A 140,983-nucleotide genomic window follows, 5' to 3' on the forward strand; every position below is an offset into this window, starting at 1 on the left:
AGCGCTGAGGGGACAGCACTGAGGAGACAGTGCTGAGGGGACAGTGATGAGGGGACAGGTGTGTGGGGAGAGCGCTGAGGGGACAGGTGTGAGGGGAGTGTGCTGAGGGGACAGCGCTGAGGGGACAGGTGTGAGGGGACGTGTGTGGGGAGAATGATGAGGGGACAGCTGTGTGGGGACAGTGCTGAGGGGACAGGTGTGAGGGGACAGCGCTGAGGGGACAGCACTGAGGAGACAGTGCTGAGAGGACAGTGATGAGGGGACAGGTGTGAGGGGACAGGTGCTGAGGGGACAGTGCTGAGGAAATCAGTGTGAGGGAACAGGAGATTGCTGTGAGGGGACAGTGCTGAGGGGAGAGGTGTCAGGGGAGTGGCTTCAGGGGATGGGACAGGTGTGAGGGGGCAATGCTGAGGGGACAGGTGTCAGGGAACAGGGGACAGATGTGAGGGGACATGTTGTGAGGACAGAGGTGCTGAAGGGATAAAGGCCAGGTGCTGAAGGGACAGGAGTGAAGGGACAGGCCCTGTTGCCTCCCTCAGAGCTGCTTCCCAGGAAATCTCAGTGAAAAGCTCCAGTAGTGATGTCCTGTGAGGGTCAACCAAGCATCCAGCCCAGGGAGGGGCCAATCAAAGTGGCTAAAGCAGGAAAATCACAGCTGAGATAATAAAGAGAGAATAATAATCAGACTGGCCAGACCAGAGAGAAAAACAATATATTAGTGGTGGAGCAACAAGAGTTCCACAAGAGGCAGTGCCTTTTGCTTTGTAAAGTTGGATTTGGATGTTTTTCCTAATGAAGCTTTGATATTTTGCTTCCAAAGTGAATCCTCTGTGACTGAATCAGGATCTCCTGTGCTTTCCTCACAGAAAGCTGGGATGATGAACTCAGAGAGTCCTCTAGTGGAAATGGTGCTCATCCTGCCCAAACAGCTGGTTTCATTGTGTATTTTAAAACTTTTCTAAGCAAATAAACTATCCAAGCAAAAGGGTTGCTTCGAGGCTTTTCTTGATGTATTTACATTCACTATTGGGCAACATAAACCACCACATTTGAAAAATAAACCAAAACAAGTTGGATTAAACACAACTTAGATATTTTTGTGTGTGTGTGTGTGTGTGTAGGTTTTTTGGGTGGGGTTTTTTTTTTTTGGCTACCTGTAGTTGAATGGTCATGATTGTATTTTGAAATGGAAAAAAAAATAATCAGTTCTTTGTCTCCTGCTATTCCATGTGTGCACCTACAACAAGGTTTTTCAGGCACGTTTAGCACTTTCTCAGCACCTTTGTGGGGCTTTTGCATCAGTGTAGCTCTGAGGCTTCTTTTGGTATTTCTACAATCTTCCAAAATACAAATAAATAATAGTTGGCACTAGTTTAATTAGCAGTAAAATGGGAAAATATATTCCCATCAGTTGAGATGTTTTCTCTGAGATCTAGGAAATTCACCCCATGTCTTCATTTTTCAGTCTTTAATTGAATTATTTGTGTGTCCACTGCTGTTTTTATCTTCTTGGGAACTCTCAATTTGGTTTCAAAGTGGGCCCTTAAATCTTTGTGTTCCAAATTTCTCTGCTCAAAATGGAGAACATTATGTAAGGTAGGTCTACGAACATAAATTCTTTCAGGTCAATTAGACTTTGATCTCCATGTCACGTCAATTAAATGCTTCATCTCCTTGAGCTGTTGGATTGGGAGATAAAAGGTTCTTCAGAACTGTGATCTGAAGTTTTGGGTGGTTTATTGCTGTTTTTTCTTCTAGCACATCTTACCAAGGAGAAAAGTTCAGGTATATTTTCAGTGCTTGATGAAAATAAAATCTCAACCATGATATTTTTACATCTCACAGAGATGTTTTGTAGTTTTTCACTTAGTATCCATGGTGTTGTTTCAGAAGTCTGGGTTTAGGTTGATTTGTATTTTCTTATTTTCTATTTAAATAGCTGAATTTCTCAATAGATGCTTCCCACTTCTGGGCAGATGGCAGTTTTGGAGTGGACCTTGGCTTTGCTCTGTGCATTAGCTGACAAGGCTGTAACTGGTTTGAAACACAACAAGTTGTAAAACCTGGGTGTACTCCTGACCTTTGTTTCCCCCTTTATTTTTCCAGATGGCAGCATTGCACTTTTGTCTTCTACCAAGCCATCCTCAACTTAAAAGTTGCACTGTTTCTGTCTACTACATCTAGATTTGAAGAGCTGACAGGCTCTTACAGGTAATTTTATTTTATTTTATTTTATTCCAGGTGTAAATGAGATATCTAAAATTTTAGTTCTTTAAAAAATGACTGTTAGAATCTTTTCATATCAGATCTTTTAAGAGCAGTGATCTAAAGAGTTCTGTTTGAGAAAGAGAAAGCTTTTTCCAAATATTTCACTTCTGAAATTCTATGTTCAACCTCAGCATCCAATCATGCCACAGATTAACTGTAAAAGATGTGATTTATTAAAGAATGCAATGATGGTGGGGCAACTGCTGCATCCTGGGAGTCTGATGTTACCTCCTCCTTGAATTGTCTTTTTGACTCAAAGTTATGAGCATTCCGTGTTGCTTTCCGAACATTCTCCATCATTTCCTGGCACTGTTGACAATTCCTTTCAGGCTGCACGTCCGCCCGTTTCCAGCAGATGGCAAGAGATTCCCAGGCAAGTCTCTGGGAATCACGGTTGTGCAGACAATGCTTACAAGTCGTGTGTCTTTATTTAGTGCTTCGGGGTGTTGAGAACTGTCCTTTAAAAATCAATTTTAAAGGAAAAAAAAAAAAAAAGATGTTCAGGTTAATGATGGCATTAATCTAAAGTACAGCTTGAGCCATCAGACACAAGGTAATGTCAAGGCTAACCAAAAATTCCTCCCCTCCAAACTCTCCAATGAAAACATCATTATGGCAGCAGCTTCTTCAAGACAATTGTTGCAAAAAAGAGGCAATCAGGAATAATTTCACCTCGGTAGAAGACAGGTATCCTGTTAGTACTTGAATTAATGACTCAAAATCTTCGGCTATATTAGGACCTTTCAAGTTTCCAGGGTTTTAAAGATTTAATAAGGATTAGAATGATGCTTTCACACTGAGAACTAAACAACAAAGAAATTGAGAGAGACACCTCATCTCTCCAAATGCAAGTGAAGTGTGAGGAACCAGTTCTGTATCACTTCAGAATAAAAATGCCTCCCCATAGAATGTCTCTTCAGCAGATCAAACCAGCAGCATATACAGGCTCCTCTCCAGCCTACTAACTCTCTCCTTTTGCCAAGGAAGACACTAGGTATTGTTTCCACTGAAATAACTGGCAGTGAAATCCTTGAGTGCAGTGGGAATGAATTTGGGCCAGATGCCACAAAGTTTGGATAAAAATAATAAGGCAAAGCATTAATATATTTGAACATAAACTGGAGTAAAGCAGATATTCTACATAATATCAGAAATCACCATGGCAATTCTTTGTAGATTTTCTTGCTGGCTTGAATATTAGTGTTTTTCTAGTCTGTGTTAAAATAGACAAAATGAATAATGTTTCAAGACTATTTTAAGCCAACACCTCCCTTACTTGTCTGTCTTATATAAGAGAGAAGCAACCAGAAGCTGACTCTGTTGTTGACACCTCATTAGCCAGGAGGAGAAAGAATTCTATGAGTAGCCCAAACCACACATCTCTAAAAGCAACTAAACCCAAAGCTTTGTGCTTCTGTATTTACTTTTTCAGGATATTTAAACAACCTGTTTGATTTTTCAGTACTTATTTGCATTGTAATTGATAAAGAAAATGTAGAACCTCCTGTCCTTTATATGCACATACAAGCTTGTGTATATAAAAGTTTTACCCACCAAGATGAGGGCAGGATAATCTTAAATGTATCTGTAAAAAATGTAGCTAAAGATGTACAGAAATAGATTATTTGTATTTGTTTAAAGCTGGAAGAAATGCAGGGATAAAGGAAGAACAGCCGGGATGGAACATTATACCAGATGTTTTACAGATTACTCTGTATTTCATCTCTCAGTCTTTATTTAATCTTAGGACTGTAGTAATTGTAATACTGGAATAGCTCAATGGCCTATATATTGTTTTGCTACTTCCACTCTGTCTGTTCCAATTGGCCAAAGCTGGCCAATTATTTATTACAGTGGAAAGAAAAATGTTCTCCCTACTCCACTTGGTAACCCCATGAATGAAAATGGAGTTTTGTGATATTTGTGCTGCTCTCACTGAGATTACTTACCCAATAAACAACTGATGCAACCTGGATTTGCTAGTGACTTCAATTACTCAGTAACTGTTAAAGATGTTTGGGCCAAAATTAAGAAGAGTTTTTTTAAGGATGTGGAGATTTGAGGCATGACTTAAACTTCTCCTCCCTATTGCATGGGGTCAGTGCAAGAGAATGAAACTGAGAAAGTGTGTTGGTGTGGGAGTGTGTTTGTGTTTGTGTGGGAGTGTGTGTTTGTGTGGGAGTGTGTTTGTGTTTGTGTGGGAGTGTGTTTGTGTGGGAGTGTGTTTGTGTTTGTGTGGGAGTGTGTTTGTGTTTGTGTGGGAGTGTTTCTGTTTGTGTGGGAGTGTGTTTGTGTGGGAGTGTGTTTGTGTTTGTGTGGGAGTGTGTTTGTGTAGGAGTGTGTTTGTGTCTGTGTGGGAGTGTGCTGCTTAATTATCACAGCACTGAGTTTCCTGCCTTTTATGTAATAATCATTGGAAGGTGCAAAGGTTTGTCAATTGAGATTTTCAGTCTCCCTGGTTTTCATACCTGGGAAATAAGATTATATTAGTTCTGTCTAATATGTTCTTGTGCCAAAGAGAAAGAAAATTTCCTCTTTTTTTCCCCTTTCCAAATGTAAAAAAAGGGGGAAGAGAAATGAGGATCAAGGGAAATAGAGTTAAAGAAAGGGGTACATTTCCAGAGGTTTCCAGTGTCTCAGAAATGCAGGATATTTGGATTTTTTTTGGACCAATCTTTTCATGGAACAGTGAACTCCCAATAACATCTGATTAGTTCTGTTCATGCTATATTTTCTGACAGTCTGGGCTTGACTGTCTTCTCAGATTTGTTTCTACTGTGCAAGACTTAGTAAAAGAAATAGCTGTGGCACAAAGCTGGTATAAGGAGAGAGCAGATCCCTGATGAATTATGTAATGAGGGGCTTAGATCCTCAAATTAATTCTATTTAAGACACTCATCTATCTACCAAATCCATCCAAAAATCATCTTCATTGCCAAGTTTGTACTCAGTTCTCATCAGGAAGAATCTTTGTTTGTAACATGTATTGCACACAATGTTATTTTAATATCAAACAGGCTTTCAACCATGGCAAGAGGTTTAAGCTGCTGTAACAAACAGGGCAGGAGGGAGTTGCTTCAGATTCTTTTCTTAAACAAAAATATTCTCAGAAACTTTCAACAAGCTTTTTGTCATCTGTTCTGCTTCAGAGACAAGTGTACAGGGTGCTGTTTCCCTCCTAACAAGAAGTGCTTTTCCAGGGTAATGACTGGGAGTATTTAAAATCAGAGCAATCGTATTAAGTGTTTTGTTGTCCCAACAGCAGAAGCCTCATTGAGCTAAATTGGTTTCACTACATTATCTATTGGATTAGCAAACCAGTTAAAAACTGATGTGAGAGCTTTAACTGGGATAAATGCTTGCATTTTCACCCAGAAACAGGACAGACATTTCTGGTTTTTAACCTCTTCATGGTGCTGTCACCATTAACACCAGCATCACTTTCAAACCCATGCAGTAACTTGTTCTTCTTCATCTTTCATCTTGTGCTTTCTGCTTCTTTCCAACCTCATGAGGCAGCAATAGCTATTTTTTCCCATCAGTACAGCAGTGTGTGTAAGTGCCCCCCAGAAAGCTCTCATGAACACACAATGGCATTTCCTCTTTTGTTGTCAAGGCCAAAGGAGAGTTTTGCAAACCCTTGGGCACTGGAAAGGCAGGATGTCATTATGGGCTGAAATCTCCAGAGTCATTCTGATTTTCCTTCTAATGCATTTTATCTTCCAGTCCAATAGTTGGAATGCCTATTTTGTCCGTTTATAGGAGTTCCAATTTCTGTATATCTACATTTTATTAACACTTCACATTTAGAATGATTACATTAACACATATCCCACTCTTTTTCTCACAGACACGCCAGTCCATAGAGCAGTACTATAAATTGCTGAAAGGAACACAAATGCTTTCAGGTGCAGCTCAGAAAAAGTGCCTTCTCATCTGTCACATACTTTTTTTTATGGCACTAGTACAACCCATCCAAAGTCAGCATTCAACTGACATCAAATCTGCCTTATTTCACTTTATTAAGGGCATCATGAAATTAGAGTTGAGTAGGGAATTGTCTTTAGATGTTAATAACTCTAAAGTAATAATATCTGGGGATTTTAAAATATGATTATTTCAAATGGGAAAAAAAATAAGTGAAGCACACACAAAAGTATAGAAGATTCAAATTTATGCAAAACTCCAATCAATTCACCATACTCCTATACTGAAATGTCTCCTCAAAAGTTTGAATGGCATGTGAGTTTTCTGTTTCTGGCTCTGGAAACCAATTTAAGAAAATCTCCCTCTTGTTGATGGAGCTGTTTTGTCTTGTGCTACTCATGCAAGTGCAGCAACAGCAGCTGAGACTCCCCTCAGATCCCCTTGTTCCTGCACGGACACATTGCCATATGTGTGCTCACTTTCTGACTCCTTGAAACCTTCTGAGATATTTTTTGCCTTTTATTTATGCTTCTGTCTGCATCACTGTAGGTAGTCTGGCATTCTGGCATCGGGGTTTTTTCAGGAGGTTGCTGCCCACCTTTTACTTTGATCAGTCACGCTGAGCTGTGCACCTTGAAGATCTGCAGTCAAACTGGAGAAAAAATTCACTGAATAAATCTTGTGGAGCAGTCAGCAGGACATGCAGCCTGTGACTGTCTCCCAGATGGAGAAGCAACTAATTTTGTCCAATAACCCCATGTGATCAGTCAGTTGGCTGCAGTGTAAGGAGTTATGTCAGGTGCACAATTACAAACTATTACTGCTGAAGTAATTAGATTAGACATTGCCTTTATAATATCTGCAGCCACCTTCTTGCTAATTACTCTCCATAACCAGCCACTGCTCACTGGAGGGGCTAGGCTGTGCTTCCTTCTCTGTTCTTTAATAATTTTAATTCCAAAATCATTTTCTGATGGTTTGCACTCCTCAGGAACTGGCTGTGAATGTTCCTTCAGCAGGGTCTAGTCAATAATTTCACTCTTAGCAGAAGTTACTGACATTGACAGGCTACATAATAAACTAATAGCTGGAGAAAACAGTGGGATACAAAAAGGCTGGATTCTGCTTTCCCAGCAGAAGTTAATCTGATTTTAAACTAAGGATTATTTCTGATTTTTTCAAGTGCAACAGAGAAGGTGGCAGCACTGTGGTCTTTCTAAAGAATTTAGGATATTTGTGGTGATGGATCATGGAAAGGGCAGCAACTTAGTAAGGAAAGGGCACTGTAAACTCATACTTCTGCTGCTTTTATTCCACTCTGCATGAAATCATTATATAGAGAAGTAGGATTGATTCAGAGGAAGGCAGAAGAGGTTAAGCTTCCTTGGAAAGAAAGTGATTATGACCAAAAACACACTTAGAAAAAAAAGAGTGTATTTCTGAAATGTAGCATTCCAATCAACATCAGGAACAAACAACAAGAAAAATAAACTAGAAAGAGGAGAAACAGGCAGAAAAGAAAAGAAGCATGATTACCTGGATATATTGAAGGAGATGCAGATTTTCATTAGCTCTCTGGTAAGGTGATATTTGAGTGATACTTTGCTTTAATTCAGTATGTGAGCCTCAGAAATTATGGTAAATGAAAGTACTAGTGGGATGCGCTTACCTAGCTGGAGGGTAAGAGCTCCTGCCTCTCCTGAAGGGTTTTCTTCTGTAAAACTCAAAGGTACAGGAGAGAAATCATTATAGCCACTTTTCAGATGATGCAGTGGAAGGTCCTGACTGAGATTCCCCAGCAGGTCAGTGGTGAGATGTGGGAGCAGAATCCAGGTCTCAGTGCAGGGTCAGGCTGGTGAGGATTTTGTGGAACAATCACAGCTTGATGTCAGACAGGGTTTTCCAGCACTCTGTTGGCTGACAGCTTTTCCATGATAACAGAAACTAAAGATTGAGGTGAACCTGAGACCCACACTGGAGCATATTTTCCATTACAGCCCTGTTCAAGATCATTATTTTTTCTTCAAAGCATTCTCTTATTTCACTGATACTGAACAAATCTTATTCTAAGTTATACATCAGTGCTAAAATGTTTTATCTTCAGTGCTGGTCATATGAAATCAAACCATAAATCAGAGCTAGGGCAGGAGGAATGTGCCCATGCTCCACCAGGGTCAAATCCTCCTTTCACCCTTGGTGCAAGTATTAACTGTCAGCCCCATCTTAAATGCCAGCAAAGCTCTTCTCTCACCTACAGCTTCTGCTTTGTCTCTCTCCATGCTCCTTTCCATTGCAGCTTTCAGCCTCTTGCTTTGCTTCCTTCTTTCCCTCTCTCTCATTTCATCTTTTCTTTTGTGTCGGTCTTTATTTTTAAAACAACCTCTCACTTTCAAGGCAACAACATCCTCAAAATAAATTTCCCTTTTGTAGTGTCTTACATTGGCTTCCTACACAAACAATAATTCAGTTGTTTTAATCCATATTCCAATATATTTATTGTGGATATTTTAGAGAATAATTGGGAAACTAGTTTGTTGTGAGTACTGTGTTCACTTGCTGAACTCACTGAGATTATTTCCAGAACAAAGTGTTATTTTGCATGAGCTGGGTGAGAGATCTAATCCTGAATTAAGCAGTGTGTATGAGGACCCAGAAATTTCACTGTTGAATAAAGGAAGTGAAGAGGCCTAAGAGATTAGGTCAGCCTCTGAATAAAAACAGCAAAAATATCCAAAGCAACAGAATAATTTAAAAACAGTTATGATTTTTTTTTTAACTTCCCTCAGCTATTTAGGGACAGATTCAAAACGATATTTTCAGAGGCACACATGTTAGATTCTCAGTGGAAATTAACAGAACAAATTCTAAAGTCCTTTCTGCAAATGGAGTTGACTTCCTTCATTATCAAGCACCTTCCAAATTTTTCCCAATCCAACACAGGAAGCCTGAGCTTTCCCTGTGGTTCTAAATAATTTTATCTATTTTGAGGCCTATTAAACTAATAAACATTTCTGTATTTAAGTGTTTAAACTTTCATTAGCTTAGAGCTGAAATGTAATACAGTCATTATTAACAATTCAGTAGAATTTTATGTAGTATATTTTATTTCATGCTGTGACTAAGAGCATTGAAATTTTTCAATACTTTATCCAAGACAAATAATATTTTAAGAAAAAAACTCCACTCCCCTCTATTCCCTTTTACTTTTTTCATGAGATTTTTCTGATTAAAAACTCCAACTTGAGCACTACTGTTAAACCTAGACCAGCCTACAGGTGCAGAAAACCACTCGTGCAGAGGTGAGGAATGAGCTCTTTCATTACAAATAAAAAGGAAATCATCTGAGTGTGAAAAGCCAAATCTTCATTACTGATCAACCCTTGAAGTGGAGGAAAACCATGGTCATTTAAGATTTAAACTTTTGCTACAAATATGTACATATGAAAAGTTGTCTCATGGTATTACAGGAAAGAAAGAGCTGGAATTATTTGGCAGAGTGCAGTCTTACTGTATCAAATCAGGCCAGCAATAAATTGCTGCTTTAAGTAGGAATTCATAGCAGAACCTTCTTGACTTTGGAAGCATCTTGAGCTCGTTGGAAAATATTTTGAGAAGAGGTGCCTCAATTCAGTTTCAGTGAGGGCTTTTTAGCCTGTGGGTATTGTTCAGTTTGTAGGTCTTGGGAAGAATTTTCCTTTTTTTTGTTGTCTTTACATTGTGTATGCAACCCAATATATAACATTGACTGCTGCAAAGGCTGCTGGGAACACGGCTCTGGCATAAATGTCAATGGTGTCAGCATCAATGGGCTTAAAGAGGGACTTCAGGCCAGTTTTTTTGTCCAGTTTGATTCCCTGCTGATGTTTTGTCTCTCCAGTTTCTATTTCTATTGTGCCATATGATCCAGGCAGGCTTCTGGGAATCCGGTGCTGCCGGTTGGAAATGGCCAGTTCCTGGCTCACACCAGCTATGGAGAGGGAAAACAGAACAATGGCATTCTTCACGTTGATCTGCAAAGGAAAGAGGAGAATAATGGCAATTCATAGGGCAAGGACAGTGTCATTCATCCAAGCTATCCATGGCACCAGCGTGGTGAAACACCCATGGGATCCATATGTGGTAAATGAGATTTAGACCCTGCTTTGCTTTGGCAGAGCTGAGGGAAGGCTCTGTTCTACCATTTATAATTCTGGTTATGGCTTTACATGCTCTGAATCACTGAGGAACCATCAAAGCCTTTCTTCCTAGGAAGAATTTGTAGAAAAATTTTGCTTTGGCAAAGTTATTCCCAGTATCACACTTACTGACCTCTGCACTCTGCCTTCTCGCTTTTATCTTGTTTTTCTGCTTTTTCATGTAGTCAGCATTGAAATGTGCAAAGGCATATTCCACCAGTGCAGCAAAGACAAACACGTAGCAGATCCAGAAGTAAACGTCCAGTGCCTTGATGGCAGAGGCTCGTGGGAGCGAGGACCGGGCACTGACCATCAGTGTGGTCATTGTGAGAACAGTGGTGATACCTGCAGGGTGCCAGGAGAGACAAACACATGCACTAATATGCATTTATTCATAGGAGGCTCAGGGTTATTTCCACAGCAAAAGCCCCTTAATACTGTGGCTTCTGATTTTTAAAACAGGAATTTGTAAGAAACTGCATTGGTCTGACTAAAGCAGCTTTGAACAAGTTATCCTTGTTTTGTCCTAAATCAGGAGAAACAAAACCCAAAACTCAAACACTTTTACATCTGGATTGGCAGCCTTCAGTCAGACAAACACACCCACAAGCTCCAAGAGCATTTTATTTTTTTTGTCACTGTCCCAGTTCCTTCCAATCAATTCTTTCATTTCTTTCACAGCCATTACTGCTTTTAACCCTCCCTAGGTGCTTATTTGCTGTTCCTTACTGAGGCAGCTGCTCTGATAACACAGCAGAAATTAAACCAGGAGGGAAATCTTTCAAAGAACCCTCCCTTCTGCAAAATGTAACACAGTGCTCATAAAAGCACCTTAATGAGGATTATCAGAGAGCACAATTACCACTTGAGCACTCCCTTCCCGTGTGTCCCAAGCCATCTGTTTTACCTAGTGACACCCTGGCAGGCACAGCTGACTGGCTGATCCAGAAGGACACCCACGACATGGCCACCAGCAGGATGGAAGGGACATAGGACTGGATGATGTAAACTCCTCGGTTTCGCCGAAGGTGGAAGTGGAGACTGAGCCTGGGGAACTGACCTGCTGGAAAAGAGAGCAGGCAGAAGAGATTCTGGCTGTGTGAATTACAGTTAAATTGATATTAAAAATGACATTTCCTATAATGACACAGAGCTACATTCTTTAACATCTTCTGGGCAAGGGTCACAAAAAGCTTTTTTGAAGGCTGCTCGATTGATGCTTCATAAACCCTGCACGAGGTACTGCAGCTTTCATCAGCTAAGAATAGGTCAAATGATTTGTCTCAGGTCATATCAATGCCAGATCTGAAAATAAAATCATGAGTCTTCTCAAATAACAGTATTGCTTCAAAATGTGTACTGTCTTATCATCTGCTGTAGAAAGTCCTCCAGATACTAAATTTAGATTTTTTAAAAGGCCAAGTTAATTTCAAACTCAAAAAAGAGCTTAGAGGAGATGTGCAGCATAAATGAGAATCTGAATACATGAAAGAGGATGAAAAATCAGCAGGAAAGAAATGACTCCAATCTTGTACAAACATTGCAATAAGCCCAGTGATAGACATACACACCACTGACTTCTAGGGGGTAGAATTAGACTGATCTGACTGTACGTCATAAGCTTCATAACATCAGGGCTAATGGAAATTTTTCTTGATCTCAAGTTGTAAATTAGGTCGAGAAAATGTGAGCTATACCTCAAGTGCTTTTTATCAAGAGCTGTCTGGCTACTCCACGCAGAATTTTGTCGAGCAGAGAGAGCTAAAGGACAGAACACGCTACAGTGGCTACCTGGATGCTCAGCAAAGAATGGCACTTCTTACAAGTGGAAGATGAAGGAAACTCTTATCAGAAACCTGACAGGTTCTTAAATTAGCTACTTAAGAAGGAAGACTTTCTATTATAGATAGAGGAAGTTTCTCTCTGCAGGAAAACGTCAGATACTGTCCCTGAATTGAGGAAAGATTCTGTTACCAGATTTGAAGTTCATAATTTCTGTTGTGAACTGGTAATTGGTAATTGTGAATTGAGCAAGCTGCAGCTTATCCAGCCCATGGATCTCCTCCTGGTTTTCTGACCAGTGGTAGACAATGTCCTCTGAAGAGTAGCCATCTGCCAAAAGAAAGCTGAATAAACACAAAGTTCAAGGGAGAAATTCAGAGCTTAGAGAATTCATAGTAGGAGTTCTCTAATTCCTCTGCTATGCTGATTCCACCAGACATGTTGCAAATGTGCTGAGATTCAGTCTGGAGAATTCTCTCTGCTTTGGAGAGGTGCAGGGCACCAGGGCCATGACAGAAAGAGGGGATATGAAAGAAAGGATTTATGTAATATGCAAATCCACAGGAAATGAAACTTTCCTAGTTTTGCTGTTCATTGACAACTTGCTACTAAAGCATCCATTTGTTTAAAGAGACTTATTTCTGTTTGTTTCACTGAAATGAAAGCCCTCAAATTCAATTAAAAACCTTCAACAACCCCCACCAAAACTCCCTGCAGAACACTCTGGGAGAGGGAATGAATTGCTGGGGCACTGTCTGCTGCCTCTGCATTTGGTGATTACATAAGTAAAACTGTAGATTGCTATTTTTGACAGGATAAAATGGTATTGTGGTTAACAGCCTAGAAAACAAAGTCAGTGACAAAACAGAAAATGAAAAACTTGCATCAACAGGCCAGGATCTGCTATTCCCAGATCTCTGGGACTCCCAGGACCTGTAGGCTCCTTGATCTAAAAACCACATTCATTTTTCCTGACTGGGTGGTCCCTGCTTTTGTCAGTGGTGATTTTCATTCAGAAGTATTAATGCTCATGGGAATTACATGCTGATCACAGATTAAATACAAGTTGGATAAAATATAAATCCATTCTTCACCCTCCTTTGTGAGTACAAATGAATTAAGCCCATCCATGCAGTATTCTGATGGATTTCTGTGTAACAGATACACAAATGCCAAGGCAAGTTAAAGAGCTGTGTGAAGCTTGGTCACAATGGCATTCATTAAAAGCAGGGAAATCTCTCTTTTTCCTATCTTCTCATAAATTAAAAATAGCACATCACATTTTGCCTGTGGGCTTTTCTACTTGTTCTCACTGGATCTGATACAAACCTCAGTAATGCCAGTGACTGTCACAACTGCACAAGGTTTCACATGAAGCACGAAGTTCCAGACATTTGTCAGCAGGACTGTACATTGTTCATCATCCCTAAATAAAACCCTAGAGATTTGGATTGGACCAGGGTTGAACTGGTATTGAAAAGTCCAACACAGGGAATGAAGAGATTTCTGTTCACTCTAAACCCCAAGGCACCCCTTACATTCCACTAAGCAGAATCACCCCAGCCAAGTGCAGCTATCTCAGTGCTATGTATGCACAAAACACAAAACACAGAGGTACTCAGCCCTTACAGCTCTCCAAATCCAGCATGCACTCCTGCTCATCCATGGGATACTTGGAAAGGTCCATGTCACAGGCCACTGTTGAGGTAATCCTGTTTGGAGCAACGTGAACACCAGTTAGCTACATTCAGACAGAGCCTTTCCCTCAGAACTCAAAAGACTGAGTGGAAAACTTTGAAAGCTTAATACTAACAAAGGAAACTGTTTTCAAAGTCCTGCTGGCTGCTGCCTGAGTCTGTGGGAAACCCAGAGGCAGAGGGAATTGAAAAAAGGTCAAATGACTCGTCTAATGTCAGAGGATTCTGCAGCTACTGATGATGATAAAAAGGAATTTTCTGGTTCAATCTCCTCCCTTTCACTGTCCCCAGGATCACTACCAATACCTTAAGGGGGACTTTGGACTTACAGTTTCAAAGTGCACATTCATTATTTTTTAGAACATTACACAATTAACTGTCAATATAGTTACTGAGTTCCAGCCGCAGCCCTCTTCCAAAGTGAGAAATGCTATTTTGTCTGTGTGAAAGATGGGGAAGCTGAGCCTAAATCAGGCTCACAGTTCCCTTGGAAAACAGTGAGAGAGTGGAGAACAGAATCTTTGCTCTGTGTTCAGCATCTCCTTGCCTGGTGACCAAAGCCACAAGAGGCTTCTCTCCCTCTGAGGGCATTCCAGACACAATCAGTGCAGTGCAAAATGTGTTAGTGCTGCCTGAGACACCTCCCTGACTTCTCCTTATAAAGAAAAGGATAGGGGATAGGTGCTTTTCTTCAATTTTTAGTTAAGAATTATTTTAGGAAATCCTCCCAGGAATGCTGAGTGACTGAAGATGTTCAAAAAGTTAACACACAACAGAACACACTTGTGCTGCCTGTCACTCACCTGATGCTGTATAAAATGACTCCATCTGGCTGGAGCCTGATCAGTTTGTTTTCCACAGTCACATCATGGAACCAGGCAGACTTGGCATTGACTATGAAAGTATCTGGCAACCAGAGCTTGTCCACAAACCTGCTGTCCAAGCCCAGAGTTTCATTGGTGTGGTTGTAAGACAGACGATCGTCTCGCCAGCTCTGGTGCAAAAATACTGTCATGGTGTATTCCTGTGACAAGAGAAATCCTAATCAAGAAGTGATGCTGACAATGATAACGTCTTGGAACTTAGCCAAAAATCAATGTCAGCCTAGAAATATATTATTGGCTTTCAGTGCAAATATGTGTTTTTATACTTAGTCAACCAGGGAGCTGCCCAAGCATTTGAATTTTGGTCACGTGCTCGTACTGTGGATAAGCACAAGATATAAAAATGTGATTCAATATTGGTGTTATACACAACACATTGCAAGAGTTGCATAGGTCTTGATGAAGAAAATCAGTTTATATAGCTCAACAAATACAACTTCTGGTTTTTTTAAAGCAGAACTAAAGAATCTGATACTGTACCATGTTCACTTCTGAGATGTGGTCAATGCTGGCTACTTCGATTGCCAGAGCAACGTTAACGGGAGGACCTGAGAAAAAAACGTTTGAGTGGGTGATTTATATCATCACACTACCCTAAAAAGTATCAGTGACCCCAGACTGTTAGTTCTTTCATACAGAGTGAATTTACTGAAGTGTTTCCCATTATAAAGTACATTCTTAAAGCAAGAGTTTTAAATCTTTCACCAATTCTGCCCTCAATTTCCAACCTCATTTCAGTGATAAGGGACACAAGATAAAATCATAACTACTGAAAATTATAGAATCCTTTCTGGAAATCACATTATCTAGTTTAAGACAGCATGACTTCAAGCAGATGCAGAAATTATCACCATTTAGTGAAATACAAAATTCCTTCAACTTAGATGTCAACAATTTAAGAACTGCATCAGAAGCCTGTGTTGCTGTGGAACAGTCTGTCTCTTGTCAAAATCAAGCAAATTGTTGATTGTTATTTTTTTTCCAGCATCCAAGTAAAAGACAATCACATCTTTTAAATCATTTAAAGTATGAATTTCACATAAACATCACAAGGATTGGAAGAACCAAAGAGACATTATTTATTCTCCAAGTCTCACCTCCAATTCCAGGCCTGAAATTTCGTGCGTACCCTTTCATCAAATCATCCAGGTTGGGCAACCAGGAGATTTCAATGTTGGAACCTATGTAATCTCCGATGTCACTCATAGCTCTGGGTAAAGAGAATAAGTATCTTAACATTTCCCAGGTTTACAAACAGAGGAATGACAGAAAATGGAAGTTTATTGACTTATTTTACACCAGAGACCACCTACAGTAGAATCAGCTATATTGCAGATTTTTATAGGTAGGGAAACTATTTCAAATATTTCTGTTTAAATCAAAACAAATTTCAGGCAAGACTGTGGCATCTTTAAGTATAAGCACATACTTTCAAAAGTTTCTTTCTTTCTTTCTTAAAAAAAAAAAAGTAGGAAAAATAGATTTAGAAACTTAGAAAAAGCATGAGGGAAATGAAGATACTTTGTATACTGCCCTGTGCATCTGTGAACACTGAAATGCAGCTGTGACAGCTTCTTACTGTGGAACAGCTGAGATCAAGAAGGCTGGTGCATTGTCAAGTGTGACGGGAAAACAGGAAAAACTGCACATCTGGAATTTGGATAGCAGGCAGCAGGTTCTGGCTGGGAGATGTGTGCTGTGGGATTAGTGCTCATGGCACAGCCCCTCCCAGGCTCCCTCTCTCAGGAGCCTCTTGCCAGGCCAGTGATGCTCCTTGAAGACTTTAGCCCAGGGTTTGGTTGCCATTTGCCAGCCCCTGGCAGCTGCCAGCCCCTCAGCCCTGGAAAAAGCAGTGATGTGGATATTCCCCATCTATCACAAACAAAGGCAAGGCTGTTGTCTTCATTATTTGTGAAACCTGGCAGGCTCCAGCTGAAGATCTGTACCTGCTCATGTTGTTCCTCTCAGTGCACTGTGACTGACAGGGCTGGGAAAACGTCTGACACCACCATTTGCAAAGAGAAGAATTATTGCCAGTGGTTTGAGAGGGCCTGTAACTGGATGCAAGTACTGGATCAAAGCTGCCTGAGACTGGTTTAGCATCTCCCACTGAGCCCAGCTATAAATGTGGAATTTGAGAGCTACCTATGACTTGTAACAGAAGAGAAATGGTTAAATATCCATGGAAGGCTGCAGAGTAATACACCACAAACACATTCTGCCTTGATACTTACATAACTTTCTCAGAGTGTTCATGTGACATTGACCCACATAAAGCACATGGTTTTTCTCTCCAAAATATGCCAGCCTGGGCATCCAGCTCAGCACAAGCAGTTATTGCCAGCACAGGGGCAGAGCATCCTACAATAACCAACTCTTCTCACAGGACATTGAAAGAAAAACCTTGGAATGCTCTGGTCTTAAAATTCTTGCGTGGACACAATTATATAAGGAAGGAGTTCTGGGATTACAATGTGTAAATGTAAATTTTGAGCAGCAGAGACACTGAAGACTTGCACTGGCAGAGCTGTCAAAGCTTCTGTGACCTCCCAGCACAGGGACACTGCTCCAAGAACAACTTCGTTAGTTCCCAGCAAAATGTTATGCTAAACTGCATTTATAGGATTTCCTTGCTATGAGCACACTGTTGGATGTTTATCTCAAAGAATTATCCCAGCTATTTCTCAGGTCCCTCTATCTCTTCTGAGGAAGCATCTTGGAACACTCCAAGACATGTTTTCATAAATTGGAATAACGTAATTGATTTAGACAAGGGCTTTGAAGATTTATAACCGGTGTCGACAGAGGGTTTTCTCCTTCTTTATTGAGTCTCATCAACTGTATCAACACTTCTTTCTCTCAGACTGCTGGTCTTTCAATCATCCAACCATCCTTATTTACTTTAATGAAATTACAGCTTTATAATAAGTTTGTTTAACAACATACTTATTTGTAACTCACAAGTCTCAGCCGTAGACATGGAAAGGTGTTTCTAATCAGTAAAATGTCAGAGATCCTTTTATATGTAAAGAAAGGTACTCTGTGTCTTTTCCTAATTAGAGTAAATAAGTGCAATACACTTGAATAGATCTGTTTTAAATCTCTCTGCCTTCTCAATAGAAGGTGATGCTTTTCAGCTTCTGTTGCTGAAACAGCAACCAAGTTCAGTAAAGTGTTTTGAAAACAGAATTCAAGTCAGAGGTGACAGCATTGGAGTGATGTATTTTGTGTGTCTGATCCTGTTTTCACAAAGCACTTGGAGTGCAGCTGTTCTCCTGTGTCAGGATTCTATTTTAATGGCATTAAGGAAAGCCATGGAGCTCAAAGGAAGTTAAAATGATGAGAGTCGGGTTAAAGACTGAGGGCTATAGCTTGCCATGTGTTTTAAGCAGATTACAATCTAGAGGGAATTTTACTTAAATATCCATGACACAATTAAAATAAATCTTGTTTCTATTATTAATAAAGCCTTAGGGTCAGATCATCAGTGTAACAAATGTGCTGGAGTTAGTGGAGCTATATGCACTTAATACCAGGGGGCTTATTAAAATATTACAGTTGAAATAATTTTATGGCTGGATTTACCATGTGGTGATAACTCCTTTGAGTCACTCCTCTAGACTTCTGCACATCACATCCAGTGCTTTAAAGTTACAAGAAGAATAGTGGGAGAACTTCCTTCATCCTTGATAAGCAGTTGGGATTATATATGGCCTAAAATATTATTCATTATTGTACCTGAAAAAGGAAGACCAGCATAGAAAAAATGCATTGGAAGGGATTAACTTTTCATAGTGTAAGCAGTAAGGATGAAAAGAAAGGCAACAATTATTAGTTGATTCAGCAACTTCACTTCCCAATGCAAGCTGCTGGAAAGCTTGTTTCAGTAAGGGAAAGGACTTTGTGAAATCAAGGTTTTGATTTGTCAAATCCAGGGGGTAAAAGAGCTCCTGAAAAGCTTCTCCTTGGTTTGCACCAGGCCAGCGTGGAGGGCAACAGTCCTGGGGACTTCTGTCCCTCTGGAAGTCATTCCCAAATCTAAAGCTGAAGAATGATCCACATTGACTCTGTACACATCTTGTTGGAAGCAGATATTTTTGAGAATATATTTGCATCTGTCCATATCTGGAGCATTGGAGAACTTCAGCTGAGCTCATTGAAAGTAGATTACTGCTGTCTAAACCATGAAAGAAATACTGAGTTCTCCTGCATAGACAAAGGGAAAGGAAATCCCCACTGATAAACTGCACAAAGCTGTGGAGTTCCTCTTCCCTAATGTTGAAAGCAACTCCAAGCATTGATTGTCACATGATAGAGCAAAAAAAAGTCTTTTTCAGAGTCAAGTACTAGCAGTTCTAGAATAAAAAGGACACATATCCCAAAATCCTTCCTATCCAAGCTGACATCTCCCTCCCAGCTGCTGCAGCACCAGAGCATCCCACTAATGTGGAGTGATCTGGGGGAGACACATCAGTCAACTTGGACAGCACATCTTTAAAGGGCTTGTCAGACAACTGAGGCACTAGCCTGTCTTTGCTCTCTTCCAGAACACTGCTTGAAAACACTTGCTAGAAGTCCAATATTGCTAGAAAATATCTGGTATTTAAATCACACCAAAGCAAGAAGCAATCTGTAAGCTCCATGTGAATAAGAGCACAACAGCAGCTGAGCAAGGGATAGTATTAGTAATTCCATTTTTGCCCAGCAGTGCCAAAATCTCTGGGATCAGTGCAGAAAAGCTCAGAATCTTGAAGTCAGTGGCCAGTGAAAGACTGATTTGAGGCCACACTGGTCAGGAGGGTGCACTGATCTGAAAAATTCATAGAGCAGTAAGATGTAGAAAATCACTTTTTGCATCTTCTGTTTCTTCTTTAGGTCTGCTAACCTGATTCTCTTGGGGATTGTAACATCATTGTTGTATGAATCTTTTAACCTAGTAGATGGAAAAAGCAGTTTGACTGGAGGACTGGGATCAATGCATTTCATTTTGATAAACATTTGGGACAGATGTCCCTGATATCATCACTGAAGAAAACTTTTCCTTGGGAAAAAGACAAGGAACATCCTGCAAGGTCAGTGAACAATCTGACCTCTGTCAAACTCCAGGATTATCCAGAGCAATATGTATATCCTTCCCATCTGCCATTCCTCACTCTGAGGGAAGCTCACTGTAAATATGTTTTGTATTTTGAAATGTGATTGAAAAAGCATTAGGCTTAATTCATGGCAACCTTTAGAGCATCAAAGCCTCTCTGGCAGTTTTAAGCTACAGAAAATGGACCACTCTTAGCATATATTCACGTGTTAAAGCTGCTCTGTTTCCATGAATAGAAGTAAAAGGCTTAGGGAGACACACAGTAGAAAGACAACTAAAAGCAAGAGTATAAAAGTCACTAAACAGAGTATAAACTTAGATATAAAATATACACCTATTTTAATTAGAGAATTAGAACCTCTTTCAGTGAGGAATTATGAAGTACAGACACACATCCCAAAACTCCTCTCAGAACTGCTCTTTCCCCATGCAAATGAAGAGATATTTCCCCAAGTCTTTCCCATCTTTCTGCAGATGATCTCATTCACTGTGGCACATTTATTATTGCAGCATCCACAGCATCTCAAACCCTGATAAAATAGTGGAAGCCACAATCTTTGTCCCAAGGACCTGTCAATCACTGAAATGCCAAATTCCTTGCCACTAATCACTGTCTTGAGCAGACCAAAAACCATTATTTTTAAAAAATGTTTACCTGACAAAAATGTGCTGACTTAGGTTGAGTTTGGTTCATTCACTTTAGTTTAATAACACACAAATTGCTTCGCACACAGCTAAAGCACCCTGGAAGGGTATTCAGAAAAGCCCTGAGGAAGCAGCCTGCAGATATCCCCCACTTCCCTCCTCTGCCAAACCAGAACATTATTTTCACTGGTAGTTTTGCTTTTGGGAAGTCTCTTCTGTCTCTTTTGTTTTACTGGTGAATTTTGAAATCACCAAAATGTTCTTCCTTTTTAAAATATGGTTTTTTCCAATACACAGTGCACAGAACTCAGGAGCAGAGAATTTGGGGGTGTTGGGTGGCCTCTATCATCATAATTCCAAATCCCACTGCATTTAGAAAACAAAATCAGAGCTTTTAAATGAATCCATTGGCAGTTTTGCCCATTAATATGCCGCTATTCATAAAAGCATCTTGTACCAAAAATATTTTTACTACTGCAAGGATAAAATTTCACTGTAGCTCTGTTTAACTGATCCAAAGTACACATGCAAGCAGTGCTACTCCCTTTTTACAAGATTAAACAGTCCTGCCATAGCCACCCTAAATCCTGAATCCAAACAGAGCAGCTTTCCTTGACCATGGAATGTCTCACACTTGGGAATATTTGGAAAGCTACAACCTGAACAGTTGGGATTTCAGAAGTTAGAATTTGCCTTGCCTGAGTCTGCCATGAGCAGATGTATTCCTACCAAACAATTCATCACTATTGTGTAACTGGAGAAAGAAAGTCAATTGGGGAATTAATAATAAAATAAATAATGTATCCAACAAACACATATCCTGGCAGTTGCTGTGCCTAGGAGCAGACCTTGGAGGCAGAGGCTGAGAGGACTGACTCTCCCTTAAAATTCTCTCTTTTTTGGGTCTTATGTACTCAAACATCACTTTTCAGCCCACAGCTTCAATGGTAGCCCAGTTGCAGAGGGAGAAACAGGATCATTGAAGTGATGGGCAAGATCTGGGTGCCCTTAGGTAATAAACAGTATTTCTTCTGCCTTCCCTGTACACTGGATTGCTTCAGAGTCTGAGGATGTCAGGATCTGACCCTGGATAACAGATTCAAGGTCACAGGATAAATCATTCTGTCAATCCTGACTAAGAGCAGTTGACTTGACACTTTCTCTGAGCAAGATTCATTTCCTTCCCAGTAAAAAAAAATCCGATCTCCCTGATTAATTCCAAAACCTGTAACAACAATGTTATGTTTTACTACAGCTCCCACTTTGCCTCTTCCACTCCTCTGAAGCTATTAAGGGTGCCTATGAAGCAGAAGATGTAAGACCCCTTTAATGCCACAACCACCCCAGCTCTGGGGGGTGTAGGCATGTTTTTACATGCAGCAAGTTCTTTTTTACTCCCCCCTCTATTTTCATTGCGTAATCATGGCAAGCTTTCTCCACATCCAGCCTCCAGATCTGGAGAGAATAAGAATATACCAAGACCGTCGCTGGTTGCCTAGCTAACACCTTCGGAGGGAATGTGACTGAGAGCTGCAGATATATACCTTTCCTTCAAATTTATTATTTCAAGGAATGGTTTGCGTTCTCCAAACGTTTTTTTCCCCCCTAAGATCTCTGACAGTCTTTTCCTCCTAACCCAAGTTCAGGAGACTTAATGAACGCATTAGAAAGGGATGGCTGTATTTTGGGGTTTTAATGGTACCTCCAGAGGCCCTAAGCAAAGCTATTCAGCTCACATCCCACTGGTTGTGCTGGGGTTTATGGAAGAGTTTCAGGTTCAAGCAGACCCCTACAGAGCTGCTGGAGGGGCTGAGGCTGAGCTGGGATATTGCAGTGCCTTACAAAAAGTGATTGCCCCCAATTTAGAGCAAGTGCCCTCGGGAAAAGGCTTCGAGGAGCATCCTGTTAAAAACACAGCCCTTGACTAAGCCAAGAAACTGCTGCTCAACTGACAGAAGTGCATTCTCTGCTAGGGAATCAAGAAAGAAAAAACTGAAACAGATGAGGCACATTAAGGAAACTCTTCAGTCAAGGGCCCTTTTTCTCCTGAACACTCACTCAAAGCAGTCGTGGCCCATAAGTGCAGAAAGCATCCCTGGGCAAAAGTGGGAGCCCCAGCCAGAGCTGGCATCACTCACTCCAGCCACACCGAGAACACGGCTGCCTGAGGCCAGGCTAAGAAATAATGATAAGATGTTTTCTTACCTGATACACCTGTGCTGTTGGGTGCACAGTAGAATCAAGGCAGGAAAAACCCAGGTAAGAAATTCCATTTTACTCCCATTTATTAGACAGCAGCGACCAAAACCCAGGTTCCCTGGCTCTCCTGGCAGCTCCAAAGCTCCAGTGGCTTTGCCATTCTTGCCTGCTGCGCTAAGTTGAGGCTGAGTTTAAAGCGATGGATGGTTGCTCAGCAGCAGCAGCCCCCACAATCTCCACAATGCCCGGGAGCCATGCAGGCAGCCCGGCACGGGAGCAGGGAGCAGGGCAGCTCTGCTCTGCTCTCCTCTCTTCTCCTTCCCTCTCCTCCTCTCCTCTGCGGGTGGCTCAGTCCCGCCCGGCTCCGCTGCCCTGCTCCCGCATCCCTCCCCTGCTGCGGGCTCTTCCTCCGGCCGCTCTGCCCGCCTGCGAGGCTGCTTGCCGAAAATAACCTCCAAAAGGATAGATTAATCCCACGGAGCGGGGTGGGAGCAACTCAAAGTGCTCCGGAGCCACTAATGTCCTGCGCGCACGGTGCCGGGGAGGAGCGGGAGGAGCCGCAGCCCGAGCCCAGGGCAGCGGGGAGCGCTCCCGGGGCGCTCGGGGGCGCGGAGCCGCTGTGCCCGCTCCGCACGGGGCATGTGAGTGAAACCGCAGCACCGCCGCCCCCCGCCGCCCCCCCGAGCTCCCGGCGAATCCCGGCGGCACCCGGGCACCGCAGCTGCAGCCCGGCTCCAGCATCGCTCCGAGCTCCGCGCTCTGGAGCGGGGAGCGTGCCCGGGGAAATGCCGCCCCTCCGCCGTCTGCGCGCTGTCCCGGCCCGGCGCTGCCACCGAGAGGGGCAGAGCCCGCAGCACAAACTTCTGCCTCGCCGCTCTCGGGTTCCTGAGGGGCTTCTCGACAGCGAAACGCTCGGAGCTGCCATCGTCCAGCTTCCACCTCCTGTGCACCGCGAGCTCCCGGGACCGCCGGGCACGGGGCCAGCGGGGACCCGGCCATGGGCTCCTCGGGACCTCGGGTTCGTCTTGACTTGCAGGTCAAACTCGGTTTTCTCCTCCATATTCGCTCTTTCCTTCTCTCCTCCTCCGCCTCCTCGGCTTTTTGGTGCTGTTCAATCTCGAATGACAATTTTAAAACCAACCCACAAAGGAAACAGTGTGAAGGAGACATTTTCAAGAAATTATATCATAAAACAAAAATGATTGTGCAGGTAACTTAAGCTAAGGAACGGAGGCACCTGGGGTAAAGTGTTGGATTCATCTTTTTGTCTTCTTAGTTCTGTATTGTTATTTAGTACCAACATTTTAAATGGCTACTGAGGGGTGGTGGGTGAGGGGAATAACAGCCCCGTGAGATCCAGGAGAACAGATGTACACAATACACACACAAGTGTAATACAACAAAGACAAGCGTGTCATAAACCTGTGACAATGATGTAAGGGGTTATTTTCTTTTTGATCTTTTCAATGATCTGCCTGTTTCAATGGCAATCCTGCAAGTAACATCCTAACAGAAGGAAAAGACACAACTTTTAACTCAAGAAGTCGGATTATTGCATGATTTTTGTTGTTGTTTAGGAGGTAAACTAAAAGATTTTTAATGGAATTTTCCTGGTGACACACAGAACAGAATGTTTTTGTCTCTCCATGTAACAGAACACATTCACACTTTTTGAGATATTTTCAACTGAGATTTTTTCATATTTTTCCTACTCTTAAGGTTGATGGTGCAGTGGGCTACATTCCTATGCTGAGAATTCCTTGGTGTTGCTCTCCTCTGGCTGGACAGCTGGTTCCTAATTCACCAGTACAAAAGAACAGTTTTCTGTGTCTTCAGCACATACCTGTAAAATAGCCAAAATCTCTACAGAGGCACTTTGTACATTCAGATTGTGTCTGAGTGGGTTTTATGTGTGGATGACACATGAAGGTGTGTGTTGTGTGTATTTGTGTGTTGATATAAGCACATCATGGTAATACATGCACTGAAAGGACAGACCTTGCTACAAAAATGACCACTGGCACCAGTAAAAACACAATGGCAATCCTAAAAGACATGCAAAAGTTCTCTCAGATGAATAAATTAAATTTTACCTACAAGGGCCTTGATTATAACCTTATATTATGAAGGAGAAGGGCAAATGTTTGGTCATTCAGCCTTGGATTTAGTTAGTTTTATATACAATACATATTTAAAATAGACTTACATATATATATACACACATACATATATGCACAGCCCACTCAAAATAAATAACTTCTGTTGACAAAAGGAAGGAGATAAAATTGATGAGAGGAGATAAAATAATAAAGACCGACAATACATTTAATTTCCTACAGTTCTAGCTAAATATCCCAAACTCATTACAGTCAATGACAGATTAAAATTGCTAAGACATAGATTAAGGAACTATTAAAATTGCCATTAAAACATCAAAACAAAACAAAATAAATAAGCTCTCCAAATCATTATCATCTAATCCTCTTGAAAATAATTAAAGCTTTCCTTTAGCTTTAGCTACTGGCTGGGAACTGTCAAATAGTCTTAATAAGATGGCCCATGATACTCAATGTTTTCTAAACCTTTTTTTCACTTTAATAAAATGCTGCTTATCCTCAGCTTCTGTGGCTGCAGGCACCAGATTCATGGAAATGTCCATCCCCTGCTCTGACCAGGCACAGATTCATGGAAATGTCCATTCCCTGATCTACCCTTGCACCAGACTCAGGGAAATGTCCATTCCCTGCTCTGACCAGGCACCAGATTCATGGAAATGTCCATCCCCTGCTCTGAACAGGCACAGACTCAGGGAAATGGCCATCCCCTGATCTGACCAGGCGCCAGATTCAGGGAAATGTCCATCCCCTGCTCTGACAGGCACCAGACTCATGGAAATGTCCATCCCCTGTTCTGACCAGTCACCAGACTCATGGAAATGTCCATCCCCTGCTCTGAACAGACACCAGATTCAGGGAAATGTCCATCCCCTGCTCTGACCAGGCACAGACTCATGGAAATGTCCATCCCCTGCTCTGACCAGGCACCAGATTCAGGGAAATGTCCATCCCCTGCTCTGCCCTTGTACCAGACTCATGGAAATGTCCATCCCCTGCTCTGACCAGTCACAGATTCATGGAAATGTCCATCCCCTGCTCTGGCCAGGCACAGACTCAGGGAAATGTCCGTCCCCTGCTCTGCCCTTGTACCAGACTCATGAAAATGTCCATCCCCTGCTCTGACCAGTCACCAGACTCATGGAAATGTCCATCCCCTGCTCTGACCAGTCACAGATTCATGGAAATGTCCATTCCCTGATCTACCCTTGCACCAGACTCAGGGAAATGTCCATTCCCTGCTCTGACCAGGCACCAGATTCATGGAAATGTCCATCCCCTGCTCTGAACAGGCACAGACTCAGGGAAATGGCCATCCCCTGATCTGACCAGGCGCCAGATTCAGGGAAATGTCCATCCCCTGCTCTGACAGGCACCAGACTCATGGAAATGTCCATCCCCTGTTCTGACCAGTCACCAGACTCATGGAAATGTCCATCCCCTGCTCTGAACAGACACCAGATTCAGGGAAATGTCCATCCCCTGCTCTGACCAGGCACAGACTCATGGAAATGTCCATCCCCTGCTCTGACCAGGCACCAGATTCAGGGAAATGTCCATCCCCTGCTCTGACCAGGCACCAGACTCATGGAAATGTCCATCCCCTGCTCTGACCAGGCACCAGATTCAGGGAAATGTCCATCCCCTGCTCTGACCAGGCACCAGACTCATGGAAATGTCCATCCCCTGCTCTGACCAGTCACAGATTCATGGAAATGTCCATCCCCTGCTCTGCCCTTGTACCAGACTCATGGAAATGTCCATCCCCTGCTCTGACCAGTCACAGATTCATGGAAATGTCCATCCCCTGCTCTGGCCAGGCACAGACTCAGGGAAATGTCCGTCCCCTGCTCTGCCCTTGTACCAGACTCATGAAAATGTCCATCCCCTGCTCTGACCAGTCACCAGACTCATGGAAATGTCCATCCCCTGCTCTGCCCTTGCACCAGATTCATGGAAATGTCCATCCCCTGCTCTGCCCCTTGTACCAGACTCATGGAAATGTCCATCCCCTGCCCTGCCCTTGCACAAGGGGCTCAGCAGGATCCTCAGGGTCTGTGTGGGATCAGTGCAGCTCCAACAGGACCAGGATGTCAGCTCAGAGTTACACACAGCTTGGGGCAAACTTTGATCTTTGATGTAGTAAAGCTGTAGTAGATCTGGGAAAGCAACACAGTGGGCCTTAAACCTGTGTTTCTGTATTTTTTGTCCATGCCAGGTGAAATGCTAATGGGTTCCATCCACATCTGTACAACATTATAATAACTTTTAATCACTACTTTTTATTAAATAATTCGTTGTTATTACCCTATATCAACAATTACTAATTCTTGAAGTATTTACCTTACTCAAGCAATAATGAAAGTCACAACTTGGAAGCCAGAAACCCACATTTCAGTATCTGTCAAGTATTTTTCTTCTGGAACACGTAACAGATATGAATTTTCCCTGATCACAGTCATCCATACTTCTGTAACTGCTACCATACAATCATTTATTGGATGGTGTATTTTGATGGGATTGAGCAGAAGCATGCTCAGTGATTTGGGCCAAAAACCAAGTTTTCAGTCATTTATTACTCAGGATTTTGAGACTGTATCAAAAGAACATTATTTCAATTTATTTTACAGTTGCACTGCATCACCTGATATTCTTAATAGATCATTTTCTAAATAGAACAGGTGGTTTTACTGGCAGCAAAATAAAGATGTCATATTGTCACATACAATTTTTAGAGGCAGAAAATGTACCACAGGGATAATTAGTCTCACCCTCCCATGATTCCACCTAAGCAGCTCGTGAAAGACTGTTGTGGCAACATCGCCAAATGTCTCTAGATATATAAATTACACACATATGCCTATTTTTGTAAATGAGATTTGGGAATATCAGCAGCAATTGCATGGTGGGAATATTTAGCTCATTTCAGAGGTTGTACTGTACTTGCACTGTATGAATGTCCCCCAGCCCCAACACAAATGTGGCTGTATTTAATCAGTATCTGGATAACCACAATATTAATTTCCCTTTTACCATAAGTGCTAGGAATATAGTTTTAATCTGTTTCTAAATCTTCTGTAGAACATCTAGTTCCTCCCCTCAGTCTGCATAAATTTTTTTATAATCATGAAGCACACTGCAGCCAGACACTTTGCCCTCCTTTTCTTTTCTTTATGCAACAGATTTGGGATGAAATTCCCCACTTGGCCCCCAAGCCAGGGCTAATTCCAGGACCAGGATGATAATTTTATCCCAGATGAGTTTCTCTCAGGGGTGCAGTCCCAGCTGGTGCCATCCCAGGCCATTTCTCCACAAAGTGCTCTGATAGCCAATGCCCCTGTCATTTTTTTGTCCATACATCTGTAAGGATGAGTCATTGGGAAGATGCTCATCAATGTTTGCCATTATTTACAGTCCGACAAATCAATGTTTGCCATTGTTTACAGGCCAACATCGATCCCTATCAAACAGCAGGGGCAGACAAGTCGTGTTATGTAATTGATATGAACCACCCTGCCAAAATGCAGATTCCATTATTGGCATGTCTCCCTGCCTAAACGCCAGAAAGCTCCATATATGAGCTGCTGTCACCTTGGAAACGTTCAGGGAAATGCCAAGTGCCTGTGGAAGCACAGGATGCAGCCACACAGCTGAACTGGGCAGCTCTGCTGCGTTTGCAGCTCATCCTGAGGTGCAACTGCAGGAACTTCACACTAATGCCTCTCAATTTAACCTCGGGGCAGCAAAACAGAGGGGGTTTCACTTGGAACTACTCACTCCATTTCCCAGTTTCTCTGAGATGGATCATTGGGGTCCAGAGCCCAAATCTGGAAGAGCTGCATCAACCAAAGCCTTTTTTGTGCATTTCCTGGAGCTTAAATCTTAAAGATTCACTGGCTTTAAGTTGATAGACGTAAGTTGTAGATTGGGAGATAAGAACTTGGCTGGGGAGCCATAATTTCCTTCAGAGGAACTGCAGATATTTTCTCCCTTCTCCTATCTATATAAGAGACAAAAATCTACATTGTCTTTCCCTAAAAATGCATTATTCCCTGACACAAAATCATGACCCTTGTTGATGCTGTTGTTATGAAAATAATTCAAACAGTTGTAAACTGGGACTGAAAAAATACCCTAAAAAAATCACAAGAAACTGGCAATGAGTGATATTTCCAGGTGTTCTTCTGGGTATTTTCTTGACGGGAAAATCCATGCTTGGATCTTTTTCATCCCAACTCAAGGAGTCTGGGAACTGGCAGGTTCAGAGTTAACACACTTATAACTATTCCAGATCTGCAGAGAGAGCTATACAGTTAATCACTGCATATTTTTAGCCTACATCTTGTAGCTTTAATCCTGCAAATGTCTGTATGTAATTTGTTTTATGTAATATGAATAGATGCCATAAAATCAAGATTCCACCATTTATAGAGCTAAGAATGTCTGTGTATTTCTCAAGATTGAGGATCTATAGCATAAATGTGGGACAATTAAGTGGTCACTGTGAGTAATTTATACTCCATACTGTGTGTGCCAGTGGAAATAAATGCTCAGATTAGCAGCATGTGCTTGTGTGCCTGGGATCAAAACCTAGACCTTACTCTCATAGCAACGATAACAATTACAGAAATATTGCTTACAATTAAGGAACGTTTTCAACTAAATAAATCTGAGAATGCATCTGTCTCTGTGTACAGATCAGGGTGTATTTTGGTGCAGATGATGTCTCAGTATTTTAATAACTGAATCCCTGTGAATCTTTGAGTAGCTGGGTTTCTCTGGCACGTCATCGAGGCCTAGTGCCAAGAGTGAGGGAGCAGGGATCTGCTTTGCTGTGGATCGAGCTGCACTGCTCCTTGATTTGGTCAAGGTAATACAGGAACAGAACAGAAAGGAAACCCAGTTAATTACCAATTTAGAGCTAAAATCACAGAATCATAGAATGGGTTGGAAGAGAACTCAAAGCTCACCCAGTTCCAGCAGGGACATCTCCCATTATCCCAGTGGCTCCAAGCCATGTCCAACCTGGCCTTGGACAGCTCCAGGATGGGGCAGCCACAGCTGCTCTGGCCACCCTCAGCCTGAACACTTGATACCAAACACACAGGCCCAGGAGATTCAGGCATTCACTATGTAAATCACTGAAATATCATTGAGACTTTTCATGTAGTGATTTTTTGCGTGTTTATAACAATTACACAAGTTCATACAGAACCTCTAGAGCTGCAGTTGCTGCTGAAGCCAGAGGAACTGTTCAGAATGTAACATAATGAATGGGCAGCATGAGCAATACATGATTTCTGCTGTAATAAACTTTAATTAGTAACTAATGGTGAAATCCTTTTATCAGCATGGTACAGGTTTACTTCTGAAAAGACATTCAAGACAGTGTCCTTTTAGATTGAAACTTGGAAACCTTCAGTATTCTAACATGTGTGCTCCAGCCCCAATCCACAGGACTTAACATTGCAGCAAGTCATCTGAATTCACAAAAAGGGTTTCAATCATAATGCCAACAACTTGCTTAAAGTTTATAAGTGTTTGTGAATAAAGACCAAACTGAAAGTTCACTGAGAATGTCTCTGGCTTTGCTTACCTGAAAACACCTGAACCAGATGTCCTAGACAGGCAGGACAGGTAGAATTGCTCCCACCAGGGTAATTACTGACACTAATACCATGGAATTGTTAATGCTGCTGTATTTCCAAAGTGTAAATCATTCTTCTACAGAACATGACAAAAGCTCACTCACTGCCACACCCAGACAGGAGCTGTGTCAGTGTTCATATTTTAATCTACCTCTGAGAATAAATAATGTAAACAATCATCAAATAAACAGCTCAAGATGGCTCAAACCTCAAGAACTCAATCATCTGAACAACAGCACAGACCCTAGCCCAGGGACACCGGACCTAGACCCATGACCCTGGCACTCGGACATCGGACACCAGCCCAGGAACACCAGACATCAGTCCGGGGACACCGGACATCAGTGCAGGGACACTGGACATCAGCCCAGGGACACCAGACCCCAGCCCAGGGACAGTGGACATCAGCCCAGGGACCCCAGCCCTCGGACACGGGACATCAGCGCAGGGGCATCGGCCCTCAGACACCAGACCCTGGCCCATGGATAGCGGCCCTTGGACACCAGACCTCGGCCCAGGGACACTGGACATCAGCCCACGGACACCAGACATCACACCAGGGACCCCGGCCCTTGGACACCGGACTCCGGTCCAGGGACGCCAGCGCTCAGGCACTGGACATCAGCCCAGGGACCCCGGCCCTCAGACACCGGACATCACCCCGGCCCTCAGACACCGGACATCACCCCGGCCCTCAGACACCGGACATCAGCCCAGGCACACCGGCCTTTGAACACCGGACCCCGGTTCTCGGACACCGGACATCAGCCCACGGCCCCCGGGCCGCACCACCCCGCGGGCGGGGGGGACCCAGCGATCCGCGCTGGCAGCGCCGCCCCGCGCCCGCGCTGGTTCGGGGGCGGTTTGCGGCCGGGCGCCCCCGCGCGCGGTGGTTGGTGCCGTTGCCGTGGCAGCGCGGCACGCTCGGGGCCGTGAGGAGCGCGGCCGGGGCCTGAAGCGGTGAGGGGAGCAACTCGGAATAATTTACCCCAAACTTTTATTTGGGTTATTTGGGTTATTTGGGACTTGGAGCCGCACAGCCTCGCAACGCAGCGGTTTGGCTGGAGGCGTTGGGGTCACTGCTGCATTGGCAACTCGTTTGATGTTCTTAGTGCCACCAACATCCCTAAATCAGTGTCCTAGAATAGGAATCCTACTTGGCATTAAGGTGGTTCTTATCATTTACTCATTCCTCCGTACTTAAATCCTTTGATTTGTTTTCTCTGCTCCTTAACTGGAGAAAATAGATGCTCTCTTATTGATTCCTCTTAAGTTCTGCAGAAGGATTTACATAAAAGCACTCAAAGCTGAGCCACCTTCGTTAAAATTAATCATATGTCCAAATCTCTCTGTGAGTAAGACGTGAAATGCTCAACCATGTGGTAATAACTCATTCTAGATGACATGCAGAACTTACTGAATTCTAGCAAATTGTAACAAGATTTGGGAACAGTTTGCTTTGCATTGGAGAACTCCTCAAGGCTCAAGAGCAAATAGTGATTGTTGGAGTTGTGCCCAAATCATTTGGGGTAAAGTCATGGTGTAAGTATAAAATAAGTATCAAGTAAGTATAAAATCCATTCAGAAGGTTTGTCACAGAGTATGTGGTTGTATCCAGTTATTTCACATGCATTAAGTATGTACTGAATGCTGAGAATTCACCTCCAGAGATAGTCACCACTATTTCCAGTTGCTGGACATTTGATGTGTAAAACATGTTGTTCTTTTTATTCAGCCTGGTCGTTTGGAACGAGCTGTCAGCATGGAAGATCGTGAGAGCGGTAATAGTGAGAGAGAACAGCAAATACCTCCTGTGTTTCTGGAGGAGGAGCAAAGACAAGAAGAGGAAGAAGGAGAAAAAGAAGAGGAAAAAGAAGAAAGAGGAGGAGAGGAAGAAGGAGAAAAAGAAAAGGAAAAAGAAGAGGAAGAAGGAGAAAAAGAAAAGGAAAAAGAAGAGGAAGAAGGAGAAAAAGAAAAGGAAAAAGAAGAGGAAGAAGGAGAAAAAGAAAAGGAAAAAGAAGAGGAAGAAGGAGAAAAAGAAGAGGAAAAAGAAGAAAGAGAAAAAGAGGAAGAAGGAGAAAAAGAAGAGGAAAAAGAAGAAAGAGAAGAAGAGGAAGAAGAAGAAAGAGTTAAAGAAGAGGAAGAAAGAGAAGAGGAGGAAGAAGAAAAAAGGGAAAAAGAAGGAGAAGAAGAGGAAGAAGAAGAAAGAGAAAAAGAACAAGAAGAGGAAGACAGAGAAGATGCAGTTGGTCACTTCCCTGACGTGGAACAGCACTGGGAAGGTGAAAATTAATTGTTTTGATAACTCACAAAAACCTGTTATTAATGTAAACTTAATGTAAGATAAACATGTTAGATCATTGGCCATAACCTGACAATACATTATCCTCCCTTGTCCCCCTCCCTGTTCTTGTCTGGGATTTTCTCACATAAATGGGATTCTTGGTGACACTTCCACATGAAGGCAGAGAACATTCTCCTGTTCATTTGCAGGTGTATAATACTCCTGTGTGTTTTACCCTATGAATTTTTTAATGTACACTGCAGTAATGCTATAAAATGTCATCTCTGATTCTCCACAATGTGACTTGACAGCAAGTATAGAAAGCTTTGCATTTTTAAATTCAAAGTCTCTTTGTTAAGCTGTTGTTTCAATATCTGCTAGAATATGAGCTGGAAGAAGAGTTGGATAGTGGTGGCAAGATGGGAAACAAGGACACTTCTGAAGATGGTGGAGCCCAGTCTGATTCTAGCACGTAAATACCTTGCTCCAGTTCAAACAGAATTTCCTCTGTGGTGCTGAGTGACTGTGTATGACATGCCTGAAACTAGTTTAAAATGTTCCTGTTAAAATTGTAAACTATTGTTCAGAAACAGGAAAATTGCAAAGCCTAGGTGGGATCAAGAGGAGCCACAGGCATTTTAAAACAAAGACACATCATTAGTGCTTTAAATGAGGATATAAATGTTCAACATTTGATATCCAGTACTGAAAATCCTGGCTAAAGTCCATGCATGCCAACTTCTTGTGCTGTTTGTGTTCATGTTCTTCCTTATTTATAATGGTCTTATTTGTAACAGTTCTGCTAGAACAAAACAGAAAACGGGGATGTAAGGATGTCAGATTTCATATAACTACAGCTTCACATTATGTTTCATTGTTGGTTGTGTTTTCCAATTCAAAGGCAAAGCTCAGGACACTCTTTGGGCAGCACTGGTAAAGTTCAGCCTCTGAAGTCTGCAGACAGGATTCGCATTTCAGCCTCCCAGAGAAACCTCCAATTGCTCGATAACATGGTCAGGGGAAAGGAACTGGCAGTCCAAGAAACCAGGTCAGTGTCTGAGCAAGCACAATCCATCAGCACAAATCACCAGCAAATACTGAAAAACTGTACCCACCATAAATGCTAGCATTTATAGAACCATGTATCTGACAGCAGTCCTGCCTGTCAGTCTTGCCCACAAAAAGAAGAGTTTCACTGGGAAGAGAAAAGAGCCTCCCAAACATAAATGATGTGTTTGTTTCTTGCAGTGACACGCTGGGTGCCTGTCGGCTGAGGAGCAAGATGCTGGCAAAGCAGCTGGATCATGTAGACATGGAAATACAGAGAGAGGAGGAGGCTGGCAATGTGTAGGTAGAGAATATTTCTGGATACCAAGGATCACAGGCATCCACTATGTTCCTCTGTGTGTAATTAATGAGATAAGGGCAGAAAGAGGTGGAAACTTGGGAATGGGTTGGGAAGAGATGTATTTTAAAGTGTAACAACAGGTATTAAATCAGTCTAGCCTACTGCTGTCCATTGTGTCTGTCAGGGTCTCAATCTTCTAGTCAGTCTGATGAATCAAGGTGGCACTCCTGGAGGTCATGGATTTGCTTCTGGTGATTACTCAGTCAGGATTTATACATATATATGTGTATATATTATTATAACTGCACACATACATGTGCCATTCCTTTCTTGTGTTGTTCTGGAATGCAGGAATGCCTTTCAGGAGTAGCTCTGCATACAGGAGCTGCTCTGAAACACTTGTGCTATCAAGTGGGAGGCAATTTACTGTACTCTTCACATTTGGTTTAAATAGAAAGCAGTGGGTGGCTTGTGTATCAGGAGCCAGAGGCTTGTGAACAAACTTTGCAGCTGCATTTCTAACCTGTGTTAATCTCCAGGTTAGAGCTGCAATGAATGAGAGGAAGGAAGGCAGGTTAACTGCCAGAATGGGAGAGCTGCTTAAACAAAACTGATGAGCTGATGCAAATGAGCCTCCTGAGGTGGTGCAAGTGGGATCTCAGAGACAGTAACAAATCCCAGCAAAGACAGAAAAGCAGTGTAGTGTTTATCCTTATGATGGGTCACATGGAGACATCTAGATATGGAAAAAATAGCAATTCTCCCAATCTCTTACATATAGCAAGTGACTAGTGGAGTGAGAAGGCTTGTGAAGTTCCAAGTCTTTGTGTTTTAGCAAGAATGCAAATCCTGGCTGCCATTAGCACTACCAATGCCAATGCAGAAATGTTGAATTTAGAGCAGTAGCTGCAGGTAGAAGATCCAATTTTCATTTAGAGGATGGGAGTTTATGTTGAGTATAGTCAGGCCACTCTCTGTGGATCCTGTAGTACACTCTGCTGGTTTTCCTGGGGAGAGAAGGAAAATAACGGTGTGGGAATGCTGCACTTGTAGGCTAAGTGTATAGAATATTGTACCATTTTAAAAGCAAAATCAGTGTAAGTTCTCTAGGTTCACCTACACTTATCTTCATGAATAATTCTACTTTTATCAGTTTGAGAAGTGGATAGCTGCACCAAGCTACTGGTCAGCACTGTTCCTTTCAACCGATGTATAAGAGTTTCAAGAAAACTCTGCCTCGAGAATGGACACTTAGAAGTGCATGAATTTCTGGGATTCTGATGAATAAATCTGAGCCTTAGAGCTGTACTTTGTTCTTGCTGCTCTTGCAAGGGGGGCTGTGTTCACATTCCTCTCTGGGTTCTCTCTGCCTTGGCAGCGCAGCCGTGTCCCGCCTGCAGGCCGTGAGCAGCCGCTTGTGCACGGAGCTGGAGAAGGAGAAGGAGCTGGAGCTGAGACTTGCTCTGACACTAAAACAAAACTTGTAAGTGTGGGAATGAAGAAAGTGTGAAGGGAATCTTTATTACTTTCTTCATCTGCTGTTGGATGGATTCAAAAGTTAATCAATAGAGAAATTTCTTGTAAATGCTGAACTACATTCTAGAGGAACTTTTAGCCTGCATGGTTCATTCCTTACAAAATTGGTTGGCTCAGACACCCAGTTTGTTTTGTACATGTAAATAAAGTTTTGATTTTGTTATGAGAGGTGCATAAATTGTGATCTAAACAGGTCTCATTTGAAATGTAAAATAAGCTGGACTAAAGTAAATCAGTCTGTGCAGGAGCATAAATATTTGTAATTTATGCCTCTTAGTGTTTTTGTAGGGCATAAAGGAAAGGATAGAAAATGAGCATTGTAGCAGTACTGTGTATTTTTTTGCCAAGCTAATTGCATTGCTGCTTGTAATTGATTGTTCACCCATAGTAAATGACTTTTTATATCAGACAGAATAAAACTGTCTTTTGCAGGAGGCAACAGGTGAGTGAGCTTGTATTTTGGTACCACAGGTACATCAAAAGAGGAGCACAGGCACGAGCTTCTAGCTGTGATTAGCCAAGTGGTTAACCAGGATACAGTGTGTTCTGCTGCAGTGTTGTGTAATAGCTTTAAAATGCTTGATTTGTTTATTGTGTGATTAGCAATACACAGAACAGATTAATGCACTCAGCTCTATCATATCTGGTTCCTTCAGCAAAGCACAGAAGAATAAAAGCTGTGGCCTGTCCATGAAGTCATTTATTGTTGAAGGAAAAGCTATTTTTAGAATTTTTCTTGGTTTTCGTATTTTCTTCTAGGTAAATGGGATAAACACAAACTTGAGTTTTGGTTTTTTTTACCTTTTTTTGACCAATATTTTTGATGTCTTTGAAAGGGATATGCTATTAGATATGAGCCTTAGTCTGGAGCACCTGTGTCAGCAAAAGGGTTTGATTCAAAATATGTTTTAAAAAATTAAAAGAAAACATGGTTACATGTTTATTTTCTCCATAGAGCCTTCCCCACTCAATCTATCACCTTAAAGTGAAAGAATATCAGTATTTCAACGAAAACAATTCACACTTTTTTTTAAAGGGTTGAGCTGTGGCATATAGAAACTGAGCAGGGAAAATACGACATCCTTCGTGAACAACTTCAAAAAGATGAGGAGGAGCTACAGATGCAATACCAGGAGGAGAGAGAAGTGAGGATTTGGAAGGAAAAAATAACAGCCCTGCAAGCAGAAGGAACACGTCGGACTCGAGAGAAGTAAGAGCCTCAAAGTCAGAGCCTGCTGCCTTTCTTGTTTTATTTTCAGCCAATTCTCTGCTGCAGGTGCTGAGATTAGCTAGTTCAAATACTGTGTGTCTTAGCTGGGTGTGCTTCAGGAATAGTTGATGAGGAAATGGAATTAAAATAAGAATTGGCCATGGCCTTGCAGTTATGCAGGTAAAGATTTCTGATCTATGGGAATAAACTTGTTAATGAGAAAATGACAAATGCAGGGGTTTTGTCATAGGTGATGAGATTTATTGGGTCAGACTAACTGCATGTGTCTGCAGTGCTGTTGGCCTCCAGGACCTTCTGGATTTATGGTGAAGTCCACTGAGATTTCCCAGAGCAGAAGCAAACACCAAAAAGCACAAAAGTGCTCTCCAAAATCCAAGCCAATGTCAGTCTGTGGCTTTTGTGGAGTTTATCACCTTGTCTGCAATGTAGGGGATGTGGGAAGCAGACAAATGTCCTAATTTCAGCACATATTCATAAACTCCCCAACCCCACCCTGAGGTCTCATTGTGTTGGAATCAAATTTTCCTTAGTCCTGCTGCAACTGTTGGTTTGTCTGTGCAGAAGAGAGGAGAAAGCCCAGAGAGAATGTGAAGAAAGAAATAAAAAACTCCTTGAGGATGCCAAAAGGAGCCATGAGAAAGCAGTTTGCTTCCTGAAGCAGAGCATGGCAAGGTGGGGCTTCACTCCTTTCCTGTTGTACATTCTCTGCTGAGCAAGACTTTATCCTGCAATCTTTGAAAAAATAATGATTTTTCTGCAAGGTGTGTCTTCTGTTGCACCTGGAAATCCTGTGCCAGGTACAGTGTGGTGAAGCATTGAGATCTTACAGAGCACAAAAGGAAATCCACTCAGTGTCCTACCATGGCCTCCAGATTCCCTGCAGTCTTTGTCTGTGGGCTCTGACCCTTGAAGGCTTTGATAATGATTTGAAGCATTTAATTGAAATAGTGTAACTAAAATCCAGGTTTGAAACCTGCCCTGTGCCATTCCATGTCCCTTCAGAAATGTGGTAAAAAAGCATCAATGGCTTGATGGGCCATTTCTTTGTGCTCATGCTCTGGTTGATTTTAAATTAAATGTTCTTTCATATATTTATATTATTTACTCTGGTGTTGAATTATTTTGCTGCTGAAGAAACAGAACATTTGTTACTTATTTTTACATATATGCAAATATATCCTAATAAATATTAGGGCTTAATTGTAAAATGATTGAAATAATTGTACTGTTTCTGTGCTGGTTTATTTTATTAGCTGGTGCATACAAACTGATCATAATTAAGAAAAACAAATCAAATAGGTTTTGTTTTCTTGACAAATGTATCAAACATATCAATCTTAATTTTTTTCTAGTTTCCCATTATATTAGTTGGAATATCCCCTGGTTTGATTCCTGCCCACACATTTCCAACCTGTAGAGTTTTTAGGGTTTATTTTTAGTGTGGGTACATGTGCTTGGCTTGTAAAAGTTTGCTACATAAGGTTTAGATATTGCTTATATGAGCAACACCTGAATTCTTTATTTTAGCAGCCAGTCATATGTCATAACATGAAACACATTCTTCATATCCAAAATTTAAAAAAAAATTAAAGTTGTTGAGCAAAATATTTGAAAACCTGTTGGCACTTGGAGCTCGAGCAGTGCCGTGTTTGGAGGAGTCTCCAACTGCTCCCTGTGCCCACAGCCAGGGGGTCAGAGCAGCAGTCCTGGGCACATTGGCAATTACTCCCTGACATCTCAGACATTCTAATACCAAGATGAGATTTGAGGATGAGAGCCTGAAAGATTTTAATTTGCTTACAGAATTCATGAAAAAAATGCAAAGGAAGAAGTGAAAGCTCAGGAGCATATGGAGAGAAGGATACAAGCTGTGCTTTCCCTGAAAACCAGCATCACTTCCAACAGGGTACTGCTGCTGGGCTGGGATGGGAATGAAGTCACTGACTTGGGAGACTGCTGGGCTCTAATACAAGTCACTTCAGTTTTCCTTGCAGAGCTGTGGTGATTTTTGATCACATCACTGCCCAAACCCCTTGAAACTGGGGGGAGTTTAAGCATTGGAGGGATGGCAGGAGATCTGTGTGGGCAGGTTTTGACACTTCTGCTGATGCAGAAGTTTATTCTGTCAACAGTCTAGTTGTTCTGGGAGGGGAACTCTCTGGGAAATAATGCATACTAAAAAAAGTTCTCTGGAAGTTCAGCCAGAAGGATTTCCAGTTATTTGGATCCCAAAGCAGAAATATTCCACATGGAGAAAACATATGGAAGAAAAACAGTTATTTGAGAATTTAAATAGTATAAATATGGAATTTCTGAGCTATGCTGCTTTGCTTTTCTATTTATGTTCTGTAGAATCTGAGGGAATGATCTTAATTTAATCCTGATTTGTTTAGAACTGTTATCTTTTCATATTCCTTCACTGAGCAGCATTCCAGGGTAGAGAAGCAGCCTGGACCTAGTCAGAGCTTTCTGCATCTCAGCACCCCATCACTACAGAGAACATTACAGACAATTCCTTCTGCTTCAGAGACATCCCCCATAAATGTATACTTGGATAAGGAGACCAGCATTAAATTCTCTGTTTTCTATTCTTTAATATGTGAATCAAATATGTAACAGGTTTGTGTGACTTTCATAGGAAAGGCTCCAAACTCTGCAGATTTTGAACAAAGCAAAGGCCTTGGAGGCACAGAAGGAGGAAATGAAAATGAGGGAGGCCATCCTAGCAAAAGGAGGCAATGTTATCAGGGAAATTTTTCTCCATAAACGACAGCAAGAGCTCGAAAAAAAGAAAGAGTGAGTATTGTATCCATATCAAACTCTGCCTGCTCCCTGGAGCTCAGTCAGCTGCTGAAGGCAGAACATCTCTGATGGTGCCTGGAGGGACTGAATCCCTCTCCCACTCTGTGTGTGACATTTGCACAGCCTGTTCTTGGTGCCCTGAACTCTGCCTTAGGGGTGCTCAGAGCGCCAGAGCTCCGTGGGTGTTCTGTGATCGACTCCTCCAGGAGAGGAGTTCAGTGACCCTCAACTGGAAAACTGAAGTAACTGTCCTTCTTCCTCCCCTGAACACTGTGAAAGTCTGTATCAGCCTTCTAAAACATTGTAACTGAGTGTATTTATCTGCAAAAATGTATAAACAGCCTCTGAATCACTTGGTGTCTTGACACAAACTAGCACTGAACCCAACTTAAAGACTTGCTGTTTAGATAAAAGGCTCCAAGGGAGATGGGTTGTAGTTAATATTATTGGTAAACAACCATGGCTGGGTTCATGTTTCTTACAACTTTGGATTACAGAGCTTTTAGAGAACTTCAGAAGTCAAGAAAAATGGAGATTGTGTCTCGAATTTTGCAAGAAAGAACTTCAATTCACAAGCAGAGAAAAAGTCAGTCCCCCACCAAAGCAATTAAGGCTCGTTGTAAACTGAAGGGTCCTTTACTGAAGAGTGGGGAAGCCTGGCAAAGTGAGGAGACCTGCAAACTTGCAGATGGAGAAATATCCCAGGTAATCAAAGGTCTAGGAATTAACTCTCTTTAAATTATTGCTTTGTTAAATATGCAGGTCATTGAATTCTGTTTAAAAATAGCACAGGCTACAACCAAATATGAGACAGTAAAGAGCAAGTGGAGAGTAATTTCCACATCAGATCTCTTAATATCTGTTAGTTTCCTTTTTCTTGATGAAAATACAGTGACTTTTAATATACAATTTTGTCTGTATTCAGTGTTTTAAGAGGGGATTGGCCTAAGTTGGTGTCTTTGGCCTCTGAGCCAAAGGCCAAGAGGCCAAAAAGCCAAAGGCCAAGAGGCCAAAAAGCTAGACCTGTCATTTTTGTGTTAAAAGATCTCCTCAGAAGCTGATAACTGTTGGAAGTACCTGTTCTCTAGTAATTTTTAGCTGTATCTTCAAAACTTGTGTTCTCCCACCAAAGCCATGGCGCTCTCCATCAGTTTGTTCCTTGGCTGGGGAAGGAACTGCTCCCCAGGGAGAGAATTCTGAGAACAGACCCCAGGATGTGCTCTGGGAAAGTGATGATGAGGACACAGAGAGGGACAAGACCCTCCTGGTACCAGAATTCCCAGGACTTTGGAGTCAGGAATTTGACTTGCACAAGGTAAATGTTGTGATATCTCTTGTTAGAAATAGAAAAGAACATTGCTTGAAACCAATAATTGTGTATTTTGCAGTTAAAATGCAGACATTATGTTATTACATAGATGCAGTAATTCAGATGTGAGAATATCATCAGTCATTGCTGTTTGACACTGTTCTGGAGGAGTTTGTTCTCTCAAAGAGAAAACAGTGCTTCAGGTTTAGTGCAGAAATCTGTGAAGACATAAATCACATTATGTGTAATTGTTTGAGTTTAAAAAACTTTAGAATTGATTAAAAAGAAATCCTGTCAGTACATATTCCTAGACTTGCATGGAGAAGCACTGGACCATGACTGAAGTATTCCAGTGAAGTCAGCTGGTTTTTTTTCTCAATGTTTAATAAGTTTAGCAGTGGGGGGAAAACCTTAAAGAGCAGAAAAGCTAATTCTGCCCTGAAAAACGTGGTGTTGTAGTGCTGGGTGATGATCAGCTGCAGAACAGACAGCTGAGAATCCATTAAATTCTTCATGTTGAGTTTGACTGGAGAGAGCCAGACAAAGGCTGGCCAGCTGCTGGAAGATTCCTTTTGCAGATTTTTCTACTGAAGCTGCAGATTCTGTGATCACACACAAACCTGTTGGTTTTTCTGCGTGTTCCTTTTTAGGTGCCCAAAGCAGAAGATCCAACACTGTTGGCTATAAGGGCAATGAGGAAACAAATAGCTGAGAAAAAAATGGAGGAACTCCAAACTAGAATTCTTCACAAGCAAACTGTGCCTGGGCAGGAACATAAGGGTTGTGCTTTCCACAGCAAACCCAGCTGCATTCATTTCAAGGTCAGTGGCCATTCTGCATGCAACTGGAGAGAGGTATCTGCTGGAGGTATATCCCAATGTCTTGACCAAAATTCTGTTGCAGCCTTTAATAAATGTGTTATGAAGTCTCTAACAATCTCTTAGTCAAGTGATAGATTAAATAAACTAGTTATTTTATTATAAATTATAAAATGCCTCCTTGTCTTAGAGGAATTTAAATGCTGTCAGAAAGGTGAGCAGATGAAAACCTGCTGGATTGTGTTGTATGTTTTTTGAAGGGCAGCATGACTGCTACTTGTATATTGTTTGTAAATACATTATTAGTGTAAAATAATGTCCTTAAAGAACATGCAGGTAAATTTCAGTTAGTTAATAAAACTGTTAATAACTCATTCAGAGCATGAACATGATACCATGTCTCTAACATTCACCTGGTGTCTTTGGCATTCCAAGGATTTTGATGTTGGTCAAATCTACAAAAAGAAGATAGTTTTGACAAATGCATCCCACACTGTTAATTACTGCAGGCTGGTGGGAATCAGTGAATGGCTCAAGGACTTCATCAGTGTTCAGTAAGTAAATGAATTGCAGACTTGTTTTACCTTTTGTCACAATTGGAACCCAATTCTGCAGCAACTGAATTTTCTGCTTGTTGTGGGTTAACCTGGGCAGAGAAACTCCACAGAGCAGCTCCTCACTCCCTCCTCAGTGGGATGGGGGAGAGAACTGGGAGGGGGAAAAAAAAAGTCAAACTTGTGGCTTCAGATCAACACAGTTTAATTGGACAGAAAAAGGAAGGGGAAAAAGCTGATGAAATAAAGGAAATCAATCTCAGAGCAAAGAGCACTTGAATTGCAATCCTGTGGTCTTTCCCATCAATCTATTCCTATAATCCTGCTGCCAGGTTATGTAATGAAGCACTGTGTCTAGTTGGGAGATTGCAAATTAATCTCAGTTCCACTATATTGATAATTTCATCTCACTGTTTATAAACAAACAAAAGGAGGTATCCACAAAATATTTCTTTATAAGAATTCAGACACCAACTATGTGGAGCTTTAAATATATATAAGGCAAGTTGTGAAAAGTAGTATTTCTCTTAAAAATGAAGTTATGAAAGGAATTTATTTACCTGGAACAAAAAAATAATTGTAGTCTAGCCTAAAAGTGAACAAATGCTTACATTCCTGTATGTAAGTGAAATTTATGGACAAACAGGAGGTGAATTCCTTTGGCTTACAGAGAAAGTTCAGGTTTCCACCCTTATGCTGACCTGGACAGTTTAATGACACCCCAGTGAACAAAGAAGTTGTTTCACCATTGTAGGTGATTTCACACTCCAGAGCTCCTTTCTCAGCTCACTGCCCACTGTCCTTGTGGGGATAAACCACACATGGAATTTCTGGATCATCTGATAAGGACAGGATGGTCCAAGGTGAAGCCATTCCTTCACTTTGTCCTCACAAGATCCCCAGGAATGTGAACAGAGAGCCCTTGACTGAACAACATCCCTGGAGAGCTGTGAAGTCTGGCTCCAGCTGCTGTGGGTGGATTGGGAAAGGTGTGGAGCCCTTCATTCCCAGCCTGATGGAGGTGGAAAATCGAGCAGGACACAGATAACTGAGCAGAGCCCTTCTGCTCCTAAACCTGCTCTGGTGCTTGACTCCATGTGTAGCTCATGGTTGGTTCAAAACCACAAGTGTGGATTTCATTTTGACCCACTTACACATGTTTAATTTCTGTGACAAAGCCTGAAGCTACTAATCTGACAAAATGAGGGTTTCCTGCTCTCAAAAACTGATTTTTTTTCTCATTTAGTATGTTAGACAATTGCATATGGTAAATCATCACTTCTGGTTTGTGAAAACAATGTTTTTTGAAAGGCTTAAGTCTTTCCTTGCTGTAATTGCCTTTCAAACTACTCTCCAAATACAAATGAAACATCAAGATTTGTGAATGATTTTTCAATCTCTGATAAATTAATTAACTTTGTAAAATTAAATTGGTTACCCATACATTTGCCAGCTGGATAGCTAGCAAAAATAATCTAAGATTTTATTCTCCATTGCCATAATTTGACCAGCAGAGCACAGACCTATGGACACTGATCCTACACTGTATAAAGCTTCTCTCAGGTAGAACCAGACTTATATTGTTTGTTACAAAATAGTTTTGCCAAGTATTTTGAAAATACCCAGCACATCTACTCTGTCATGGTGTCACTGTCCTTAAAACCAGTGCACAGGTATTTACAGACATAACACTTGAGTGCTGTTATCAGTGACAGGCTCTGTGTTTGCTGATAAAAAGCTTTATGTTAGTGGTTAAAATGAACATTATTATACCCCATGCAATGGAACCTCTCCCTAGCAGAATGGTGCTGTGTGGGTTTGTGTGTTTGGCAGTTTGTGCTCTACATCAGAACTCTTTTATCAAGGTAACATTTGAAATAAAGAACCATTCCTTAAAGTCCTTCTCAGGAGAAACTGCCAGGAGTCTGTTCAGAAGGTCAGGATGGAGGTGCTTATTCCCTGCCAACATTTAAAAATTCTGAAGTGTTTCCCTTCCTGAAAATGTTTTATTTTGCTTTGGTTTGGGTTTAATTTTGTTTTGATAAAGCTATAAAGGGCGAGTGTGTTCCATGTCTCCCATGGCTGACAACAATTCCTTCTCTCCTGTGCCTCCTCTGCCAGGCAGAGCAGGGCTCCAGGAGAGCCTCAATAATTCCATTTGCAGTGCAGCTGTGAGATGTCTTGTCTTCTGATGGGCATTTTCCCTGCCTCACACAGACCATGAAATGAGTGGCAGATTCTATTCAAGATAATTTTGATACAGCTGGCAACAAGCAGCACATTCTGTAATCATTTGCAGCTCCCTCCTTGGGTTTTTCCTCTTCATTTTGTGTTTGGACAGGGGAGATGTTACAGAGCAACATTAAAATGGATAATGGGAGAAGTTGCTTCCTAATTGTCTGCCAGGGCAGTTCCACCTGTTCTTGCTGATTTTGAGCCTCAGCTTCACCTCTTTGGCTACAGTCCCTGTCTTGACTTTTAAAAGCACTTCAAGTCTTTCTGAATAAAATTAATAAAGAATCAGCCTTTGTTGTTTCCCAGTTGCAGCAGGGTTTTGTAGCCTTTCATTAATCTGTCACTCATTCTGACTTTTCTAGTAATTAGTCCAAGTGAGGGGGAAAAAAAACCTCCCATTGTTACCAGAGCAGAAGCTGGGTGTTCCATCCACAGCTTTAATTTGGAATTTTATGTTCATTATCTCCATAGTTTTGACCCACCTGGCAAAATGTCTTCTGGGATGTCCTGTGAATTCCTGGTAACATTTAAGCCAATGGTAAGTGCACAGTGAGAAGAATCCTAGTATAAGCCACTAGTCTGATTAAAACCATCATTAATTGAATTTCTTAACTGTTAACAAAGAAAAAACCTACATTTTTAGAAGAGCTACTGTTGTGCATGGACAGCTGTGTGCATGTTCAAGTCTGATAAATTGTTGTAAAGCAAATTCTGAGGGCACATTTGGAAAAATGCCTCCAAATGAGGGCAAGCTTCCAGATATTTATAATCTTGCCCAGCTAAAGTTAACCAGAATGTCACAAAGACTGTTTTAAAGTGGAAACAGAATCAGTAAAGATACATTTTAATATGGTACTCAAAGAATGAGTGAAAATATTTTTCATCAGACTACATAGGCTAAGTCTTTGAAATTCTGAAATTACTTTGGGGTTTTTTTTCTGTTTTGTTTTCTAGATAAATAAAGGGCTGGAAGGAGAAGTCATGTTTATGGCCCAGACAGGTTCTTTTTCTGTTCCACTGAAATGTACAGTCAAGACCTGCATTGTAAGGGACTTCTTTTAAGCATGTGGATAATATAATTATTATTATAAAAAGCGGATGCTCATTTAATTGACATGAGTGCTATGTAGGCCAGTGGTAATTAATGGTTTATCTCCTCACAGCTGGCTCTGGATAAAGAGCTCATTGACTTTGGCAGCCTTGTGGTGGGAGACACAATTTCACGGACCATCAGCCTGACAAACAGCGGGGCTTTGGGAACCACATTCAAAGTTCAGACGTCAGCAGGTGCCACAAGTACCCTCAGAGCAACAGTAAAAGCTGCTCCTGCAATAGTGGTGGGTCCAAAAGTTCTTCCCTAAAGGAACAGAAATGTTCTGCTTTGGGAAGTGTGGTGGAGTTGTGCAGAGTCACAAAGCAGCTCAGGTCAGAAAGGACTTGGGAAGATCATCAACCTTTAGTACATTTGGGTCAATATAAATACAATCTGTTCTACTCAAATAGTGAAAGATAAAAGCAATTCCTTTGTGAGGAGTGGGGAAACCAACAATGCTGATTTTTAAAGTATTTTAGTAATTTATGTAATGATTCCTATGTTCTCCACATTCATGACAATTAGGTGAAAATGCTTCAGTTAAAAGAGGAGATTCTGACAGAGTCATTAAAAATCTCAGCTCGTGGAAGGCAGAGACATGTGAAGTGGTGCAAAAGTAGCAATCAAGTGAGGGGTGTGATAAAGAGAGGGCTGGTTTCACCAGACTTAGTTTTGACATGGAACTGCCTGGGTTTCCACTAGAAAAATGTTGGTACTGTTAATTGTAAAGTAACTTGCACTACACTGCATTGCTCCTGTTACATTATTTACCTGTTTGGGACAGCCAGTAAAAATTCAATCTGCTCATTGATAAAGGTCTTGTAGAATGTGCAGTTCTTGGAAAGTGCAACACATTTCTTCATTCATGATGGGTGGAACTGTTGCAAGAAAACACAAGTCTGATTTGCATCAAACTTCTGCTGGATGGAACTGGAGCTGGTACAAGGCACAGGAACAGCCACAGGAGAAAATCCCTCTCTGTGTTTCCTAATAGGTCACTGAACATTGTGACCCTGAGGGGGAAGGCAGCATGAGTCCTGTGGCAGCTGGGAATCCCAACAAGGAGCAGATTTGTGCTGAGCCCAGTGAGGGGATGACCCCCTGTGCAGCCCAGGAGCCTGAGAGCAGCAGTTCCATGGGTGAGGTGATGCTTTGGAACGTGGCCCTGCACCTCCCCTGGCCAAGCTCTATCCAGCTGTAGTCTCCTGTAAAGAACTGAGCAATTCAGTTTGCAAAGTTACTCAGTAAATTAAGTAGCTCATCACTCCAGGAGTAATTTTATATTTCTTTGTATGCTGCCTCACAGAAAATGACTAAAAATAATGTCTTGACACCATTATATCAAAAGCAGCAGAGAACCTCACTGCTCATTAGTGATCAACAATTCAGTCTCAGAAGAACACAGAACCCAACCAGCTTCAGAAATTGCAAAATTGTTAACATCATCCTTGTCTCAGCAACTGAATCCCCACTTCTCAGAATAGCAATCCACATGACAGGTTTATTTTTATAGTCTGTAATTCTAGGAACAAGGAAGCAGAAAGATGAACCTCCTCAGACATTTTCCATCTCATTCCTAATGTTTACTATGTGCTTAATAAAATCCAGTCTTGTAGAAGACTTTCTTAATTGAGTTCTTATATATATTCTTTAACATTTCTTCCCAGTATTGATCATTCCAATTTCAGGAAGCTGAATGTTCCATGGAAAGGTTGTGGGTGGCTTTTGCAGGTCCTTCTGGCTGCATTCTTTAACCCACTGAAACAGCTCTTGAAGGCCATCAAGCTGAGTCTGTATTTTTGAACCATTCCTGTTGTTACTCAGCAGTGGAAGGCTCAAGTAGAATTCCAAACCAGAATAAAGCTGGATGGCCAAACAAATATTTCCTTCCAGACATTCCCATTTTCCCATCACTGCTGTACATGCCTAGATTTGCAATATTGACTCAAATTAATGTACCTGTTCGTTGTTGGGTAGTTTTTTGATGGACACATCCAGCATTTTGCTTTGTTTTGTGTTTGTTTCTTTCTCCAGAGCAACTTCTTCAAGGAAAATTAAACACCAGATCAGATCAGGACACTGACAATGCAGATAATTTATTGGACTTTTCTCCTGAAGAAATACCAGTTGAAATTATGCTTGGAAAGGTAATGGATGTCCTGAGATCCAGACAAGATTTCACTAGGCTGAGCCTACATCAAATAAATTGCTCTGGTGAGAAATGCTCAAGTACATGGTCATTCCAAGCCCACTGGACATCACTGTATCACAGTTAATTCTTAAAATCACAGCACACTTTTCCTCTTTCTTTTGATCTATAGAGACAAAAGATTCTGTGTACATTCACATTTCCCACAATTAACTCTTTATTTCTGCCATGTGGTTCTGTGGTTAAATTCTGGTGACAAAACACACAAAGGAGGGGCAGGAAGAATGTCTGGGAAATGTCAGATTTGAGCCATATTAATGTTCTGGTTCTGATTTTTCCTGTGCATAGTGAGTTCAATTGAATTACAAACCAGGTGTAGTAGGGTGTGTGTACAGTGAGTTTGTACAACCTTTTTATTTCAATGCAATTTCTAGAGTTTCACTGTTGTTGCTCAGGTGACTGAGGGTGAGATTGGACCCTTCAGCTCAGTGAAAATCCCAGTCCTGTTTGTCCCAGCTATCCCTGGGGACGTGAGGGCAGTGTTTGAGATCGTGTTTGACAACCCAGACTGCAAACCAGTGAGTGACCTGCTTCAAAATATGTGTAAAGTAGTTTAAAATCTTCTAATTTGTGCTTTTCTCCAGAATTAAGTATTAGGTAGTTTTATGGGAGATAGTTTTGCAAATCATAGCTCTTATTTCTGATGCAGGATGTTTATTAAACCTGCTAATTCTCTTAATTTCTATCCAAATAATCCAGATATTCCCATTTTATCAGACATCATATTGGAAAACATATCCTGGAAACAAATGTGGAAGTATTCCCCCTTATTCCTAACCCACATAGTTTATTTTCTTTCTGATCTATCAGAATTGGAATTATTTAGCAGGCAATAGTGAAGCTGATGTGTGAAAGCTGGAAGAGATGGCAACTTTAGTTACCACTTCAGCACATTGTGATTCTAAATTTTATTGGAAGCCAAATTCTGCTTGGAACAGTTCACAGAAGCTTGCCAAAAAATAAAGACAAACTTCCCAGAAGCTCAGCAGCCAGTCTTGGCTGTCCCTGGGGCTGCAGAAGGAGCTGCAGACACCTGCTGAGGCTCCCGTGGGCACCTTCTCCTCCAGGATCAGCTTTGCAGGGCTGAGCTCTCAGGGCCCTGGTGCCAGAGCTGGGTCACTGCAGGGAGCACAGCCCTGTTCTGCCTTCCCTGCATTTCTGTGCTGCCTTCCCTGCATTTCTGTGCTGCCTGAATGAGCTGCAGCCCCAGGGGAGCCTGGATTGGGGCCCATCCACTTCAGCTACAGGCACTTGAAATAATTCTTTCCAATATCATGGGCAGATGCTCTTCTTTCCTGTTCCCTGTCAAAGAATCCAACCCAAAGTATAATTTTGTGTTTTACTGCTGGGGCACTGTAACTTCTTGGGCTTACTTTGCAAATGATTTTCCAAGCTCTGCCTTGTTAAAGAACCTGTTCCATTATGACTAAGAAAATACTCAGCTGAATTTATAGCAGAAATTCTTGCTATAAGTCAGTGAGAATCTGAGACAGAACTAATGCCCTGCCATTGCTGCCCTGCCAGCTGAGCTTCAGTGCCATTGGAGTTTCTGTGGATGTGCCCATCTGGGTGCCCCAGCCCAACATAGACCTCAGGATCTGCCTGTACGAGCGGCTGTACCAGGACAGCGTCGAGGTGCGCAGCAGGTGAGTGAGTGCTGGGGTACCTGTGACCCTGGCACTGCAGGTGAGTGAGTGCTGGGGTACCTGTGACCCTGGCACTGCAGGTGAGTGAGTGCTGGGGGTGCCTGTGACCCTGGCACTGCAGGTGAGTGAGCCCTGGGGGTACCTGTGACCCTGGCACTGCAGGTGAGTGAGCCCTGGGGGTACCTGTGACCCTGGCACTGCAGGTGAGCTGTCCTGGGGGTAGCTGTGCCCCTGGCACTGCAGGTGAGTGAGCCCTGGGGGTACCTGTGACCCTGGTACTGCAGGTGAGTGAGTGCTGGGAGTAACTGTGACCCTGGCACTGCAGGTGAGCTGTCCTGGGGGTACCTGTGACCCTGGCACTGCAGGTGAGCTCTGCTGGGGGTACCTGTGACCCTGGCACTGCAGGTGAGCTGTCCTGGGGGTACCTGTGACCCTGGCACTGCAGGTGAGCTGTCCTGGGGGTACCTGTGACCCTGGCACTACAGGTGAGCTGTCCTGGGGGTACCTGTGACCCTGGCACTGCAGGTGTGAGCTGTCCTGGGGGTACCTGTGACCCTGGCACTGCAGGTGAGCTGTCCTGGGGGTACCTGTGACCCTGGCACTGCAGGTGAGGTCCCTTGGGGGTACCTGTGACCCTGACACTGCAGGTGAGTGAGTGCTGGGGTACCTGTGACCCTGGCACTGCAGGTGAGTGAGTGCTGGGATACCTGTGACCCTGACACTGCAGGTGAGTGCTGGGGTACCTGTGACCCTGGCACTGCAGGTGAGCTGTCCTGGGGGTACCTGTGACCCAGCACTGCAAGTGAGTGAGCCCTGGGGGTACCTGTGACCCTGGCACTGCAGGTGAGTGCTGGGGGTAGCTGTGCCCCTGGTACTGCAGGTGAGCTGTGCTGGGGGTACCTGTGACCCTGGTACTGCAGGTGAGCTGTCCTGGGGGTACCTGTGACCCTGGCACTGCAGGTGAGTGAGCCCTGGGTGTGCCTGTGACCCTGGCACTGCAGGTGTGAGCTGTCCTGGGGGTACCTGTGACCCTGGTACTGCAGGTGAGTGAGTCCTGGGGGTGCCTGTGACCCTGGCACTGCAGGTGAGCTGTCCTGGGGGTACCTGTGACCCTGGCACTGCAGGTGAGCTTCTCTGAGGGTACCTATGACCCTGGCACTGCAGGAACACATCCTGAAAGCCCTCTGAGCTCTGGAAAACGCTGGCATCCTGCTGACCCAGACTCCCAGCCCGAGCTCTGAGGTATCCACACACCTCCCCACTCCTCCCAGATTCCCTCTGTTGTTCCTTTTCTTTGGGAGAGCTGTGAAGCCCCTAGGGAATAGCAAACCCACAGTTTCCTCGTGTGCAATTTGCACACCAAACATTTAGAGAGATAAATGTGTCTAAAATTAAGTGCACATTGGGTTGATTCAGCCAGGAAATTTTATGTAAGAATATTTTGTTTTCTCAGCTATTTTGCATTCAATTAAACTCCTGGGGGGACTTAGGACATGGAAGCTGGTTTCATGAGTCTTTCCACACCCTGGGATTAGATGCTGGATAAATCATGTCAGTCCTTTTGCCTTCACTCTAAAATGGGAAAGGTGCAGCTTTTCCAGACCCATGGAGGTATTAGGGTCTCCACTGGAAGGACAGACCCTTCTCATTACAGAGAGTGACCAGACAGTGATTGACAGGGGGAAAATATCTGGGTGTTTCAGAGTTCAAATCAGTCACATCCAAGGACTGGTTTTGTTTGCACTGTGCTATAAAGGGAATATTCCAGCTCCTTGGCTTCTGGAGATTTCCTGCTATTAAAAGTACTTAGGGGAACATTTAATTGTCTTCAGGTGCTGGGTGTCTTCCCTCCACCTAATGCAGTCACTATGGAATTCTTATTTTAACAATTTGCATTTCTTAGAGTCTATTTCAATAGGATTGGGGTGGGATTGTGGGAGGGTGGGGGAGAGATTGGTTCTGTGGAAGGCATCCATTCTAAACCTCTTACCAGAATTACAGACTGCAGAGATTCTTCACAGTTGGAAAGAAATGAGTAAAGCTGTTATCTCAGAAATTCAGCTTACAGATATGACAAGCACAAGTTGTTATGTAAGTGATTTTACTTGGTCTAGATAACCCAGGGATAAAACTTATAAGTATAGAAGCAGAATAACTCTCCTAATGAAACTTAAGAGTTCAAGGGGATCCCAAAGATAGAACTGTCAAATTGCTTAGGGCAAAACTTCTCAAATGAGGGAAAAATCTTGCTGATCCTTTGCCAAGTTTCATCAAATTAAGACCACTAAATATTTAGTAGCCTGTCCTTAGCACCTTGGCAAGTCAAGGCTTTGCTTTATCACCTAATTTCCTTAATTAGGAAAAAATTGTCTGTTACACAGTCAGGTAGGCTGAAATTCAGGGTATTTCATGTGCAGGAATACCGTGTGTCAACTTTTTATCCTGCAAAAGTGGATTAATTCCATCATTCTGAGCCGTTTCTCCCTCCAGGATCTCCTGACACTTCCCTTGGTGTGTCAGGAGGAGGATTCCTCCTGCAGCCTGCCTGGATCCCACTGCCCGTGACCTGTAGGCTGTAGCACAAGGGGAAGATAAAGTTTCCACAAGAGTCAGATTCCTCTGAAACTGGAATGTCCCAGCAAGCTCTGATGAATTGCAAAATATTGCTAATACTGGTTTAGTTCTAGGCTTTAGTTGGGGGTTTTTTTCTGGTCATGAAGATCCTGGTAATCAGACAGCATAAATAAGCAGCATAAAGGGTGAAAGTGTCTTATCAGAATCATGTTCAATATAAATAATTTTGAAAAGTAATTTCTTTGGCAGGTTATAATCTGCACTGATTTAATGAAGTAGTATATAATTCTCTTAGATTGTCAACAGTCAGAAATCATTGCAGGCTCCCAGCCCCACTTGCTGTAGCTGTTGATTTAGAGGAGACCATCTGGCCTGACAGCTTGGAAACCAGTCCAGGGGAAGGAGAATGACAAGCTGAAATATTTGTAAATTGCTCGGCAATTTTGCACTTAGGCATAAAATTCCAAAGCAGGGGATGATCCGTGGCTATTGCTGTGCTATGACAGGGCCAGGATTCAGTAAACAGGCAGAGGATTCCTGGATTCCAATGTGCCATTCCCAGGGCAAATTAATCCCAAGGTTTAGCAGGAGCAGCTCAGCCAGGCTGTGACTTCCAGCCCTGCAGGATCTCTGCTGGAGGGGGACAGGTTACATCTGTTTAAAGAAATCACCAGGCTTCAGTCATCCAATCGATCCAGACAGAGCCAGTGGATGTTAGGAGCAAATAATCAGCTGATATTTGACAGTAGCTTGGCTTTGAGTGACCTGACCTGACGTAGCACCGTGCTGAGCCCTGACAGTTCTCTTTGGATCAGTTTGTGCGCTGTTTGCTGAGCTGGGTTTGTTACAGAACTCCCAAGTCTTGTTTTCTGTACTTAAAAGAGAACACAACTGTGTGAACTTGCTGGAGCAGTTTTCCATGCCCATCATTTTCAAAGGAAGCTTGGGATTGTTGTGATTACAATGCAGGGGTGGGGGCAGGAGAGCTCTGACTCCACTGCAGTGGCCTCAAAGCCTTCCAAGCACGTCTGATGTGTTTGCAGAGCAACAACCTCGCTGCGTTTGAAGTTTGAGGTGTGCAGAGAATTGAGCAAGCACATGGAGCTGCTTCCAAAAACAGGCTACATCCAGGCTCAGTCATCCTTCAGTGCACAGCTCAAGTTCCTGCCCAGGTAACCAACATTAATCCAACTCTAATCTTTCAGGATTTCAGTGGGAAAGCTGAGCAGAGTTGTTGTTCCCTCCTGCTGTCCAGACTGGACCTCACAGTGGTGCTGCAGTGCAGGGCTGGTCTCCCCCTGTCCCCCTGGAAGCTGCCAGATGCTCCAGGAGGAAATGAACTTGGCTGCCAGGGCTGTGAGGCAATGCCCTCCCTGCGGTGACAGCAGCGCTGTGACAGTCCGAGCGCGCGTTCCTGCCAGGCTGCTCCGTTCTGGGGGAAGCTATTCTTGTCCAGGAGGGAGGTTACTGAGGCAGGTGGCTGCTTCATGGATCACTGATTGAATAATTTCTGGACAAGAACTCCTGTGCTTGCTAATTAAGGTGAGAGTGTTGGGCTTCCTGTCCATCTCTCTCCTCCCTGGGTACATTTTTCTCCAAACGACGAAGGTATTGATAATGAATTTCACACGGTGTTTTATGTAACATCTCCTGATGCTAAAAGCTTTATCCCAGCAAGTTTTGCTTCTTGTTTTACATCTACAAATACAAACACAGCTCAGTGATAGGAAACAATTCCAATTTCTAAAAATTTAAATACCAGAGCTCCCATCAGCCTGTGTTCATTTTATTTACCTCATCCTAAAGAATTTAGCAGAACATTTCTTTTCAAAAAATAATGAATTACATATGGAAGCCAAGTACTTCAATGTCTTTGCTGCTTCAAACCTGCTGCTTTTTTCATGTGGGTTCTTAGTCCCATGGATTGTCACAGATGTGCTCAGCACCTCTGGATTCTAAATTGTAAAATTTTCACCAGGTTGGTATTCAAAGAACTAAAAGTATTTACATATTTACAGTTCTTGCAGCATCTCAAATCCCATCAGATTACAAGAGTAACATCCAGTTGCTGAACTTCAGCTGCTGTGAAGCACTGTTACCCTCTCTGAGGGGATGGAAGCAGAGCTAGGATTTAGAACCTTAATCTTCCTTTAAAAACCAGGGAAGCTTCAGAAAGGAGATTTGATGAGATTAAGGCATTTCTGACACACGAAATAAGTATCTGGCTGTTTGAGGGTACGGATCAGTTTTAAAGAGCTGATGCAGGGGGGGAGTGTTGGGAGCTGAGGGGAAGCACTGAGCCAGTGACACATTTCTGTGAGGGCCTCTCAGTGAGCTGGCATTAGGAGCTCTATTAATAGAGCAGCTGTGTTAAAAGTGACACCAAAGGGAGGAGAACCCCCCAGGCAGCAGTGCTGAGGGAGCAGGAGCTGCCTGAAGGCTTGGGAAGCTCTCCTGAGTGTTCTGTGCACCATGCTCAGGCAGGTGTTCCTAACCCAGCTTCTGGGAGTTTGAAGCCAACATTTCCTCTTCAGTCAAAGCCAAGTTCTTACTGTGCTGCCTTTCAGAATTCCCAAACACCATGTCCTGTAGTTCCCTGCATTTGGAACTAGTCCTGCAGGTACTGGAAGTCTAAATCTGATTTGTCTTTTATTCTCTTTAATTGTGCCATTTTCAGAGAACTTTCTGAAGGATTCCAGGACCTTTTCCCCAAGGTACAGCAGCTAATTTAGAGTCCATCCCTGTGTCCATACAGTTACAAGTATTTTCTGTCCCCTCTGGATTATTATGAAATAGATTAATTTCTTCTGCTATTCATATGTCCTGTGACAAAGTGAAAGCTGATGCTCTACTCCTCCCTTGCACTTAACCTCAATTCTATGTGTAAAGAACTTCCCAACACCTTTGAACATCACCCTTATTGCAAAATAACAGCGAGATTTTGGATCACCATGGTGACTGAGTGGGTGTTATTTTTATTCTTTAACAATACATTAAAGAGTTGCATGCAATTCCATGAGTAGTAGTAGAACATGGGAATTGTGAAGACCCAAGAACAGGAAGCAACTCACTCTGGTTCTCTGGGATATAAATAGAGCAGCAGAGCTAAAAATGCTCCAGGTTTGTATTGTCTTGGCTTGAAGCTCTGGAATGGAGCTTGTGACAGCAAGATGCTTCACCTACAGAAAATCTGCATATTCCTTCTAAATTCTGATTCTGGTTGGTAACCAGGCACTGCTGGGCTCCAGGTTTGTTCAGTTTGTGTCTCTGCTCTGGGACACAAAGTGGTTCTGCCTCAGCTGATCATTATTAACCTCAGTGGTCAGAGGGAGTCACTGCCTTGGCTGGGTTGGTGACATGCTGGGGCTGCAGCAAAGATGCTCAGGGTTTATATTCTGATTAGAGAGTAAGCTTTTAATTTTTCATAATTTTAAATGACTGGATGGCATTTAAAAAAAAAAAAAGGATAAATGGATGCTGACCTCTGTGACCGCCCTTAAAATCCCACGTGTGTCCAAAATCCTGTCTTTAAAAACAAACAAAAAAATCCAATATAACTGTACAAGGTCAATCATTCTGACACCACTGCATTGCAGCCCATGCCCTCCTGCTCAGAGCATTGCCTGGGGGTGCCAGGCTGAAGGAAATCTGGGACAAGTCCAGAATATTCTTGACCTGACTGCATCTTCTTTCCCTTGGTCAGGAGGTGGCACTTCACAGGTCATTAATTTTTGATTGGCATTTTCTTCCACCATTCTTTTTCCATTTTCTCTAATATTTGAATTTATCTTGTAAGCAGAATTTTAATGAGAATTCCCTTCAGTGAAGAACTGGAGATGATGCTTGATAAGGTGAATCCTCCAATTTGAGGACAATTAAATGAAGATGTGAATAATAAAACTTTTGGACCTTAAGTAACAGGATTCAGTTTGTTTTCCTTTATGCTTGGAAATAATCCATCAAAAGTTCCTTATTCCCCTTAGTGAGAAAATTGTCAGAATGTTTTGATGGCACTGACTGTACTTTGGATTTGTACTTTTGGGTTTTCAGGCAGTCCCTTCCTGAAGATGCAGGAATTTATTTCAATGCAGAGACAGGAATCCTGGAAGTGCCAGTGACAATCCTGATCGTGGACAAGGTCAGGGATTTTTGTGATGCTGATTGTCAGACTGACAGTTTATGTAAATTATTTTAGTGAATGTTCACTTAATGGTACCTAATTTTAGTTTAGTTCTTTACTAGTTGGGGCTCTGTGATAACAGTAAAAGACGCTCAAAGTGCTAATACAGATTTGATTGTTTTTTCTTGTCTCATGTTTGCAATACTGGAAGTTAAATCCTTTCTCCTCAGAGCAGATCTCATGTTACTGTCAAGGAACAGAGTAACTTCTTCTTGGATGACATTTTATTTAAATCCTGTCCTTCCAGCCCACAGATGGAGGTTTTTATCCTGTGTTCTTGCATTTGTTCCAGGCTAAAAAAGTTAATTTTACTGTCCATGCCATTGTTACTACTTCTGATTTGGAAATCAGCCCAGCACAGATCAACTTTGGATACTGCACGATCTATGAAGCTGTGCAGGCAAATGTCATCCTAACAAACAAATCCATCTTGCCACAGGAGTTTGGATTTGTGGGACTGCCAGAGGTATGGACTTATCCCACACACACCTCCTCTGCTGTCAAAATAGATTTCAGTGTCATGGGAACGTGTTCAGTGTGAGTGTAAATAAATCATGACTGGTTCTTGCAGCCCCATGGGAATTCTGCTCCCTGTGGAGTTCTGTCCTGGAGGTGTGAATCTCCCTGGGTGACACCCTCTGCATTTGCCAAGCAGTGCAAACCCCTGTGGGGAGATTTTCCCATTCCTCACCTTTTCCTGTCAGAATTCCTGGGTTTTTACACCAAGAGATCTCCTGAGAGAGCACCTGGGACACTTCTACCTCTAAATAAAAGAGGTTTGGGGTGTGGAACGTGCCCACTTTGTACCACATGCCCCAAGGCTTTGCCTTTAAAGTGCTGCTTGGGAACCATCCCCAGCCATGCCTGGGCACTTTCTGAGTGACTGGAAGTTGATGTGGAAGCACAGATTTAATCACAGGAGTTCATGTGGACTTGGTCTCCTGAATAATTTTTTGGACAAAGTTTGTTCTTCAAGCTCCATAATAGCAGGGTGATCACAGTGGGAAATGATTGGGCAGGTTGGCATCAGAGCTGGAGGAACCTGGCAGTTAATTAGGCACTGTCCTGTTCTCTGCTGGCTTAGGGATTAAAATCAAGGGGTTGCTAAAAGAAATTGTTAACTTCAGCTTCATAAAAGCTTTACTTCCCACTGTGTGTTTTCTGAGGATCTTTAATTATGATGGGGAGACTTTCTTGGATCATCTTCAACTCAATAGAAACCACTGCACAGCTGTGGATGTGGAACTGCTCCTGTCCCTGTGGTGTCCCTGCCTCAGACATGAATCAGCTCTAAAAGACATGGGGCAATGCTGAGCTTGTTACCATATTTCATTCAGTTTTCTATGAAGAATAAGTAAACATTAGAGCAAGGTGATTTCCATAGATGGGAAGAAGCTGGGGAAGGGATTCTCCTGAAATCTGAGTTAATGGATTTAATGAGAAATCTGCCCCTCAGACTCTGGGCACTGACTCAGACAAAAACCTCTCCCTGTAAGGTTTCTATTTTCCTGACAGTTCCACATTTATTAACAAATTTTTTAAAAATTTTGCCAGTAATATTTTAATTTATTAAAAACTGATAATTTAACTAATAACTTCTTATCCTGCCATTTTGAAGTTTGTTGAAGTTCAGCCCAATGATGGATTTGGAACTATTCTTCCCCTGGAAAGCCTGACACTGGACATAATCTTTAAAGCCACCAAGGCCAAAGAGTACAGCTTTGAGCTCACCTGCAGAACAGAGATCAACAGGTGTGTTAATGGATGGACAGCAGGGAAACTAAAATCTGAATGTCACTGAGCTCCCACTGTTAACCCAGCTCAGAATTTGAATCCCTGCCTGCCTGGGGGAGGTGAGGCTGGGATGAGCACCTGAGGCAGGTGGGAATTCTCCAGCTGCAAGAGTTGCTCAGTGCCTGTTGGTATCTGAGATTACATTTCCCACCCTTCCTGAAGTTTATCCTTGTCCTACACCCAGTCTCCAGCCCCTCAACCTTCAGTGCTCTGTTGCTTTTTCTGCACAACTACTGAAGGAATTCTTTTTTTGTAAAAATGCTCTGTGCATTAAGCCGGTGCTGCTGCATTAATGATGCCATAAACTTTGATTTGACTGGATGTATTTCCAGAAGTTCACAGAGGAAGAATTCAAGCAGGGACTCTGGCCAATTGTGCATTAAAAATAGATAGTATTATTGTTCATCTTTAGGCAAAATTCCCATTGCAAGCTTGAAATTCTGCTTAAATAGGGACTACAGGATTAGCTCCCTATTTTCCGGGCTGATTAAGACACTATTTTATGCTGAGACAATTTATCATGTGTTTATTTTTAGACAATTCAAGCTGTCATGCAAAGCAGTTGGAGTCCACCCACCTCTTGAATTGTCTCATTCCTTGGTTCAGTTTGCTGCTACAGCCCTGAACTCGGTGTCTTCAGCCACTCTGGATGTGCTCAATTCCCACGTGGATGGGAACCCTCTCACTCACCCTGTCCCACGGATTGGCACTGGGGACCCTGTCCCAGTTGGCCCCACTTCCTTTGAATTCCACGTGCCCCAAGACTGTCCTGTGACCATTACACCTTCTGTGGGAACTGTGCTGCCTGGGCAGGTAAATTCACTTCAAATGTCGAGTGTTCTGCCAAATCTTTGATCATCTGCATCCTTACAAAGGCTGTCACTTGTAAACAAAGCTCAAAACATCAGTTGTTGTTAGAATAGCTGGAATATTTTGTATTGTTTGAAAGAATGTTTTAAATGAGACAGCAGAGTTAAGCACCAAATCTGGTTAATGCCTTATGAGAGTGTTCTGCTCCCAGTTTTGTCACTGTGATTTATGTGAAGAATGTTTAAATATCAGAAGTATTGGCCATGTAAATCCAGCCCCCTGTAACCTCTTGGGCTTCCAAAACAGCTGCAAGTGCCCTTACCCTGAGGATGCTGAAGTGCACTGCATGTGTGACCTGTGTGCTGCTCTGTGTGTGCTCCTGCTGAGCTCTGTGGGTGTCACACGTGTCTGAGGGCTGAGCTCTGCCCTGACTCCTGTGTGTGCTCTCACATTCCCAGAAAAGCTCCATCCGAGTGTCCTTCAGCCCGGCACTGTCGGATCAGCAAATCAGGGAGGAGGCACTGAGGAGGCTCAGCACAGCAGCTGTGCCAGAGGCAGGAGAACAAGTAAGGAATGCTAAGAACAGCACATGCTGCTGGTCTGTCACTTCCAGATATTTGTTTCTCTGGATGGTATTTTTATCATAAATTTATTTGCATATTAATGAAGCCCAAGCTCGTGGTCCGTGCAGGACCTGCCTGTAAAGGATGAGAGTGTGACAGTGCACTCAGTGTGTGGCCTGTTCACTGAGCAATGATTTAATTTCATGCTCACAATTTCCAAAGTATTCCTAGAGGGTTTTATTGCTAACGCCATGAAATACTCTTAAAGAGAAAAGAAAAAGCTTCTACACTTCCTGAAGATTTATAGCATCCATGGACTTTATATGCAGTCCTTAAGTCAGTCAATTTATGTGAGCACCTGTGGTTGTCTTTGATTATGAGATAAACAGGTAAAATTCCCATGAGATAGAGACTTTTACTCATCTGCTCCAAGAGGAGACCTCTTCTTCTAAGAGGGGGTAAAATATGTCCATCTCAACCTGTTTTTTAAATTTTATACTGTTGGAAATTTGGCTGTAGGAGCTCCTCTGTCTGTGGGCTGTCACCAGCATCCTCCTGTCCCTTGTCCCCTGTTCTGTGTCACCCCCTTGCTCTGTGTCCTTGGGCCAGGGCTGTGTCTTTGCTCACTCTGTCTTGGTCAGATTTCCAGTGCTCCCCTTCTGTCTCCAATGGGCAAAAACAAGAAAGATTCAAAAGTGAGGAACAGTTCAAAGAGAGAGCGAAAGAAATCGAGCGCTTCCATTACCAGAGGAAGGGCTGGAAGCAGGAAAAGCCTGGATTCTGTGAAAAGCTCTAAAGAACCAAAACCTGAAGAGTTAAAGCCTGAGTAAGTCAACAGAAGCATCTTGTACTACACAGACAACATTCTCTTTAGAAGTAGTTTAATAAATCTACTAAAGCTGTAGGTAGACAAGAAAGCAAACTGGAGAGGGAACAGCTTCAGCTGTGTTGCAGAGGCTGTTTCCAAAATTAGTGCTGCTTGTGAGCCACACAGCTGTACCCTCTCATGTGAGGCAAAGAATCCCTTTATGCATCAGAAGGATTGAAGACTTCAAAGAATCTGTCAGGGAGCAGGAGCTGGGGCTGTGCGGGGGATGGGGCTGAGCCAACGCGGGGTTTATGCAAAGGGCAACTGCAAAATTCAACTTGGGGACCAACAGAAACTACTCAAATAAAGCTTTTCTGAGCAGATCTACCAGAACCAGCTGATGGCCCTAATCCATGGCAGGGAGTAATTTCTATTTTTAATTTGAGGGTTTACACAGTCCAGCACATTAGTCATGGTCAGCATCAGTGCTGGCAGTGAAATGCTGCTGGGAAATGTGCATTTGAGGCAGTCCCTGAGCAGGGTGAGCACCTCAGGGAGAGAACACCAACAGCATTGCAGGAGCTTGGGAGAATCATGCAAAATCTGATACATGGGGACCCTTGTACAGCAGGTATTCAACTTCTCAGAGCCACACTTCTGCCCAGTCCCAGGAATTTGGAACTATCTAAGTAAATTCATACTGAAGTACCAGGCATTTGGCTGTACTGGGTGTTTTGATATCCTTTACTAAAATCCCATGTTCACTGCAATCCGTTAATTATTATTTTTAAATACTTTCAGCAGAGATTGTAAAAATCAAATCCCTATTTTAGAAGTATTGTCTACATATTGCATTGGAAGAATGTGATCCTGTGTGTTTACATGTCATTGAAATGATGTAGAAGTACTGGAAGACACTGAAATATTTGATGTATTCAACCAAAGCAAATTGTATTGAGGATTGCAATATTGTAACATCTGTTATCTGGGTTCTTCATTTTTATTCTTTTTTGGCTACAAAAACCAACCACATTTGTAGGGTGAGTCCATTACTGGCAGTCACTTGGTTTCACTGTTACATTCAAATTTGAATGTGTGACTAAGACACAACAATCACAAATAGCTCAGCAGATATTTATTTGATGTCTTTTGCTCTCTCACTCACTGAGATAATTTTTATTCCTGGACTCTCTAGTTCTGATGCTTATAGAGCAGCCCAGGCTTCCCTGATGAGGAGTTTCAGAGGGAGTTTTAACAAATACATCATCCCCTGCTCTGTTGCAAGTGGCCATGCCACTGGAGAGGAGGGCTCTGGAAACTTCACCTGCAGGTGGGTGCAGTTGGATAACCCAGAGATGTGAGGGGGAAATGGTGGGCTTGCTAATTTATTCATTTGGGGGAGAAATTTGTTTTCTGAACCTTAATTACTTCATAGCTCAGTGGTAAGAAACTCATGCTCCCAGCCCACCAGTTGGATAAGAATCAAACACATGAATATCAAAGCAGCTGAAGGAATATTTGTGTGAAAACTTTGAGGCAGCTGTAGCTCATCTCTGCTCAGGCACAGTCACTGAGCCCTGTGCTGTGCTGTCACCCCAGTGCAGTGACACCCTGTGACAGGAGCAGGTCCCTGGCAGTTGCTGTTGTCTCTGTGTTATCCCAGAGCTCTGCCCTTTTATTCCCCAGCTCCTTTTGCTCTCTCTGCAGCCCTCACAACACCTTGTACCTGGAGCTGCACTGCCCTGCTGTGCCCCCTCCTGTTCTGATCACTTCTGACTCTGGGATCAATGCAGCAAATTTTGGGGACGTTTCTGTAGGTATGGAATTTGAATTCTGGTTTGGAGTGGCTTCTCTCTGCCAGTGAGTTCTTCCCAGCAGAGTTTTGCATTCTCAAAAGTCAGGATAGAAATTAGCCCTTAGTGGGTGTTTAGGTGGAAAACAAGGAGCCTCTGGCCAGCTGAGGCCCATGAAAGAGCAGACCTGATCCCCAGACATGGACCTGGAAGCTCCAAAAGTGACTGGCCCAATCTGAAAACATTTTGGTGAGCTTTGAGTAGTGCCTTAGCCATTGGCCTGGGATGAGTGTCTGGCCCAGGCAGGAGCACAAGTAAGGGGAAGGAATGGGAGGCCAGAAATGAGCATCCTCATTTTGGAAAGTGTTTTCATTCCTTGCAGGCCACAGAATTATGAAGAGAATTACAATAGAAAACATCTCCCCAGGGAAGCTGGGAGTATCCTTGTCTGGAGCACGTGAGCTCAGCCTCTGCTTAATCACAATCTGCAGGAGGAACTGCTGGAGACTAAAGCACCAGCTCATCTTCTCTCTTGAGTTACTGATCTCTCAAAAGCTTGTAGATGCTTAGTTCAGACCAAAGAAGCGTAAACAATATGTAGAATCCATTCTCATATCTTTTTTCTCAATCTTTATGACTTTTTTCCTTGAGTTGCACTGTTTCAGCTGGGATTCTCAGTTCTGAATCCCAATGGCCCTTTCCTGTTGGTGAGAGCAGTTGGAACACTTGAGCCAGGTGAAAACAAACCCCTCATCATCTCATTTTGTCCAAGTGAGGATAAATGGGTGAGTAAAAGATACAAGAGCAGAGGGGGGAAGGAGGAGAGATGTGAGGGGTGTGTAACACACATGTGTTACCAACAAGAAAAAACCTTTGTACATTTGGATCTTGTCTCAGTTCTGGAATGGCTCTTTGGGAGGGGTCAGCTGGAGGGGTGGGGGTTCCCTCAGCAGATGGACTAACCCAGGCACCCTCTGGGCAGTTCTTGGAAACTCTGGACATCCAGGTGGCAAAGACCAAGCTCAGCCTCTGCCTCTCTGGGCACGGGGTGGTGCCAAGCACTGAGTGCTCCGTGGGAGAGGTGCTGGACATGGGATACGTCATGGCTGGGGACACAGGGACTGCCACAGTCCAGGTAAGGCCTCTGTGCTGAGCTGCAAAGCACAGCAGAGTTCTTGTGAGGAGGAAGAGAACATAAACTGTCTCCTCCCAGATTTTGTCCAAGTGTGACAATAACCAAAGTGCAGTATGAGATGGGGAGGGGGGATTGGTGTGACTCGATATGGGCAGCACTGTTTGGGCTCTGGTGGCATCTGGGGATGCAGAGCTGCACTAATTCTGCAAAATAAATTCAGCCACTTTGCAAACTATGGATCTTACAGGCCTGAGAACCAACTTCCTTAATGCAAATGCTGTTGTGTGAATGAATGTCCCCAGATAAAGAACACTTCCAGCCTGGCCCTGCTGTTCTCTGCACAACTGGAGTCACTCTCACCAACGCGGGACCGAGACCGCCAGAAAATTCCATCCTTTCTTACATCCTCTCTGCAGAGAACAGAGATTGTTGGTAAACTTTCTTTTATTCTTTCCTCTGCTAAACACTCAGGAGGTGTAAAGCAGCATCACTGTGTCCTCCTAGACCCACAGAACTGTCAGACCTGGGGCATCACAGCCCTGAAGTTAAAGATCTCATTTTGCTCCCCAGTAGGAGCTGCAGTAATTCTTTCAATATGAGGAGCTGTAAATTTGTGCAGCCTGAGCAAATACCCACAAGTAAGGGGATATTAGTGTTTAGATCTAAATAAACCCACACAGTAATTGCATATTAAAGATTTAAAGATGTGCATCTGTGTAAAAACACATCAGAATATAGGAAGGGTTAGTGATGCTGGTTCAGGTCCTCTGGAAATGAATTCATCAAACTGATGGATGGATGGAGATAGATTTCTCAGGTGTTCCTAACACCCTGTTTTGCTGCAAAGCCATGCATCAGTTCTTATTTATTTGCTGTTCCAACAAAAATTAAATGGGTTTAAAATTTATGAAGAAGTAAAATTGAGCTGTCCTCTTTTCTTATCTGAATCCTCATTTTTATTTACCAGGAACACAGAACTATAGTGGCTTCAGTGTGTTCAGTGTCTCTCCAACAGAAGGAAAAATTGAGCCTGGGAAGAGCCAGGATTTTGTTGTTACTTTCAGTCCTGATCATGAAAGTCTCTACTATTCTGACCATCTGAAGGTTCTGCTCTTTGGCAAGGTGAGACAATCAGGATTATGAAAACAGTCTAAATATTGGATGAACTGATGTAGGGAGGAGAGGGCACGTTTGGGGCCCTCTGACTTTTTTCATGTTTAGATATTCAATTATTAACTGATAAAAACAGAGATGTGGGTGTGGTCAGGAGAGGACAGGGGCTGAGCACAGCTCCAAGGGGCAGGGAGAGCAGAGGGAAGGGGGCAGCTCCACCTGCCCAGCACGGCCCGGCAGGAGCGGGAGCACCAGGGAGCTGCTCCTGCAGTGTCCAGTGCCTGCTCCAACCTGCGGAGCTGCTCCTGCAGTGCCCGGTACCAGCTCCAACCTGCGGAGCTGCTCCTGCAGTGCCCGGTACCAGCTCCAACCTGCGGAGCTGCTCCTGCAGTGCCCGGTGCCTGCTCCCATCTGCGGAGCTGCTCCTGCAGTGCCCGGTACCAGCTCCAACCTGCGGAGCTGCTCCTGCAGTGCCCGGTGCCCGCTCCAACCTGCGGAGCTGCTCCTGCAGTGCCCGGTACCAGCTCCAACCTGCGGAGCTGCTCCTGCAGTGCCCGGTATCAGCTCCAACCTGCGGAGCTGCTCCTGCAGTGCCCAGTGCCCGCTCCCATCTGCGGAGCTGCTCCTGCAGTGCCCGGTGCCCGCTCCAACCTGCGGAGCTGCTCCTGCAGTGCCCGATATCAGCTCCAACCTGCGGAGCTGCTCCTGCAGTGCCCGGTATCAGCTCCAACCTGCGGAGCTGCTCCTGCAGTGCCCGGTACCAGCTCCAACCTGCGGAGCTGCTCCTGCAGTGCCCGGTGCCCGCTCCAACCTGCGGAGCTGCTCCTGCAGTGTCCAGTGCCAGCTCCAACCTGCGGAGCTGCTCCTGCAGTGCCCGGTATCAGCTCCAACCTGCGGAGCTGCTCCTGCAGTGCCCGGTATCAGCTCCAACCTGCGGAGCTGCTCCTGCAGTGCCCGGTGCCCGCTCCAATCTGCGGAGCTGCCCTGGGATGCTCCGGCCGGACGCGCAGGTGGCAGCGCCACGAGCAGCCCTGGGCCCCTGCCAGGACACCAAAAGTTGGTGTAGAGTGACCGCTACTGCCCAGCAGCAGCACTGCAAACGGGCTGGGGCTGGTTTGGCAACAGAAACGTTTTGCCTCTTTCAGTGGCTTTCGTATAAATAGAGTGTCCAGTGCCCTCCTGGGGCACATTTCCCGGGTTGTGGGCAGGTGTTGTCTCCTTCCAAGGCTTCCCTGCTCACTGGCGATTCTGGGATGGGTAACATGAACAGGATAAAAGATACAAAGAGGCTCTTTCTCCCAGGATTTTCCTCGGTTTATTCTTTCATAGCTTCCAGGGGACAAAGAGGAAGTTTCCCAAAGTCTGGGGGCTTTTCTAGGGTCAGGAAAAGGGAGGAGAAACTTTGTCTTCTTCAATAAGATTGCAGAAGGTCAGTCCATAGGTGTTACAGGGATTACAGGGATTACAGGGACACACCATTCTTAAAACATCTTGGGTACAGAGTTACAACAGGCAGGTGCAGAAATCCTGCATTAGAGCCCAGGACCATTGGGATCGTTCACAGGGAGGTGATGGCACAATGTCCTGTGCTGCTGGCTCAGGTGGCAGTGCCACTCAGGTGAGCTGAGCTGTCACCTGCATGCAGCACTTTCTGTCTCACCCAGCACACAGCCCACGAGATCCAGCTGAAGGGGGCAGCCCGGAATCACCCCATGTTCGTGGAGGGGGGAGTGCCCCTCGATGTGCCCGTGGAGTCCTTGGCTGTCACCGCACCTGTGGCACCACGGGAAGCTCTGGAAGGAGGTAAAGTGCCACCACTGTTTATTATGGAACAGGGAGGGATCAGACATGGGAATGTTCCTCTTCCTTTAAGAAAAAAAAAGGAAATTAAAGACAATTTTTCCACAATCAGAAAAAATAAGCATTACGTTACAGCATATATTCATAATACACAAAAAAACCCCAAGAAACTTTCTCTTCAACGAAGATTTTCTCTTCATTTTAATGCACTTCTGTCTTAATGATCATCTTCCACCTCTGCAGGTTCCCTGCAAAAATGATTAAAATGTAATACTACTATGAAGAATTAAGATGCCTTTGCTTTCTGCCACTTCTCTGAGGTGTATTTAAGGAATTATTTAGTATATAATCACATATCCTGGATTCTCCTGTTTGTCCTGTTATGAAACTTCCAGGGGTTTGAAGTTACTCTTCCTTAATTTCTTGGGACAGGATCTGTGTTCAGAGACAGGATGCAAACAGCTCCTGACTCCTGAGCTGTAAATAAATCCAAGCACACTGAGGTGTGTGCCATGGGCTAGAAAACGAGCCTGGAACTTGATAAACAAGTAACAATTGCAGTTTGCAATTGCAAATTATCCAAACCTTCCTTTTCTTTAACTCCTCACTAACTCTGTGAAAGGCTCTCTTTACCTGTGCCAGCTCCTGAGTTTAGAACCACCCTGGTGTAATTTGTGTTGGCTCCAAACTGCCAAAATTTTGACTGTCTCAAAGCTGACCTGGTTGTTGTTTGTTTAGAGCCACAAGAAGTAGTGAGGTCCCTTCTCCTGCTCCTGGAGTACGTGGAGGGCTCAGTAGAGCCAGCCAGGGCAGAGATCATCGTTGGGGCCATGCAAAGTCCTCTGCTGGCAGCCAAGAAGGTGAGGGAAAGAAAAACTGCAGGTTTGTGCCAGGTGCTGTATGTGTGCAAAGGGCTGCTCGTTCCTTCTGTCCAAAAGTCACAAATTCATAAATTTAAAAAAGCAGCTTTCAGAATTTCTGATAAATTTTACATTATAAAAGCATCAGTGTTTGAAAAGATTATTTTTCAGGGGCTATTATAAGGAATTAGCATTATCATACTAAGTCAGCAGCAAACTTAACTTAGCAGTTTGCTTCCTCAATTCTAGAATACACAATTTTAAGCCCAGAACTGAAATTACAGTCCTGATCCTGTTATTTTAATGGGGTATTTAGTGACGAGGTGACACAATGAAGGTGGCAGTGAACAGACGGAGTTCCAAGGGGCAGTTGGGGCAGGGCAGGGCAGGGCAGCCCGGGTGTGACCGTGCCGTGTGTCCGTGCCAGGCCGTGGAGTTCAGCCTGGACAGCGGCGCGGAGCTGCAGCGGGCGGGGTTCGCGCTGGACGGCCCCAGGGGAGCCCTGGAGCGAGGGCAGCAGCAGCGCATCGGCGTCTCGTGGCTGCCACCTGCCGACCTGCAGGTGAGCACGGCCCGGAGAGGCACCGGCACACACCGCGGGGCGGGAGGGGGTGACACAGGGATCCTGGAGGGGGTGACACACAGGGATGCTGGAGGGTGTCACACAGGGATCCTGGAGGGGGTCATACCATGGTCTAGGAGGGTGTCACACAGGGATCCTGGAGGGTGTCACACAGGGCTCTTGATGGGTGTCACACCATGCTCCAGGAGGGTGTCACCCAAGGCTGCTGATGGGTGTCACACAGGGATCCTGTTGGGTGTCACACAAAGCTCCTGGAGGGTGTCACACAGGGATCCTGGAGGGTGTCACACAGGGATCCTGATGGGTGTCACACAGGGATCCTGGAGGGTGTCACAGCATGGTCCTGGAGGGTGTCACAGCATGGTCCTGGAGCGTGTCACACAGGGCACCTGATGGGTGTCACACAGGGATCCTGGAGGGTGTCACACAGGGATCCTGGAGGGTGTCACAGCATGGTCCTGGAGGGTGTCACACCATGGTCCTGGAGGGTGTCACACCATGGTCCTGGAGGGTGTCACACAGGGCTCCTGGTAGGTGTCACACAAAACTCCTGGAGGGTGTCACCCACAGCTCCTGTTTGGCTGTCACCCACAGCTCCTGTTGGGCTGTCACCCACAGCTCCCAGTGGGCTGTCACCCACAGCTGATGTTGGGATGTCACCACAGCTCCTGTTGGGGTGTCACCCACAGTTCCTGTTGGGGTGTCACTCACAGCTGCTGCTGGGTGTGGGCAGCACAGGTGGCTCAGACACAGCCAGGTGACATCTCCTGGAGGGTCCCTGAAGGAGCAGGGGTGGTACAAACTCCCCTTGGGCAGCAGAAGCTGGGAGCAATGGGATGATCTGGAGCCTTGCTGCCTCCCCAGGCTGTGCTTGGCTGTGTGGTGACAAGGACAGGGTGAGCCAGGTGTATCCCAAAGGAATCCCTTCCTGCAGGCCACTGTCACAGAGCCCAAGGGCCAAGGTGCTGCTCTGGACAGGCTCTGGTGCCCTGAGTGAGCTCTGCAGAGCCCTGGGACAGAGCTGCTGCAGCCCTGCCAGCACAGAGCTGACTTCACACAGATCACTCTGTGACACAGTTCTTTGCCATGGGCTGCCTTTGCTTTGGCACATTCCTGGAGATCAGTGGAGCCTTTGGATGTCCCACTTTAGCTGCTCCATTTCTCTGGCTACTTCTGCCTTGTGTCATAGAGGTTGGATTTGATGTCCCAACAACTCCATGGGGCTGTGATTGCCCTTCCTGATTCACTTCCTTGGGCATTCATGGAGACTGGAGGCATTGACTCCCCATGTGTGGGATGGCAGGATGAGTGGCTGATTCCAAAATTAAAAGATTTGTGCCATCACAAGCAGAAAGAGGCAGCAGGGTTCCTGGTATCCAGTCCACATCGTGCCTCTTGGTAACCCCTGGGCCTTGCACAACCCTGAGCACTCACTGGGGGCTGACAGGATCTGTTTCCTTCCAGCCCTCTCTGGGAGCTCTGAGGTTGCTGCTGTGCTCAGCTGCCATGGCTGTGACGTGGGGACAGTGTCTGTGGCACTCTGGGGACAGAATGCTGAGTCACTGTCATACCTCACTGGCTGCAGCATGAGCATCACTTGGGGACACAGAGGAGCCAGCACAGTGGCTGTGACCTGTCACCTGTAGCTATAACTGGTACCTTGAACAGAGATGTGAAACACAGAGTTTAGAAGGTGATCCACTCATGTCTCCTGTGTCCTAAACCCCAGGCTGGTTTTCTGTTGGTTCTTCCTGCAGAGCAGTGAGCCCCCGCTTGTGTCAGCCCTCCTGACTGTCAAAGGTGACATTACAGAGTCCTACAGAGTCCTGCTCATGGCAAGAGTTGTGTCTGCACCTGCTCCCACTGCCTGAGGGATCCAGGCCAGATGGAAAGGAGGATGGAGGCCACATCACTGGGAGATCCCTGGATCCATCCATCCATCCCTGGATCTCTGGTGAAACACTGGAAGATTTTGAGATTGTTGTAAATAAGTGAGGGCAGCAGGGATGTGGGAAGGAAGGGCCCTGTAACATTTCTGCTCTGTTTTACCCAAAGTTCTTTGTGAGCTCTGGTGTCAGTAGCTTCATTTTCCAGCTGACTGTGTGACAATAATCTTGTGTTAGAAGAAAGAATTACTGAGGGCCCCAAGCAGTTAGAACTCCTGTCTCCCAAAAGTGGACATTCCATCAGGAAGAGTATCTGGTTTACATCCACATAGGTGAGTTTCTATCTTCTTCTAATTTTGTAGGATTTGGAAAAGCCTTGACCTTTTCTCTTTTAAGACCAGAATAAAGCTTCTTATTCAAGCCTTCTCCAAATCATTGGGCAGTCAGTTTTACAGTGTACAGTCCAATCTTCCTGATAACACCTGGCCAAGGGAGAACATTCCTCTGCTGTTCCCTGGATATGGTCAGACACTTGCCAGAGATCCTGGCTGTCCAGGAACTTTGTATTTCTTTATTTTCCTTTTGCTGAATTCTGGCTGAGAGCAGAATCCTGCTGTTCTGGGGAAGCCACAATGCCCTGCAGGTCAGGAAGCAGCAGCTGGTTCAGGGCAAGTGCAGAGCTGGAGAATGGAGGGAGCAGGAAGGCAGCAGCCATCAGACACAGGATAATCCTGGACATCTCCTATCACACTCTTTCCTGAGTCACAGCCAGACTGTGGCAAAGTTCCCTCCCAGCACTCTGAGGGTGTGTTGCCCTTTGTTCCCTGTAGCTGTTAAATCCCTGGTTCAGGTGATGCAATCAGAAAACAGAAACGTTGTTTGTAAATACCCCTGCGGTAACGAGGGAACTGCAGCAGCGAGCAGCGAAGCAATTGTCACAAGGAACATATGAAGCAGCCTCCCCCTTGCACAGAGGAGGTTTGTAGGAGTGAAGAGGGAGTTCCTTGTTTGTCCAGGCAGTGTTTGATCCACTGAGATGAGTTCTCATGTCATGATGGATCGAGTGCCTGTGGAGTCACTTAACTCTTCAGTCTGAAGGCTGCAGATCTGAGGCAATGCCAGAGTCCTGGGTGGGGAGGAGCTGGGGGTGGCAGTGCCAGCCAGGGACAGCTCTGCCTTCCTTGGAGCCCTGGCTGCTGCTGCTGGCACAGCTGGGCAGGCTCCTGGAGCTGGGCACAACGGGCTTTGTGTGCTGCCTCCCCTGCAGCCCCAAAAGGGTGAGGAAATATCAGTGCACCAGCACACAGCACTGTCACTCCACAGGGACCTCATGGCAGGGGAGCTGTCAGGAAGCAAAGAAGGGCACAGTGTGTGGGAGTGGAGGAGCTATTTCAGACACTGGATTTGTGGGCATCCATTGTGTGAGGATCCTTCAGATTTCACTCCTGGAAACCAAAAAGTGATGGTTGGCAACAAATCAGTCTCCAGACTCTGGTTATGATAACCATACAGAGTGCTGAAAATAAGGGTAACATAATCTACCAGGAAATAACACCCCTGTCTCAGGAATCTTCCACTTCACAAAGGTCAGGTGCTGAGAAAAAAGCATCCAGAGGATGAAAAGAAGTAAAAATTAAAGAAAAAATTAAAGGTGAGGAGCAGCTGCCACCACCCAGCTGAAGGATCACTGGTACCCAGCAGCTCAAGGTGTCACCCACTGCACTGGCATTCCTGGGACTGCAGAACTTGGATTAATATTTTCACAGGTTTGAAGTGAACATAAGGTTCTGGGTTTCTCTGGTCAAAGTCTCCATGTTTAAAACTCAGTTTGTGTTTGCTCTCTTGGGGGAGGGTTGGACCAGACAACAGAACAGGTGGTTATTTCTGGAGGACTGAAAATAAAGTAAACTCTCCCTGTAAAACTCCAGCTGACATTCTGTAAAGCACTTGTGGAAATCTGAACAGGTTTTAGTCCCTTTCAGAAGAGAAAAGCCTGGTATTTTACTGGCCATGAAAGGGATCATATTTGACTTCTTGGGCTGCTCAGACAGGATTGGGTTTCCCTCTGTTGGATTGTTTTGTTCTTTGGGGACACAGAGTGTGAAGTGCCAGCACTGAGGCAATGAGAGCCACAGGCTGGTGTGGAAGGGAAAGCACACTGATGTGGAAAAGCACAGTGGGAAAGTGTGCAAATGTGCTGCTTCACCTGGGACACCACTACAGTTTCAAAAGGAAAAGCACAGTTTTGTGTCTGCAAAATGTAACCCTGGATGTTCCAGTGCCATTCCATTGAGAGTTACAATTAGAATCATGATTCAAACCTGCCATGATCAGAGATGCACACCTTCAGCTGACTGAAAATGAAGGAATTCTGTGATTCCACACAATTCTCATGTACAATGTGTGTTTTTGTGCAACAGCTTCTTGATATTTCTCCAATGAACAGAAAATTGACAACTGAAGATGGAAACAATTCCCTGGTGGCTCAGACCACTGAGCTGATCCAGAAGCAGAGGGTTTGCAGGCAATTCCTTGAGCACAGAGAGCTGAGAGTTGCAGCAGTGGGCATTAAAATTCCAGGTGACTCTAAACATGGAACCTGGTGCTTCTGTTTCCATATTACAGGACTCCAGTAGGGATGGAGCTGTTGTTGTGAGGACAGTATGGAAAATGTGGCCTCAGAAATATTTCTTCATTTCCTAGAAGTTGAAGTTTTCTGCTCCTCTAACTGCACTTGTGACCATTTTGCTTTCAAACTGAATTTTGCAACTGTGACCACACTTGAGTCCCTGGATACAAACTCATGCTTCCAGATTTGGATCTAAAAGCAAACATGAACTTCATAGCACTGATGCAGTTCTGGTTTAATGAGCAATTCACACCCATGTACGATCTTAATCATCCTTAAAAACAAATCCAGCTCATTTGTAAAGCAGAAAGTGGGACAGTAAGCACTAGTGTCACACACATTTATTAATTCATGTTCTGCTTCTCCAGAAGTGACTTCAGTGATTGCTTCACACATATGAGCACAGGTTTCCCCAAATGAGCAATGGCCCCATGACCCTGAGCAGTGCTGGAGGAAAACACTGCAGTCACTTTGTCACATGCCATTGCTGAGCCTGGAAACACTGGGTTTCATTTGTAGGAGCCAAAACAGGGAATATCAGCTGGTGCTTCCCAGGCACTGTGTCCATTGGTGCCCATGGAGTGGCTGTCCCCAGGATTGTGCTGGGCTGGCCCTGACAGGACTCCAGGTGACACCAAAGCCACTCCATCACTGCCCTCCTCAGCTGGACAGGGGGGAGAATACAGCACAAAGCTCATGGATGGAGATAAGGAATTTATACATCTGAAATGTTGGACAGTTAAACAGCCTGGAGCACACTGATCCTAAAGAGCCGTCAGTACCTCTTCAGTCCTGTTTCATGTGTTTTAACAAGACTCTTTTAGAAAGGGAAATTATCTACTCTTCTAAACATTTGTTTCTGACTCATATATTTCATACCAGGTTTCTCATTTCTTTATTTCTCCTCCAAGTCCCTCTGACACAGCAGAGGCTCAGGGGATGTGTCCAGCTGCTGCACACCTGAGGGGCTCTGTTGTGGTGAGAGCATCGTGCGCAGTCCTGAATCGCTCCGGGGAAATCTCTGCAAGCCCAGCTCGCTGTCCTGGGACAGGGACAGGGACAGGGACAGGGACAGGGGCTGGGACAGGGACTGGGACAGGGACTGGGACTGGGACTGGGACAGGGACTGGGACTGGGACAGGGACGGGACTGGGAATGGGACTGGGACTGGGACTGGGACAGGGATGGGACTGGGAATGGGACTGGGACTGGGACTGGGACAGGGACTGGGACAGGGACAGGGACGGGACTGGGAATGGGACTGGGACAGGGACAGGGACAAGGACAGGGACGGGACTGGGACTGGGACTGGGGCTGGGGCATGGACAGGGGCTGGGACAGGGATGGGACTGGGACTGGGGCTGGGGCATGGACAGGGATAACGACAGGGATGGGACAAGGTCAGGGACAGGCACAGGTGCAGGAGCAGGGACAGAAACAGGGGTAGGGACAGAGACAAGAACAAGGACAAGACAGGGACAGGGGCAGGTGCAGGGACTGGGACAGACAGGGACAGATACAGGGACAAGGACAGGGTCTAAGACAGAGACAGGGACAGGGTCTAAGACACGGGCAGGGATGGGACAGGGACAGGGACAGGGACAGGAACAGGAACAGAGCCTAAGACAGGGGCACTCGGGGGGAGCCGGGCAGCCCTGCCCTGCCCTGCCCTGCCCTGCCCTGCGCTGCCCAGCCCAGCCCAGCCCAGCCCAGCCCTGCCCAGCCCAGCCCAGCCCAGCCCAGCCCAGCCCAGCCCAGCCCTGCCTGCCCCGAGCCCTCCCGGGACGGGCGGAGGATCCGGGGCTGCGGGGCTCGGGCTGGGCGGTCCCGCCGGGTCCTGCCGTGCCCTGCCCCGCCGAGGCTCTGCCCCCCCGGGGATGATGCTGGTTATTTATTGCGCTGCCCGGCACGGGCTGTCCCCAGGGCTCGGTGTCCCCTTTCAGCCGCGTGTCCTTGAAGCGGTGGCGGAGCTGCCCCCGGCTCCACGGCCCCCGGCCCGGAGCCTCCCCAGCACGGGCAGCGGGGACCCGAGGCACTTCTTTGGCCACCTGCTTCTGCTTTGGCCACCTGCTGATCCAGTCCCGGGCCCCCCTTTCCTAAGCATCGCTCTGTTCTGGGAACAACTGGGAGAGCTCTGCCCGGTGAGTAACCCCTGCCTGTTCCCAAACCTTCCCCGCCGTGCCCAAGTGACATTCCCACAGCAGAACCGTGACTTGCCATCCCTTACAACTTCTGTTCTGATCTCTAATACAATCAGCAACTTTTAGATTTCACTTGGCTGCCCTTGCCCAAAGTCCTGAGCAGGCTGCAGAGCTCTCCTGTGGTCAGAACCATTGTTGTGGTGCAGGAAATCCATGGCAGGAGGTTCAGTACACACAACCCTGCTGTGGCAGCCGTGCTCCTGAAATGTCACAGGAGCTGTTCTCCTCCTTTTGTACTGCACCAGAGCTGAAAAAAGCCATTTCTGGCTGCTTTGGAGCAATGGGAAAATAAAATATCTGGTGGACACAGGCAGTTCTAGACTGGCATTTTCAGACAGGCCTCTGGTATGAGGCACCTCATCTCAGTTACCTTTAAATAACAATTATTTGGTTTTTTGGGAATCCTGCACGAGTCACTCTCTCTCTCAAGCAAGAGCAAAGCACCATTCCATAAAAACATTTACTGATTCAGAAGCAACTTTTACATTGGGGTTATTTGCATGTTCTCATCTGGAGTAATGGTACAAGCATGAAGAACAATCTGAAGTGGTTTTGCTCCATATTCTTACAGAGTGCTTTCCCTTTTCCACCCCAGGGAAGTGCATTCCCTGTCATACATGCACGGTTTAAATCAGTGAATCATCTGCCTTCCTCCACAGATGCCCTCAGAACATGTCTGATTGGACAAGTCTGTGGTATGTCTGGTAAGCTGGCTTTTAATCTTCCTACCCCAGAACCATTTGGAAGTTTTTAGGAGCAGTTCTTGGAGCAGGGCAGGAACTTGGGGCAGGATCAGGGAAGGGTTTCTCTGTTTTCTGAGAGCTGCCAGAGGAATGGCCGAGGCCAGGGGACATTGGGTGTCAGGTGGGGACCAGCATTCACCCAGGGCTATGTCATCTTTCCCTTCTGAGTGCACTGGAGTTCAACTCCAGGGCTTGTTTGTTCTTCCTAAATAGCCAGGGCTCTGCTGGCCATTGGCTCTTGGCTCAGGGCGGGTTCCAGCTGGGATTTGCTGGGACTGGCCCTGCCCCATGCTCGGATCTCTCCCTTCTACGGCCGGGGACTGTCCCCCTGTGCAGAGCTCCCCTCGGAGCTCCAGCCTGGGCTGAGAGAGAGGATTCCCAACAGGATTCACAACAGGATTCCCAACAGGATTCATCTCCTGCCTCCCACCCGCGTCATAGGTGCCCTGACATTGTTTTCATGGTTTACATTCTGTCCATGCACTGCCTTTGGTGGCAGTACACAGAGGGAGTTGATTACTTTTATCTCTTTCAGACTGCAACAATTTTGGTTGATACACAGAGTTGTTTCAAAAGACACAGTTACCAAAAATAGATGGTGAAGGCTTCTAAAAGCCTCCACGAGAAGAGGGAGTTGGATTGAGAAATTGAGGGGTGGGAAGGTGGAGTTTCAGTGGAGAGGAAAACCTGAAACACAGGTAAATCAGTCTAGTCTAAATTGTTCAATTATAAACTTCCCTAAGCAATAGCTAGAGATAGAATTGTGTTTTCAAAGCATAAATATAATTTAACATAATATCATTTATAAAGGGAAGCCCTAGACTTGTATTTCCCTCCCAGCACAAACTCTCCCTTGCTGTGGAAAGCAGAGCCACTGTCCCTGCACAGAAGTTGAAAATAACCCAAACCAGTGGAATGTTACAGCACCTGTGAGCCAGAACGGGCTGTACTGAAGGGCAGCAGTTCTTCAATTTGTGATCCAACTTTGTTATCCAGGATCCAGCACCCATTCAGAACTAAATCAAGGAGGCTTGGCCTGTTTTATAACCATTTAGAGTGGAATTATATTCTGCTTTAGAAGCAGTAAAACATGAGCAGTGCAATGATGGAGCTTCCCCCCCTGTTCCAGGTTGATCTTGCTGCTGGTGTTCCTGCTGCTGCTCTGTGGGGTCTCAGCCAGCTGCATCAGGTTCTGCTGCCGCAAGAAGAGAATCCCAGTGGAGACCTTCCCTCGGCACCCCTGTGACCTGGCAGTGATTGGCATCGACAGTGACAGCACTGCCCACAGCACAGTGACCTGTGAGTGTCCTGGCAGTCACCTGCCCCGTGCAGCATCGCTCCTGCAATCCTGTGTCCAGCCCCTGGGGGAATGGGAACTCCCAGTGAGCTCCCAGAATGATTCCCAGCCCCACAAGGTGGGGATGAGGGGTGAAGGGAGGGATCAGGGTGACAGTGAGTGACACTGAAGATAAGGAGTGATTCTATATGGGCAGATTTAGTACACAGGGCATTTGTTCTGAAAACAAGAAACTCTGGAGTTTCCTGGAAAAAAAGCAGGATCAGCCCTTTATATATCAGTGTTCCATGCAGTGTTTAATTTTTATTTTTTAATTCTTTTCCTTCACAGCGTACAGCTCATGGCAGTACCCTCCAAGTGTCCAGATTCCCTTGGTATTTGTGGATATGGATAAGAACACTGTGTCCCCTCCAGCTTACAGCCTCTATGCCATGGACCTGCCACCTTCCTATGATGAAGCTGTTCAAATGGGAAAGCAAGTGGCATGGACAAACCAGAAACTTAATGACATCCCTGAACAGGTGACACCAGATGGGCTGGATCCCAACCAGTCCCCACCTGACACAATCAGCAGAGATCCAGCAACACAGGAAAATTCAGAAGATCCAGAAGATGCCACAAAAGAACAGCCACAGGTGTGACTCAGCTCAGACGGGGAGTAAAGTAAGGGAAGGACTGTAAGAGTTAAAGAAGACATGAAGAGTTTGGGTTTGTAAGTAGGTTATGATGGAAAGATGTTTCTTCTCATGCCCTTGTAATGATCTGTCAGAAGAAATGTTGTCTGAGACTGCTGTAATCCCCTGGTAAAGCTTCTTCAGGGATATGAAATGAGGTAAAAGGGCAGCAGTTTAAAAATGCCTGTAAAAGTGGGACGTGAATGCGTGTTCGTCTTCTGATAAAAAAAATTGTTCCTTGTGTCCAGCAATAAAAAAGGTCAGGAGAATTTTGCCACCTTGGGAATACACACTCAGAACAGTCCAAACAGGAAGTTGTTATTCTAGAACAGAAGTTTCCCAAGCTGGAGTTGAAGGGGGAATCCCAGCAAGTGACACTGAACAGCCTCTGTAGTTTCTCCTCTTTTGAGAACATCAACTGCCCAGAAAACGGCTGAGGACAAAGTGCTGCACTGTGGCTCACGTTCCTCAAGGAGCAGGAAGATGCCAGGACAGGAGAGTTGAGGGAAATGCTTTGTGTTGTTGTTAAATCTTCTAATTTCTATTTTTGAGATGCATTGTCTTGTGGGTGGGTTCCCTTTGCTATTTCTTTTTTCCAGATAAAGTACACATTAATTCCAAAGAGACACTCACACATGTGGTTCACTGTTACTGATGTGTTTCAAATATTCATCAAATATTTCAAAGATGCTTTTATATTTTGTTATCTGCTCAGGCAGCACAGGAAGGAAAAAAATCACAGGTTCCTGGCAGCTTTTACCAGTTCAGAACATGCTCAAGAAATGAGCAGAGTGGTACAAAACACGCTTGTGCTGAGCCATCCAGAATAAGTTAGAGATACAAATACCACAGTACAGGCTGGGCAAAAGTTCTAAGAAATTACTCTTAGGGATGGTTCTTCGTGAAGTACTGATAGAGGGATAAGTGCTGAGCATCATTTTAGAACTGGGAGCTTGGAGCTGATTACAGCAGTCACAGCCCACACAAAATACGGGCTCCAGAGGCAGGGATTTTAATGCCAGCTCTTTCCCTTGACCCTCTGTATTCCAAATGGTCCAAATTTTGTCCACTCCTCAGCAGCGATTTTCTTTGAATCCACTTTAGCAAGGTGCTAATCTGTCTGCTTTAAGAACATGAGCAATTGCCAGGGTGGCTCATTGCTCTGGGCAAGAGCAGCAAGCAGAGCCTGAGCACTTGGTGCTATTAGAGAATGTAGCATAAATTCAGGGGTCTGTCATTAACAGGCAGGAGAAGGGGTGGGCACAAAAGCTTTTAGGAGATTGTTATTCTCTGACAACCATTACTGCAAGAAGTGCCCTGGAAAGGAGCACTAATGATTTAAAAATGAAGATCTCTGCCAGCCACAGGCCTGAGATGCTGCTGCAGAGTCGTGTGTGAGCTGTCCCTGAGCCTGGCTCCCCAGGGAAGGGTCGCTTCTATATTTAACTTGCATGTAACTTACTGTGAGGACCGAGTGGTGTAACAAATCTGCTTCTCTTGTGTCTCCTCTCTGTCATCCTTCATTATAGTTCTCCTGTTTTATTCTTTCCTTTGCTTTCCTTTCCTTTTCTGTGTCACGATGGAGGCTGGGCATCAGCCAGGGTCACTCTTTGGATGTCTCTGGTTGGAAGGGCAGCATGTGCCCAGTCCTGAATGTCTCCAAGTCATAAATACAGCAGATGTATTTTCATTTCTTGAACTTTTCCATGCTCAGAAAGAAGCGTCTGGTCTTCAGAAGAAGGAGTTGGTGTTGGAGGGAAAGGGCTGAGAGCTCACTCACTCACAGACGGGAATTCAGAGGCAGGAGGATGGAGGAACGGTGGCTGACACAAGGTGAAGGGATGGTGACAGACACAAGGTGAGGGGATGGTGACAGAAGGGGAAGGGATGGTGACACAAAGTGAAGGGATGGTGACACAAGGTGAAAGGATGGTGGTTGACACAAGGTGAAGGGATGGTGACACAAAGTGAAGGGATGGTGACACGCGAGATGAAGGGATGGTGACACAGATGAAAGGACGGTGGCTGACACAAGATGAAGGGACGGTGGCTGACACAAGGGATGGTGACACAGATGAAGGGATGATGACTGACACAGATGAAGGGATGGTGACAGACACAAGGTGAGGGGATGGTGACACAAAGTGAAGGGATGGTGACACAGATGAAGGGATGGTGACTGACACGAGATGAAGGGATGGTGACACAGATGAAAGGACGGTGGCTGACACAAGGGATGGTGACACAGATGAAAGGACGGTGGCTGACACAAGGGATGGTGACACAGATGAAAGGACGATGGCTGACAGGAGCTGAAAGGACGGTGGCTGACACAAGGGGGCACTCAGTCCCTCCCTTCTCGCTCTGTGCACACATCAGCGGCGCTGGGAAGGGACCGCGCTGCCTGCACGATGGGTGACAATGGCCACTGCTGGCTCCAGTTCCTGCCCTGCCCTGCGTGCCTGGCACGGGACCTGCCAACCTGCCCTGCTGCCTGCTCACAGGAGATGCAAAACCCCAAAAATCCCCAAATGCCTGTGACTTCCCAAGAATAAGGGCATCATCTGGCGTTCCTTTCAAGGAAAATTCTTGTGTTTTGCCAGGCTCTTGCCTTGTAATTAGTTCATTCATTCAGAAATTGTTAACAGCAACTAGTGGCCCAGTCAGACCTCAGGAACACAGACTCCCCTCTGCACACCAAAAGCAGCTCAGTTTGCTGGTAACCTTCATAGTTGGGGAATTATTAAGATTTTTCTTGTGACCAACCCTGTCCAGAGCCTGCTCAGGGTGACCCCATGCAATGGAGGGCTGAAGAGATCCCTCATCTCTGCACAGCTCCTGTTCCATGGAACAGTTAGAACTTCACAATTTTGAAAACTACAGTTCACCATGACTTTGCTTGAAATTGGTCAGTGGATTCAGAAGTTATTAGTTGGGTGTGCAGAGTGGAAGGAGGGGAAGCAGGACATGGATTTGGAATTTGTGATTCCAAAGCCTCACTTCCAGAATAAACCAGATTTAAAAAGAACACTGGGGGGAGCTTTGTCCCACAGCAGGTTATGGGCTTGGCCTGATGCAGGATCTAAGAATTCAGATTTGTCAGGCTGGTGGTTTTCACCATCCCTGGATCTATTCAAGTCTGATTATACCCACACAAGCTTTGTGACGTCTCCAAGGGAAAAGCCCCTCTCTGTAATTACCCAAAGTGCATTTTTAATTGTGATTTATATTTGGTCCTCAGTTTGGCACTGTTCAGCAAGCAATTTTTTCTTCCCTTATTTGTTCAAAGTGATCATTTTGTCAGTTATTTGTGCTGTTCTTTGCTGGCTGTGTGCTGGGGAGATGGACTGCTGAGGCTGGAGCCTCCATCACTGTCTCTCCTCTCACACACATGCACTCAGCACGAGCACTTGTGCTCAGAAAGAAAATGCAGCCATGGAAATAAATTTCCTCAATAATTCATGGGCTTTATAGCCCAGAGCAAATTATACCTTGGCTCTGTCATGAAATTCAGGCTGCAAATCCCTTTATAGCCAAGCTCGTTAACAATATAAGTAAAGTGCTACCTCAGAATGGCTTTGATAATTGATGCATTATAATCTTTGGAGAGTATTTAGTGGTAAACCTGCAGCCTCCAGACTGAGGCATCAGTGGGGTCTGGATACAGCAAAAGTCAAAACCCATTTCTTTGTTTGCCTTGCAGTTGTCTTTGTCTGCCTCACCGGCCTCAAGCAGCTCAGGTTTGGTTGTTTTGGTTTCTCAGTGCATTTTCCTTTATCAGCTGCAGTTTTTGAGGCTCGAGGATCTCTGCTCTGCCAGTCCAGATGTTTGCTTTGGTTTCTCAGTGCATTTTCCTTTATCAGCTGCAGTTTTTGAGGCTCAAGGATCCTTGTTCTGCCAGTCCAGATGAGTGGGACACTCAGACTCGTGCAAAATCTCATTTATAGAACAAAATATCCCTGCCACAACCACTCCTCACACTCTTGGCTGTCTCCTGGTTCTGATCCTAATCCTTTTTACCTGCTAGAACTCTTTTTGCTTAGGGAGACACTCACTGATTTTGCTGCAAATAGCAGAGGTTCTTTCCTTCACCCACAATTAAAATTCAAACTGCGAGAGAAGCCTCGGAATCCTTTTCAGAGCAGACGATGAAAACAAAGTATCACAGGGGAATTGTGCTCTAAAAACTGGAGAAGACAATAAATGTTTTATGAAATTCTACATCCTAAGGTCAAACTCAATGCACAAAAAAAGGCTTAGGTGCAAAGCCAGATTGCTGGGAAAACATTTTGTTCTGGTCAGTCAAAATTTAGAATCTAAAATTCGAGAGCTGCTCTCTTTTTTTTCTTACTGGAAGGAAAAAGGGGCCTGTAGAAAAGAATGCAGACTTTCAAAGATATTTCAATTTTATTATTTTTTTAATAACAAAGCTCACCTTGGGCACTCAAGAGAAAGAAGAAAATCAATTTCTATTTCAAACCTAGAAATGAATCTGCAGACCTGAATCTGCATCAAAGTGCTTAATTTTTACTCTTTTTTTTTTACCCTGCTTTCCCAAGTAGCTCAAAAAGGAAACAAAAGAGAAGAGCCTGATGTCGAGCTCTTATTTGTGAATTTTTTTCTCTTTCCATGCTCAGAGTTTATGGCATAAACAACTTCCTTCCACAAGTGAGGAAGTGCAGTCCAAGCCCAATTTTGGTGACTTTAGTGCCCCAGGCTCCCCACACGACCCTGGTGTGTGGAGCAGGGACTGCAGCGCTGCCTTTTCCTGCACACAATTTGGAGGATGAACGCACCGAGCGTGGGCTGCGCTGTCACATTGAAATACAGGTACAGTCAGAGCATGATGAACTTTGTGTGGGACACGAAGAGCAGAAAAAAACCTCCCCACTCCCTCCCCCTCTGAAGGGGCGAACCTGGAGAAGAAATTTGGGCAAAGTGTGAGATTTAGAAACAACCCCTGGACTTGAGGGGCAAGCTGTGCTCAGCTCCTTGGGGATGGAAATGTTTGTACCCCACAAACCCAGCCGGGCTGGGGGTGCAGAAGCTGCTCTTCCCCGCACAGAAGGTCACTCCAGCTGAGTTTGGAGGCAATCGAGCTGCGATTAGCCATAAAAATAAACACCCTGGGTGTGTTTGGAGCAGCTCTCCGCCCTTGGCTGAGCTGCCTGCTCCCAGCAGATGGGGGAAGCGAGCCGGAGTGGCCCCGGTGAAGGGCAGGCTGCAAGGCCAGCACGCACAGCGCCAATTCCAGCCACTGCCATTATTCCGTGCTGTGCTTTTATTCCTTACTTATTTCGCATCTAGACCTTTCCATCTTGGTACACAGTACCTGCTGGAAAGTACTGAAATTCAAATTACTTGAGCCATCTGGGAAATAAAAAAGCGTATGTTCGGTTATTTTCCACTGTAATAATGAGGAAAAAATCGGTGATAATGAGTGGGGTTATCTCTCAATCATGAAACATCCTGGGGTGTGACACACTCCAGCTCTACCACAGATATCCTGGGCATCTAGATAGGTTTCATTGTCTCTGCCTCTATTTTCCATTGGAAAATGATTCCAGAGGTTGGAAGGGATTTTTGGACATCCCTGCTGCTCACTGGGGCCAGCCAGAGCAGCACTGAGGCTCTGAATTCTCCAAGGATGCCCCTCTGGGCAACCTGTTCTACAGTCTGACCCCCCCTTACAGTGAAAACAGCTTTTTGGAATGTTGGAGTGGAATTTCCTGTGTTTGGGATTGTTCCTCCTGCTTCTTGCCGTGCAAGCTGGTGCCCAGTGAGAAAAGCCTGCCTCTGTCTTCTTTACACTTTCCCCCCAGGTATTTATAGACATTTATAGATCCCTCCTGTACCACCTCATCCTGAGGCCAAAGACTCCCAGCTTGCTCATCCTTCCCTCATACGTCAGATGCTTCGGTGCCTTAATCATCCAAATATTTAACTCCATCTTTTCTCCGACTTGTCTAAATCATCCAGGAATTTCCCCTGAATTCCAGCGCGCTGTTTAATGGATTTCTGCTGCCCGTGGAACACAGAGCTGCAGAAAGCAGAGCGTGAAGTCCCCCGTGGATGCCTGTCCTGTGCTGTCCCCTGGCTGGCGGCGGTGCCAGCTGGGCACGGGGTGACTGCAGAGCTGGCACTGCCATTGCATCACCTGCACAGCCGGGGAGCACCGGGAGCGGGTGACAGCGGCGTGGTCACCTCGGCGTGGCCACCCCGGCACCGCCACCTCAGTGAAACCACAGGAAGATGAATGTCCCCTCTCTGCTCTACATAAACTGTTTAATCATAAATGGAAAAGCTGTTGCAAAGCAGGAAAAAGGAGCGCAGCCTTCCTCCTGCTTTGCATGGGGCTGTGGGGTGGAAGGTGCCACAGAAATCCCCTCCCTTTGCTTTAGAAGAACAGGAAATCGCCTGGATTAAAAAAAGAACACAAGGAATAATGCTTTTCCAGGCCAGAGAAGGAAGAGAGATTGCCCTTCCTTTCTCTAGTTTATCATGTTGTCTCCAACAAGAAAACCATATTCCTTGCTCCCCTAGGTTTCAATCCAAATGGTTATTGATGAAAAATCTTAAGTGAATTGTAGCTAGAGGTACTGTAAACCCACTGCTCAGTGCAATGCCAGAATAACAGCAACAAAAATTCAATGTTTCCCATTGATTCCTACTTCTTGGTTTCCTGTTTTAGGTACAAAACCTACACCCCAAAATCTCCAAGCTTTAATCAAGGTGCCAGGTAACACACATTAATGTCTTTAGACAGCACAACAAAATCAGGAGGAGGATAATTTGAGCATCTATGGAATAGTTTGGTGACTTCTTCATCCATTTATAATTATAAATTATAAAAGTGTATACGTGTCCAATCAACTGATGGCTGTCACACACAGCCCTCCTTCCTGTCCCCTCCCACTCTTGTGACCAGGCAGGAACTTTCAGGTTCCCTGGAACCTCTTCCCTTTGTAACTCTCTGCAATCACTTACCATGGACCTGTGGTTAATCCTGACGCCCAAACTGGCTCCTTTGAGTCTGAAACAACATTCAGAGAAATGAAACTGAAATCTGGAGATGGGGTGGGGGATGGCAGAGGCAACTGCTAGGTCCCAAAATCAGATTGCTCTGTATGACACAAGCCCTGAAGGTTAGGTGTGGATGTAGAAGGGTCTTTCTTCAAATCCACATGGCTGAGTTCTAGTGATTCACATCTAAAGCTGTGGCTGCATTGTCTTGAATTCAGGGAAGGCTCCAGTATAAAATCTCTGGCACAGGAAGTTCAGCTTCCTCTCCAGATTTCCTTCTTCCACCTCCTTACATGCAGAACAGCAGGAGCTCACTCCAGCCTTGCCACTGCAAGTGAAAACTCTCAGGACTGCAGAGCAGTTTGGGTTTATGGCCAACACCTCCAGCTCAAGTGTTCAAGGGAGGCAGCACAGTGGTTCTTGGTGACAACACTTAACCCCAAAATATCCTCAACTGCTGAGCTGTGTTTGGTTCCTGCACGTGAAGCTCCAGTCCCTCAGCAAACATGATCAACAAGGGTGACACTTGGAGTGACATTCAAACCATTTCCAGAACAAACTCTTACTGATGACAGTGAGCATCAATCAAGGGCAGAAAATTTGGCCATCATGCAACTGCTACAATTACAAAGTAAGGAAAACTGTGGAAAAGCAGGTTTGGATCCAGTCAATGCCTAAATATCACTAATTATAACAGGCTAATTTCACTTTCCAGATTTTCATCTGGGCTTTGGTGTCCTCTAAAAACAGCCTGCTAGACTTCAGTCCAAGGGTCAGGCAGTTCAATTGCCCAGTTTGAGCCACTAAAACAGGAAAAATGTGAACAGTATTACAGCTGCAAGTTGGTGTGAAGTTTGCTGGGAGAATGGCAATGTCTGAGCATGGCACAAGGTCAGAGACCCCTGAGCTCTGCAGGAACAGGATCTGTGTGCAGAGATCCTCAGCAGCACCCCAGAAGCAAACTGCCATACACTGGACTATGGCAGGGCACTGATGCAGCTCATGATGCTTCCAGCTCTGGAATCTTCCTGTGGGGCTGTCTCTGGCATGTGTGGCTCTGCTGCCAGTGTATTCCCCACAGGAATTCCCCACAGGTGTAACAAACCCAGGCTGTGCTTGCAGAGTGTGAGTAAGCTGCACCAGGCAGAGGTTCTGCCATCCCCAGCTCCTCTCCTGAACACAGTGAGCTGCTGTGCTGCTCCAGTGACAGGGGACAGACCTGCACAGTTGGAACAATCCCCACAGAGGGCAGTGACAGGGGACAGAGCTGCACAGCTGGAACAGTGCAGTGACAGGGGACAGAGCTGCACTGCTGGACGCACAGCTGGAGCAGTCCCACAGTGCAGTGACAGGGGACAGAGCTGCACAGCTGGAGCAGTGCAGTGACAGGGGACAGAGCTGCACAGCTGGAACAATCCCCACACAGTGCAGTGACAGGGGACAGAGCTGCACAGCTGGAGCAGTGCAGTGACAGGGGACAGAGCTGCACAGCTGGAGCAGCCCCACAGTGCAGTGACAGGGGACAGAGCTGCACATCCCAGCCCCTCCAGCACAGCCCAGCACTGCTCTGGGCAGTGGCACTGGGAGCAGACAGGCAGGAGCTCTGCTGTCCCCTGCATGGATTCTCTGCTCCCCAGACCCCTCTCAGCTCTCAGTGCCACACACAAATGCACAGAGCTGGTTTTAGCTGCAGCACAGGCTCAGCAAGTGCAGAAATAACCTGAGGCAGCCCGTGCAGACAGAGCAGAACTCTGCCCTTGGCTGCTCTGCCAGCTTTCCCAGCACCATGTGCTGCCAAGGCCCAGCTCTGCTGGGCTGGGACAATGCCACCAGCAGGGAGCACAGACAGGGGAGTCACCTCAGGGCCACCAGGGCTTGGTGTGGGCAGCAGGAAGGGTTAAACCCCAGCGTTCACTGCTACCTCAGACAAGAAAACAGGAGAGTCATTGAGTTTCAGTCACATCCAGATGCTCAAAGTGAGAGATTAATAAATAATAAATAGGAGTGGCATCAATTACAAATGCCAAAGGGGGATGATGTCTCTGGATGCATTTCTGCTGACTGCTGCATATTAGGAAACCACAGAGTGCTTTTAGCTTTGACTCCAACATTAATTTTGGCAGCGGAAAGAGGTTTTATTAAAACCTCTGAAAATGTCATTCATCTTTATTCACGTTACAAGGATTTAAACCCCAATATGGAACTATGGGGAGATGAAAAAATTGAAATGGACTCATCTGATCATAAAAATAAATGAAACTCTAAACATGTTTTAAATAGTAAGAAGTACATTTGGGTATTGTATTTCTGATACTGGAAGGTGGTACTGATATGAACTGTTTATCATGGTTTGTTTTTTCTCCAAGGTGTTCTTTTTGAACCCCTTACAGACTAAATTATTTGTAGGCATGCTATGATGGTAGCCCATAATCCATAGAGGAAAAATAAATAAAAGGTGGAAATGTAGAGAACTGAAACCATTCAATTATTATTTTTAAATATTAAATTCAAAGGAAACAAAACTATTTTTTCAAGTACTACCCAGTAATCTAAGAGGTTCAAAATCCTGCTGTAAATCCATTTACTCAAAACTCTTTTTGTCTATTTTAGTTAAGTGCTGAATAGCACATTGATAATGCTGGATCTTTTCTGAAGTTAGTGGGGAATTTAAGTTATTTGCAGTCTAGGACTCCTAACCTGAAATCCAGATTTTTCTGCTGCAAATACAAAATTTGAAAAATGAAAAAAAAACTATTTCTGATGCCATCACTGTGGCAGAAACCACAAAAGCCCAATGGCCTTTTGTGTTTTATGGGATTGGAACAACACCAGGAATGGAAGAGCACAATTCCACCCCAAGACAAAACAAAACCAAAACTGGGGCTGTGGAGCTGAGCTTGTGGAGGTGACAAATGCCCATTTCATGTTGCTCCTGGTGCAATGGAAAAGCTGATTCCAGCTGTGACAGTTCTTGAGTAAAAATCTCTTTAATCAAGCATCACATCTCAACACACAATAATCACCTACAAGTAGATTTTATTCTCATGTCTGAAAGTGGATTGTTCAGGGAGTGAAAAGTTAAAGACTTTTAGAGAACACTGGGTTTTTTTGAGTTTTCTTCCTAGTTTTGTGTTTGTTCCTAATGTTATCATTGGGGAAAGGGGGTGGTTTATGTTAATTTAAGTATCTATTTTTTAATGTATTTCTTGACTCTTTGGAATTCCTTAGGCCAAACTTATTTGTGTTTTAAGGTTTATAAAAATATTTCCCATCAAAATTATTTCTTCAATAAATATTTTAGTTTGACTAAGCAAAAACATACATGTCGAGGGGCTTATTTTTTTTCTACTATATGTAATTGTCTTTGTATAAAAACTAAATTTCACATGCTGTTTATTTACTGAAATATCCATCCAGCCTCTGAAAAATCCAACTGTGTTGGCTGTTTGTACTTTGTCAGTTCTCTTGAGCAGTGGCTTGAGAGATGTTCCACTTGACAGAAGTTTTGCCTGGCTGCTTGGAAACACGAATTTAATAAGCATGTCCTTTGTAACAGGTCCTCTCAAGGGCTTCACAGAATTGCTGACAAATGCTTTGAGATTTGGGATATTTACTGTAACAGATCCCAGAGGTCACAGGAAATTTCTCTTTTTTGTAAATTTAGAATCCAGCCAGCCCCTTGCTTGAAGGATTTGAACTTTCAGAGATGGAAGAGCAGAGCTTGGCTGCAAGTTCTTTCATTCTGAGCAGCAACTGAATGGTGTTTTGCTTGGCCCCAGTACATCCTCCCAAATAAATACTTATTTTTGGAGTTTGGGATGTAACCACCACTGAACCTATTCACTTTATTACCCACTGCAATTCAATTAATGCCTACTGAACTTCCCAAGCACACCTCAGCCCTCTCCTCTATGGCAATTAGGCTTTGTTGGACTTCACAGGGATTCTCCAAGGACCATGAATATTTTTGTTTTATAATTGCATTTTTGTTTTCTGGATTCTGGAATCTTGCAGCAGCACTCCCTCAGCTGCAGGTCAGGCTCTTTGAGAGAACAGAAATGGTTGGCAGCAGCTTCCCCAGCACACACAGCTGAGCCCACGTTCCCAGAGTGCTGTGCCAAGGATGGAAGAACAGGATGGAAGCTCCATGGCAATCTGACACACTGCAAGGTGAGCATTTGCTTGTCTTTGAAGGTATTTCAAACCTCACCACAGCTCTGGTGTGTCTGACATCATGGAAAGTTTAGTAGCTAGGCTGAATTCTCAATGTGCATTCTGAACTCCCAGCATCTCCTGGGTCCCAGTTGTTTTTCTGTTTGTTGCTCAACGAACCCCTTGAGGAAAGTCCCTTTAAATAGGGAAATATGAGGCTTTAAATGGGGAAATGTGAGGCTTTAAAAGGGAAATGTGAGGCTTTAAGTTTTTACTCCAACTGCTTGATCAGCATTCATGCAACCAAATGTTACCTGCCTCAAGGAAGACCTGCATGTGTGCAATTGGTTGGGTGTGTTTATGGATTGTGTAAACACACAGTGCAGAATCTGATTTCCAAGATGATTATAACAATTCCCTTTGTTGCTATTGTATTATTTTCCAAGAGCAACAATGGATTTTTAAAAGCCAAGCTACAGCTTGCAGATTTAAAGGTACAGCAAAGATGTAAATTCACAACAAATACCTGAGTACAAAGGAAAACCAGAATAATCCCCAGCACATGGAAAAGAGCTCTGACACAATTCTGACTGGAGGAAAAAAGGACTCAGAGCTGTTCTGCTGGCTCTCTCAAGATGGATTTGTATAAATAGAATGGGAAAAAAGGAGAATTGGTGTTTATTAAGTGTATAAGCATGCTCAGACCAACCTCAAGACACCTGTTTATGATTCAAGGTTGGAAGGTGGAAGTACAGAGAAGTTCAGAACAGAGCTCTCCCAGCAGAGCTGGTTTGTGTTTTGTTGGACATGTATCCACACAGATTACAGAAGTCTGTATTTGTGTCACACTGTAGGATTGTTTCACACTATAAAATCAGGTGTTGACTGTGAGGAGCAGTAGATTCACCTTCAAGCAACCCCAACATTTCATTTCCCTTCTTTCCATAAAGTGCTGGTGTTGGTGGATAAATAATTTCACATCATTCTGCATCAGCTTCCTATGCCTAGGACAACTGTGTTTGTATTTTTTTGGATTTGGAAAATGCTCCAAGTTCTGCCAAACCTAGGAACTAGGAATAAATTTGTATTATTGTTGGAGTCAGAGAGACCTGTGGCGTTGATTTTTTAAAATGGGTCACAAGGGAATAGGGGCAAGGTTTTTCCCTGGAAATGAAAGCACCTCCAGCCATAATTTGTGAGAAAACAAGACTAAAATTTGTGAGAAAGCAGGACTAGAGATAATGCCTTTTTTAGGACATGGAGCCCAGTGTGTCCTGTTCCAATTGTGCCTCTGTTGAGGACAAAATATTCAAAGACAATCATACAAGAGACATGATTATAACATTCCCAGGAACACATCCAGCACAGCTCTGGGCCTCCACAGCTCTGCTGCTCCACTTACACAATGGATTTTTCCAAAGCATTTTGAAGTGACTTCCAAAGTCTCTCAACAATTCTGAATTAACTGTCCTTGAACCCATTTCACACATAACCCATCCTGATCCTCACCATAAGAAAGGAATTCAGGAACATCTCCCATCAGTTAGAAATCAGGTGGATGGACTTTCCCAACTGACACAAAGATCTCAGAACCAGCTCCCCTCACCTTAAAACACTGTCAATTATTCTCTGCAGACTAACACAATTTTGCTAATTTTATGCCATGTTCTCAGAAGTGTTTAAAATAACTCTTTTGTTCCATAATAATAGGGAAACTGAAAGAAACTGTGAGAATGCAGAATGTAACTAAGGAGACTGAGCTACTCCTACTTTTTGCTCTGCCTGGCCCCACTGAGGATTTCTATTCCATTTGCTTTTACTTATTTATTTTCTCTAATGAATGATCTGAATATTCTGCTACCTGGGTCCTTCCTCAGAAGGTAGCAGTGATGATTGTCATCCAGTTGTTAAAGAAGTGGCAAATAACAGCAGGTTGGAACAGCTCTGAATTAGGTTTTAAAAAATAAAACAATAGTTAAAAACAAAAAAAGAGTTCTGAATAGACTCAGGATTGAAGCACAGCTGAAGTTTAGATATTGTACAAGCTTCCTTTAATTTTGGTGCAATGTCAGGAGAAATGAGAGTTCTGCTTTGCTTTAGGGACCAAACAGAGAACTTCAAACTAATTCAGAATCACGTGAGTGCTCACAGAATGCACTCTGCAGCCATGAAGGGATCCAGAGGCACACAAACTGTTATGGAGTGGGAAATGCTCATTCTGGAATATGAGGGGGGGTTTTGAGTCAGTCTGTTAAAAACACTTACCTGAGATTGCAAAGAAAGGAGGTAAAACATAATTATTTATAATTTCAGCAGTGTTTTGATACCATCTGAGGAGCTTTGAGAGGTGCTGATTTTTCACCCTTCTGTAGAAAGTATAATTTATACCTGTTTGGTGACACTTATTCTTTCAGAGACCAGGAGCATCTTCATTTACCACAAGAACCATGCAGTATTTTCCCTCAGGTAACATTTTGCTTATAACAATGGTATTTGTATGCAAAAATTAATTACTTTGAGAAGTGAAACTGCCCAAAGCTTCACCTAACTCAGGATGCTCCCTACAAAGGGGTTAATGTCAGCTGATTGAGAAAAAGGTGCAAGAAATTTTGCAATGGAGAACTATGGAGCAACCTTTCTGCAGAGAGGTTTTCTGTAGCTCTAACCCAGCTGTAACTTCAAAGTGGACTAACAAAAAAAAATATTAAAATTGCTTTGATTCATTATCTATACCAGATCTTCAAGTACTCACAGGTATTTTCAGCTCAACTTTTAGTGGTAAACAATATTTTTGCAGTGTATAGAAACAGTTAAACACATCTGGTAAGTTCCACTAAATTCTGGTGATTTGCACATTCATCCAATCAACAGTATAAACTACAGCAATTCGTGGATCTGTGTAAAAAATTAAGATTGGAAATGAAAATAAATTTAAAAAATAAAGGTTATACCTGTGCAGCAGGTATGAGGACAGCAGAATAAAGGACCTTGTTGCACACAGCAATGTGGGATTCTTCTGCCAGGTTTTAAAATGCAAAACTGATTTGTCCAGTGAGATTTACAAACCAAACCAAACCCACCCCACCTGGAACAACCTCTCCAACCACCTCCAATGTTCAGGATCCCTCCCCAGTGTGACTGTCCATCAATCAAACTTCTCACTGCAGAAATAAATATCATTGGCACTGGATCAGAAACAGGAACTATTGCAACAGCTGTATTTTTACAAAAAAATAGGTGTGGTGAAAGCACACTGTGTGTAAATGTGCTAGAAACACTTCTGACTGATCCACTTTCCTTACCCAAATTCCAGGGATTTGAAGATATGGCAGAGCACAGACCTGTGGACAGAAATTCCCTTTAGCTCTCATGAAATAAAAATTAGAATGCAAGGAAAAACACAGAGATTCCTAGGAGAGGACGAGATCTCAATGTGCATTTTATTTAAAAAAACCCAAACCATGCTCAGTTAGAATTGCACCTCTGGTAAAAGCATTTAAGAGAAATACAAGGAAGAAAAGCAGGATCTGCATGACATGAATGTGCAATGGGATAAAAGCATGCATCAGTTAATGATAACATTCATAATTATGTAATTTTTGATATAATTAATTCAAACTGCACTGTTCTACTCCAAGAACAAAATCTCAATGCAGCTATTTCCTCAAAGAAGCCAAATGTGATTTACTATTTGCTATCAATCTCAGAACGTTATTTTTGTTCATTACAGATTTTTTTTCCTGTATGATCCAGTGCTAGCTGAAAATTTTCCACAAAATCTCATAAGATTGAGAAATTTCCTTTGTAAAACAAGGACTTTTCTTCTTTTTTTTTTTTTAATCCTTTATGTATATTATCTTTCTTTTGCCTGATGTATTAAGTGGTCATTCTTTTCCACATAAATGGTGTATTCCCAAAAGGATATTTTAATCTCTGCTAAGCCCAAAAACAATCTCTAACTAAAAAATTTAAAATTTAAAAACAAAACCAACATGCAATTTGCCTACTATAAATCTCACTTAGATTTAATGACCAAAATATTGTGTATAGCTGCTTTTGAAATCTGTAGGCAACTTTGCAAATACCTAATAAACTTGTGGTGTTTCTTAAGCACTTAGATTTAATCAGTATTTTCCAGATGGGGATGCTGGATGAATCTCCAGCCTCAAGAACATTGACATCCCCATCTGCATGCAATGTGGTTCCACAGATTTTAATAAGATAATTCCTGTCCACATTGCAGGGGTGGAACAGAAATTTCCCCACGGTTCCTGAAAAGAATATTAGCAACTTGGGACAGTACTTCAAGAATAATTTATTCTAATTTCAGTAAATTTCTTATTTTGTTATTTGTAAATCTCAAGGTGATGAATTAAAGCTTTAGTGCATCATAAAAGTTATTTAAAAACAAACACTTGATTATTATAAATCAAAGGCTTAACCACACCAGGATCTAATAGTTTTTCATAACAACCTGAATAATAGCCAATCCACTTTCCTACAGTTTAATTGGCAAACCTGCTCGTTCTTTTACTAATTAAAGGTAACCACACCTCCCTTCACAAAACATGACAGAAGGAACACTTTGGTTTAAATTCTAGGGAAGCAAGAATCTACTGAGGGAAGAGTTTGCAGAAAAAAAATATTGGGCTCTTTAATCTTTTTTGTTATTGTTTGCTGTGTTTTGTGGGGTCTTTTGTTTATTTTATTACAGTGTATTCGTGCTGGATAGTTTTAATTGAAAATTGGCTATAATGCTCTGGGTTGTTTTACTATAAACCTATTTTGGTTGCCAAGCAATCTCACCTTTTAGTAAGGTATAAACAAATATTGGAATAAACCCCCAGATTTAGACCTGTGAGAGGAGGGAAAGTGATGCAATACTGTATCTCTACTTACTTCTCAATATTAATTAGGTTTCAGTATATGAGTTCTGGTGGGAAATTATTCCATTTTGGTAACATCTCTCCTGCCTGGTTTACATGAGGTCCCGTCTGCAAGACAGAAATTGGAATTTTTATGCTTTTTTTTTTTTTTCTGCTTTTTCTTTCATGCCATCCCTTCCAGAGCAGTGATGGATGCTGTGAGGAAAATATGAAAAGAATGCTCTGGAAACTTTGGCTGTGTGAGTACCTTTATAACCAAAGCTGGAAAAAATAAGTTCTAAGGCACAGAATTGCCACTTGTCAGGATCCTGAGGGGAAGATCACAGAATCACGGATTTGTGAGGGTTGGAAGGGCCCTCTGGAGATCACCCTGTCCAAGGCAGAGTCAGCCGGAGCAGATGAAACAGGAATTTGTGTCGGGGTGGTTTTGGGATGGCTCCAGGAAGGAAAGGCTCCATGCCCTCCCTGCCGCCCTCATGGAAAGCTCTTCCTCATTTCGAGGCGGAACTTGTGCTTTAGTTCACACCCAGTGCTGAGCCTGGGCACCGCTGAGGAGCCTGCCACCATCCTGGCACCCCCTGCAGATATTTTTATTCACTAATGAGACCCCTCCTCAGCGTTCCCTTCCCAGACTAACCAGGCCCAGCTCCCGCAGCCTCTCCTCACACGACACGAACGCATTTATTGTTTGCCAGCCTCTTGCGAGCAGCATTTTAAGGCCTGTGGCCTTTCCCGCTCCCGTTTAACGTGGCGTGGAGGCTCTCCCTCTCCCAGCCCTGAGCTTAAACACCGTTCGTGGGCTCCATTTCGTGCCTTTTTGTTCCCATCCGGTTCTTTCAGACTTGTTTTCGGCCTGCAGGGCCGGCGATCCCCCCTCACGCCGCCCGCCCTCGCCCTTTGTTCGCTGAGGGGAGGGAGCGCGCGGGAGCGCGGGCGGGAGGCGGGAAGCGCGCGCCCGCCGCCAGCGTAAGGGGCCGAAGGGCGTTGCCCGCGCGGGCGCGCGCACCGCCCGCCCTCCCTCCCGGCCGCGCTGGGCGGGTGCCCGGTGGAGGCGGCGGAGCCTCCGGTGAGGCTCGCGGCGGCCGCGGCTGTGCGGGGCCAGGGCGGGGCGGCGGAGCCTCCGGTGAGGGGCGGCGGGGCTGCGCGGGCCGGGCCGGGGCGGGGTGGGAGCCGAGCCGGGGTTTCCCGGGCGGGCAGCACGGGCGGGGCGGAGGGAGGAGGGGAAGGAGGGGAGGGAGGTTCGCCGCGCCCAGGCTGCCGCTGCCCGATGGCTGCGGGGAGCTGAGCGGGCTGAGGAGGAGTCGAGACCCAGCGACACCCCCTCCCCCGCGGATCCCTCCTTCCCGCTCGGCTCTGCTGCTCTTCCCCGGGACCCGGCGGGCGCAGCGCGGGCGGCTCCCCCGCTCCTCCTCCGCCGCCTCCTCCTCCTCCTCCGCCCCCCTTCCCTCCCCAGGCCGGCGGGACGCGGGCAGGACCGCGGGCGGCGGACGGACCGGCCCGGTTCATGAGCAGCGGCCGGGAGGGCAGGTAACCGTGTGAGGGGTGCGGGGAGGCCGGGGGGGGGTCCCTCAGAACGCGTTTCCCGCCCGCCGAGCCCCGGCCGGCCCCACCCCGGGGCCATCTTCCCTCGGCTCCCCCTCAGCCCCGCTCCTTCCCCTCCCCCGCGCTTCCTCCTCCTGCCGCACTTCTCCTTTCCCTCTCCTTCCCTCCGCTGTCCTCCCCTTCCGCCGCCGCACCGGGGGCCCCCCCGGGCCGCCGCCTCCTCGTCGCCCCCGTTCTCGGCGACCCTCGGCATGGCGGGGTTGGAAATAGCCCCCCTCCCCCGCGCTTCCCACCTCCTCGGGGCTCCAGCTTCCCCTAAAAAAGAAGTGTGTTTGTAGCTGGAGGAGGAGGGGAAAAAGGTGGGGGTGGGACTGATTCCCTCTCGAAGGCTTCCAGGCGAAAAGGGAGGAGACCTCGGATCTTGCGGGGTTCCATTTTTAATTATAATTACGCTGTAGTGGTCCCTGCTAGACGGTTTTGGGGTCTCGTCTTAAGCCACAAAAGGCGACTTTCCCCAGCGATCCAGCCGGCAGAGGGAATATTTGGAGAGAGATTCAAGGGAAGGAGGAGGAAAAAAAAAAAAAAAAAGCAATGGTGTGGCTGCTGTAATGGTGGAAAACTGATTAAGAGGAGCCGGGGGTGAGACAAACAGGGTAAGGCTGCTTCCAGCACCCCCAGCCAGCCGAGGGCTCGCAGATGGGGCTCATGCTGGGTGTGCTGGGCGAGGGAGGGGTAGGGAAGGTTTTGTTCTCGTTAGAACCGGAACCCAGGATGGATTCAAACCGCATATTTTTTTTTCCCCCCATGTATTACGGTGCTGCATATTTTTGTGTGCCCGTAGCAGCGATAACGAAGATCATGGAGGGTGTTTGCTACAATAGAAAGATGGAGTTGTTTTTTTTTTTTTTCTCCTTGGAAATGCTGTTTAAAATATTGCTTCAATTCCCAGCTTTTTATCGAAAGGATTTCAGCGTTATTATTATTTTTTTTTTAGTCTGTGCAAGGGATGTTGAACGTGTAGGATTTTTAATCCTACAGCTTTGTAGGGAACGAAGATGTGTAAAGCCTTGCATGTAAATATGAAAGAGATAAGGCGTTTTATTAACAAAAAAATCTTGTCCAGAAGAAAATCAGAATGATGTAGAGGTTGTTGTAAGATGTCAATTTATCATTCCTGGAGATGAACTGAAATTTTAACGAATGTGATATTTCATTATTCTCTAACAAAGTCATGGCTGGGACTCGTTTTAAAACCAGGCATCCTTTCTAGGATGTGCCGACTGCCACGTTATTATGTATTGTCTCCAGAGGAGGAAATAGGAGGAAAGAACTGTAAATGCAAGGCTTAAGTGATTATTGAAACAGCTTTTGAGAATAGTTGGCTCAACTTGGAGAGGTGATTTAAGACTGAAAAATTAAACGTTTTGCTGCTGTAGGATATCTGCACCTAATCGTGAGAGATTTATCCCATATTTTAAGCTGATCTGGACACGAGGATGTGAATCAAGACAAAATGCTGTCGATGTGTATGTGAAATACGTGTGAGGAAACGAAGATGATCTGTTAATACCTCAATCCCTCCCTAAATGTGCTCGATCAGAGTTTATTCCTCTCCCTTGTGTGCTTGTGGAGAGGAGAAGGAGAAGGGGTGATAATAGTGTAGTTGTTTTGGTGGCTGCAGATTAGCCAGGGTGTCTGTTTGATTTTCTTTTTGCTGTGAATGAATGGATCTCTCTGTGCCTGGGCCCAGTAGCTGCAACAAGATGGCGTTTGCAGCAAGGCAGCTCTCATTTTTCAACTCCTCCTCACCCCAGCTTTGCCAAACTAGATCTTATTTCGTAATTGTGTTTTAGATTTACTTTCTCGTTCTCTTTGCTTTCTTCTCTTCTGGGGTGGGGGTAGGAGGAGTATTTGGAAGATTGCTGCGAGAATCTGTGGGGTTTTTGGTTTTTTTTTAAATTTTTGTGAGATAGGAACTAGGTGGGAGGAGTAAATAGTTTTATTGAAATGCTCACATAGGCTCTCAAATGAATAAAGGGGTGACACAATTTTCGTTTTTTACCTTGCAGCGTCTGCTTAACACCACCAAAACGTTGCTGCCTTTTATTAAGCCTGTTGCTAAAAGCCAGTTTTTAAATGTAGAGCACGGCTGTACAAAGGCTGCTGGGCCGTGGGGCTCTGCTGGCCAGGTAACCATCAGATCAGAGCCTGTGCACACAGGTGTCTTTGTGACACAAAAGAGTCTCCTGTCTGCTTCACAACACTCCCAATTCGTGGAGGGTTGAAGACTGCTGCTGACCCAGAATTACTGCCATCCTCTGGATAACTGTTCTTTTAATGGGCAGGAATAAGAAAGGCTTGGGGGATGTTAAAGCAGCTCTGTGTCTGAGTAGTCTGCTTCAAAACGACATCACGAATTTCTAAAGCCTTTTATGTGTGGTTTTTAGTAGCTTTTAAGAAAAATGGACTTTTGGTTTGTAACTCCTGTGATATTTCACTATAGTGCCAAACTCCTTAACTTAGGTAGCCTAAATAAAATAGCTTGGTTAATATTTGATATACTGGACTCAGGCTTAAAACAATATACTTCCCAGCAAGGAAAATAAGAAATGCTTGTTATGTCTCCTGTATTCAAGTGACCTCCAAACCTTTGATAATATCAAACATTTTAGTACTGTTTATCTATTACTTAATGTATAATCAGTTGTTTGTTAGTTTATTGTAGTAACCCAGCTGTAGCTCATGCAGAAGGAAGCTGGGAAGCAGCAGAGCTGATTTTCAGTTGAGCCTTGCAGTACTGTTATTTTTTTTTTTAATTAAAAAAAGCTAAAATTAGCTGAATGCATTTTCACTTCTCTTGTGTTTTAAGAACATTTTTTTTTAACTTAAGAATACTGTCCAATAAAGTGTTAGTTCCATTTGATGTTAATGTCCTGTTAAACCTGAAATTACCTGTGCAATTTTTTTTTGTTGCTACCACTTTGGCCTTTTAGTACAGGATCAGAAAGGAGCAGAGTGAAGTGAGATTCTGTTTTGGGTAAGATAAATTACATTTATCCTTGTTGAGTCCTTGCAGCTGCTAAGTCAGTACGTAGCAGGCATCCTAGCATGAAATCTTTGACAACATGGTAAATTAAAATTCCACAGGAAATCTTAGCAGAACAGTTTTTTAAATCACCTCGGTGCCTCATGGAAATGTGGGGATGCTGTATTTAGACTTAATGAGAATTCTTGTGTAAGTAATCAATGAAGTTCTGTATAACCAGGGAGTGGATAGAATTTTGTGTAGCATTATTGTTAATATCATCCCAGCAGAAACACTCCACAGCTGTTAAAAATTTTAAAACTTGAACCATTAAACTTAAACTAAGAAAACCCTTCAACTAATGCGATTTCAAGGCTCTTTAATTATAGTAGAAATATATATTGTGTTTGTAGGATGCCTTTTCCTGAAATGAAGCAAGATGTTGGCTGCTCTGTGTAACTTCCTGGTGCTTTGGAGGCTTCGATTTGGTCATGTGGAAAACAACTAAACTGCTTCTTCTTAAATAGTAACTTAGTTATGATTTCTCAATCCCTGTGAAACCAGATGCCAATTCATCTGAAACTTTTGTTGTTTTTGTAGATTCCTACCAGGCCTGGAGCTGTGGTTGGGGATGTTAAGCAAGTGTTGGGTTCAGCTGGTTTTGTAGTTACTGCAATAAAAAATAAGAAATAAAAAATGGGAGTTGTTTGCGCTCTGTGAAAGCAGCGGTAGATTTGTCTCCTCCACGCAGGGCTCAGCTCATGTTCTAGGCACTGAATTGGATTAAATTCTTACTGTCCATGGATTTTGGCTCTCAGCATTAGTGGATTGGTAATTGATATTCTCAATTTTAATATCCAGTTTTAGCCATATGGTACACCGTATTGTCTCAGCAATTGCATTCAGCGCTGCTTTCCTATGAGCAGTGGGGAATGGGAAATTTGGCATTCCAGTTGTTGAATTACCCTTAGGTGAGTTGGCCTTGGAGTCTTTAATGCCTCTGGTCATGGCAGAGTTTTAGATGGGGTCTTTTTTTTTTTCTACAGGATTTTACTGGTTATGTGGCCAAAAAAAAAAAATAACCTTGAAAGCAGCTTGCTTGCATTAATGAAATGTTTCTTAAACATGTGACTGAAGATAAAGTGGGCATTTTTTGAAGGGAGTCTCTTGGTTGCTTCAAGTGCAGACTGAAAATGAAAAGAATACATACTCCATTCAAAATGTTTTTTTTCTCCCCACTGATAAAGTTGGAACTAGTATTAGCCAAGGTCATGATAAAAAACAAAAATACCCCCAAGCCCCTATGTTTCTATTTAACATAGTGCCTCAATTTATTATTTCTTCACAGGGTGTCCAGTGTGCTGGGGATTTTGTGAGTGTGGATTTGTTTTTCACCAAACAGAAATGTATGCAGAATCCATAGATACTTGAGCCAACTGGTAGTTGAGCAGAACATTAAGAGGTTTTTAAAAGCTCTGAGCTGGCTATGAGCAGTACCTTTACTTGAGATGCCAAAATAATCAACCTAAATTACTGTGAAAGGCTTCCTAGTACAAAAATATGGACACTCCAAGATAGGTTTTGAGACAGAATATTGCATTTTTAGTAAAATAGTAGAAGATTTCTGAGTAGAGAGGAGATGGTTGGCCTTGGAATAGAAATCCACACTTAAAAATAATTTTGTGAGCATAAAAATCAGATTTTCTTGGACCCTTTTTTTTAACAGCTGGCCTTCTAAAATGAGTTCTTTGCAATTAATGTCTTGTAAGAATATTCATTTGTATTAAATACAAATGAATTAATGTATAAATGCATTAATACTTACCCACTGCATTTACTGGAGTGGTGTAGACTATATTATGATTTGTTAGTCTGTTGAAATACAGTGGAATATTTCTGCCTGTCTGGAGGGTTTGAGTGAACTGGTTGCAGGGGGGTGATGTTTGCCTTGCCCAGTATATTCTTAGAAATGCAGGAATTTTCTGTCTTGAACCCAGCTAGGGAGTAATGACAATATTCTTGGGTGCCATCTGGAAGCAGCCAAGATGTGGTGTCGCTTGCTATGTATATCTTACTCTCCCTTTTAGTGGGGGTGCTGGAATTAGATGCCTACATGGGAATTTTTTTATGTGTTAGGCAAAAAAAAAAAAAAAGCCTTCCTGGGGATGGAAGTGTAATTTGTAAGGAGCCATGGAAATAATAGCTTCTAAATTTTCTCCAGCATTTTCAGTTCTGGCCTGAAGTGACAGAAAATAAGGATATATCCAGGTGTTAGACATTGATTTTTGGGGTGGACACAGGAATAAAGGCTTGAGAAAGCAGTTCAAAAGCAAATGTTGAGATATTGCTGGATTTAAGTCTTGTTAAAATTTGATAAATTAACTCCAGCAGGTTTAAAGTTGGAGTCCTTTGGAAGGTGTTGCAGACATTTTGAAGACCTGGCTTTGGGTTAATGGATATTTTCCCTCTGTCAGATATTCCCTGGTAATTAAGAATTGTTGAAAACAAGTTTTTTTTATCATGAAGGGAAGACCTGCAGTTATTTCTGCATTTGATGGGACTGAAGGGTTAAAATTTTATCTTCCCTGTGCTGTGTCTCTTTTGGAATGGATAAGTGAAAATGAGGCTGAAGACCTGAGGAAGGTGATCTGAGGGAGCTTAAAGGAGACAAAGCTGTAAGGTTGCTCTGTAATTGAAGGTGGTAAAGATAGGTTAAATCTTGGATTTATTTTCATAGATTGTATTTAGAACTTGATGAGGGAAAAATTAGTAGCATGTAACACAGTGAAGGGAAGGAGGCTGATTAAAAATCTAGTTGCCATTTTAATGGGAAATGTAATTCATTTCTGTAAGTAGTTTGCCTGAAACTGCTTCATTAAAAATGAGTATATTAATTTGAGGAGGTAGAATATCAGCTTGTCAAATCACTGCAATTTCTAAAGGTTCTCTGTTTAGAAGAGAAAACATTCTAGATGTTATAAGGATTAATTGAATTGTGTATAGTTAAATATTTTTTCTGTGTGTTCCTACCTTGATCTGAAGAAGGTTTGCCTACAATTTCATGCCAGTTATGTTTATCATGTTTTTTTCAGATGAGAATATTTTTGATGTCTTCTTGAAAACTGCAGTAATGCCTGCCAGCACTCCCCAAAAAAAGAAAATATTAATTATCTGTAATTAGATAGATTAGATAATTTTTTGTAGCTTTATGTAACGTGGTCCTATATTCAAAGCTATGTATAGATTTTTGTCACTATTTTAAGCTTGTTCTTTTTTTCCCCCAGCAAAGGGAAAGGAAAAAAAAAAGTAAAACCAAAATAATTCTCTCTGAAAACTCAGAGCTCCATCCAAACTCCTGCATGCTGTGTATGAAAGTAGGTTTAAGGAATATTTTATCAGTTCAGATATCAGTGCTGATTTGGTTCATCCTCTTTACAAAATCAAACTGTGCTGGGGATGAGGGAATAAAGAAGAAATGTCAAGGCTTTCTGTATGACTTTGAGACAGGCAGCTGTGGGTGTTGGCCTTCACTGACAGGAAAGGGATGCCTTGTCTTCTGTTCCTTGTTTTGTCTTCTGTTACAGTAACCTTAATTACAGCAGCTGATGCCAGTTATTTTCTTTCTTAAAGAAAAAGAGTTTCTGCTGAACTGTTCATTCTGTACATCTCGATTTCCTTACTGCATTTCTGCCTTTTTTGCTGGGTTAGATGCAGGGAACCATCTTAAAAGTCTTCTCAGGCACATGTGCTTTGTGTTTATCCTGCCATTTCAGGATTTGCTAAAAATCTGTCAATAAATAGAGGTTATCTAAAATTACTTGCAAACCCATGAAGTTATTTGACAAGCTGAGTGGGTTTTGTTTTATTTTTGTGAAACGTTGAAATTTCCAGCACTGATGTGACAGAAGAATCTTTAATTGTGCTCCTCAAAATTGGAGTTGAATTCCATGGATACAGAAATACACATCCCAGTATTAATGGGGAGTTCCTCACTGCAAGGACTTTCTGACTGGCACATCTGTGCTAACATGGGATGTTTTCCCAGATTTCTTTTCCTGGGGCTGACTGGGCAGGATGTTGAGCTTACAGATGTTCTGTTGATCACATGTCCTGTCCAGATGTGCCCTGCAAGCTTGGGGTGTTTTTGCCCTTCTATAATCTGTGGGAAACGTGACTTTCTTCTGGAACTGGAGAAATTAAATCTCTTACATCACACAAAACACACTGTATTCAGTCCAACTGTTTGGAGTTTTGTGTTTGAGGGATTTACCAAAACAGATGAGGGATGGGAGGTGGCTCAAAGCTCCAAGGATCACATAAATGTGACTTTTTTGTCAATGCTTGGTTATCTTCAGTGGTAAAATTTGTAAGGCCAGGCAGAAATGATCACTCTGTTCACATCACTGATCAGAAATCTCTGAACTTATTTCTTAGCTTGAAATGTGTGAAATACTGATATTTTTTAGTAAGATCTTTGTGGTGAAACATGTGCAGAAAATCTGGTTTAGTCATACGTGTGAGGTTCTGTCCTGTTTAACTTGATACATGTTGGTTAACACCAAGTGGTTCAAGGTATGTGTTGAATGTAGCAACGCTTGAATCTCAAAATTAAAAAGTCAACTTAGGTTTCAGTATCTAAAATATATTAAAAGTAAAGAGTATAGTACAAAACTTGCTACATTTTGTTTCTGGTGAATGGAACAGATGTAACAGAGCTAAACAGAGCAGGTTTAGGCCTGCATCAAAATGCTGAGAAAAAATCTTTATGCCCCTCTTGCATTTTATCATTTTGGCTCCCAAAACTCTGGGCAGTTTTGTTGTTTTTCAGATAGCCTAACAAACGTGTTGGGAGGCTGGTGTGGTAATTTTCTCCATTTGTCTAGAAAAACAAAGTAGATGTGATAGTCTGCTGAAACCTTTGGTGCCTGAAATAAGCTGATACTGTGCTAATTAAGGAGCTGTCTTTGTTGGAACATATGTTTGATATTGCTGCTGCAGGTTCTCTGTGAAGTGGCAGGACTGTGAAGATAGGCTGCTGTCTGTGTAACAAAGGTGGTGTCTGTACAAAGATCAGGAACGGGCTCTTGATGCTCGTGGCAGTTTAATTGTGCTGCAGGTTACCAAGTCCTGCATTTCACTGCAGCTGTCAGATGTTATCTGGCCTCTGCCTGAAAACTCACTGTGCAAGTTCCTTGCTGAAAATGCTGAAATGTTCCTTTCCTCCCTGAAAACAGGACTGAGCAGGGGCCATTTAACAAATTTAAATCTTGACAAAGTAGCAGGGTCTTCAGTAGATGCCTGAGATGTTGGGGAAGTGGGTTTTTCTGTGTGGGGAAACTCAAATATAAACACTTGGAACAGTGAAGTCAAATTGGTTGATTTGACTTAAATTCTTCCCTTCTTCTTCTGAGCATGGACAGTAGATGAAGTGTCAGCATTTCAGGAAGTTCTGAAGTTCAGCATTTGAGGAAGTGCTGTGGATTATCCTGGAGTTGCTCATGGCTGCTCTGGGGTGGGGGATCCTGTGCAGACATTGCTCTGGGCACAGCAGTTACAGCTGGGAACATTCAGCAGCCCCAAACAGGCACCCAGTGCTCATCCAGAGGGGCTGTGCTGAGGCTACAGGGTCAGAGCTCCCTCAGGAGCTCCAGGGCTCATCCAGCCTTACCTGCCTGCTGGTTTGGCACCACTTTCCAGGTATTTTTTTTCCATAAAGTAAGTGGGACTGTCTTCTGATGTTTTCAGTTTTGGTTTTTCTCAGTAAATTCACTGGTGTTACTTTTTTTTTTTTTTTTCTATTTATCATGATTCCTCTATATTTTGATCACCTAGCAAGATAGATACCATCTCCAGGAATGCAACTGATACTTAAAAGATTAATGCCAGAAATTTTCAGAGAGTTAATGCAGATCTTTTGGGAAGAGGAATGTCCAAGGGTGAAAGCTGAGTATTTCCTGCTGTACCTTTGTGCTGTGATCCTGGCCCTGGGCTGTGCTCTCCTATCAGCACTGAGCATTGTTGCCTTGTGTGTTCCCAGGCACCACTTCTCTCTCAGTCTAATGGATTCAAGGTCTCCTGTGTTACTCGACTGTTCAGGCTCAGCCTTGCTTTTCTTGTTCTTCTGTACCTTATTTTGTACAAACAGTACATATCAAAACAGCAATTGGGAGAAATCAATGAGCTACTCAATGCTGCACATTGATTAAAGATGGGGCATGTTGATTTTGGGGCTAGAGAACAAAGTATTAATCTGTTTTGGGTGAAAAGATGAGAGAAATTCCATATTTTAATCTCTGGTGAGTATCTCATATCTGCTATATGCATCTAATGTATTTTGTTGATTTTTTTAAGGCTCACTGAAATGATTCTTATCTTCAGAGTGATGCTGGAGAGCAGCTGTTTTTCATGGCATAGCTAAACTTACTCTAACAGGGCTCTGTTAATCTCTTACTGAAGATCACTGTGCTGTTTGAACACTAAATTCCTATTTCAGTGAATTAAATGTATTCTGTTTTTTAGCTGGGGCTCGGATAAAGATCTTTTACACGGTTGTAAGGAATGAATATTTTGCTTTTAGCTGATCTCTGAGGCTTTGTACAGTCTGTGTAGCAGAGGCACAAAGGAGCAGATGGTTTGTTCCAATGTCTTAACTCCCCTATTTTTGTTGGGGCAGATGTGACAGCAGCTGTGGTGAGAAGGTAGTTATCAACTCACGTCCAGCCTGCCTTCAAGAGGGGCTTACTTTTGTTGCTTCTGTTGCATTTTTATTATTATTATTATTTTTATTTTATAAAAGCTTAATACACTAAAAGCTTGCTTGCTTTCTCTGAGTTGTAAAGCAGAGCAGGAAGAAGAATCCCTGATTTCTGAAGTGCTCTCTGAGGATTTGATCCTGACAGTGAAAGGCATTTTGGGTGCAACCCTTGATCCGTATGGAGAAGCACAATTGAGATTTGCTAGAATATGGACTGGAAACACAATGTGTTTCTCATTAGTGTTTCTCATTAGTGTTCTGAGGGCCTTGGTGCAGTGAGACATGGCAGCATGTGAGCTGCTCAGCAGTGCCTGCTGCTCAGATCAGGGAAATGCTTTTCACAAGCAAAGTTGGCCATGAAAGATCACTTCAGATCTGTAAATCTCCCTTAGATCAAGAGCAGAGATGTCCCAATTTGATTTGCTCTTCCTCCTTGTTTTTCAGTGGTTTTACTTTTAAGGATGTCAGAAGTAGGGTTGCTAAGTGTGGCTTTCTGGAAGTTGGTTGTATTTTTTCAAAGGGTGTAGACAGGAAGCAGTTGATTCTCCTTTGACTCAGTTGACTCTTTATTGGCTGGCATATGTAGAACAAAATGGATGATTCAGCTCCTGTTGATAAAATAGCAAGAGCTAAAATTTATGGAAATACAAAATACAATAATGGGGATTTCTGCTGATTTTCTGTGCTTATGCAGGCACAGAGTCTTACTGATTTATTTTTTGTCTTAGTATTTTTCATGTCTGTTCTGCTATTTTTGTTTCTGGGGGTTTTTTTTGTGTTGTAAATAAGTGATCACATAGCCCATTTCCTCCTCTAATGTAATAAATATTGTAGTGAAGATCTTAATGTACCTGCTGATGTCACTGTGATGGCAATATCTGAACCAGCACATGATTTTTAACAAGGTGAAGATCATTCCAAGACAGATGTTTCAGCAAGCAGAGCTGAGAGAAATCCCATCCAGCCTTTTGGAACCTACTTGTTCTCTTACACTTTAATCCCTGACAGGGCAGCTGATCCACTTGATGGATTTCATTGTAATCTTCAGGATTTTGGTAACAGGAGGTGTCTCTGCCAGGTTTTCCATCTCCCCATTCATTTATTTGCCTGGGAATTCAGTGCAGAGTGATCCAGTCACACTCTGGGCTCTCCTCAGCACCTACTGGGAAATATTTGGGGGAGAGCTTGAGCAGAACATCATCCTGAGAGAGAAATCCATCAATCTTTGTGAGGGCTTCTGAGCGTTTTTAAATCACAGAAAATGAACTGAAGACTGTTTGAAAATTGGCTTACCCAGAAGTGACTTTTAAAAGACAATATTTGGATACTTAATGGGAATTCTCAAGAATTAAGTTTCTTAATAGGATTGCAATTTACTATAAGCATGTTCTTAAAGCATGGATTAAAAACTTGTTTTGATACCTGGACAAACATGGTTTTAATTGACTTCCATTAAAAAGAAACAAGTTTATGAATTTAAGCATGTAAAGTGTTTTCATTTGCTGTGTAATGGTTCTGTGAACTTCCACAGCTGTGTGCTTCCATTTCTGACTTCCAGGAGAAAATGTTTCCTGTATAACTTGGATTGTGAACTACCCAAACCTACAGATTCAGCTGATAGACATGAGAGATCACACATTTTATCAAAAGATAATATCCTGATACCAGGCCATTACTTGGTAATATCACAGGAACATTGCAGTCTTACTTTAATTATTAATTATTAAAACAACACTGCAATATTCCTGTGGTGCCCTGCTTAGGTAAACACAGATCCTGGTGGCTTTGCAAATGAAGTGAAAATATCCATAAAAAGTGGAGGTTCATGATAAAAGAGTTGAAGGAAGCAATGAACAGAAGTCAGAAACAACAGTTCAGTTACTTCCAGGCTCTGCAGGTAGAAACATCTAGTAATAAATGCTTAGTCATTTCTCTGTTGGTTAATTAATAGTAATGAATCCTCCTTCAGTGCTGCCTGTGTTTTGTTTGTCAGGCTGAAGGGAGATGTCTCGTAGTGTGTGACAGCAAAATTGCTTGGGTTTGGATAAGGGGATACTTCAGGAAGTGACAATTTTCAGTGACTTCTTTAGATAAATGCAGCTAGAAATTTATGCATAAGCAGATTCTAAGTTTTTAGTTACTCTGGTTTTGGGATTTTTTTTCCATTCTTTTTAAATGATAATATCAGGAAAGAAGTCAAAAACATTACTGACTAGTTGGATAAAATTGATGAGGTTATCTATAAACTCTTGCTCTTCAGAAGTATTAACTGCATAGAAATAAATTAGAATAAAACCTGCAATATTGGCTTATTGTGATTTAATAAATACAACTTTGTTGAAAACTTACACTAAATACCAGTAATATTTGTTCTTAAAATAAGTTAACTTTCCATGCCTGCTTCTTATCAGGAAGTGTAAAAATGCTCTTAAATGGGAATTTCTTTGAGAGGAAGAGAGAAAAGATGTAGTTAGGAAATGTTTGGGCTTGGCTCACTGAAGTACCAAGAGTTATTAATAGTCATGAACTACTTCAAAGCTCTCTTAAGACCCTTCTTTTTAAAAAGTGTTATTTTAAGCATTTGGCTTTAGGCATCTGTTAAACTTGTAATATCAGTTCTTTTTAGTTTTTTACAGAAATTCTCTGCTCTACATAGAATATTGAGTTGTGGGGTTTTTTTTAAATAATGCACATGGCTTCCAGATGCATTTAGAAAGGATTAATGAAATGACCTGTTACAGTCCAGATTTTTTATGCTTAAATATTACATCAGTATGATTCTTTTTTGAAATGTAGGTCATGGGATTAGCATCAGGAAATGTGAGTATTTTGGCAACATGGGATTGTGTCTGCCATGAAAACAGCAGGATTTTGTATGGTGGTGGCAGGAGGAGACACAGCCCACTTCACAGCAGACCTGGGTACTGCAGTCATGTGTCCTGCCATGATCTTTGCTTTGTTGTCTGCTTGTTGAGGCTGCTATTTTGAGAATGTGGTAAATTATCCAAAAGGTTGATTTTCAAGTACTGTCATTTCACGATTACAAGCCGCACCATTTTAACTAAAATTTTGGTCTGAACCCAAAGTGCGGCTTATAATCAGGTGTGGCTTAAATATGGACAAAGAAGGAAAAGTTGCTGTTTTAGTTTGGAGGACAGGTGTGTGCTGAGAAAGGCAGGAGCTTCTCTTTGAAATGGAGAATGTAAACCCCCTCCCTCCAAATTATTATCATTTTGAAATCAAGGGGCTCTCAGGCAGAGATATGGGAATAGGAATAACAGTTCTTTACTAGGGAAATTAAAATAGAAATACAGCACTACAAAGAACAAACTCCAAACTCTGACACAGTCAGAGTACAACCTGACACCCGTCAGTCAGGCAGGGTGTTGGCAGCAGTCCCATCCCATGGTGGCTGCATCCTCCTGCAGTGACAGATGTGGCTCAGCTGGAGCAGTGCTCCTGTACAAGGTGCAGTTTCCCTCCGGAGCTCCAGTGGGGATGTGGAGCAATCCCGTTTCCCTCTGGAGTCCAGTGGAGAAAGGGGCTCCCTTAGTGTCCCAAACCCTCTGTTTTTATCTTGGTAAGAAATGTTGGGCTCTTCCCCCTGGCTGGAGCAACTCCCAATGGGATGCAGTAATTTTATCAGTGCCACAGTGGGACTCAATGGCCATGAGCAGAAAATGACTGGCTGGAGGAAGGATGGGTTGTGAGAAGATAAAGAACAATGCCCTGCCTGGTTTATAAAACATGGCCATGAACAGGAGATATCTCCTTTGGAAATAAAGAACACTGCCCCAGCTGGTTTCAATGGATGGCCCATTAGCAGAATATCTCCCACAGAGATCAGGATCACTGCCCCACCCTCAACAGATGGTGACAGAACAGACACCTTTGATCACACTCTGTATGGTAACATGTGGCTTATAATCATGAAATTACTGTATAAACAGAGGGAGGGATGACTCCTTGGAAAATGGAGGCATGCAAGAGCTGATGGATTATGCATGATGAGCATTTTGGTGACTTTCAGTAGGTGTTGTGTTTCTGTGTGGTAACAACCTCTGGCATATTGAGGAATTTGAACATGGAAGTTTAACTTTTATGGTGAATTATTCATATTCTGGAGCAGTTTTGGAGGAGACAAAAATGCACTGTTCCTCTGAGACAGTGGTTCCAATTTGGGACTTTGAATGTGAAAGAGCCTTGCTGAATTTGGGTTTTGCAAGGTCTTTCAAGGTTTCTAGATTTGTTAATATTTTGTTTCTTTAATTTTTTGAAATAAAAGCTTATTTTTTTTTCTAAACAGTAGCAGTGGATGGGTTTGTTCTGGATTTCTTGTTATTTTTCTGGGGGTTTGGAGTCTGAAGTGGCAGACTGAAGCAGTGGATGGCAGTTTGGTGGAAGGCCACGTTGGCTGGTTGGAGGCTGGGCCATGCAGGTCTGTTCTACCTGGTTTTTCCTGTTGGATGTGCTGATCTGTGTCAATGAGGTTACAGGTGAAGGAAGGTGGCCAGACCTTTACAAGGACCCTGGAACTGACCTTTATTCTTTAGCCAGCAATTTTCCTGTGTTCTGTGCAGCCAGGAGAATATTTTTTATTCCTGATGTGGTCTTGTATAGATCCATCGAACTGAGTAGAAAACGTGCACAAGTTTCTTCAGGAGGAAAGCATTTCTAGAATTCTACTTGAAACAAAACACACAAAAGCTCTAAAAATCAACATCAGTGACTCTAGAAATGGAACCTGCCTGTCCTTATTGAGCTGTAGGTAATAGTGAAGCACTGATGAAATCAGGTTGTTGAGTTGCAGCTATTTTTAGCTTGTGCAATTATCATTTTACTCACACACTGTATTGAGAATGGAAATTTGTGAGCTCTCCAGCCAATGTGGCTGCTGCAAGATGAGCATTAACACTGATGGACCTGTTGCTTGTTTTGTGTGTACTTCCCACTAATATATGGAAAAATGTCTAGTGAGCACAGCTCAGCTTCAGCTGGGAACTTGGCAATTCTTCAGCACAAGAAGCAGCCAATACCTCCCACAGAAACATTCAGCTGTGCTGGCCTTGCACGACACAAATGCTTTCAGGAAGTTTTGGAAGGAGTTCTACAATCTCCTCTTGTCCCTAGCAGGGTGAGCTCTTTGGCAAACCTGTTGGGAAGGTACTGCTTGCTTTTCAAAGTTTGTGTGCTCTGAAATGACAGATGTGGGAGATGGTTCCCAGAAAGGACACTGAATAAAGGAGGAGTTGTGTCCTTTTGCTCCAGAGTATTTAGATTTGTGAGTTTGTAATTACTAATTTATACTTCTCTAGGTTGTAATTCAAAACTGCTCTTGGAGGAGGGGACAGCAAAGACTTTGCTTTCTGGACTCAAGCTCAAGGAAATTCTGAGCTGGAATTAACTGTAGGAGGGGCCCATGCAGATCCCAAAACATCATTTAGCTTCCAGCTGTCTGCTGGAGCACTGGAAGTTGATGGGACCAAGGCATTAAACTGAGGATGGGCTTTGTTGGGGAGGTTTTTGTATACAGAACAATCCTAAAAGTTTGAATTTGAGACTTAATTACTGTTGCCTGGTGGCACATTGGAATTTCATGATGCTGGCAGTGATTTGGCAAGGTGGTGTAATCTCTTGGGCATGCAGCTACTGTTGTGTGATAATAATCAGCTGTGCAGACTGTAAGAAATGATTTTAATAAACTAACCTGCAATTGCTGGTTGCACAGCCATTATCTCTGCCTCATAGGTGATATATTACAGTGCTGATGATGTTGGTACCTGAACAAGAGCATCTGCAGGCTAAATTAGGAACTGCCTGCCTCCATCCAGCCATCCCTGCTGGCTCTGGGGTGCTCTTCACAGGGGTGCAGAGCAGCACTTGAAATTACTGCTTTGTTTTAATAGTGATACTGAGATATGCTAGTAGGGTTTTAGATGGTTTGAGGGTTTTTTTGGTTTTTTCTTTCACCTCCAATGAAGTTATTTTAGTTGGGTGCCTTGAATGAAACAACCCTATGTGGCACTCTTGCAGGAGGATGTGTTATGCAGGACATTTTTAAGATTCACGTGGTGTAATGGTCATGAAAATCAGTTTTTGATGATGACATCTCCCACTGAACACATCTCCATGTGAAAACTGCTGGGAATCCTGGGCAAATCTCATCCAGGGTTTGAGCCAGATCCTCTGAGCCTGGCCCCACATCATTGTGCGTGAATTAAATCCTAAAATGCCTTTGCAGCAATTCAGATACAGCCTTGGCATCTGGTCAGTGTGTGTAAAGCAGTCTTGAGGAGGTTGGAATTAACACCCAGAATATTTCAGTTTGAAGTCTCTCTGAATCCATAGGTCAAGAGAAAAATGTGTTTGTGCTGGAATGGCTTTGGAGAGGGTACAGTGAGTGAGTTTAATCTGCTTAGGAAGCTGCTTTGTTTTGATGTTAAAATATTTCAAAATGCTTTCCACACTCTTCTAAGTCCTTTTTCTTTCATTTCTTCTCTGCTTTCCCCAGCCTCATGAAAAAAGTTGTGGTGTCTTCTGCAGAAATCTTGATCCTGGAATATGCTGGAGTTGAGATAAATTTTTAGGCTGAGTTGTCAGCTCAGGGTAACTTCAGTATACCCATAAAGAATAAAGGATAATGGGCTGGCAGCAGTCAGTGAGGGAAAGCTTTACCCAGAAATGATGACACTTTTGACATTTGGAGCCACTTTATTCTTTTTTATCCCAAAAGGCTGTGCTGTCCTGCCCTTGGAGCAGTGGGCATGTGGGGACACTGGGAACACCAGCCCTGTGTGGGGCTGGCTCTCTTCCAGCTGCTCTGGTGTGATGGTTTAACCACTTGAACCATGCTTGGAGTGTTCTGTGGAACTTTTTGTTCTCTGCTGTTTTTGCAAGCCCAGTTTTTGGTGTCAAGGACCTGCAGCTCTGGGCTCAGCAGGGCTGTCAGGGCAGCTCCTCACAGGAACTCTTTGCTGAGCCAGTGCTGCGGTGCAGGGAATGAACTGGCCTCTAATTTTCATGTTGCTTTTACCAGGCTACATTTTAGCTAAAAATGGAAGCTTGTGGCAATGCAGATCTTTTTTTCATGAGTAGCTTGTCTGCTTTTGTCCTTAAATGAGCTCCATCTTTAAGGTAGAATTGAAAATATCTCCGTTGCCAGGACTGCGTTCTGCGATGCTTTCAGCATCCTCAAGTAGGAACTTAACCCTTTGAAAAATAAACTCAACTTCTGTGGAAAAGTTTGCTGTTATGCTTCCTTCCTCCTCTTTCAGGCTGGTTAAAAGTGGCTTTTTTTTTGTTTTGTTTTTGTTTTTCTTTTTTTGCAGAGGGCAGATGAAATCTGCAACACCTCTCCTGCATTAATGAGGGTGCAGCACAGGACAATAATGGTGTGTGTTTTGGCCTTTGCTGTTGTGTATTCTGTGTGCTGTTAGTGTGCCAGCATAAATTTACTTGTTTACATTTCAGGTAATTCTTTCAGAATTTCATTAGATTTCATTATCTCTGTAGTGGGGACAGATTTTTTTCTTTTTTTTCCTGTCAAGACTTCTGAAAGTTGACTGGAGTTGCTCTGTTTTCAGAACTGGAAATGGTCATGTCATGTTTTTGTGTCTGGGGGGTGGAGTTCAGCCTCTGAGTGTGAGTTACTGTTCATGTCCCAAAATGTGTTGTTGTGGCAGTAACCAACAAAACTGCTTACACCGTGAGAGTTTCATAATCACAGCATTAAAATGTTTATCTATAAATGAGCTTGGGTGAGGATGATCCATATCCTAAGTAGCTTAACCTCCATACCAGACACTGAAGTGGGTTGTAAATTCTCCAGCTAGTGGTGAACTGGAAAATCAGAAACACTCATTTTATGTGAGATTTCAGTTGGAAGTGTGTGGAGTTTTAGGCTGGCTTTCTGATTTAAGGTCGTTTTGCTTTGTGCTCAAAATCCTCTCCCCTGTCCTGACTCTGAACACTGAGGGGTCCCCAGGCATCACCCCCAGCCCTGGTGTGTGACACAACCACATCCAGGTGTAGAAGTGCTTGGGGTGAACTAAAATATTGCTTTGTGCTGCCAGGGGAAAAAAAACTGATGCAAAATTCTTCTATTTTCCCCCTTGCTGCAAAGGCAGTTTGTCCAGACTGAGTGTGTGAGTTACTGGATGTGTCAATTCTTTTTGTACTTTCTGCTTTCATTTGTGATTTGAAGTTGTAACTCTGCTAGGGGAGTGGTGTGCTCTCACTTGAGCTCGTTAGTAGGAGGTTTATGTAACTTCTGATAAAATAGATGGCATGATATTTAACTGTGCTTAGCAGGCAAATGTAGCTCAGGGACAGCATTGAGCAGAAATAATTCCAGTGTGTTGAAAATGCTGATTTTGGGGAGGGGTGGCACTTTGTAGTGCAGTGAAAATTGTGTGAGTGAGACTGAATTTTCTTCTAATCCTGAATTCTCTAATAGCATGGACTTCTCTGTCACTGGGGCAGGAGAATGATCTCAGGATTGCAAGAGGTTTTTGGGAAAAATTCAAAATGAGCTTCATGACATGAGCCTGTCCTTTGGTTGTGTTACAGTTTATAAAACTGTGCCCATTTCTTCCTGAAGACAGGCAGCTGGTGAAGTTAGCTAACAGAAATAGTCTGCACTTGGAGAATAGTTGAATTTCTGTTAATTTGTTGAGAAATTGGTGCTCTTTTGTGATGATTGCATTAATTGTGGTTCTGGTGTCTTTTTTTTTTTCTTTCCAGAATTTACATGTTTGACAGCAGAAGTTGGCTTTCTACTGTAGTGAGAGAAAATGTAAGTAGAGAAAAAAAAGATGATTTTTTTTCCTAGTCCTTGAGAAACATCCTATTTTTAACAAGAAGTTAATTCAGATTTTTGACTGTTAATCTGTGCAAGCCTGAAGTAGCTGTTTTCTCCTTTAGCATGTGTATTCTTGTGTCAACAGGAAGGATTTTCAAATGGCCAGGAAACCTGCTAAATAATAGATGTTAGTGCCTGCCTCTGTCAGAGAGGGAGCTGGCAAAGCAGAGGGAGACCACAGATGAAGCTGTTTCATCTCAGTGGGGCAGGGAACTGTAATAAATAAAATGATGAGAATAGTCATTCTCTCATGAATGAAAAATTACTTCTCCACCATGTTTGACAAAAGAAGGCCAAATTTCTTTTGAGCAAAGTGGCTCTTGTCAGAATGTTCTTTTCAACGTGTCAGTGTTATTTAAACACAACCTAAAAGTTTCAGAGTTTATATTCTGTGTAATTGTAATTATTACTATTGTTCTTGGAGCAGTAAAATCTTCATTACCTTCCAGATTAACTTGAATTTCTGTGAGGAACATTGCTAATTGGCCAAGTATTTACTGAGTTAAATCTGATACTTTCAATTATTTACCTGTTTTTTCAGAAGGCAGGCAGCAAGATTTATTCCTCTGCCTTTGTCTCCCTCTGCATCCAGAGGGACCCTGAATTTTTTTCTTCAATTTTAATTTATATAAATGACAGAGAACACCTCAGATTTGTTCCACAAGCAATTTCTGAATAAAAGAAAAAACCAAGAAATGCATCTCTGCTCCTGAAAACAAAAAGACCCCTCAGCTTTTCAAAGGCAGTGTGACGTGAGCTCACTGTAACCAACAGTGAGCTGAGGATAATTCCTTTGTCATTGTGGAAATGTCCAAGCTGCTGTGCATGTTGCTAATAGGATTTGTGGTATCTGCTAGATTAGCACAGCTTCATTTAATCAGATGACCTGCTCTGGGACTGTCTGCTGGCAGCTCCTTCTTAGGGCTGGCAGGTTTGGCCTCTGTTTTTGCAAATATTTTGCTTTTCATCCATGTTGGAGAAATGGGTATTGACAGGAAAGAGGTTGAGGGAATAAATGTCAGGCAGCTTGTTCATGAGAGAAAAGGGATTTGCTAAACCTCCTTAGAAAGTTATTGTGCTTGAGTAAAATATGAACAATTTAGCTCTAAACCCTCTGTGTTACCAGGCTTTGCATCCACAGATGGGTGGGATTGTGTTAGGTTTTGGTAGTAGTAATGTCTGCTAAAAATACCTTGTGGCAAGCAAAGTTTGACCAGCAAAGGATAGAAATTCTAAATATTTGACTTAATGATAGCTGTGATTTCAAATGTGGGGTTTTTTCTTTTAATCTGTAAAGATGATTCTCAGGACAGGGAGAGAGTGGAAGACTCCACCTTTTTTTTTAATAGGAATGGTGTAAGAAAATTAAATAAAGAATTCTAAATTCTTAGTATGAAGAACACAATTCTTCATTGCTGTTACCAGCAGAGGAATTTCAGAGAGGAATAATATTTAACAGAGGAATCTGTGTTTGAATGAGTTGTGTTCAGCTCTCAAGCATCAGGCTCCAAAGGAATGTGAGGGTGTTAATGATACCTTGGTTTCAGTAACTGGATTTAATTGGATAAACAGTTTGAGCTGTGGAAAGGACACTGCAGTTGTTACAATGAAATGAGAATTTGAGTTCTTCCTCAACCTTTGAGTTTTTCTGCCACTGTTTTCTGAGCAGTGAGTGAATAATTCTTATTCTTTAAATAAGAATTAGTCCACTGGGATCCTGAGTGTATCTCCATTTGCAGGAAGCACATGGAGGTTCTGTAAAGCTTCCTGCAGTTTAAAAATGCAGTGCAAAGCTGTTGGACACACATAATTCTCCTGTTACACAGGAATAGAGCTCATGCTAGAGAAAAGCAAACCCTGAGCTGTTCCTTTGACATAAATGAAGTGATAAATCCTTTTGACACAGCTGAATTGTGAGGTTTTGTCCTATGTGCAAAGTAACAAATCAGGCAGAGTCAGTTGGTTTTGCTGTGTGGGAAACAGGAACAAAGTGACTCTGCCATGAGCACCTTGGGTCATCTGGAGGAGTGGGGAATACTGAAGTGCACAGATTGTTATCCAGCAGCAGGAGAATTACCCACAAGGTGCACTGGTCAACAGGATTAGGGGGAAATAAGCTTAGAGCAGAGACACTTAAGCACTTCAGCCCTTGGGGAGGTCTGGAGGGAGTTGGGGAAAGTGAATTTGTTATTGCTGAGGAGCTGCCTTCAGGGACACACTCCCATATTCCACACAAGGTGAGGTAAGCAGGAGTTTGGTTCCTTCCTATTTCTGCACAGCTCTGGGGATAATTTGGGAAAAAGGGGTGTGGAGCTTGAGTGACTTTTTTCCTTGAGGTTTGCTTGCTTTGGAAATGCAGTAACTTCTTTCATCATCTGCATCAAGCTTACAGATTCTTCTAGAAACCTTCCTGTAAAAGGGTTAAATGCCTTTAGAGCATGCCAGGAAATAAAAACCTATTTTATGATACTCACTTCAATATATGATCCATGTCTGTAATAGAAATAAATCTGTATAAAATTTCCCATGTATCAGAGTGAGAATAGATAAAAGCATTTCCCCCATAGGTTCTTATGATCTTACCTGATGTCCTTAGTCTTTTAAAGTTACATTTTTTTAATGCAAGCCTGGTAAGCTCTGATTTACAGAATAGCTAAAGAGGACATGGGAAGCTGGAACCCTTTTTTCCTCCCACAAATCTCATATTTCTACCATAAATTCAATTGTCTAAAACATGTATAAAAAATAGTGGAGCAGCCAAGCTGATTTGCTGTTTGTCCCATAAATTTTACAGTTTCCTTCAGAGAACTCCTATATTTTAATGCCCTTGGCTGCTGTAGGGTTGTCATTTCCTGAGTGAGGGAGTTGAGTCGTGTTGGCAGGAATTAGCACTTCCTGTTGATGTCGAAACAACAAAGAGCACAAAGAGAATGTGGAAATGTGCTTTAAACAATTCCTATGGATGGTGGCAGAAAGGCAGTTCAGAGTTTGGGGTTGCTTGGAATGCACAGGGGCTAAGTTGGGATTTGTATTCAAGATGGCAACTTAGATGGATACAAGAAAATGAATTTTCTTAATATGAATTTTTCCCTAGGATAAGGGTTCATCTCCTTAGGCCTCTCCCTGTTCCATGTAAAAAAAGCTTCATTTCATTTAAATGCAGGAGAATTCTCATAGTGCACAAATGCTGCAGAAATAAATGGCTGCTATTTTAAGGAGAACATATCTGCTCTGACTGATGTGAGATTATTCCTCCTATTGTATTTTTAAATAAAGCTGCATGTAAAATCTTCAGTAGTTCCTTGGACCTGTAGCTGGAATTCTTGGTGTCCTGAGTCTTTATTGCAGTCTCATCAGAGAATTGCTGTGACTTTGGGCAGAACACAAAAGTTTTGGAATTTCTTACTCTGAAATGGGAATGATAACATCTCTAAATTCTTTGTCTGGAGTGGTCAGTGTCTGCCTAGTAGGAAATGGTCTCATTTATTAACTCAGAGAATGGCAGAGCTGGATATGAAGGAGCAGAAGAATCTGAAAAATTGCAGTTTATTCTTGAATTAACTCCTTTGTGACAAGAGCAGTGCATTGGTGTTTCACCAGGTGTGTGAAGTGCCCAGGAGCTGCAGACATGCTCAGATCCTGCCAGATACCCACAAAGTTTGTCTGCCCTGGAGGATGAACAAAACATCTTGAGAAACAAAAGAGCATTCAGAAGAAAAGCAGGATAATGAAACACTCAGGATGGGTTTTGTCTTAGCTGGATTTTGGGCTGAGCTGAACAAGCAATCTTAAAGGGGCTTAGAGATGACCCTGGAAGCAGAAGGGAGAAGGAAGGAGACCCAGTTTCAGTGAAAGGGCCTTGAAGTTGTGTGAGGGGAGGTTTTGGGAGAGAAGCCAACTAAAATTCCTTTTCTAAGACACTGTGGGTTTCAGAGAAGAGGAAAAAATGGTAAATGATGCTGTGACAAGAGCTGGCATCTGTTCCTGGAGGTTTTCAGTTTGGAATAACTACTATGGAGAGAGCTTCAGCCTAAGTCTGGCTATGGGGGATAGAAATATTTAGGGTATATTAAAGTCTAAACTATTTTGCAGCTTCTTTGAACAGTTATATTTGTTCTGCTGCTCTAATTTACCTTGACAGTATGTTCTCTGTTATTGTGACTGCATAAAAATTTGGAAGTTATCCTCATCTTTCTCCTTGGGAAGGGCTTTAAGAGGAAAACAAACCCCACATGCCTGCAAAGATAAATAAGCTGATTAAATCTTAACAGAATAATATGTAAAGCTGCTAGCAAAGCATTTCCTTTATTTAATAGTAAAGGGTCAATTCTAGCTAATAAAAATGTTCTAAAATCACGCTATCAGTGTTAATTTATAAACTCCAGGTGTTCTGTGTAGTATTTGAAATTGGAGCCAATTATCTTGTTCTGCAATAAAAGAGAAAATTCATCAGCATGTTTCTTCATCTTCTATTGCTATCAAGCTGCAGAGATTTTACAGCAAAAAGTTTACAATCTTTTTCATAACCTTGATGTTGCAGAGATTTCTTACAGCATTTTGCAGGTGCTTGTGTCAATGTAAATCCTTTTTCTTTGCTGGGACAATTCCTTACTCTGGTCTGAAGAGCTGCAGGGAGATTCTGACTTCGTGTCTAAAATTGGTGTTACCTGCTTACTCACTCTGGGGCAACTTGAATTTATACAAAAATGAATCAGAAACACTCTTAGGAAAAAAGGGGGGAAAAGTAGGAGGCCTGGAGGAGATAAAAGTCCAAATTATATTTTATTTCCTATGGTTGGAAGCAAATCCCATCCATTTGTGACAACACCTTATGCCGAGGAGATTTCAGCCACATTTTCACCTGCATTCTTGTGTTGGTAAATCAATCTGCCTTTTATTTTTTCAAGCTTGAAGTGATTGAAAGGACTTGTAATTTCAAACTGCCTTCTAATTCTACTGCTTCTGACCTGTCTTTCAGATTTCTGGTTGTTTCAGAGGTGGCAGTGGAGCACACCTTTAGCACAGGAAAATGAGCGAGCTTGACCAGTTACGCCAGGAAGCCGAGCAACTGAAAAACCAAATCAGAGTATGTATCAGTGTGTCCTGAGGACAGAAATGATGCCTTAAATGTTCCCCCAATGTCAGAGTTAATGCAGGAATGGCAAGCACATATTATGACTGCTTTAGAAAATGACTTTTTGGTCTTTTATATTGTTTGGGAAATAATAGTTCCAGAAGCGATGCACAAAATTGGTGGTGGAAATGAATGTTGACTGAAGTTTGTCTGAGCTGGAATATAACTAAAGTTAAAAAAAACTGCTTAAAATAAGGTCAGTGATAAAGTTTGTCAGAGTTTAGTCCAGTAAGTTCTTAAAAACCTCTGAGGCTGGAGGCTGCACAGCCTCTGGGCAAGCAGTTCCACTGCTTGAGTGTCTTTGTAGTGAAAGTCATGTTGACTTCCTCCCAAAAAAAGAAGAAATTTCAAAGTTCAATGCACAATGTGTGTTGACAGCAGGCAGTGTATTATGGTAATGCTGCTGTTGGGATGGCTCCTCTCTGGGTGACAAGCAGAAATATTTTCTGAACCTGGGGTTCAGGGAGCTTAATCAACTTGGTAAAACAAAGAAAAAAATATACAGGACTCCATCCAATTTCTCTAATTTCCTTCTCTTGCAGGATGCTAGGAAAGCATGTGCAGATGCCACCCTGGCTCAGGTAAGAATTCCAGAGTTGAACAGGAATTAAGAAAATTGTCTCCTTTACAAAAAGAAAATGCTGTGTAAGAAGGTGAATGCAAGTGAATCTGGTTTTGCCTCCTGTAGCATATTTTTTTTTATTTTGCCTTTGGGTGTTTTTTTCCAGAAATAAGTACATGTTTGTCCAGTTCCTGAGAGCAGTGGCCTTGAGCAGTGATTTCTTTGGGTGACTCAGGGCACATTTCTGCTGCTTAATGGAAAATAATGCTCAGCCCTGGAGCTGGGAGCAGTGCTGTTGTTACCCTGATAATCAGAACCATAAGGCCTGCTGAGGTTAAACTGCTTCAATGTCTGCCACATTTATCTGTGCAGGAGGAGAAAACTCAGCTCAAAGGTCTGAAATCCTAGAAGTCTAAGAAGATATGACCTAAACAAAAACGATTTCTGGGAGTGTTTATAAATGCAATAAGCTGCTTGGGTTGTGTGGTAAAGACCTGCTGCTAAACATGACACAACTTGTGAATGGGCAGTTTAAAAATCAGTCACTATTGAGAATGTGGGGTTGGGAGAACTCTGTATGAGATGTTGCTTGTGAGCAGTGAAGGGAAAAACTCAAGTGTTGGCATTTTGGTGTTTCAGATCACAGCCAATATCGACCCAGTGGGGAGAATCCAGATGCGCACTAGGAGAACACTCCGGGGACACCTGGCCAAAATTTATGCAATGCACTGGGGGACTGATTCCAGGTGGGTGCACAGCTGGCTCATGTGGCTTCACTGCTACAAAGTTCAATGCACAAACCTTGGGACCACATGGAATTAATAATTCTGGGAGAGCTTGGACAACTGAGAGGAGTCAGACATTGAATGTGACAGTTTTCTTCCATGTTTCTGTAATCCAAGTCTGCATTTGCTGCCTAAATCCCAGTCCTTGTCTACTTGCCTGAAAAATACAGTAGTGATACCACATGAACTGTGGAAATAGTGTAGATGCCATTATCAGTTGTCTGTTTTTTTTCCTTTTGTTCCTTTCCTGTTAACTACTGATTCATTTAAAGAGAAACTAAATGCCACTGGTATCAGCTGCTTTCATTCTCTTTTCTTTCCAATGTTCATCACAAAGGTGTTCCTTGGCTGCCCACAATGATTGTGTTTCCCTCCTGTTTCCTCCCTAGGCTTCTAGTTAGTGCCTCCCAGGATGGCAAACTTATAATTTGGGACAGCTATACTACAAACAAGGTAAGACCAGCTGCTCCCTTGCTGTGTGATTCAGTTGTGAATGCATCAGAAGGAAGTGTTGCCCATCATCATTTTGGCTCTATTGCTTTCCCAGTCCTAAATCCAAATTGTGAATTCTCCAGAGCAATCAAGTTGGGTATGAAAAGTGCAACAGTGTGAAAATGTGCACCACAAATGGAGAACAAGGAAAGACTTCTTTCTGAAGAATATTTTGATTTGTTTTGGTGCTGCAGAAAAGTGATTACCAGAGAGCAGGCAGTGATGAGCATCTGCACCAGAAGGGGCAGAGATTTCAGCACAGCCAGATGAGTTTGTCTGCAGTGAGGTCCTGAAAGACCTGACATGTTCTAATGAGTCATCACTTCGTGGCTGCAATCACATGAGGCACTTCAGGACTACTTTTACTTTCATTTGACAGTGGTTGGTATTTACTGATCATGGCCACTGTTGCAGGGCTGGCAACAATTCCCAGGTAGCCCCTTGTGGCTGAGTTGACAGAGCTGCTGGAGTCTCATGCAGTTAACTGGCTTTATTCCAAATAAATTTTCCTAACTTAGCTCCTCACAGCATTAAAATCGATGGTACCAGTGCACTGGAGCAAATGGCATCACTTTACTAAAAAGTTAATATAATATGGTTTCCAAATTTAAAATAAATCCTCTCCTTTTTACCTTCATCCTCATCCCTTGACCCCAGCCTGCAGGTAAATGTCATCTAAATTACTGTGACTGCTGTAGGATGGTGAAATCATCCCATGATTTCTGCACTGGTTATCTTCAATTCTTACATCAATGCTAATTAATCCATGCAATATTCTTTTGGCAGTACTGGAAGTAACACAGTGCTGTCATCAATTTGATCTTTGCCTAATGATAAAATAAAATGGCTCAAAGTGAATATTCTAAATAGTTCCTTGGTTAGAAGACTTCTAAAAATTAACTGGTTGTGGTGTTAGGACAGGGTTGGGGTTTTTTTAACTGCACTTTGCTGCAGGATCATTGATTCCTGGCTGTTGCTCTGCTTCTAATGAGGTTTTTCCTTAAGAAATTCAGGCACATTGTTAATATTGCATGAAATATCACCTTATGTCTAAGGGCACCTTTCCTAAAGACTTCATGAGCAAATTTAAGGGATGAATATAATGAGTTAACAACACAGAACAGGTTTAGCTTCCATAATTATCTAAAAAAAGTTCTTTGAGCACAGGATGACAAGAAACATGGGGTAGTTATTTAAATGTGAAGCTTGATTGCTTGCAGTGGGTTTCCAAAGAAGGATTTAAATGGCAGTGGAAGCAGCGATTTCCTTGTTCATTCACAGCATCTAAGCCTGGAATTGGCAGTTTTGCTGACTCTGCTTGGAAGTCAATATTTTCCTGAACCTATAATAAACCAATAGTAATCAGAGCACTGAAATGAAGTCATTCACTTTGAACCAAAATTGCTGATGGAACTGGATTCAGGAAGAGCAAATCTGAGGTTTTGTGACGTCACTACTTGTTCTGACAAGCTTCGTGTGCAAGTTACCCTCAAAATAGTTTGATACTCAAACAGCTGTGAAAAACACATTTTACTGTTTTGGTAAAATTTAAAAAGATTTAATAAAAAGATAATAGGAGACACACATAAAGTAAAGGGTTAAAATGGCCGGGTGCTTGGGCTGCTTTGGGAACACCTCTTTAAATACACTTTACAATACATTAACTTGTTGCATATTTATAGTTTTTTATGCTTAATAAAAAGTTATGAGAACTGTGTAGCATGTCCACTTCTTGGGTTTGCTTTTTTAGAGCCTGTGTGTTTCGTGGCTTGTGGTTTTAATCTTCTTATTATTTTTTAATTTGGGTGGTGATTTTGGCTTTTTGCAGCCGGTGAGTGTTGATAATTGTCGTGTCAGCTGCAGGGTCTTAATTACACCTTTATGGGCTGTTACTTTAACTAGGCAGGGAGTTTTAGCATACTATCTTTAAAAACTTATTAGAAGAAAAGAAAAAAAACCTATTCATACAGAAAAGCTATTTTAGCATTATCCATACAGCATTTATCCCAATAGTTGCGAAAAACCAATAATATTTTATGCACTTATAGCACAGCTGCTTTATTCTTCTCTACCAAAACCACCATGCCTGCCTTGAGCCACAGGTGGAAAAGCTCCTTTTGGTGCATCACTGAGTGCAGTTTTTGCAGCTGCAGTGCATCCCTGTGTGTGTTTCAGGTGCATGCGATTCCCCTGCGCTCCTCCTGGGTCATGACTTGCGCGTACGCTCCCTCTGGCAATTACGTGGCTTGTGGTGGGCTCGACAACATCTGCTCCATTTATAACTTGAAAACTCGTGAAGGGAATGTCCGTGTCAGCCGTGAGCTCGCTGGCCACACAGGTGAGTGCTTAAAAAGAAAAAAAAAATCCTCTAAATATCATTTCCCAGTAATGATTTACAGTAATTTCATGATTATAAGCTGCCCCATTTTAACTAAAATTTTGGTCCGAACCCGAAGTGCGGCTTATAATCAGGTGTGGCTTATATATGGACAAAGAAGGAAAAGTTGCTGTTTTAGTTTGGAGGACAGGTGTCTGCTGAGAAAGGCAGGAGCTTCTCTTTGAAATGATGTAAACCCCCTCCCTCCAAATTATTATCATTTTGAAATCAAGGGGCTTTCAGGCAAGGATCTGGGAATTAGGAATAACAGTTCTTTACTAGGGAAATTAAAATAGAAATACAGCACTACAAAGAACAAACCCCAAACCCTGACACAGTCAGAGTACAGCCTGACACCCGTCAGGCAGGCAGGGTGTTGGCAGCAGTCCCATCCCATGGTGGCTGCATCCTCCTGCAGTGACAGATGTGGCTCAGTTGGAGCAGTGCTCCTGTACAAGGTGCAGTTTCCCTCCGGAGCTCCAGTGGTGATGTGGAGCAATCCCATTTCCCTCTGGAGTCCAGTGGAGAAAGGGGCTCCCTTAGTGTCCCAAAACCTCTGTTTTTATCTTGGTAAGAAATGTTGGGCTCTTCCCCCTGGCTGGAACAACTCCCAATGGGATGCAGTAATTTTATCAGTGCCACAGTGGGACTCAATGGCCATGAGCAGAAAATGACTGGCTGGAGGAAGGATGGGCTGTGAAAAGATAAAGAACAATGCCCTGCCTGGTTTCAATGGATGCCCATTAGCAGAATATCTCCCAGGGAGATCAGGATCACTGCCCCACCCTCAACAGATGATGATAGAACAGACACCTTTGATCACACTCTGTATTGTAACCCAAGACACCTGGAAGTGCGGCTTATAATAATGAAATTACTGTACTTCTTTCCTCAGGCAGGACCTTAGCTGCAGTCTGCTTGGTTTTAAATGTTTCTAAGCAGTTTTTCTGCTGTAAAATGGAACAAAAACTTACAGCTGGGAGTTGATGTTTTCAGGTTTTCATGTTTTCTGCTGTAGTTTGATTTCTGTGCTTTGTGAAATGGAGGTGCTTGGCAGGCAGGCTCATTCTGTAATCAGAGTGGTTCCACTGATGGTTTGGCAGATGGGATTTCAGGGAAAAAGATGCTTCAGAGCATTCATATGAAGTTCTTTGATGCTGCTGTTGGGGAACATGCAATGTCCCCACTCAGGTCTTTGTACTGGCCAGGAGTGCAGTTCATTTATCCTCAGTGCTTGTTTGATACAGGTGAGGTCCAGCATTTGTTGCTGCTGGATCCACTCTTACAAAGTTGAGTGTGTGCAGTGCAGGCTCACTGGACTCCTGCCCAGCTTGGCCAGTGCATTCCACACTTTTGTCCCCCTTCCTCTGGTTGGGTCAAGGTGGTCTCTAAAGAACCAAACCACATTTTGTCCTAAACATTGCAGATTCCTTTACAAAAATCATCTGTTGCATTTTAGGCTTTTAGTGTTTCTTGCTGCAGCTTCAGGAGAGGAAGCAAGCAGCTTATCAACAATCCAGTTTGTCTTTGAAGGATAATCTCTGACCTTATTTGTGCACCTTTTATTCTGTTTGCAGGCTACTTGTCCTGCTGTCGTTTCCTGGATGATAATCAGATCGTCACCAGCTCTGGCGACACCACTTGGTAAGCTGGGACAGGGGGACAGCGCTGTCAGGAAGGGCTTTTCTAATCCATTCTGTGTCCTTCACAAACTTCCTCATCACCCACAAAACTCTGGTGATACTGCTCATTTGCCAGTTTTTGCAGAGTGACAGTTTTGGTAATTCCAACTCTGAGCTTTGGCTGTTTCCTTGTGCCCATGTTTTAAAGAGCCTGACCTAATTCTGTGTTAAGATGTTATGGGAATGTTTTCTTAATGTGACTATTTGGCTTTCAGAAATAACTGTATTAGACTAATGATTTTCTTCAAAACTCTTCTTGTATTCAGTATTTATTACTTACAGAGTCATGTTTGGATATTTCTAATACAGAATGTAGTTAATGTTCTTACTCAGAAGAGCTCCTGGAAAATATTCTCCAGTAACAATAGCTGGGTTTTTTGAGGAGAATGTAGGTGTGTATCTTCATAAATACTGGCTTCTGAACTAAAAAAGGCCTCCATCTTTTTTTCATGGATTTTTCTATTATATCTATTGCTTAAAAGCACTGCAGTTCTCCCAGGCAGCAAAGGCTGTCTAATAAATACCTGTCCTACACAATGCCAGTCTGAGTGCCTGTGTATTAGTCCACTGATTCTGAGCAGCTATGGAATATGTATGGGATTGAAACCAGAAATGTTTCTCAGTATGTGTTGGTGTTTAGAGAAGCCAAAAAACTATAATGAAATGAGGGGGTTTGTAGAAATGGTGCTCTTTGTAAGAGAATCCATCTTCAGGAGTTCTGTAGTAATTCTGCAGCTGTCCTTGACAGCACCTCAGTTCAGCCAAGCCTCAAAAGACTTTATCAAATACAGGCATCTCTTGTTTGCCTGGTTTGAACCTGCTGCTGATGGCTCTGGTTTGCTGAGAAATTAGAGAAATTAAAAATCCTGGCTTGCTGAAGGGTTTAGACCTCTTCTTAAGGAGGTTGATAATGTTCTTTCATCCTTTTAAACTCTTAATTATCACTGTAGTAGTGATTTGGCTGACTTGCAACTTAAAGATCAGACATAATTCACAAAGTTACTCATCCTCTGTGAGTTTACAAAGATGAGAAATGCTGGCTCAGCTTTTGCTGTAGCCTTACCACTGCTGCTTCAAATGAAGCTGTGGTAGTGCTGGATATCAGCCATGGCAGGGAACTTTGGGATGAGCAGCCCTCAGTGCCAGTCATCAGTTTTTTCCAGTGGTTTTCAGTGTAAAACCCCCCAATGTTTTAAAATTAAGGATAGCTTTAAGGTCTTCTGTGCACAATTAATCTGCAACAGTCAAATAGTTCAACCAGAAATGTTTATTTCAACGTTAATACTTGGAGTTTTACTTCAGCAGTGATAAACCTTCTGAAGGAGCACGAACGTGTTGATTTTTGCCTTTTTATTGTTTCCAGTGCTCTCTGGGACATAGAAACTGGTCAGCAGACAACCACATTTACTGGGCACACTGGAGATGTGATGAGCTTGTCCCTTGCCCCTGATGCCCGGTGTTTTGTTTCTGGTGCCTGCGATGCCTCTGCCAAACTGTGGGATGTTAGAGAAGGAATGTGCCGGCAAACCTTCACCGGCCACGAGTCAGACATCAACGCCATCTGTGTATGTAGCTGCTCCCTTTGCATCCTCTCTTTCTCTGCTCTCAGCTCTTCAGCATGATGAAGGGTTTGCAGGGTGTTTTTAAGAAATACAGCACTACAAAGAACAAACCCTGACACAGTCAGAGTACAACCTGACGCCCGTCAGTCAGGCAGGGTGTTGGCAGCAGTCCCATCCCATGGTGGCTGCATCCTCCTGCAGTGACAGATGTGGCTCAGCTGGAGCAGTGCTCCTGTACAAGGTGCAGTTTCCCTCCGGAGCTCCAGTGGTGATGTGGAGCAATCCCGTTTCCCTCTGGAGTCCAGTGGAGAAAGGGGCTCCCTTAGTGTCCCAAACCCTCTGTTTTTATCTTGGTAAGAAATGTTGGGCTCTTCCCCCTGGCTGGAGCAACTCCCAATGGGATGCAGTAATTTTATCAGTGCCACAGTGGGACTCAATGGCCATGAGCAGAAAATGACTGGCTGGAGGAAGGATGGGTTGTGAAAAGATAAAGAACAATGCCCTGCCTGGTTTATAAAACATGGCCATGAACAGGAGATATCTCCTTTGGAAATAAAGAACACTGCCCCAGCTGGTTTCAATGGATGCCCATTAGCAGAATATCTCCCACAGAGATCAGGATCACTGCCCCACCTGGTCTCAACAGATGGTGATAGAACAGACACCCTTTATCACACTCTGTATTGTAATGTGCGGCTTATAATCAGGTGCGGCTTATAATGGTGAAATTACTGTACCTGAAACTGATGGTGAATGCAAACAGGGTGTCAGTTCATTAATTTCTTCACTGGGTTTGCCCATATCCCACTGTAGAGAGGTGCAGCCTCTTTTGCTGTTCTCTGCTGTGATGCAGAGCGATCAAATCTAAACCATTTGTGTTTGTTTGGTTTTTTTCCTCCTCCATGAAGTTCTTCCCCAATGGCAACGCCTTTGCCACGGGCTCGGACGATGCCACGTGCCGGCTCTTCGACCTGCGGGCTGACCAGGAGCTCATGGTGTATTCCCATGACAACATCATCTGTGGCATCACCTCTGTAGCATTTTCCAAGAGCGGCCGCCTGCTCCTAGCTGGCTACGATGACTTCAACTGCAACGTGTGGGACACGCTGAAAGCCGATAGAGCAGGTGAGGAAATGGCTTTGAATGTTGCAAATATGGGATGTTTGATTGGGGTCCCTGCTCCTGGAGGGGTGCAGGGTGACAAAGTGGGACCAGCCACAGGTTGGACTTAGTGGCCTTTTGCAACCTGTGCTGCTGTGATTTTGGATGTGGGAGTTGAGTCTGTCAGATGTCAGCACTCGCTGTCTCAATCTCAGAACTCTGAAAACTCCTTTGGGCTGCCCAATGATGCACAAATCCATTGGAATCCTGCTTGAGAACAGGAAGATTGCCATTAAAAACAAGGGCTTGGGGTGGAGGGATATTCTTTTTTAGACTTTATGGCTTTGTTTATGCATTAACTATTCAAAGCAATTCAACATTAATGTTGGTATTTATACCCAAGAATTTTTTTCCTGCTATTAGTAGCAGTAGTTGTAGAGACAACCAGCAAAACAGCAGAGGCTGTGGAGTTTATCTTTTGAGGAAACAAACATAAAACTCATGGTCCAAAGATGAAGAGAATTTAACTTCAGTTCTTTAAAATGAAAACTTTTGTTGAAAACAGGTGCAAATTAGGCCACAAATGTTTCATTACTCCCATCAGAATAGGAGATGAGAAAAATATTCTGCATATTGAAATGTTCCAAGGCTTCAGATTGCCAGGCAGATTTGGCACTTCTGATATCAAACACTTCTGTATCTTCTGATATTGGCACTTCTGTGTTAAACACCTTTGTGGTTGTGTGTTCAGCACAAGTATTTAAGACTTCTTGGTGCTGATTTTGTTTTACCAAATTGCAGCATTTCCTATTGCTGGTGGGAGAATGAGGAGAGTCCTGTGAGCACTCTCATTCATGTAGAAAGATTAATTTCGAGTCCATCAAGAATATCTTGGCTCAGTGCTGTGGACTGGAAAGCTTGAACATAATTAGGTTTTCTTTTTGCCTCCTTGAAGCTGTTAAATTAAAGGGGATAGAGGAAAATGTTGTCTCCCTTAATTTTTCTGCTTAGTGTCTCAATTCTTTCTTTTAATGGTGCTATAATTGAATTGTATTAGATCTCCATATTGACAAATAGATTGTATGGAGGAGTCTGTCTTGTGAATGTAGTAAGAGAAAATTAGATGAAAAATGCTTTAGAGTTCATAACATAACAGTTTGACTTCTGGTTTTAAAAGAAAATTTTTTACAAATGTAAAAATTTAATAAAATTTAACTGATCCTTATCACTGTGGTGAGGAACAGAAGCTGTGCAGTGCATGTTTGTAGTGACATTGGCAGAATCTTCAGGAATGTCACTTCACACCTCATGGGAGACCAGTGTAATATGGGGAATGTAGAAGGAAAATTTTGGATTAATGCATTTACTGAATTAGAACCCAGCTCTGAGTCTGGGCTTGTAGAACCAAAAGCATTTCAACATTCCAGCTGGGTTTGTTCAGGATTTTTGACTCTAGAGCTATTCCAGAGGTGCTGTGGTGTAGCTTGAACAGACAGGAAATGACCAAACAATGGAATTTTTGTTCCATTTCTCATCCCTAGGTGTCCTTGCTGGTCACGACAACCGTGTCAGCTGCTTAGGTGTGACTGATGATGGCATGGCAGTGGCAACAGGGTCATGGGACAGCTTCCTCAAGATCTGGAACTGAGCTAGGTGAGTACCCAGCTCACTTGGGCTGCTCCACGATGCTTTTTGCCTTTTGCCTGTTACTGGGTGCTGAACATCCAGTGAGGAGCACACCTGAGCACTTGGGGGGTTAGATGATCATTATTTTAATGTATGCATTGATCATCCAGTGAGGAGAGCACTTGGGGGGTTTAGATGATCAGAATTTTATTGTGTGCACTGATCATTCAGTGAAGAGAGCACTTGGGGGGGGTTTAGATGATCATAATTTTAATGTATGCATTGATCATTCAGTGAGGAGCACACCTGAGCACTTTAGGGGGGTTTAGATGATCATTATTTTATGTGTGCACTGATCATCCAGTGAGGAGCACACCTGAGCACTTGGGGGAGGTTTAGGTGATCATAATTTTAATGTATGGACTGATCATCCAGTGAGGAGAGCACTTGGGGTGGGGTTAAATGATCATTATTTTATTATATCCATTGATAATTCAGTGAGGAGCACACCTAAGCACTTGGGTGGGGTTTAGATGATCGTTATTTTAATGTATGCATTGATCATTCAGTGAGGAGCACACCTGAGCACTTTGGGGGGGTTAGCTGATCATAATTTTAATGTATCCATTGATCACTCAGAGGAGCACACCTGAGCACTTGGGGGAGGTTTAGGTGATCATGATTTTAATGTATGGACTGATCATCCAGTGAGGAGAGCACTTGGGGTGGGGTTAGATGATCATTATTTTAATATATCCATTGATCATTCAGAGAGGAGCACACCTGAGCACTTGGGTGGGATTTAGATGATCATAATTTTATGTGTGCACTGATCATTCAGTGAGGAGAGCACTTGGGGGAGGTTTAGATGATCATTATTTTCATGCATGCACTGACATTTTTCTGGTGGCCAGTTTTTGACTGCTGTACTTCTCTGTGTGGGTTTTTGAGTAAATAAATAAATAAATAAATAAATACATGTCCTTGGGGAAGGGAGGGATGATGCCTGCACGTGTCAGTGGTGGGGACAGCAGAGGTGTCACCTGTTGGCAGTTTCTCACAGTGCCACTCTCAGCAGATGTTTCTGTGTGCCAGAAGAGCAGCGGACTCCACGACTGGAAGAAGTTTCCAACGGTTGAAAATTAAAAACGATAGCATATCCAATCCAACCATACTAACTTGGACCCCCATCCTCCCCAACTTCAAAGGGCAAGATCTTTTCCGTCTCCTGTTGCTGAAATGAAGAGCACAATTACCTTTCCAAGAAGAATTTCTGTGTTGTAAGCAAAATGAAATTGTGCATTCCTTTTGGGACCATTTTTTTTGTCTTGAGAATTTAAAAAACAAATGAAACACTATCATAAAAAGCATGACCAGAAAATAAACTTGAGCATAATTGTGAAACAGTTAGCTTTCACTGTAGTTTCCAAGTTGAAGTTAAGGACTTTATCTCACACACTTGCAAATTTTAAAGTCATGTTTGTAGCAGGATTTTTTTCAAGTTTCCTTTTTAAATACATTTCCTTATGTATTTAATTGAGCAAAACAAGGGAGTCCTAGCCCAGAGCACCTGGGGGTTGTTAACGCTGTAAATTTAGTCCCTAATTTTTTTTATTTTTATTTTCTAGTATCACAGATAATTGTTGCACAAAACTTGGCATATATAGGATAATGTTAAGCAGTAAGGTAACCAAGCACATGCTGTAAAAGGTAATGAATGCTTGTTTAAAGAATCCTTTCACCTTTTATGGATTACAAATGCAATCCTTGGTCCCTCCTGCCCCCCCTTTTTCACCACACTGATTTTTTTAATCTGTTTTGGTTTGTCCACTTGGAAGGGCAGTTTATATATCCTAACACTATCCTATAAGTCTCAACAACCAGGAATCTCTGTTTTCAAAAGAGACCTATCCTACACTTGGGTATTGAGTCAATTCTTTGTGTATGAAATGATGTACAAATCAATGTTTTGAAAATAATGATCTTGAACTTTCTAAGTTAAACAGAAAAAACAAAAACCTTTTTTGATTGTTTGCCATATTGGGTGGGTTTACTCTTAGAATCGCATGCTGTAGAAATGCTAAAAAGTGCATATTGGACTAAGTCCTTAGATGTTTTTTCTTTGAAGAAAATAACCTGTTTAAAAACTGTAACCATTGTCGCTGTATTCATTTATTGTTGCTACTCTGTGCATAAATCTATGAAGAACTCCAGTACAAAGCTATGCACGTTTTGGAGTAGCGTGATAAGTCACCTTTTTCTTTTTTTTTTTTTTTTTTTATTTTTAAAAAAAAAAAAGAAAAAAAAGAAACAGCCTGTTCAAACAATCGCTGTCAAAGATTCTGGGGTGTGGGAGGAGGGAACCTAGACCATCTTCTTTATAAATCAGTTCCTCACAGCCAGTTCCTCTTGCAGGATGAGTCCTTTGCATCTGATCAGAGTCATTTTTGTAATGAGCAGGTTTTCCTGGCTTTCTTTTCAAATAAAATGTTAAAAGCAGCAGTGTTTGGACAGCAGATTGTTCTTTCCTATCTTCTCACTGTATCCAGAAATGCTCCTTCCTAGCAGCAGTAGTAGCTTTTCTCCATTTTGTTTTTTCTGCAACATTCTGTACAAAAATGTGCTGTAATTGTGCGTTAGGCCTGGATTTGGCATAAAAGATGAGTTCCCTCTTACTCTCTTTCATGAAACTACTCTGTAGAGCTTTCTCCACGCCCTGTATCCCTCTTCACCTTTTGTATTTAATTTTAAAGTCAGTGTACTTCAAGAAAGCTGGATGCAAGATAGATACTATATTAAAATGTAATGTTATTTAAGATGTAATAAAGCAGTTTGACATGAGTTTGGACTGATCTGTTTTGCAGCTTATTGTTCAACATGCAGAACATCTTCTGAGTTGTGAAATAAGAACACAGGAGGAGAGAATGCTGTCCCCAGAGAAATGGTTTGGTGATTTTTTAAATGGTTAATGGTCAATTATTGTACAGAGTATGCACTTAACTCCCACTTCAAAGTTTCATGAGGTGCACATCCCAAAAATGCTTTGTGCTGTAGGAGTGGAGCACCTGAAGTAGGAAATCAAAGCAAAATGCTGAGTAACTTCTTTTCAAACTTTTGTGTCCTTTAATAGGCAAAGAACTGAGTGGAACATCTTTGTGTTCCTGCCATGAGAGGATCTGGCCACAGCAACCCTGTTGGCTCTGTTAGATTGACAGGGTAAGAATTTTTCATTCTCAGTCTCCATGAGGCAGAATTTTATCTAAAATAATTTTTAAAAAAATTATTTTATACCCAGAGAAGCAGTTTGCAGAAGTGAGTTGTTAAACAGCAGTTGGTTCAACAGTTTGGTATTGGTTGACTTGAGGGTTTTGTGGTTTTAGTGGATCAAGTCCCATCTCTTGTTCTGATCAAACAAAAGTGGATTTCCCCTCATTTCACATCAACCAAGAGAAATTCCAAATCCATGGCTTGGGCTCTTACCAAACATGAAAATTTTCAGCCTCAATGGAGAGGTTTTTAAAAACTGGGAGTGTGGAAATCTGGTGGTGACATTACTTAACCAGCACCATGACCAAACTGAGCACTGGGATTTTGGGCTGCAGGAGACTGGTAAGTAACTCATGGTTAAATGCTTAAATTTGGCAATTCAGATTTAGTGTTTTCCAACTCCAAATGCTGTAGCTGTGGGGTCTCCACTCCTGTGGAACATTTTTATTCCAAAGGATGTTTCATATGTGACTCTGTCTGGTCTGTAATAAAATCAATGATCTGTCTTACCTTCCTTAATCTCAATCCATGTGTGAAATTTCCGTGTGCTGCCTGTGCTGGCAATAAAACACCTGCCAAGACAGTGACTTGTGGCAGGAGGCTGATGTGCAGCCCTTTGGGATTTATTTGAAATGCAAACAATTCCAGTTGCCTCTTACTACTCTTATTTTCATGTTAAATATGAAATTTGATTTGATTTAAACAGCTGTAACTGTGTGTTGGGTTATTCAGAAATGGGTGTGCAAAGGGAGCAGCTCTGAACTCTTGAGTCTGGGCCAAAACTCTCTTTTATTAATCAAAATTTTTAATATAATCTTACCTACAAGCTCCTCTTGTGGGTTTTGAAAAGATTCTGAGTTGGAGATAGTTGTGGGATGTGGTTCCAAAGAGCAGCTTCCCCCAGCTGCTGTGAATTTCTGGTGCTGATTTTGTATTTCTGGTTCAGATTCCGTGACCTGAGAACACAAATCTGTGAGAATGGGATTGGAATCCTCTCACAGAGTTTCAGGGAAGGGGTGAAGGAAGAGAGAACAGATTTCTCAATCCCAGGTCCTTGAGTTAAGACCTTTAGCATTTCCTGTGCCACTCAAGGCCTTTAATTTCTTCATGGATTAAATAAAAGATCTGAGGTTCTACTACCAGCAGAAAAAAAAAAAATTGAGTTGGGCATTCTACCTTTTGACCATGAAGTCCCCTGGAGTGTTTTAAATCAGCTGTGAAACACACTTAAAATGACTGATTGAATCATGCCCTGTAGGAGATAAAAATAGAATAATCTGGTTTCTGGGAAGTGGCAGAGTAAATAAAGAAAAATAAAACCTGTCACCCGTGCTGAGCTCTGTGCCTTGGTCTGCAGCAAGGCAGGATCCTGTGTAGTTTTGTGATTAACACTTTTTAGTGTAGGTGTAACCATGAATTCACATTGGAGGGGAAAGAATAAAAGAAGTGGCTGATGAACAAGTTCTAAGAGCAGCTGGCTATTTTGGTGCTGTTCTCTTTTTCTTCTCTTCATGTAATTTCTGAGAGCCTGCCTCTGCTTTAACCATCAAGTTACTCAGTAATGAGTTGATCTTTTTACACTGCAGTCCAACGTATGTGGAAAGCTGAATTTGTTCTGTTCCACAGTTGTAATAAGGAAGTTTGGGGAAATCAAAGCCCAGCTTTCATTTTCTCTCTTGCAGAACAAAGCCTGGTGCAAATCCTGTCCTTCCTGCTGGGAATGGCCCTGGCAGTTCCCAGAAAGGGCAGCAGCTCTGTCCTGCATCCCTCATGTGTTCTTTCCAATGATTTTACATCATTACTTTGGTCCATTTTACCTGATGGGTTCAAACATTCCTGCTCTGTCTCCTCTTTCCTTGGGTGCTGTGCTGTCCTCAGTGCCCTCACTGGGAATTCCTCCTCCCTCCCTGGGGCTTTGAGCCTGAGCTGCCTGGCTGCTGCTCCAGCCTAAAGTGCCTGGGTTAAACCTCTCTGCAGGAAATGCTGCTGGGCCTGTGCTCAGTTCCCATTTCCTGGCAGGAGATGGGACATGAGTGGCACATTCCTGGCCACAGTTGGAGCTGGACTTGGCCTGCTCAGTCTGTAACCTGGTGCTGCAGGCAAGGGAAGGATTTCTCCTATAGCCTTCACTTTGTGGGTTAAATAATTAAGTGGAAGTAGGGAGGTTTCAAATATTGATCAGTTTTGAGGTTCCAGGTCAGGAGTTGCTGTTCCCTTTTGGTAATCTGGGTTTATTCAAGTAAATTCAGGAAAGGAAAGGAAAGTTGAATCATTCTGAGACTGCTCAGCTTTTTCTTGTATCAATACCAAAGAGTCTCCAATGAGTATTTTTAAGTAAGGGATAGTAACTGCATTGGTAAAATTATCTGGGAAAAACAGAAGCCATAGAAATATGAATAAAAATGAAGTGAAGTTTCATTGTTAGAGAGCTGGCTGCTCCAAACTCACCTTTTAGGAATACAGACCCTGCTCAATACTCATTCAAGTAATTCCTGGCTTAACCCAAGACAATCTTGTCATAAAATAGAACAAAGAGAATCTTCCTGCTTTAATTATTCATAAGCCATTTGCTGGCTGAGTGCAGCAAGATGTGATTGACCCTGAGAGGGACTCGTCTGGGGAGCTGGAAGTGCAAAATGAAAAGTTTATTCGATGTAACAGATTTTTAAATGGCAAAGAGACAAGGGAGGGGAAAGTCTGTTTAAAAGGGTGGGGGGGAAAAATGTTAAAAAGGCACTGAAATGCTGAGTTCCCAGGAATGTTTGACAGCACAAACAGTGCAGCTCCATCTGGTGGTGCAAAGCCAGGACTTGGATGGTCAGTGTAGGGAAGGACGTGTGTGACAGAGCAGCCTGGGCTGGGTTTGGCTGCAGTTCGTGTTCCTGCACATGGAATTCCTCCTTCCCCAGCCCTCCAGGGCCCACTGAACGTGTGCACATTTTTCCATAAGGCCTTACAAACAAAACAAGCTTTTCCCAATGTTTCCTTTTGGAGGGATTTTCTTTCCCAGTGTTTTATGTGAAAAGCTCAGCTGGTGAAGATGGAGAGGTTAAAAATGAGCCAGAGTTAACTGGAACAGGGGTCTGGGACAACTTGAAATCCAAATCTTATTTAAAAAGGATTCCCTGCATTTCTCTCCCCCAATATTCCTGAGCTCGACACTCTGTGACAGCCCTGCTGAGAATCCCTGCTCTTCTCAGCCTCCCTCCTCTCCTTTAGGTAGGAATGAGGATCTGGAGTTGCTAATGAAGATTTTTGATTGGCAGGGTGCTCATGCTGATCTCAGCCTGGTGCCCTGTGCTGTGGCAGGGAAGTCCCTCTGCAGTGGAAATTTGGATTTTGCTGTCACACACACTCCTGTTGCACCTGAGAGAACCCTCACATACATTCCAAACGTTGTTTATAAAAGCAAACATATTTTAAGATGTCTAGAATTGTAATATTTAGGTTTTTTTCTCTTTTGCACAATCAGGGTTGCTGCTGAGTGAGGAGCAGTAGGCAGCAGCAGCAGCAGCTCCTTTCCTACCCTGGCTGGTGCTTGGCAGGGTGAGTCATCCTGGAAAACACGTAACTGCATATATTTATCTCAGCTTCCATTGATTTTTCACCAGAGTTCCTTATCTTTGCTTTATTGATTTACTTTCTGGGATATTATAAGCAAAACTGAAAGAAAGTCCAATGGGAATAATCATGTGTGAGCCTTGGCTCCCTGGAGCTGCTGCTTAATCCACTGGGAAGAAGCAGGCAGGATTGAGAGTGAATGGGAGACAACATCTGACATTTAAAATTACTCAAGATTTGTAACTGAGTTATTTTGCTCTGTGTTCTCTTTCACACACAGGGTGCTCAGAATTCCCTGTTAATACCTGAGGGTCTTCCACATTGGGAAGCCAAAGTTCATCCCCCTTCTCCCAACAGACAAATAAAAAATATCAGTGGATGGTATTAGCTGGAGCTGAAGGCATCCCCCTCCTGGAATCACTGAAAATTCAGCCTCACTCTGCTTGGTGTTTTTCTTGTGTTTAAGAATTTAACAATTCCTTCCCCCTGCATGCAACAAAAAGCAGGTGAGGAGTTGTGAGACACTGAGCCCTTCAGAGCACCAGTTCCCCTTTCCCTCTGGCCCCTCCAGGATTTTCAGAGCTGTTGAACTGCTGAAATTGCTGCTCTGCCTGCTGGGGATCTGAGCCTTGAATGAACAATCAGGATTCAGGGAGTGACAGCTCTGGGAGTGATGGACACCAGTTTGCACTAATGAGAGATCTGGGAGCTTTGCCAAGGATGACTGCATCACTTAATTGAACAATTCTATATTTCAGCTGCCTCTTGCATCAGATCTGTTTAACCCATTGCATCCTGAAATCTTGGCCAATCTTGGCCCAGGGATTGAGTTGCCCAGGGAATGAGCTCTGAGTGAACTCTTAAGGAAATCCAGAGAGCCAAGAAGATTCAGCATGGAGAAAAATGAATGAGATTCATTGGCCAGGCTGGTGTCTGTCAGTGGCAGCTCTAAAAAGTGATGTTGGGATTTAAAAAATGATCTTTTTGAGCTGTTCTCTCTCCCTCCCTCTTCCCAAGGTTTATTTCAATCAAGTGATAGCATCAGCCATGGTGGCAGGAAATGGAGCAATTACAGATAGACCTCAAGGAAAAGCTTATCAGAACTGAAGGTTAAACTTTCATAAGCAAAAGGATCATTCCTGTTCTTTGAAGCCTGTCACTGTTCTATCCACCAAGAGTAACTTAACCAGAAATACCAGATGGGAGCCAGGCAGCCTCTGACCTCAGCTCTGATTGGAAAGTGAAAGTTCCTCATTGAGTTGTAGAGCCTGAATTAACAGGGCTAATTTATCTTTCTCCACTTAAAAAAAAAAAAAAAAAATTCCAAACTCTTGGGCCAGCTTCATCTTTAGAGTCCACATTATCCTGTCAGGTCTTGGCACTTGAACCAGCCCCATCAATTAAAATCTGGTGCATTCTGGATGGGAAACAGGCAGGTAAGGTTAGTGCTACCTCTGCCAAGAGCTCCAAACCCTGCTGTCCTGTTGCTTCTGAATAGCTGAACTTATTTCTCTACTATTTCTAGTGCCTGTTTATATTTTGAATGGGAAGCAGCAGCATTGGCAAGATTTGCTTTTGTAGGGTGAGGTGGTTTGCAAAGAAACCTTTTCACCTCAACCATTTTCTTAATTTTTTTTTTAAGAAATCCAATAATTGTACAATCTGTGTGTGTCCATTTGAACCCCTTTGATAAATAATGCCTCCATGTCTGAAAAGGCAAAACCTCCCAAAGGATTTCATCACATCCCTGTAACTGTAACACATTTGGGTGTGAGCCAGGGACAGCACAAATATTCTGAATATTACAGTTTATTCTAATTAGATCATCTCAGGGCTTGTCTCTGGCTGAGTTTTCATGGGACATCCTCTGCAGTTTTAGCACAGGGATTTCTGAGCCAGTTCCTGCTCCTCAGTGCTGGATTTTTGGGGGTAGTTGGGAGGATTTCATCCCATGCTGTGTGGACACTCTGTGGAGGGAGGCCAGACCATAAAATAATTGTGAAAAATCCATAACTGGGCAACTGCATGGCACGGGAAAGTGCTTTGGATCTGTCCCCCTCCTCCTCCTTTTCCATGTCACAGAGCCAGCAACTTCCATCACTAACCCAGAGCTGGTTAAGTCCAGTGGTGAAACAGTGGTGGTGAATTTAATTTGTAATTTAATTTATATCCCACCCCTGCAGGAGGGCTCAAATCCAGCCTGGACCCTGAGCACAGTCTGTGCACTGAGCACTAACTCCAGCAATTATTTAGGAGCTTTCCTTGCATCAGTGGGCAGGTGCTGTGAACATCACAAGCTGCTTTTCCTGCCTTTTGTGACATTTGGGGCTGATTCCAGCCTCTAGATATAACTATTTAATTAACAATCTGCTTAATTATATCAAAAGAATTTGATTTCTGGTCAGTTATATTGAAATTTTGGGTTCAGTGGGATGTTGGACAGATTGTGCTTGAGTTTCCTGATTTTATAGAAGGAAACAAATAGGAGATGTTGGGAACAAGACCCTGAAGTTCATCAGAAGCTTTTTAGCTGTGGGTTTTGTCCCATGCTGGGACATTTTTATTCACTGCTCATCAATAACTGATCAATAACTGCTGTATTTTACTCCTTTCTTCCCATGAGGAGTGGGAAAACTGCACCAAATCCGCTATGGTGCTGGAGAATGGGACAAAATTCTCCTTTTTTTCTGGAAAACGTGTCCATGAGAGAGAACCAGGATGTGGCTTCTGCTGCCACCTGGTGCTGGTGCCCAGTTTGGCTGAGGAACTGGTCCCAGTGATCCCCAAGGGTCTTTCTCAACTTCCAGTCTTGACCCAAATGAGACACAAAAAAACAGGCTGGAAAAATGTAGGAGAAATTATTAATCTATATAGAATATAGGAATATTTATATATATATAGGAATATTTATATATAGGAATATATATATATATAAATATATAGAATATAGGAATATATGGTTGCAGTGGATTTGTGGGGTGTGGAGTAGTTTAAAGCATGTGGTGTGAGGCCCCTTTGATGGAACACAGTGAGCAAACACCAAAATTTCCCCAATAAATGATTTCTAGCAGCAAAGATTCCCTTGTGTTTCAGTGATTTGGGGATGGACAGCTGCTCTTGTCAGGGAATTGTTGCAGACAATATTTCTGTAAAACCTGCAAATCCTGCCACATCCTCTGAGGTTTCACAGGGTGAAATGTGAATTTTCTGCATTATTTATAGGCATGAAGACCAATGAGGAGGAATTATTTCTTCTGTACTAATCAATCTTTACAGCCAATGTGTAAAAGAGTCATAAACCAAATTTTTTGTGTGTTCCAAACAGATCTAAAAAAAAAATTGTCTGGGAAAGAAAAACTGGGCTGAGCTGGCTGTGCTCTCACAGGGGTGGTGGGAGCAGCGTTACTGAGCTCAGGGGAAAAGTTCATCCTTGGTGATTAAAACCTTCTGAGCTTAATTAAAACTCTGAGTGAAGAGCTTTGCCTGCTGCAGAAGCAGCAGAGGGCACTGCTGCTGTTCTTACTGCAGCTCTGCTCTGGTTCCCAGGGTTTCAGGGAGCACAGAACAGGCTCAGAAGGGGGCACAGAGTCCAATTCCTGCCCAGGACACCCCAAAAAGGGCCCAGCTCTGGGTGGGGTTTGGAGCAGGGTTTAGGGGTGTGGTGAGGAAAATGAATCCACAAACAGCAGAGGTTTATATCCAAAAAGGAGCCAGAGGAGCCCTTTTGGTTTATTCCAATAAAGGGAGAGGCCATGGGGCATCCCCTGGGCTCTCTCAGATTTTTGGAGGCCTCACCTCCCTTTTTATCCCAATTTCCCTCTCTCTGTCCCCATTGCTGAGGTACTTGAGAGGCTCAGACTTCCCAAACAGTTACCTGAGCTTCCCTTCTAATATCCAACCCTCCCTTTTAATTTTTAATTCTTACAGAACTCATTGCTTCTTTCATCTTTCAATACCCAGTTTCATTTATCAGCAAACCTGCAGTTTGTTTGTAATACCATTCATTAATCAGTGGAATCAATCCCATTGTTTCTTTTATTTCTTAGTGCTGATTTGATCCACAGCTTGTTTGTAAAGACAAATCCAACATTTCTTGGACATCCTGCCCTGGGGACAGAGGAGTGACAGAGTCCCCATGACCCTGTGTGTGCCATCTCTGCCCAGCCCTGAGGGGTGACTGCAGCTGGACACGACAGGATAAACCCAGCCTGAGGAATGTGTCACCTCAGGGATGCCCCAGCTCTGTTTTCCTGTCCCTGGGAGTTGGTCAGGCACGGATTTGTGAACGTGACCCTGCTGACCTGGTTGCTGAGCGTTTTCTTTCACAACAGGTGATGCTCAGGGACAAAACAGGAAGGGCAAGCAGGATTCTGGATCAGCCTCGGTGCCTGGGAATCTCTGATGGTGAGTGGGGAGCTCTGCCAGCACTGGGAATGATGGAAAGTTTGTTCTCCAGCAGTACAGGGAGAAATTGGAAATTAGAGGAAACTAAAAGGTATCTGGTGAGTTCAGAAAAAGCACAACTTTTAAGGAAGGGCAGTGAGGAGAAGGCAATGTGCATAGATGTTATTTTGGATGATACTTCGGGGATTTTTTGCATTTTTTAAAAATCTCTGCCTGGCCACAGAATTAGGAACAACATCTGTGAGTGGAGAGGGGAGGTCAATGAGTGTCTGAGTGAAGCTGGTTAGTAACCATGAGAACAAACCAGTCCTACCAGAACAGATTGGTGCTTTCCTTTCTGCTACTACTTCTAATAAAATGTTTTGTGGACTGGAGAGGCTTCACTGGGGGCCACAGTTACAGTAATTTCACGATTATAAGCCGCACTATTTTGACTAAAATTTTTCTCCCACACTGGAAATGCGGCTAATACTCAGGAGTGGGTAACATGTGACTAATTTTCTGACATTTACTGTACTTCTGTCTGAGGCAGCAGGAGCAGTGGTTTTACCCAGGCTATTGTAAATGCAGGTGCAGAGCTCCTGAGTGTGTCACTCTTTCATCTGAAAAATTACCCTGCTCTTTTCTATGAAGGAAAAGGATAATTTAACTACAGTGCAGGATGTTCTTTTAATATGGGATATTGGGGAAGTATATTTCCTTTTGTGCAGAGGCAAAGGATATCTGCATCACCTTTCTGAGAATTAGAACAAAGGGGTGAATGGGAAGGTTTTCAAATGCATCTGTGATCTGAGCATCTGCAAAATACAAGGGAGTTGAATACATGAAAAGAAGAAGTTAATAATGCTGGGCTATAGACAATTCTGATGCAAATGAACCAGAAGTTGGCAGAGACCAGTCTCTTTTCATTTCTGTTTTTGACAGTCACAGGAGTGTGATGCAAGGCTCATATTCAGAATGAATCCTACCTTGTGCTGAAGCTTCTGGATTCCAGACTGATTTCCTCTGCATTTGTGTCGTTCTGATTATATCAACTGCTTTGATGCTTCTGTTTTCAGAATTAGATTTAATTTTTCACTTTGCAGAGACTTTTTCCAAGCATTAATTCTGTCTCTTCAGTCCATGTTGTGTTGGCACTGGCCTTAGTTTGACTCTCCTCTTGGTGAAAAGCTTCATCTAATCCTCATCAGCAAATTAGATTCAGGCACTTACTTTTAAAGATCTTCCATCAAGATTTCAGGTTTCT

General features: G+C 43.3%; 4 protein-coding genes and 1 long non-coding RNA gene across 16 annotated transcripts; 3 read left to right on the forward strand and 2 right to left on the reverse strand.

Moving 5' to 3' along the window:
• Nucleotides 1–2,418: 2,418 nt before the first annotated feature.
• On the reverse strand, nt 2,419–23,273 carry GABRD (gamma-aminobutyric acid type A receptor subunit delta). Of its 3 annotated transcripts, XR_006163110.1 has the most exons (10): nt 22,679–23,273; nt 15,831–15,943; nt 15,214–15,281; nt 14,653–14,873; nt 13,782–13,864; nt 12,345–12,482; nt 11,278–11,433; nt 10,504–10,715; nt 7,865–10,205; nt 2,419–2,726 (listed from the first exon to the last, which is right to left on the reverse strand). XR_006163110.1 is itself a non-coding variant. In XM_033079702.2 (9 exons), the coding sequence occupies exons 1-9, from the start codon at nt 22,744–22,746 to the stop codon at nt 9,906–9,908; spliced, it is 1,356 nt and encodes a 451-aa protein (XP_032935593.1). In that variant the 5' UTR covers nt 22,747–23,273; the 3' UTR covers nt 7,480–9,905. The 3 variants fall into 3 exon arrangements, 2 of the variants coding, with proteins under 2 accessions (XP_032935593.1, XP_032935592.1); XM_033079702.2 differs by lacking the exon at nt 2,419–2,726 and having other exon boundaries at nt 7,480–10,205; nt 11,278–11,430; XM_033079701.2 differs by lacking the exon at nt 2,419–2,726 and having other exon boundaries at nt 7,480–10,205.
• A 9,361-nt stretch (nt 23,274–32,634) lies between these two features.
• Nucleotides 32,635–70,600, forward strand: CFAP74 (cilia and flagella associated protein 74). Its single transcript, XM_033079807.1, has 38 exons — nt 32,635–32,716; nt 33,100–33,190; nt 33,620–33,766; nt 33,967–34,065; nt 35,445–35,549; nt 36,639–36,812; nt 37,395–37,505; nt 38,637–38,739; nt 39,472–39,629; nt 40,133–40,340; nt 40,768–40,950; nt 41,595–41,765; nt 42,198–42,316; nt 45,023–45,089; nt 45,506–45,595; nt 45,715–45,888; nt 46,639–46,783; nt 47,679–47,791; nt 48,249–48,371; nt 49,378–49,499; nt 53,117–53,245; nt 56,124–56,211; nt 56,546–56,719; nt 57,872–58,005; nt 58,584–58,860; nt 59,316–59,423; nt 60,062–60,246; nt 61,424–61,558; nt 61,936–62,045; nt 62,404–62,459; nt 62,687–62,806; nt 63,004–63,156; nt 63,459–63,588; nt 64,124–64,278; nt 65,934–66,072; nt 66,808–66,929; nt 67,357–67,491; nt 69,270–70,600. Exons 2-38 carry the CDS (start codon nt 33,138–33,140, stop codon nt 69,381–69,383), a joined length of 4,929 nt encoding a protein of 1,642 aa, XP_032935698.1. The 5' UTR covers nt 32,635–32,716; nt 33,100–33,137; the 3' UTR covers nt 69,384–70,600.
• An 8-nt stretch (nt 70,601–70,608) lies between these two features.
• Nucleotides 70,609–78,491, forward strand: TMEM52 (transmembrane protein 52). 2 transcript variants are annotated; one of them, XM_033079817.2, is made up of 5 exons: nt 70,609–73,005; nt 73,951–74,168; nt 74,824–74,932; nt 76,101–76,270; nt 76,599–78,491. In XM_033079817.2, the coding sequence occupies exons 3-5, from the start codon at nt 74,901–74,903 to the stop codon at nt 76,907–76,909; spliced, it is 513 nt and encodes a 170-aa protein (XP_032935708.1). In that variant the 5' UTR covers nt 70,609–73,005; nt 73,951–74,168; nt 74,824–74,900; the 3' UTR covers nt 76,910–78,491. The 2 variants fall into 2 exon arrangements, with proteins under 2 accessions (XP_032935708.1, XP_032935706.1); XM_033079815.2 differs by having other exon boundaries at nt 74,888–74,932.
• Nucleotides 78,492–91,307: 12,816 nt separating this feature from the next.
• Nucleotides 91,308–94,895, reverse strand: LOC117006980. 3 transcript variants are annotated; one of them, XR_004420057.1, is made up of 3 exons: nt 94,839–94,895; nt 93,017–93,111; nt 91,308–91,458 (listed from the first exon to the last, which is right to left on the reverse strand). It is a non-coding gene; the product is annotated as an uncharacterized LOC117006980 (long non-coding RNA). The 3 variants fall into 3 exon arrangements; XR_004420058.1 differs by lacking the exon at nt 94,839–94,895 and adding an exon at nt 93,641–93,937; XR_004420056.1 differs by lacking the exon at nt 94,839–94,895 and adding an exon at nt 93,251–93,937.
• GNB1 (G protein subunit beta 1) lies at nt 94,047–131,346 on the forward strand. 7 transcript variants are annotated; one of them, XM_033079811.2, is made up of 13 exons: nt 94,234–94,530; nt 111,653–111,715; nt 113,067–113,118; nt 118,163–118,270; nt 118,861–118,899; nt 119,520–119,626; nt 120,055–120,118; nt 122,333–122,495; nt 124,112–124,178; nt 125,580–125,781; nt 126,687–126,903; nt 128,421–128,532; nt 129,584–131,346. In XM_033079811.2, the coding sequence occupies exons 4-12, from the start codon at nt 118,214–118,216 to the stop codon at nt 128,525–128,527; spliced, it is 1,023 nt and encodes a 340-aa protein (XP_032935702.1). In that variant the 5' UTR covers nt 94,234–94,530; nt 111,653–111,715; nt 113,067–113,118; nt 118,163–118,213; the 3' UTR covers nt 128,528–128,532; nt 129,584–131,346. The 7 variants fall into 7 exon arrangements, with proteins under 7 accessions (XP_032935703.1, XP_032935701.1, XP_032935705.1 ...); XM_033079812.2 differs by lacking the exons at nt 94,234–94,530; nt 111,653–111,715 and adding an exon at nt 94,047–94,069; XM_033079810.2 differs by lacking the exons at nt 94,234–94,530; nt 111,653–111,715 and adding an exon at nt 94,084–94,126.
• Nucleotides 131,347–140,983: the final 9,637 nt, after the last annotated feature.

The sequence above is a fragment of the Catharus ustulatus genome, chromosome 24, assembly GCF_009819885.2.
Source record: "Catharus ustulatus isolate bCatUst1 chromosome 24, bCatUst1.pri.v2, whole genome shotgun sequence".
Taxonomy (NCBI): Eukaryota; Metazoa; Chordata; class Aves; order Passeriformes; family Turdidae; genus Catharus; species Catharus ustulatus.

Excerpts from the sequence above, each read along its gene's own strand:
- GNB1 (XM_033079812.2), top strand. The coding sequence starts at position 118,214 with ATGAGCGAGCTTGACCAGTTACGCCAGGAAGCCGAGCAACTGAAAAAC. Across the intron at positions 120,119-122,332 it reads ACAGCTATACTACAAACAAG|GTGCATGCGATTCCCCTGCG; the intron begins GTAAGACCAGCT and ends TGTGTGTTTCAG. Across the intron at positions 126,904-128,420 it reads GCTGAAAGCCGATAGAGCAG|GTGTCCTTGCTGGTCACGAC; the intron begins GTGAGGAAATGG and ends TCTCATCCCTAG.
- CFAP74 (XM_033079807.1), top strand. The coding sequence starts at position 33,138 with ATGGGAAACAAGGACACTTCTGAAGATGGTGGAGCCCAGTCTGATTCT. Across the intron at positions 40,951-41,594 it reads AGGAATTTGACTTGCACAAG|GTGCCCAAAGCAGAAGATCC; the intron begins GTAAATGTTGTG and ends GTTCCTTTTTAG. Across the intron at positions 62,046-62,403 it reads TTTTGGGGACGTTTCTGTAG|GCCACAGAATTATGAAGAGA; the intron begins GTATGGAATTTG and ends CATTCCTTGCAG.
- TMEM52 (XM_033079817.2), top strand. The coding sequence starts at position 74,901 with ATGTCTGATTGGACAAGTCTGTGGTATGTCTG. Across the intron at positions 74,933-76,100 it reads ACAAGTCTGTGGTATGTCTG|GTTGATCTTGCTGCTGGTGT; the intron begins GTAAGCTGGCTT and ends CCCCTGTTCCAG. Across the intron at positions 76,271-76,598 it reads TGCCCACAGCACAGTGACCT|CGTACAGCTCATGGCAGTAC; the intron begins GTGAGTGTCCTG and ends TTTCCTTCACAG.
- GABRD (XM_033079701.2), bottom strand. The coding sequence starts at position 22,746 with ATGGAATTTCTTACCTGGGTTTTTCCTGCCTTGATTCTACTGTGCACC. Across the intron at positions 13,865-14,652 it reads GTCATTTTATACAGCATCAG|GATTACCTCAACAGTGGCCT; the intron begins GTGAGTGACAGG and ends TGCTCCAAACAG. Across the intron at positions 11,434-12,344 it reads AATTATGAACTTCAAATCTG|CAGGTCAGTTCCCCAGGCTC; the intron begins GTAACAGAATCT and ends TCTCTTTTCCAG.